Here is a 121,896-nt window from a genome sequence, read left to right as displayed (position 1 = left end):
ACGTGACGAGCATTCAAACCCACAGACCAACTGCAATTTATTTCACATCTAAGTACATCAGCAAGACAAACGACAACTCCTAAGAGATTTGAATCAAAAACCTCTTTATTTGTTTAACATTGAGCAATATACGGCTGAATGCATTTTTTTACCCATCCCACCCCTCTCCAGCTTACAGAATGAAATACAAGTAAAGCCTTAATATATTTCATAAATCAATTTAATAAATTACTGCGATTTAATTTTAAAACAAAAACGGACAACAGGACAGCTTTCAGAGAGATTGCTCCCCCGCCTTCCCTCCTCCCCATCAGCAGTTGTGCACAAGTACACGACCCGTGTAATATTGAACACCAACCTGAAATAGATACAAATTCAAAAACCTCAAACAACTACAAAAGGTTGGACTTTTATCAATTCAATTTGAGGTCTTTTTCTCTAATATGTAATACAAAAGTAAGACTTGGAAAAATGCCTTGTGATCATTTAAAAAATAATATACAGTAACACAGCTTATAATAAAATGGTTTTGCTGGCACCCTTTTGAGCTGAAAATACCAAAATTCAACGGAACAGGGCAGGAGTGCACATATAGAAATAATTTCAGTCATATAGCCTTATACACATGCAAGAGAGCCTGCGGTCATTTATCCTGCATCCCTTGATCAAACACAATATTATAGAAAGAGCTATCGACTCAATCAATATTCCTACGAGTCTGATCTCAAGAGGAAGCCAATCAGCCTGCAGACAGAAACGCTGGAAAAGCAGGGTGGCCTTTAGCACAAGTCACTGATCTCATGCAAGATATTTTCCATTTTTTTGTAAATGTAACTGCGGTTATAATATATAGTGCACCACATGCAACGTGTCCATGTAATCATCGCGGATCACAAAACAAAGACCAAAACGTGCAATAGTTCCGAACACTTAAAAACGACAACGTTATCCGTTTCAACTGGATTTAAAACACAACAATAACAAAGGTCAGCCACGTTCACATTTGTGGCTTTAAAAAAGTACATATCAGCACCGTTCGTGCGGCTTTTTTTTCTCCCGCCGAACTATTCTTTGTCTTGTTTCAACGGAAAAAACCACCACTGCATTTTCATTGGCAGTTTCTGGGTCTGTGCGTCGATCGACGGATATACAGTAAATTGTCAGTGGGGAAAAAATAAAAGCATAAAAAAGTATGCACGTGTTGACGAAGAAAAGGTCTATGTGTAGATAAACTCATGGATACCATGCATAGGGACACAGACGGGCTCTCTCGGGGCTACAGAAGCTCCACGTAATTTTCTGGGATGAGGCCACGCTTGCCCTCCAGCTCCCCTTCCAGCCAGCCTGGCTCTCTGGAGTAGATCACTGTAAAAAAAACACAAAACAAACACGGTCGCCAGGGGGGACTTTTAATTTACCGAGGTGGCCGGCGCATTCCTCTGTGCATAACCATGTCTGAAAAACGGGGTGTAGAAACTCAGACGCCGTGGGCTGAAAAAAGAGCATTAAACAGAGTAAGGATTAACAACGCCAAATTTAATTCCATTGTTCAGAGGCGCGGTGATCAGTGAGATTCGGAGAAGGGGGGTCGTGAGCGTAGGCAGATTGAGTAGTAAGCGTTTCTAGTGTTAATCAGCCATTGTGCTGGAAGAATATGGAGAACAACACCGGAGTTGGCGGCTACGCTAACCCCGCTTGCCCTGAACCGCCTTTACCGCCGCTGCCCGTGTCGCGTGAGGGAACTGGGTTTGTGTGTTCTCATCTAATTCCCCTACACCAAAGTGCCTAAGCCCGGCTGCATTCATATAGAACAGGGCGCATAAAGGCGTTAAATCCATACCATACGGGGCAACCCAGGACAGGGAAGCAGCTGCTGAATACACAAACCACAGACCTGAGCTAGCGTATTCGCTAAACTGCAACACCGCGGCTTAACGTCGTCAAGAACGGCATCCCAGACTAAAGGTGCAGGGAAACGCAAGCGTGACTCCTCGACTCCACGGGTGTGCCGAGACAAGGATTCGAACCACTGCAGGGGAGAATTCAGGGGCGATGTTCAGGGGCCACCTCTGCGCTCAGGCTTTTATTTTGAAGACTATCGGCTAACCAGCACCTCACTGAAAGACATTAAATGATTTGTAACGTGTGGGCAGGTGTTGTTTTAAGACAAAAGTGCAAAAACACGGACTTTTAATGCACCGTTACGCACGGCTCATCACTCTGTCATCACCTTCATCGTTCTCCCATGAGAGAGAATCCAATATCTGATCACTATAACAGCTGAAACACACCGCCCTGCATTATTAAAACCTGAACACGTTTTAAAACAGTATATACTTCCGCCTTGCTGCAAAGCTCGCCGTGACGAAAACCCAAAAAAGAACAAGGTCAAACGATCCATATTTGTTTCCCCTCTGAAGTCGGGAAAAAAAAGTCCCTCCGAAATTGCCAGTTTTGTTATTAAATTCCCTACGACTGAGGAATCTCAAAACAAGAGAGGCCGGCACTACAGAAGCTCTCACCTCATCTCAGCGGCAGCCCAGTTTCCCAAACTTTTTCCCAAACCCAAAATTAAATCCGCCGTCCAATTCGCTCTCCCCCCCCACCCCCGCACCCCCACCCCCCGCCGCGATGGCAGAGGAGATTTCCCGCGGCCCCTCCCGACTCGCCTGCAGCTCAGAGCGAATGGCTGGGGGCGCTGATAACACTCACCGCCGTGGAATATGGCCCCGATCTGAAAGGACAGCTCCGTGTCGTGCTCCGCCTCACAGGGGTAAACCGCCTTGGCCTTCCTGCTGGTGACACTGAGAAATGGAGCCAATCAGCGGGACCAGGCTTTAGGGCCCACTGCTCCACACTGCAATACGCTCGCAACGGTAACCGCACAGAGGAGGGGCGGCTGAGTTAACTACCCCCGGCCCCATCCCGCCCGCCTCAGCCTGGTCAAACCAGCATACAGACTGGGGGGAGGAATGGGAGGAGTGGGAATCAAAGACCTCATGAGTGAGTGAGTGAGTGAGTGAGTGAGTGAGTGAGTGACTGAGAGAGTGAGTGAGTGAGTGCGCGTGTGCATGAGTGAGTGAGAGTGTGTATGAGTGAGTGAGTGAGAAAGTGAGTGAGTGAGTGTGTGAGTGAGTGAGTGTGTGAGTGAGTGAGTGAGTGAGTGTGTGGGGGAGTGAGTGAGTGAGAGTGTGTATGAGTGAGTGAGTGAGTGAGTGAGTGAGTGAGTGCGAGTGTGTATGAGTGAGTGAGAGTGTGTATGAGTGAGTGAGTGAGTGAGTGTGTGAGTGAGTGAGTCCGAGTGTGTATGAGTGAGTGAGTGAGTGAGTGAGTGAGTGGGTGAGTGTGTGAGTGAGTGAGTGAGGTTGGTGAATGAGTGCTTGTGTCAGTGAGAGCACACTATTCTGAAATATTCCAGCCATGAACTCATGGAGAGAAAATGGATGGAGCGTCACCGTACTTTTCACCCTCCAGGTTGCTATGGCTTCCTCTGGGTTCAGTTTGGTGATGTCAAGGAAGCCCTACATATACATGTGTGAACTTTTTTTAGCTTCAACGAAAACCCGAAAACAAATAATCGCAAAAGTTCTGGCAGAGTGTGGATGTGTGTCTTTCAACAAACACGCATTTCGTCGGGCGGCATTTCAGAGTAAAGGTAGACGTCTGTGAAAGGACGGCCTGATAAAAAAGAAAATGGTTTTCTCAGAGAGAAGCGACACATCCGCCGTCTCGTTCCGAAGGCTCGCAAACTCCCATAGTCCTCGTCTCCCGTGATGAGTTTGAGTTTTTGCTGCGTGCCTTTAAACACCCTCTCGCGGGAATTACAGAGCGATATGGCATAAACAGCGATGGACTGCAGATGAAATCAAAGGGCTGATTTATTGGCCGAGGCAGTGAAACCGCCACAGCGATGAATCAGCGGCTTGATTTCATCTTGGGTCCGCTGCTGTTTATGTGATATCAGCCTCTCCGGGCCCTGGCAGAGCCGTCGGGGGGACGCGGCAGAGAGACGCGGCTCGCTGCTGGGAGGAGGCACGTCCGGCCGCGGGGAGGAGATGCGCCGGCCCTGCCGGTGGGTATGGCCCGAGGTCTCTATGGAGACGCCAGCGTGTGAGCGAGTGCGCTCCTGAGGTCCCTGTGGGTGAGTGCGCATGAGCCAGCCAGCCGCAGTGGAGAGGCCTCGGCTTCCTGTATGTGTGTGTATACCGGGGTGTGTGTGTGTGTGTGAGTGTGTGTGAGTGTGTGAGATTACCTCTCTCCCTGCTGCTCATTCGGGGTGGTGACGGGTGTTCGTGCGTGTATGTATGTATGTGTGTGTGTGTGTGTGTGTGTGTGTGTGTGTGTGTGTATGTAGGTATGTAGGTGTGCGTGTGTGTGTGTGTGTGAGTGTGTACACATGAGTGTGAGTGCTGTGTGAGTGCGTGTGAGTGTGTGTGTGTGAGATTACCTCTCTCCCTGCTGCTCATTCGGGGTGGTGACAGGTGTGCGTGCGTGTATGTGGGTGTGTGTACTGAGTGTGTGAGTGTGTGAGTGTGTGTGTGTGTGTGTGTGAGATTACCTCTCTCCCTGCTGCTCGTTCTGGATGGTGATGGGTGTGTGTGCGTGTATGTATGTGTGTGTACTGAGTGTGTGAGTGTGTGTGTGTGTGTGTGTGTGTGACATTACCTCTCTCCCTGCTGCTCGTTCTGGATGGTGATGGGTGTGTGTGCGTGTATGTACGTGTGTATGTATGTGTGTGTGTGTGTGTGTGTGTGTGTGTGACATTACCTCTCTCCCTGCTGCTCGTTCGGGGTGATGACGGGTGTGTGTGCGTGTATGTATGTGTGTGTACTGAGTGTGTGTGTGAGTGTGTGTGTGTGTGTGTGTGTGTGTGTGTGTGTGTGTGTATGTAGGTGTGTGTGCGTGTGTGTGACATTACCTCTCTCCCTGCAGCTCGTTCGGGGTGGTGACGGGTGAGGCGACCGTCTCAGCAATGGTGATGCCGGGCTCCATCTTCAGCTCCCACGACACCATCGAGGTCCGAGCTCTGTGAACAGACCCAAAAACAGTGTGTGTGAGTGTGTGTGTGCGTGTGTGTGTGTGAGCATGTCGTATGTGTGCACAGAGGTCATTGTGGCTAGGGTAAATGCAATCAGCAGAAGGATACTTCTCCCACGGAGGTCTCTGTGGTTCAATCTCAGCTCTGCTTTCATCGGAATCTTCTGAACAGTGTTTTCCAAGAAATGTTTAAAACATTTTGCTGCAACATGTACAGTAGAACAGCAAGCAAGCACTCATGCCCCGGAAATCTCCAATAAAACTCAAAACATTTGAATCAAATCAAATTATATTATTATATCTTGGTGAGGGTGACCAGTTGTTCAGTTAAAACAAGTGCCGTGGCTAACCAGTTGTTTCAGTTGAATATTTTTGAATACATTTGAAGCAGTGGGGGTGACTTCCAGATGGTAAACGGACGGAGAAAACGGTAATGTCTGTGTCTCTGACATTTGGAAACGAGGACGGGAGACTTTGGGTCCCACGGACAGATTGCGACCGTCCCCCGGTACCCCCAGACCCCGGCTGTCCTGCGCTGTAGCCTCGTACCTGGACCTGTTCTAATCCTGACGCACCCAGGTAGCAGGGCGTCCAGCGGACCCAGGGGCAGCTCAGCGTCACCTGCGCCAGATGCTTCACTAAACCCAATAATGCCGCTGTTACTACCCAGGGCTCTCCGGCCCTGCCTCCGCAAATAAGCCACCTCCGTAAACATTCACTTTTTACAACGGCTGTTAATAAATGTTGTATTCCTCCAAAAATGTACTTCTGTTAGGTACAGGCCACTTTGCTCAATGGTACTGAATGCTACACGATCCACAATTTTATGTACAAAATTATTAAAATAGCCATTATTGTTATCATCAAGTAGCATACTTTGCTATCAGCGCAGAGAAGTAGAAATGTTGAAGGAGGTAGTGTTCTTCATGAAGTGAATATAGGGCCACTGCAGGATGCTGGCTAGGCGGGGGACTCTTAAGACTCGTTATAAAAACAGGAAGTGGCCACATTATCCTCTGGAGGCCGTCAGAGTAGTCTGAGAAATACGTAAATAAACCCTGGAAAGGTGCAGGGAATATGCCGTAGCCTACAGTTAAGCAATTATCAATCAAAATGCAATTTCAATATTATTATTATTATTATTATTATTACTTTCCCCCAATCACTTATCACCCAATTATAACATTAATCAAGCACTCACTGGGTTTAATTTCAAACATGTTATGGCTTCTTTGAGAGGACAAACCAATTTTGGTTTGTAGAATGCATATTAAATAAGAGACAATGCTCTGGCAACATACTGTATAATCAAGAAGAAACATGGGAATTTGAAACTTTTTCTTGTGAATACCTTTTTGGTAGACAAATGTGAATGCTGCCTTTCATGGTTGTGCTGCCTTGAATGAAAAAAATCAGGTGTGAAGAGTATCCATAGCACAGGACATATAATCCAATATCATATAATCAAATAACACTCTTCACACCTATTTGTCTGTATGTGTGCGTGTGGGTGACTGTGTATGACAGTGTGTGTGTGTGTGTGTATATGTGTGTGAATGTATGAGAGAGAGTGTGAGTGTGTGTGTGTGTGTGTGTGTATGAATGTATGAGTGTGTGTGCATGTATGAGAGTGTATGAGTGTGTGCGTGTGAGTGACTGTGTATGACAGTGTGTGTGTGTGTGTGTGTGTGTGTGTGTATATGTGTGTGAATGTATGAGAGAGAGTGTGAGTGTGTGTGTGTGTGTGTGTGTGTATGAATGTATAAGTGTGTGTGCATGTATGAGAGTGTATGAGTGTGTGCGTGTGAGTGACTGTGTATGACAGTGTGTTTGTGTGTGTATATGTGTGTGAATGTATGAGAGTGTGTGAGTGTGTGTGTGTGTGTGTGTGTGTGTGAATGTATGTGCATGTATGAGAGTGTATGAGTGTGTGCGTACATGTATGTGAGTGAGGGAGAGAGAGAAAGATCGACTGTAGCATCCTGATTTATTAACAGAGACAAAATTAAACACGTTTAATTTCAAGAATGTGCTGATTTAAGATTTGAACAGATAGAGAAAGAGAGAGGGAGACAGAGATAGACCGAAAGCCCACATACACGCGCACACACACACGCACGCCTGTTTAAGTGCGGACACACGGAGCGGTCCAAATGAAGGCATTAGTCACGCATCCACAGAATGTGCAGCTACATGTCTGTGAGAAGCGTGATGTGGCAGGGAGCCCACAGAGACCAGGGTGTACGCCTGTAATCAGCCTGGCAGCTTGAGCAGTGACTCAGCATCGCGCTGCTCACGCAGGGCACCACAATAACAACCACGGGCTCCGGCTCCCACGCACGCCCCCGCGGGCCAGCAGAGGGCGCACCTGAGGTCGGGACGGCTGCCACGGCAACGCGGCCGGCGACACAGTCACCTCTGCCTGCCACGCTCCGCCGCGCGCGAGTGATTTATCGCCGTGCCCTCTCGCTCTCTCCCGACGGCCGCACGGGAAGAGGGGACACCGCTGCAGTGCAGCAAACCCACTCATTAAAAGCGCCGCGTGCGATTGGCCGGCCGCCAGGCCCCGCTGCCTTCACCTGCCCTCACGCGAACGACCTCGGTGTCCGCCCAGGAGTTCTCGCTAACAGAACGGCAGAACGGGGGTACGCTGGGCACCCGGGCAGATGGTAACGCATGATGCACCCGCTAATTCTGAGTAGGACGGAGAACCCAAATGTTAAGGCCTCATTTGGGTCAATCTTATCGCATCTTATACTGTGGATTGAAGATGGATACCTCAATACCTCAGGGGACAGCTGTAAGGGCAAAGTCACTTTAATTCAATGCACAATGACAGGTTATATTAACTCGAGGAAGGCAGTAAGCCAAAGAGGGTTATCGTTTTGTTTTGTTTTGTTTAATATCCTCAGATCACAATCACGAGGCAAATGCATTTAAGAGATGCAAGATAGAGCCAACTGTTGCTGGAACCAACTGTATCTTAGCAGCACTGGCGTACACAGCTGAACTAGCAAGTGAGCTGATTAAAGCTGGCTAACTTTTGCTGTGCACTCGCTAATCAGGATGTTTGCCAAATTACCTTTTAATCAGTATCTTGTGCGAGAGACACGGTGCACTGTGATATCAGCCTGGTTTTCCCTTTGCATGCACAAGTACAAACTACATTTCACTTCACTGGCATCTAAGCAGGCGCTCTTATCCAGAGAGACTCACAAGACAAACACAAGTACAAACACAAGTGATGAAAGGGCAGTAATTCTCATCAAGGGGAACGCCAAGTGACTTTATTGACAACTTGTCAACGGCTCTACTTAAATTAAGTTACATAAACAAGAAGTTACATAAACAAATAAACAAGAGTATTAAACTACAGCAAATTAACAACAGCAAAAAAGGCTATAAAACCAAAAAAAGAAAAGTTGCAGGTAATCAGAGCATACAGCCTTTTTAGAAGTGGTAGATGGGGGGCAGGGTGAAGATGTGGGTCTTCGGTCCGCATCAGAAGAAGGTTTCTGCTGTTCTGACTAGCCTGTAAAGCTCAGCCCACCACCGTACGGACAGAACAGACAGCAGACAGTGTCATACAGGGCAGGGTCAAAGAAGGAAAGGAGCCAGACTGTGTGCATGATCTGAAAGTAAAGGGTATGAAGGGGCAGTCTCCTTGGTAGCGTGGTCGGCTAGCAGGAAGGTTTTAAATCTAGGGACAGCAGCAAATACTGCCATTGGAACAATGGGAGGCAGGGGAATGGAGATGATTTGCGAGTGACAGATTTTTCTAGCAAGTTCCAAGCACAAGCTTCCTGAGACCTACACGCAAAATGAAATAGATTTTGTGAGAAACGTTCCAAAAACAGAGATGGAAAATGGCAGTATGTCAGATTTTTGGCAGGCGTGGCACATTTTCCATGAGGCTCTGGAAGGCCAGTGGAAGGCAGAGGAATCTAGAGCAGCTTCCTGCAGGAAGAGGATGACGTGAGCCTGTTTGAGAGATGAGGACAAACAGCCAGACGACAGAGAGAAGAAGAAAATGGAAGGATGTCAGGAGTGCTGGGCTGGAAGAGAGAAGAGGGGATGGGGTCCAGAGGACAGGAAGACTGATGAAGGAGGTTGGAAGGGTAGAGCAGGGGAGGGAGGGCAGTGGAATGAGAGGTTTCCTGGTGGATATCAAGGTCTTCCAGCAGGACCAGCGGGGTGTCCCCAAAGGGAAGGTGACAAACAGTGTCAAACTCATCAAGAAGCATGAAGAAGGCAATGTAAAGCAGCAGTGAACATTCCTGTGGGATAAGTGACAGTTATGGCAGTTATATTTGAATGAAGGAACTGAGAGATGAGAGAAAATGTCCGAGAAGATAAGGAGGTTTAGGCCAAGATGAAGTCCACCTTCCGGGCGGCAGAAAGGCTGAAATCGTGAGGCAGTTGCTGGGAGATGACAAGAGTAGTAATATTCCAATGCTGTGGTAGTGACCCCTGTGGAGGGGAGGGGCACAGGGAGGAATGGACAGAGAACACACAGGGCTAAAAGTGGCAAAAATGTGGCAAAAATTGTGACTGGGAGCACTTAACCTTCCACTTTCCAACTCCAGCAGTTAGACTCCCTTGTCTTTGTGCATTTATAAAAGTAAGGCAAATTCAGGCAAAGCAGGCCTTAGTTGTGAGTGTGTCTGGTGTTTTTTATTATTGTGAGGGACCGCAGTAGGAAATATATATTATTTCAGATAGAAAGCTTATATATTCAAGAAAGCATCGACCAATAGACCAGTACAACGATTCCTATAGCCAAATACATTATTCCATTAATTCTTTCCAACTGGACAATGCCAGACTGCAGACAGACAGGTGTCCAGTGTATCCTCTTGGAAGAGGACACATACATTACTGTACTGCAGCTGAAGGTCCATGTGAGTTATGTTTAACGTTGAACGTCCTGTATGAGCTTGCAATTCTTTTCCATTTTGTGAGACAGTGAAGGCGCCTTATATTCTAGGTATATGTGGTATATTTGTGTATCAGTGTTGACAGACTGAGGGCTTTTGGCCATTCTGCATTGGAGCTACAATGTCAACAGTGTTCTCTACAGTCTGGACACCAGATGTCTGAAGCCTCCATAATCCAATAGGAGTCATCATAGCCTGAAGAGGATACCAGCATCCCCTTTCCACCCGCACTTTTCAGCACAGGGACTTCTTGCTGAGTCTAGATTATGTACGACAAAGTATGACAAAGTACATAGTCTTTGCACAAATCAAAATGTCCCTTTGAAAAATACCCCTTTCAAAATAGCACACATTTGCCGACTGGGAACAGGTGGTACATGCAGGTAATTCCATTTCCCTGCCAGGGTGTGAACTCATAAATTTACCTGCAATTAAAAAATCAAGATTATACCAGAGCGATGGAATAAATGGGGGATTATTTTGTTTTGATAATAGTACATGTTCTTTTATAGACCTTTATGAACCCATTGTGGACTAAGGCGCCCAATAGAAAACCCAAAGAAAGGCCCTTGAAATCACAATGCATTTCAATGGACCTGTCTTGAAAATCAGTCATATGATCATATACGACGCTGGCATTGCATTAGTCTGTTAAGGGAGATGTAACATGCAGGTTGCATCTGTTTGTTAAGGGAAATGTAATGTGTCACATCCACCCATAAGGGGTTAAAGAGGTGTTTCCGCATAGTTTCAGTATAGAAGAGTGATCAGTGGTTCGAAAGAGCTGTTAATCGTCCATGGGTTTATGGGGTTTTATTGGTACCATGAGTGCAAAATTCTTTGTTATTTTTTTTCTTTCTTTGTTGAGAAGAACGGAATAGTTTCATTTCGCGGTTTCCTATATCAAGGTTGGTGACTAATTCTGTGCATTAGTGAATGCTATTGAACTATGATGTATTGAAAATTCATTGAATTATTTCATGCATTTAAATGATTCATTCTTCAAGGACTGCTGTAGGGGACTGAACTGACCTCTGTTAGTCAGTAGGAATTGCTAAAACCTTTTTTAAAGTATTACAGGAAAATGATATCAAACACAGCAAATGTTAATTTTGTATTGAATTTATTAAGTCTGTGGTTCTTGTATGAGGCATATGTTGAATTTGAGCTTTTAAAAGTGCCAAGAACCCGCATTGTACTGCTTTTTGAGTTGATTCCCCTTATAGTCCATGAGGTAATGGCAATGATTATGTTTGTCTCAAGTGAGATAAAATTTGGCAATGAGTTACTAATCAGGCTTAACATCAGATATTAGAAAAGCAAATTCATAAAACTAAAACCGAAAAAAGACAGCCAAAAGGCAATTATAAACAAAAGAGGCAACTTACAACCCAAAATATTACACGCAGTTGCATTTTATAGACAGAATGAAGTATACTTCATGGATCCAACTGAATTTGGAAGCAGTTTAATTTCCAGGCGTTGATAACACCTATTGAATGAGACTGCAGTAAATCCACAGTGGCCTACACAAATGACTGGAACTTAAAGAAACTAAACGGTTTAACATTAAATAGGCAGCTGCAGATGACAGTTATGGGAAGGAAGTGGTTCACTGTATGATGCTGCCATAGACACAGGAGGACTGCACAGTAAAATTAGCCAAGTCTTAACAGTACTCATGGAATAGTTGAGATAACTTGCCAATGATGTGCATTTGCCCCCTTTTCCATTGTCTTTACATAACAGGTATGGGTTAGTCCATATCTATAGATACCTGGAGGAAGTTAGCCATATCCATACACTGTATAAGACTATTCTGCAACATTCTCTGAACTGGACTATGTGCTTATTTTTGGGGCTGGCAGGTGCACATAGTGGAAGAATACCAGCTCTTTTTTCCAAGCATTTCGGGAATAAACATATTTCAGAGCAAGCTCAGGACTATCAGGTTAGCACTTCATATTTTCCAATGAGCAGTTCATAGTGTATTTTGAATCTGAATTTGGAGGCAATTTCCAATGGGCGTAGTGGGTTAATTCACAGCTCTTGTGGTTCTTGCTGTTATAAATGGTTTTGACTTAAGGTTCAGCATAAAATTTGAGGTTGATTTTTCACCCCTTTTCAGGATATGAAACTCCAGGTCATTAGCGTACAGTTTTGGCACTTGTTTCTCATCTTGAAGTTGATACTCTGTTTGACATGCTGTAGCATTAGTCAATGCCACATTCATCTCTCCTTAAATCTAGAAGTAGAACTAGTGGTCTCCTCTGATATTTATCTATGGAAAGGCACATCAGTCAAGTCAGTGATTTTACCCAACAGTACCTCAGCAAACATTAGTGTTAGCCTCAGTGTTAGTGTTAGCCACAGTGTTAGTGTTAGTGTTAGCCTCAGTGTTAGTGTTAGCCACAGCGTTAGTGTTAGTGAAACATCTCAGCCTGTGGTTGCCATCTCACACTCGGAGTAACTCTAAACCCTAAGCACCTCAGTTCATATTTTAATAAATTCATATCTCAGATAGCCCAGCTTTCCCAAGGGGGGGTTGGGGGCATTTCCCCCTCCCGTATTTGAGTGATGCTTAGTGCCAATAAAAAACCAAAACATCAAAATGTTGATTAAACTGGTTTATTTGTCTTTTTGGAGATAATCCTTTTAAATTATTCATTTCACTCAGGTTTGTTCAGTTTACGGAGATGTGTTGACATAATGGATAATGGTGGTAGATCTATTTTCAGGTCATGGCAAATACCTCAAAACAATCATGGATAAGTAATATGGTTGCTCATGGCATTGGACAAATAAACATATTACCATGCATTTATTAAACAATGACAGCATATCTGAAAAAATGGTTTCATATTAGGGCTGCACAACATATCTTATATTTATCATCACCGAGATATGAACATGCGAAATAGACACATCGCAAAACACTGCTTGAACTGCGATGAATAGTATTTTTTTAATTGATGTTCTGTTAAATTGATTGGCTGTTCATGTGCAATTTGCTCAATAAAATAAATTGTATGTTGGAAATAATGGATTTAATTGTTTTTTATTCAATCAGCTCTTAATTGTCTGGGGTCTATGTTAGCTGTGTAGCTAAAACAGAAAGGCATTAGAACTCTGCACATTTAATTTTTGTTTGTTTATCTGTAAGTCATATCGTCATTGCAATATTCAACAACGTGAACGCAAAATATTTTAATCATATCGTGGTGCAGCCCTATGATTTATACAGAGTAAATATACTGTTAATTCCAGATTCCAATTCCAGACCCATTGAAAATAAAAAAAACAATACAGTGTTCACATGGATGTGTTAGGTGATGGGAAACATCACACCAATGGAAAAAAGATGATTTCCCCGGTATTGTCATTTATGAATCATAACCATAAATTGGCAAAAACAAACAATTTTGTGCCAACATCTTTAAAATGACATTAGGTCTTTAAATGATGTGACTCACCACAGGAAAAGCAGGCAGTATCAGGGCTAACACAACATAAATTACAAAAACATTCAAATAATGACAGGTGCGGCCAGTGGAAGGAGAAGAACAAAAAATACATTCAAACACGGATATCTTAGGAACAGTACCTAAGTATATTTATAATTTTACTACCCTCACTGAGCATTTTATTAGGAACCCTAACCCTAAGTGTACAGCTACTTACGCATGTGATTATCTAATCAGACAATCATGTGACAGCAGTGCAATTAATAAAATCATGCAGATATCAGTCAGGAGCTTCAGTTAAGGTTCACATAAACCATCGGAATGGGGAAAAAAAAGTGATCTCAGTGATTTAAACTGTGGCATGACTGTTAGTGCCAGACGGGCTCATTTGAGTATTTGGGCAACTGCTGATCTCCCACAGGCAGTATGAGGAGGAGAGGAGGGAGAGAAACCCTTGTGTTTCACATTAACGGAAGAATTCTCCACCCGGCCCTCCTTCCCAAAAAAGGCTCTGAACCTCTGCCTGTTTGATATGGGAGAAGACGGGGGCGAACAACGGTGCGGGTTGTGGCTCTGGCTGCGGTTTTCCAGCGGCCCCGGGGCCCGGGGCCCACTGCCACGCCCCACAATGAGGAAGAACACAGCTTCTCCTATAAACAGCAGGGACAAACAGCCACTCCCAGGAACAAGAAACTGGAGAGCGGGGGCTAAAACTCCTCTATGATAAATATCTGACCCGCTGTTTTCAAATATACTCATTTCCTTTTGTTTAATGAACAAGGGTTCATAAAACCAATAATGATTCTCATTAATCAGAAACAAAGCAATTGAGTTTGAGAAAAATGCAATACAAGTAAAGTATAGCCAGCATATTATATCAAATACTTCAAAACTAAAACTTAAAATATTTAAAAGTAAAAAGTAAAATGATTAGCTTTCCTTTTTAACAATTAGAGGACAATGCCAGTCTTGTACATGCTCAGCTTGAACATACATGCGTACAAGTTGGACAGAGGTGGTGCTGCTAACTGTGCAGAAACAGAACAATGGTGGGGTATGGGAGAAATAAGCCCAGGTGAGCTCATGAAAAATGGCTCAGACAGGCAGAAAGGACAGGACACACAGCGTCCTCCCCCCAGAATTCAGCCCATGCCCGGCTCTCCCTCCAGAATTCAAACCTGCCTCCTCCTGCAGATTCGCCTCTTTACGACGAGCATTCCTCCCTCCGCCTGACGCAGTCAGAAAATATTCTTTAAAAACAATTTTTATATCGAGTAAAATCACATTTTACTTTGTCATTTCGCAACCACAGACAAGATCTCTGTGGTTTTTGGTATTTAAATCTTTAAATCTAAAAACATACACACCGAAAATACAGTGTATGTACACATCGCAATTAACAGTATACTTTTCCAGATAAAGCCATCTTTTATAAATTGAACACTGCCCCAAACCTCACCTGATTTCACCACTGTAGCAATTCAGGTTGTGTGTGTGGGTAGAAGACAAAGTTCAGCAAACACAATTTACACAAACAACGCATTGCCAGCCATCTGAGACAAATGCAGACTACAAAAAAATACATTCCCACAGAAACGGTCTGCCACAGAAGCTGAGGTAAAACACGGAAAAATCCCCACTGCTGACAGAGCCTACCAGCCCGGCGACTGCTCGAAAAAAACACTCACACTCATATTACTGTGGGCACAGTGAACACTACTGTCTCATCGTCTGTGGAAAACTACAAACAATAATAATAATAATAATAATAATAATAATAATAATAATTTCCCATGTTGCCTCCACATACAAAGGCTTATATACACACTCAGTGAGCACTTTATTAGGTATTTATTAGACCTATTTTTTACACTTATTTGGTCTTCTGCTGCTGTTGCTTGTCCACTTACAGGTCTGATGCGTTGTGTGCTCAGAGATGCTCTTCTGCATACCACTGTTGTAATGTGTGGTTATTTGCGTTAGTCACCTTCCTGTCAGCTTTGAGCAGGCCACTCGGGTATGACCATCGCGCAGAACTGCTGCTCACTGGATGTTTTTGGTTTTTCGCACCATTCTCTGCAAACTCTAGAGACATGGAGATCAGCAGTTCAAAGTCACTGAGATATTCAAAGTCACTGAGATCACATTTTTTCCCCCATTCTGATGGTCGAGTGGCTAGATAGTTTAGGCGTACCTAATAAATTGCTCAGTGCGTGTATATATTTATATATTTTCCTTTACCAGTCTCAGGGTTGCCCTTACAAAACTTCCATCATCTCATCTCCCAGAAACAAACTCATTTCAAGGTGTCGGTGTCGACACTGAGAAGCTGCAGTTCTCAAATTTGGAGCAAAACCCAATATTCTTGCCTCTGGCATCAGCAGTCTTGGCTGCCTCTCTGTTGGAGAGCGAAAAAACTAAACCCTCGAGGAGAGCCAGACAGAGAGAGACAAACAGTGAGAGAGAGCGAGAAAGAGAACAAGAGACTTTCCACCAGCATTGGAAATTGAATGCGAGAGGGAATGAAATTGTACTGGGAAACTACGTGGGGAGCTGGTAGCATTTTACACCGGGGAAAGACTTCAGCCCTTTACAGGGGCTAGGGGCAGGGCTGGACTGAGATGTCACTCGACGGCCGAGTCGCTGACCTACGAGAACCCCGCACAGCTTCAGCGGCGACAGCGTCATGAGGCAGAATCCCGCCATAACGACTGGTTATCAAATGAAGGAGGAAAATGGCGGTCCTGGAGGCTTCCTCCCACAGCGTACCCGAGCGGTTTGTGACGGGAACGCGCGAGCGCGGCACCGTTAGTCAGGTGACTCCCCACAGCCCCTCGGGTGTCCCGCGCATGCGGCCACTCACCCGACGCTGTCCACAGGGGTCCCTCCATTGGAGTTGAGGTGCTTCTGGGCCTCCTCGAGCGGGGAGCCGGACGTGGAGGCGGTGTTGGCGGAGGACTGGGACGACACGGAGTCCGTGCTGCCCAGCGAGGCCTCGTCTGTCACTGCCGCGTTGGTCACGGCCGCGTTGGTCACGCCCGCGTTGGTCACGGCCGCGTTGGTCACGGCCGCGTTGGTGGCGGGCGCGGGCGTGGTCCCTGAAAAGAAGGGAACGGTATGGAACGCACAGAAAAAAACGTGCTGGAGTTCACAGGAACGCTGGTAATACACTGTCTTAAAAAGCGTTTTTAGTCTTTTAATAAGACTTAAGACTTTTTTCTCTCAAATAGGAAATATCAGCTTGTTTATAGTAACTGTTTGCTTGATTCGTAAAATGTTCTTATCCCATTGGCAAATCTTGCAATGAGTCAAACAGTCTTACCTCATTGGCAATATTTTTGTCCTATTTAGCAAAAAAGGAAAATAAATAAGTCTTAAGTCTCAATATAGGTACTAAAATACTCTTGTTGCGATTGAATTCTTTTTTGTTTTTTGCAGTGTAAATCCATTTGGGGGTGGGGTGGAGTAAGGAGAGTAACCCGACGGTTCTCACTGTTTTTCCGACAGCGTGACCTACGACTCCGGGCAGTAAAAAAGGATGCAGCTTGTTTGGACGTTAATGTCCCCCTTCCTTTCCCTTTCCAGGAACGCCGCACATGAAAACAAAGACAATATTTTTCTGTGTTCCAATGCTGTGTGATATGAGAGGCTTCAAAAGGAGCAGGCTCGTAGGCCCGCTGTGCTTTGAGAGGGCGCTGTTGATTTTGGCGGGAATACCAGCCTTTACCCTCCAGAGAGAGCAGCGTTAACAGGACACAAGTCATTGTCAGAGACTTCAGCCTGTTTTTTTTCCCCAGCAGAATTCTTACATGTATAGCTATCGATTAATGACATGGTAACTCACTATTAAAATCCCAAAAATGGAACTGAGCACTTGGTCTAGACTGCAGGTCTGTTACATGCTTCACTGTCATGTGTAGGTCAGATACATAGCTGTGGGGTCCATCTTTGCGCTCTTGTGTTGTGAAAGCAAAGCCATTAAAATGGGAGAAAGCAAATCCTTTGCTCGTTATCTTCATCACTTGCTGATCTAAACAAGTGCATCTCTCTTCCGCATCTCTCTCAGGTAAAGGAGGCCGAATTCTTGCATTAAAAAAACAGACAGGCCAATACATATGTAACGTCAACAACCTAGAGAGCATTTAGAGAAGAGATTCAAATTTTAGGCATGCCTTACCATGTACTGCTATAATAAATATTTTCTGAAAATAATTCTGTTTGGCATGGCGTGTTCCATAGGTGGGTGGACAGGCAGAAAGTGTAACCGGTGTAATTAAGAGCTCTTTGAAGTTGGCAATCCATTAATACAACGCATTTCCTCAAACGAGCAAACAGTCTCACTGTGAAACTGCCTTAATTAAAGAGAAAAGGCTGAAGTCGAACCGCGGTAGCAGCTCCAGCAGGATAACCGTTTCTCAAGGTCTGAGGCGGCTGTAGCCCGAGGCTCGGGGAATGGTTTCTTTATTTCATTTTATCGTCCTCCCCCACCAACACAGATTACTCCGAATTATTTCCATTTTCGGTTCAACATTACATGGATAAGTATCCTGCCGACAAACGTCAAAACATCCCACAGCGTTTATGGATTGGACACAGCCATCTCGCAATAAGTAAACACATACTGGCATTTAACATAGAATTAACTCTTTTTTTTTTTGTTGAAAGTCAGACAAACTTTGTACCCACTGGTCAAATCACTCAACAGGATTTGCTGAACAACAACGTTGTACAGCCAATCAAAACCTGTTTACCCAAGCATTTAGGAAGACATTTGGCTTGTTATACAACAAAGACAGTGGCAGTATCTTGTCCTTAAAACAGGCATCGTTCGGTGGTTGCTTTGTACAACTGCTATCATGTCCACAAGCTCAAACAGACAGACAGATGTTTAGCTTCATCTAGTCGGTACTGGACCGATATTGGCTTCGTGCCACTACGGTAGGGCTGGCTTCAGCCAGTCAGGGTTCCTTGTGGTCCCACTGGCAATGTGCACCTGAGCAACTGAACCAGGTGGACCAGTTACCAGTTGACACTTTTCACAAATTTGGTCATCCCCCAAAATGTTGCTGAACTGTATTTGATGGGTAAATGAGAGTCTAAGCTGAATTCTATAAAATGTTTCTTCATGTTAAACCAGCTTCTCTGGCTAGTAATCCAAAATCATAATCAGTTGGTTATGCTCCTACTTCCAGAGGCTTTGACAGTTGCTTGTTTACAGTAGATAGTATTACTAAACTGTCATGTTTGAATGCTATCAACTCATGGAAATAACAGAGAGTTGTTGGTTGTGTGAACAAGCTATGCCACTAGCACTGCAGATAAGTTGCAATGTTCTGTGTTCCCATGTGTGAAAAGGACAACAGGTAACCAGGTTTCAGCAGTGTTACCGTCATTTCCAATTGGCTTGTAGCCTGTAGTGGTGTGGAAAACAAAGGAAGAAATTTGAGTCTTGTGTCTCAAAGGAGAGTGTATTGAGAGTATCAACTGGCGACTCCAAATGAGGGGAAAAAGGTAACTTAATAATTAAAACAAAAATAATTCCGCCATCCTGAACTCACATAGCTTGTATGTGACGATCTTCTGTCCTGTAATGATTCATAAGATTATCTTTGTCCAATAGCCACAATGTTTTTTAATAGACTTCATTTTGCAAACTTGTTATTTCAATCTTTACCTAATATAATAACATCTTTGTTAGGCATACAACATGGTCTTCAATTATACAAGTCCTGAAAATGTGATATTCTTGGCATCTAGAAGTGCAGCGTCCTCAGAATCCAATACTCTCCGAGCGAGAAACGTGTTAAGATACTTATCTCTCAAGTGGTTTTTACTCAAAACGGGGATAAGAATCTGGGGCCAGAGATGGTGACCGTAGGCTTTATAAGCATTTCAGAATTTAATTACTGTCCTGAGGTCTGGAGGAAGATACAAAGGTCAAAGAAATGACCACGCATTTCACATTTCACATATTAAATACTCCGAGGTAGACCCACTGGAACGCTGCAGGAAGAGGCAATGCAGTTAGCAGATTTTGTTTCCCGTCGTATTCCAGGGTGGATGGACCCGACATCCTGCTGGCAGGGCCGGAGGGACGGGGAGAGGGCAGGCTTCCAGAACGTTCCGCTCGGCTGTCGTCGGACATTAGCACAGATATGGGAACCAGCAGGCGGCCCGACAGCTCCTATCTTCAGTTTCCCCAAGATAGTCAGAACAGGTCAAGAAGTAAGACCGCGAAGACCCTGGCTGGATAGTGGGAAGGTGGGAAGGTTGTTTCTGTGGAGTTTGCACGTTCTCCCTGTGCTTGCGTGGGATTACTCCAGGTACTCCAGTTTCTTCCCACAATCCAAAGACATGCAGGCTAGGCTACTTTGGGAGGGTCATTAAGAAGGTGTTGCGCTAAGTGAGCATTTGTGCTCAGTCAACCTAAAAATAACAATGAAAAAATACTGAAAACACACCACAACACCCTAAAGATTCAGGAAAGCCTGAAACTTGCGGCTTTCCGTTGCCTGTAAGCACACTGCCTACAGGGTTTCCCTGCGAGAGGGCGGCAGCAGCAGGGGTCAGACGGGCTCCTACCTGCTTGTATATCCAGCACCTGCGGGTTGTACACGGCCAGGGGCCTCTTCTGGCGGCTCTGCCGCGTCTTGGACTGCCGGGCCGGGGCGGAGAGGGAGGAGTCCTCCTCTGAGGGTGACATGCTGGGGGGGTTGTCGAAAATCTGCGGCAGGGAGCAAAGTCGAAAAGTGACATTAAAAAAAATAAGTGTGTAACATAGTTTGTTGAAGTTGTAGCATGATGAGGATCTGAGGATTGAGTTTGAGTTGCTCAGAGCTTGGGGGGGGGGTTGGGGGGTTTTGCAGGACAACGTTTGGACCCTGCACGGAGCCTGGGGGCCCAGCCAAACCACTTTCCCCCGGGGTCGGGAACCGAGCCACCGAACCGGTCATGAATGTTTTCTGTAAACAAGGGGAACGTCTACACATCGATGCTCTGTAAACAAATCCGGCCGACTCCGGAAAGAGGCAAATTAAAGCGTGTTGGCATAAGAAATGTAAAACGCACACACGGGCACTTCAACACTCTCAAGGACCTGTGTGAGAGGCGAGGGTGACACAAGGCAAGGTAATTTATTAGCACATTAATCAATACAGACCTGGGAGGACGGGTCTGCAGAGACGGTAAAGCACACGGTAAGATCATCCATCTTAGTAATCATATTCGCTTGTTATTTTTACTGTGGCTGTAGTTTGTCACTGGCTCAACTCAAAAGCAGCTATGTGGGCTTCGCAGTACAACTTTAACTGTACCCAAAAATATATGTGCCGTTTCTTACAATCATATTTCTCAGGCAGGTATCCAACCACAGCTTAAATTTCATTTGACCTGCTGTATAAAAACATAAAGAGAGAGCACCTGGTATGATGGAGTAAAGACACACCGTGCCAGTGGGCAACTGTGACATTATTTGATGCTTCAAATATGATTTATGCTTTTGCTACTGTTATATTGGGGGCCCTATACAGACTTGCATTTGGGCCCACCCCCTTTTTCGGTGGCTATCATGGTAAATGGTAAATGGCAGGCATTTATATAGCGCCTTTATCCAAAGCGCTGTACAATTGATGCTTCTCCATTCACCTATTCATACACACACTCACACACCGACGGCGATTGGCTGCCATGCAAGGGCCGACCAGCTCGTCAGGAGCATTTGGGGGTTAGGTGTCTTGCTCAGGGACACTTCGACACAGCCCGGGCAGGGGAACGAACCGGCAACCCTCCGACTGCCAGACAACTGCTCTTACTGCCTGAGCCATGTCGCCTCAACAAAAGGTTGGTTTTACTGCTAAGGAGAGAAGAAGAAGAAGAAGAAGAAGAAGAAGAAGAAGAAGAAGAAGAAGAAGAAGAAGAAGAAGAAGAAGAAGAAGAAGAAGAAGAAGAAGAAGAAGAAGAAGAAGAAGAAGAAGAAGAAGAAGAAGAAGAAGAAGAAGAAGAAGAATTATTATTATTATTATTATTATTAGTCATTCATGTGGAAAGACCAGGTACACTGAAGGATAGAGGAAAGAACCCAACTCATGACAGATAGAGTGAGAAAGAGGAAAGGAGAGAGATCTGCATAACCAGCTCATAGCAGCAGCCTCTTCTATCTGTATAGATGGATCAGAATGCAAAGCAGTGCAAACAGACTATATCTGAGGTATCAACAGTCTGGATTTTCTCCGAGATGGCCAAATCAACCAGCCTCCTGCTCCTGTAGCTGTGCTTGGGCTTAAATGTAAAAATTTTACACAAACACACACACACACACACATTAATGTACAGACAAACAGTACACCTAAACATACTTCATGTGATAAAGTGCATGCCTGCTGCTCTGTATGTACCACTGAATGGCAAAGGATTTCCAGGATGAATTAAGAGGCACTGAAATTGTTTCTCAGAACGGTTGCCACCTCATTATTAAACATCCTCTGACAGCTGCCCATGGCGCTTGTCAGTACGAGATATTGCGAAGCCGCCCACCTTCTCATGCTGCTCGATGAGGATCTCCACTACAATGTTCTGGAACTTCAGGTCCATGATGGCGGCTACGGTCTCCTCCTGGGGCCTCATGAGCGTGGGCCCGAAGACCACGCCCAGGTTAGCCACCGTCATCAGGTTCTGGTTACTGTTAGCAGCCACACTGGGGAGAAACAGTGCGGCCATTTTAGACTAAGTGCCCCGTTATCACCAACTGAGGTCAAGTACCCATAGGCATTCGCTGTGGAAACGTTTCTCACACCCACAGACACACAGGACACGGGGGACTGACACAGTTAGAGAATGGCTTTTTAAAAGGTACTGTATGACGGGGCAGAAATTTAAACCCACACTGCTCGGTGGAATGGACGCTGTAACTGCAGGCCCAATGTACTGGATACAGGCAGTGAATTAAAACAAAGGCTCTGCTCTCTTAGCTGGCCAGCCCACACCTTCCCCCACATTTATTCACTTTCATTCAGCTTCACCGCTTCGCTGTAACAAACGACTTCCCTCTTAACGCCGAATCTGGAGCGCAGTGCATATTCCATTCTCCTCATGAACGTGGCCCCTTTGTGCTTCGTTTGTGGCTTAACGGCTAAGAAAAAAAAACTGGAAAGAAATTAAGGACAGGCTGCGTGGAAGACCGCAGGAGGGAACGAGTGACGCAACGCCTGACGTACTGACGGACTGTAAAAGCGCACGAGCGGGGCGACCGGGGGACTGACGGAGGTTAAACGCTCGCCCGGAACCGTTCACTCTCCCGAAGGTGCTCGGCGAGGTTGCTGCCTCATTTGCATGGACGCATTCTCACTTCGCCCCCAGTTAGAACAACCAACCGTAATGAGCCGCCGACGTCGTTCACACAGTCTCCTTCTTTCCAGCGATTTCTGCTCCGCCGCGCGGTTTAGTCATATCCGGTTATTAAATAAGACCCTACAGCTTATTTTCCCATGTTTCAACGCGAGGAAACCCTGTTATTACCCTCACTTAGCTGCTAACTTCAGAGTCTCACAGCACTGCACAGCATTTCTAGGACCAAATCACTTCATCTAATTGCTGTAGTGCATGTGTAAGCTACAGAATTCAGCCTCACTCAAGTTTAAATCTCTCAATAATCTCCATTTTAGACAGGACCTAAGAAGACCCATGCCAAATTTGTGGACATGAGTGCATGTAATTCCACACTACCTATAAAGAGGCCTAAATACTGTTGCTCACTAGCAACAAGAGCACTGAGCTTTGAACTGTCCTGCATTGACAAAACAAAATCAACACACCTTATTTATTTATATATACATATATATATTTTTACTAGGGACAGTGCACATCAATCAACATTTTCAGTTTCCACATCAATGTGCTAGAGTTCCCTAACCTGCATGTCTTTATGTGAGAAAACCGGAGGACCCGGAGGAAACCCACGCAGACACGGGGAGAACATGTAAACTCCACACACAAAGGGCCGGGCGGGGCTCGAACCCAGGACCTTCTTGTTCTGAGGCGACAGTGCTACCCACCACGCCGCCTATTCTGCTGTCCTCTCTTCAAAGCGACAATATTCCTTCAGGAACAGTCCAACATTTGTTCATCTATAGTAGAGGATGTGCCAGAGTGTTTAACTGACTGCTTCAAACAGCATGTCCCTGTGCCCCTATGCCACAGCCTTCTTTCCTGTTATGCTCCAGCATATACCTTGTTTCACTGGAGAGGAAATGGGAAATTGAGGAGTAAACACTGTCATGCTTTTCTGTAATTTACTCGGTTTAAACGACTCATGTCACCATAAAGACATGGCGGGGGGTCAAGAACAGGAAATAATCAGGTGCAAGTACTCCAAACGTACAGCAGGGTTTCTGCCACTCCCACTGCAATGTGACCACATGTCATTTACAGACAGAGTAAAAATATACAAGTGTCTGAAACAGCTGGTGTGCCCCAAATATGTTTATGTATGTGTGAGCGTGTGTGTGTGTGTGTCTGCGTGTGTGCGTTAGTGCTTGTGTATGTGTATTTATCCATGCGTGTCTGCGAGTGTGAGTCTGTGTGCTCTGCAAATGTGTGTCTGCATGTATGTGTTTGTGAGTGTGTGTGTGTATGTGTGTGTATGTGTATATCCGCCTGTGAGTCTGTGTGTGCTCAGCACGTGTGTGTGTGTGCACCCGCTTCTGTGTGTGTGTGTTTGTGTGTGTGTCTGCGCATGTGTGTATGTGTGTGTGCGTGTGTGTATGTGTGTGCGTGTGAGCGTGTGTGTATATGTGTATGTGTGTATGTGTGTGCGTGTGTATGTGCGTGCGTGTATGTGTGTGTGTGTGTGTGCGTGTGTGTGTGCGTGCGTGCGTGTTGGTGAGATGGCAGAGACGGGTTAATGTACGCATGTGGTTTTCTGTGTTTACAGTTTCAGTACACTGCTTAGGCAAAGGAAGCTGCTGATTGCTTTAAAGAAACGGCCAAGAGTGCGGCTAATGCTGCTGCACCTCACTTCTAGTTATTTCTGCAAAATCACTTTATCTTTACAGACCATCTCCAGGTGGAAGGGTGGAGGAGAACGGTAATGAGGCGGTGGTGTCCGACCGACCTTTCACATTAAGGATGTTCAACAACGGGCTGGCCAGAGGACCAAGAAGCCAACAGAACACCACAGGTATTTCCTCAAAAACAACTAAAACAAAATTAGCTTTTACTTCTACAAAAAAATAATAGAAAAATGTTGTAATACATCATATGGACACAATGGAAGAAAATACTGCATAAAAATTAAGAATTATCTTAATTATATTATGGTCTATTAGTATTCACAACAGTCTTGGCATTAATCCAGTAATACGACCCAATCCATAACCTCTTTTTTATTGTAATATTTTTCATTAAAATGCATGCAAATTTCATAACTGAGATCATGATTCCGGTGACCTATTGATATCCGCTCACTGAAATTATCTTAATAAATGTTCGTCAATGAACAAATAATTAGGCATGCAAATTCAAAATGAATATTGCATAAATGAATTACATTTTATCTGCAATGCGCTTTAATTGGAATCCTAACTGAGTTAGCCAAATTAACTGTGAAGTCAAATTTGAATTTTTCAATTAAAACTTTTTTCTATAAAAACTTTATTTCTGTCCACAACACTGTTAGTGATGACAATATGTCTTTTGTCTGTTCAGAGATGATCTTCTGCATACCACTGTTGTAATGTGTGGTTATTTGCGTTACTGTCACCTTTCTGTCAGCTTTGACCAGTCAGGCCCTTCTTGTCTGACCTCTCTCATTAACAAGCAATTTCTGCCCGCAGAACCACTGCTCACTGGATGTTGTTCCTGATTCTGATGGTTGATGTGAACATTAACTGAAGCTCCTGACCCGTATCTGCATGGTGTTCTGTATTGCACTGCTGCCACACGAGTACTTCAATAATTGCATGAATATGGCTGTACAGGTCTTCCTAATAAAGTGCTCAAGGTGTGTAGATATATTTAGATAAATAACTGAGCCTCAGTATTCAGTATTCAGTATTCCCTAACCCTCTCCCCTCTCTCACACACAAAGCCGGCAGGCGATGAGGAAGCTCTTACTTGGACAGATGTTGCATCATTATACCCAGCAGGTCTCTGTTCTTTTCTGGGAGCTGGTGAACCAGGTAGTGGATCGCTTCCAGTCTCGACTCTGGGCTTCCGCATTCTGTTCACGGAGAGATCGTGACAATGCATCACATTCAACAGTCGTTATGTACTTTGAGCAAAAAACGAACACACGTCACTGGGAACTCACATCATTGATAGACTCTTTTTGCCTGCTTTCTCCCCAATTCTTTGTTGTCGCCAATCCCCAATCCCTTTTATCTACGACATTCTCCGCAATCACAAAAGTGTAAGACACTCTCGCGTTAGCCTCCGCTGATTCCAGTCAAGCCAGCAGCCATGTCTTTTCACCCGGTTTGTTGCGACTGGTTACAAGTCCACATAATGTGCTTAGAGGAGAGCGCCATTTTGTCCGTTAGAGGCACACGTCACACGGGCAGGTGCTGCTGACAATCGATGAGGGAGAAAACAGCCCCAGTGGACTATCTATCTGATGGAGACATGGCCAGTTACGTCTATGGGACACCCGGTCACTAGTCAACAAATGTAGCGGCCATATTGGAAGCTACACTGAAGCGGTCAGCTGTGCACTTTCATTGGCTGTAGCCCAGGGGGAAATGAGCCACTCTGTGCAAAAATCAATACGGCCATGTGACATAAACATTTAACAACCTCACTTCTGTAGTTTAACACATTGCTAAGGTTAAAAGTATACTTCTCTTACATGCATACACCAATTCATACGCAAGATATATATATTTTATGGTGTTTTGTCATATATATTTTTATTTTGTGGTGTGACCATGTGATGAATAGAAGGACCTGGTCTTAGGATTCGATTGGGAGCTAATAAAAGAAAAACCTTAACCCATGCTCCATTTCATGTCATTTTCACAGAGCGAAAAACTTAATCTACAACCTGGGTCTAATTTCGGTTTCTGAACTTTAATTAAATACACACTCCACTACTTCAGAAATGATGCCACGCCAAAAAATTGTCATCAATTCTGAATTCTTTGAAAGACATAAAACAATCAATAACATGCCTCAAGACCATATGGAGCATAGAGGAAACGGAGAATAAATCGGGGGGCGAAGAGGCTTCGAGACAAGTGTGGCCAAATGTCAGCAGCCTCGCAAACATTAAAGTGGAGCCTACAAAGAAAAATAGAAAAACAAAGAAAAAAAACCCTATATAATGTTCCACACAGATCATCTGCTCCTACCTCTGCCTCTGCCTCTGTCCGCCCACACGTACTCAGCGCATAACTATACAAATGCCAAGCCAGGATTTCAATGGCCCAAAAGCTCCTCACAGACTAATTTGATGGAAAAAAAATTAATTACTAATCCAATTTTTCAATTTCCTCATGAAGCTGTTGCACGCACAAGATAAAAAAAAAAGTAATCACAATTTATCCCGTTAATGCACGTAGGTGTACGAGTCCTTCGACGTACACTCACAATAGCTGCTGTCTCACAGCGAGCAAGTGCAGTAACGGCGGAACTTCTGTGGTAAACAAATTGAAAATAAAGGAAGGCATTTCTTTTTATACCTCCAAATCCCACCTGAAGTCTGAGCCAGGGGAAGATTTAGAAATTAAGGGCATGTTTTCAGGTGATTTTTTTCAGCAGCCCTCAGATAAGCAGAAATTGGCCTTGAACCGTCATGATTAAAAGCATATCTGTTCCACTGTGCTTCAGCCAAATCCGCAATACGATCCAGAGCAAGGGTTCGTTCCAGCAAGATTCTGCGAAAACTACAAAAATAAAGCTCTCCGTCGTTCCACGGTTACTCAGAACTCTCTCTTTCCTTCCATCACAAACACATCTGGAGAGACGCAAGCTGAAATGATAATACACCTTCACATCTAAATATTACGTTCAACTATCTATAGCACACCAGTGAGAAAGGGCAGTGAATGGAGTGCGTCTGCCCATGTTAACTTTGACCAAGCGAAAGCTCTAAATATGCCCAGCTCCTTCAAGCAAACGAGGGAGAACGGGGAAAATTGAGATTCTAATGTTATTCCTGGCATTCAAAAGGGAGACAAGAAAACCCCTGCTTGGATCCAAAGACCCATTCAGAAGTATCAGGATTCCTTAAGTCTGGCACGGCATAATTTAGTGAGCTAAAAAGAAAAGCACTCTTCATTACTGGTGGCAGAAATAAAAACGTAGCAAATGACAGTTTTAAAATTTCATAAATAATGACTATGGAAGTAACCTAACAATAGTAGCAGTAGCAGTTAATGAGTCACAGTGACGAGGCAATTACACAGGCAAAATGTTAATGCCCTTGTTATGATCTTTGAGGAACAAGGCATTCAATCCCAGTCATTTTCAAAGCAATATGGACCTTCCTAAGACTGTCAAAATGCAGTAGGTAAAGTATTTATGTCACATTCGCAGCTGGTTAATTGCTGGCCTCTTGTGCATTCAGTTGGAACTTGACGGGGCGGAGGGATACTTACTTGCCGGGACTATAAACTCTTTGTAAAGCCCATAGGTCATCAGAGGTTCAGGGAGACTCCTTTACAAAAACAGGACAAAACAAGAAGGTTCAAAGAACACACAACATGACACAATTCAAAGACATAATGTAGGGATAGGCCCACACAGAGAGGAGAAAGTTGACCTGGTAGGGTTCACCTGAAACTGGTCTGGGCCTAATCTGTCAGTTCTTATTTGTACAGTAAAAGCAGTTTGAATTAAGATGCAGTTCTCACATACACTTTCTGTTATACTGCAAAAAGTGACCGTCATAACAAGCATTTTAGTCTTGTAATAAGACTTTTTTCCTCTCAAGTACAAACATTAGCTTGTCAAGTTAATGTTTGCTTGAAAAGTGAAATTTTGTTATTCCATTGGCAAGTCTTGAGATGAAATTTGCTTGATAAGATAAATGTTGTTATTACATCTGATATCTTGAAATTAGTCAAAAATATCTTTCCTCTTTGGCAATATTTTTGCATTATTTCAATATTTTGTTTTTTGCAGTGTACACAATCAGTTTAATATTCTCAATCTTTTAATAAATGATCTCTCGGAACACTGGTAGGAAGGCCCCTAACTACAGCAACTATTTCTATAGTTGGTTTCCGTTTCCGAGTTCATGAATACATTTTACTTATGAATCCTACTGACGTTTAGATGATCAACTCCCATGTATTTATGCTATCAACACACAAACCGATAACACTTTCATAGACTCACTTTACACTGCCAACAAAAATATGTTCAGAGTGATTACGATACTAAATCAAACAACTTTCTGTTGTTTTAGCAAAACTATGTTAATATTTTTTTGAGATGAGGTTGTGCAAGAGAACCAAATTCTTGACCTTTCTTGACGTTTCAGACCATTTTATTTCCTGGGAGAAACCCAACTGTAATCTTTTTCTTTGAAATTCATACGGCCAGGAAGTGCCGTGGCTCACGGCCGCGAGAGCTGTTATTTGTTTTGTGTGAAAATCAATATTAGTGGAAAAAACCGGCGTGTGATATCATCAGAAACCCACCACACACAGCAGGGCAAACGATGGTATCTCACCAGGAACGGGCGCCTCTGATCCCTCAACGCCTACTTAATAATGCTCCCCAAATCCACCAATCTCCTTCAAGGAGCACCTGAAATTCTTGGCATCCGAAGAGATCACTACAAACTTATCACTCTCATCACTTTGCTTCATACATTTGGTTCAAATGGATTTTCTCTCACAGACGCGTAAAATTATGTTAATCTCAGCCACGTCTGCTCTGATTTTAAACGATTTGTTATTTAAAGGGAAGAAGAAGAAGAAGGAGTGGGAGTGGGAGTGTTTCGTGAGAGCGCGTGCCAATTTCGCATGCCTCCGAATTAAAATTTAGGCCAAAGAGCAGTCGGGAGTATGCAACACTGAGATTTCCAGTGTACGCCTATAAAATATTACAGATTTCTATTGTATGCTATAAAAAGAAAGCGGCAAACGATGTCGACATGGACCAGGCCTGGCTGCCTCCGTTGTCTGACACAGACAGGCGGAAAGGACGTAATCCAAACATACAGCTGGGATATACCGGCCTCCCACGCTTTCTGTAACACCACAGTCATCTCACCTCAAGTACAGCTTTAACGCGCTGGTTATGGTTTTGATGTCCCAGTCGTCTGTCACAGACAAGTCCACCTCGTCCCCGGTCTTCTCTTCTGAATCACAGTGACGGTGACATCACGTTAATGACCCGCAGTCTCAAAGCGTTCCGCACCGAAATGCCAGGCACCCTGACTGCATAGCAATACACACCTGTGCAATTACAATACGCAGGCTCTGTTTTGAGTACTACTCGTTATGAATATAAACAGCAACACAGTGTTATGTCTGTAACAAGACAGTGTTATGGCACAGCAGGGCAGTGTTGTGACTGGGTTGCGGCTTGCTTCCAAATCGTTCACCCTGATGTTTGTAAATCTGTCATTAACAGTTAATTACACAGTAAATACTGTATTTAATTAAAATGTAATTACACATATTTACACCACTTTAAAATGGCACATAGAGAACATTCTGAATAACAACTTATGAAGCACTTCCCTGAATATCAGGCTAGACAGGTTCATCCCAAATGGCGGATGCTATAAGGCTATGTGCTATAAGCTATAACAGGGATCATCAATCTGGCCCTCGAATCCAACTCCAGCCCAGGTGAAGGGAGGGTGGAAAACCAGCGGTTTTCAGCCCTCGAGGAGCGCAATTTGATTATCCCTGAGCTATAACCATGGACTTTCTGCTCCAAAAAGAAAAAACTACAGTACAGGAGTCAGCGCGTTACATGGCTGAAGAGAAGCAGTACGTGGCTTGGAGTAGACTGTCGCACTGCTTTCTAAAGGAGACTGAGTCACTCACATCTCAGCATATCAGTAGGGCACCAGCACAGTTATTTGAGTGAAGTAAATTCCTTTCAGATTCGCAAAGGTCCTACATAAAAGTAATCATATATTGTAATTACTATTGTTAGTATTATTATTAAGGGAGAAATGGCTTGGGTGAATGCTCAGAGAATATTGACCTATACAGGAAGAAGACAGATCTGGAGTCTTCATGGGAGGTTTGTGGTCTGTGTGTTTCCCTCCCACCTCTCAGCTAACTTATGAAAATATTTTCATTAGCAATGAAAGGGTGGTTAGACCACAGGGAGGGAAAGAGAGAAGAGAGAGAGGACGGGAAAGGGGGAAATATGGAGCCAGAGGGAGAGAGCAAGAGGAGGCATGCAACAGGGGAGAGAGAAAGAAGAGTCAAAGAGAGGAGAGACAGAAAGGAGAGAGTATGAGAAAGGGAGAAAGAGAGAGTCAGAGAGAGCGAGCACCAGAACGCATGGTAAATGGGAGAGTCAGAGAAAGAGACAGAAAGGAGAGAGAGTATTGGAAACGGATGTAAGAGTCAGACAGCAAGAGACAGCGAGAGACAATGAAGGAGAGAGAGCAAGAGAGAGGAAGGAAGAGAGGGACACAGAGAGTGAGAGGGTCAGTGTGACAGTGGATCAGTGTCCATGCAGTTGAGATCTGCAGGGTTGCAGTGACCGATGATGACCCATGGCCATGGGGGGGGGGTGAGTGGGCACATTAGCGTTATCTAATCTGTGCACTGCTCCCGCACCGTTCCTCTCCAGGCGAGTAAACACTCCCTGGGCTCACAGAAGAGAGGGAGATGTACATGACACGTGCGTCCAAAAGCACACTTCCCCGGGACTGTGACTTAAGTGTCCACAGCATTGGCCAAGGTGGGAAGTGCACTGCCCAACCCTGAGAGGGGCACTGCCCAACCCTGAGAGGTGCACTGCCCAACCCTGAGAGGCGCATTGCCCAACCCTGAGAGGTGCACTGCCCAACCCTGAGAGGTGCACTGCCCAACCCTGAGAGGTGCACTGCCCAACGTGGCACCAAGCACAACAAGCAACCTCTCCCAAATTTTAGGCAACTGCAAAGCTACCTGTATGCCGATTTTTTTAATATCAATTTGGAGATAGTAAAGGATTGGTAAATGTCTTGTTAATTGTCAACTTTAAAAAAAAAAATGTTTTACTTCATACTGTATTCGGTAGATCAGGTGCCTACATGTAGCTAGTGAACACAGGTAGCTACTTTTTTCAAAGAAAGAATGTGGACACTGCCAAAGGAAAACTATTTCTCCCATCTTATCTTTAACCTTCCTGATTATCCTCCATTTTGATTTGCTAAATTTGTTATCGGCCCCACAGCTTAACAATGTCCGGTCTTCAATGTCAGCGCTATGTCTAAAACTCCTATTGGGTAACATCAGTGCAAACTGACTCCATTTTCTGGACAACGTAGCAGAGTTGCTACCTATATGGGACCTCGCTGCATTTCATCCCACTGACATTAGCTCATGAGCTCACAAGCTGGCCACTTGAGCCAAAAAATAATATAGCAGGGTTGCTTTTATCGATCTAAGAAACAGAGCCAGCTATGGTATCCAAATATTATGAATGACTAAATGTACAGCAGTTTTTCCCTTCAAACATACCTTGAACTATATTTTCTGTCAAAGTTATTTATCTGGAATTTTTTGAAACAAGCAAATGGTCAAAACTATAAACAAAAATGAAGACAGAAGAGAAAGTATGCATATGTTTTAAAATAAATAAGAAATAAAACTGAAAACATTCTGCTGAGAAGTTGCTATGGGGAATAAAAACTTACAAAAACACAATGTAAGAACTCTTTGGAATCTGACCAATCAGGAATATCAGGCAGAAAAAATAAGCATCAGCAAAATTACTTCAAGCACGACACTTCTGGTGAAATGGAAAAGATGATGAAATGTTCCAAAAGAAAATCAATGCTGCAGTTCACCTGTACTGTACACATTTCTACAACATCAACACTAAGCAAAAAATGTGCTTCCAGATTTTGTCTTACTGGCTGGCTTATATGACGTGACAATGTTGTCAATAACAGTGTGGATGAATCCAGTTGTTTGTCATGTGCACAGACTCCGATGTAAAAATATCATTTATTATCTAAATATCAAAATATTTTGGTCATGATCGTGCTTGAATTGCCAATAACAAGAAAAAAGTTCCATTAAAAAAGTTCCATAAATTCCACAATGGAGGGTGGGCTGGAATTTTGCGATAACCAGAAATGGGAAAATACCGGAAAGTAAAAGCCCTCCCTAGTGTTTTTTCCAATTATCCGAATTAGCACAATCCTTCAGTCAGGGGTAGGCCTAATTGAACTGAAATGGGTGCAAAAAACTTTTACTTTTACTTTCTGGCCCTTGGACTTTTTGCCTCTGGCAATAATGAGGAAGAGGAGAAGGCATTCCGCTCTCAGGAGTGGCACCTAGTCACCGACAAGGACAGGATAGGAGTAGGCCTTCCACATGACGCCACCAGGGGGCAGTGTGGGATGCCCCCTGGGGAAGAACACCTCCAGAGCAGCTCACACGATCAGAACCGCGTCACCTTAAACCGTGCTGCATCAATGCTGAATGTTTTTCTACCATTATTACCCGCAAACTAAAGCTCCAACTGAAATCAATATATTATTATTTCCTGTGGTGCAGGGCGGATCATGTTCTTACCGGTCCCGGAAATTTAACTCAAACTGTCAGTTTTCCACTTTTAAAGCTGTTTTAAAGGCACAACACATTTCCCATAATACATTGGGGCCTGTATCAGTTCTGAAATACAGGTTTCTGGGGGCAGGAGAAGGTGTTTGAACATGTAAAGAACAACAAGTTGCAGGAATGGCATGACACTACTTGGCACAAATTAGAATGAAAGAGGAAAAACCAGTTTGAGAAATTAGTGGAACAATTCTAAACTGTTAATACAACATTTCTCTGCTTATATCCCAAATGTATCCACTACTGATGATGTCGAAAATAAGTTAACTTACCGATCATCATACTTAAGAGCCTTTGAACTTTAGAGCTGACTCCCACGACTCTGTACAACCCCTGGTCGCAGATTCCTGCGTGACAAAAAACATAAAAAAAACAAAAACATTTACGCAATTTCCGGGGCAAGTAAAGGAAAGTTACATATAAAATCATGTCTCTACTGAGCTTATTGCCCCCTTTTTTCTTTTCAAAATGTTAATAATGGACACAGAACATCACTCAAATTAATCTCTGATTTTAAAGATCTATTTAAAAGCATATTAGGGTGTAGCATAGACATAGACGTGGGCAAACCTAGAGCGTATGTCACTACTGCCCCCTTGTGCTGAACTTTAAGCATTGCAGTATTGGCATTTTCTTTTGGCTGGCTTGGAGCTCCCTGCACAGATGTGTTAATGTTAATCTAACCCTCATGAGCACTTATATACTGTAGTGGCTTAGCATGATCTGAAGTTTCAGCATCAGCCAATTTTTTTTTTTTTGAGAATCAAGCATGAATGTAATATTTCTTAGAATTGTGCTATATTTATATTTATTAGGCTTTACATTCCAAATATATTTCAGTACAATATAAGTATATCAGGTGAAAGCAGAGAAACAGAGGAATTGGACACACAACAATGCAAAAACACACCGATAATTATTTTCATTTTACCTCTTTTCTCGATGGCATTGACACAGTTATTCACAAAGGAAAATCCAACTTCATCCAGCTCTGCATCAACTGTAAAACACGTTTGAATTGCACATTCAGTTCTCAGGAACCACACTCAAACAACGCAGCTAGATGAACACACACAAAGACACAGGCATAGCCTATGTATAGGCATCACAGTAGTTTTGCTAGGGGTTCAGAAGACGCTACAGAGCATAATATTGGAGAGCAAGTGTTCCCATCCATCAGTCTTTTACAACAGACTCAATATACGCCAAGAGGCCAATGGGACAGAAAACAGCTACAGTACAAAAGGCAGATTTAAAACCTAATTCTGATAAATTATTAGAATTTTAGAAATGTAATTTTCATCAAGGGTGATTCATTGCTTAAAAAAGACAACCAGCAATCATATACATCACACTTACTTCCTCTTTGTTTTGAGTAGGTTCTAATACAGCGCATCTGTTGAAAACAAGAAAAATACTCATTAAAATGGCAACCAGAATTGGCTTTCCTTCTGCTTTGTGGAAAGTCAATCAAGGAAAACACATTACTAAAATTTTTGAATAGCACAATTAATTTCCTGGAGGCAGAAAGCCAAATGAGCCTCTTACACTGCTGATGTACAAACGATGCGCATTTGAGCAGGTCGAACCTTACAGGTGAATTTTCCCTATAAGATTTTGTCTATTCTTTCCAGTGAAACGTGAACGATGGCTTTCTGAGGAACCTTATCTTCGGAGGTCTAATCAATAAGAGATATTGCTATGAAACACTGAGTTTATCAATGCTGGCTCCAATCCACATGAGAAATGACCGTGAAATATGAGGGTTTGTACAGAGGCCTGACCAGAATGAAAACCAGCTGTAAAATATATGGAATTATCTAATCCGAAAACCAACCCTGAAATGTGCATTTATACACTGCACAGAGACCTGGTTAGCATGACAGATTACATTCATTTATTCCACACGTTACAGTCATTTAACAGACCTTATCTGGCATGAGGTACAGTGAAGGAGCGCATACGCACATTCAACTGATTTATATGAATAGTAAAGACCAACAGGTCTGCTTTATTGACTATAGGTGACCGTAAACTCTCAAGGCAGTGTGGTCAGTGTTGGAGACGACCGTGACATATGAGACTGCATGTACAGAAGGCTGGGGAGTGACCGTGAAATGTGAGCCTTCTTTCAGACTCCCAGCTGAGTATGACAAGTGACCGTGAAACGCACAGTTCAAACTTAATTTTCCTGAACACGTGTTTTCCTGTTCAATAGATTAATGCCTATGCGCAAGAACACGTTTGTTCTCTGCTTTCTTTCTTTAAGAGCGCTCCAACTCTTTTTCCTTCCACTCTGGAAGTCTTTCGTGGAATGTCCTGAAATTTCCTAGAACTGCGTTCACTTACGGGGTCCTTCCCGCCCATGGCCTGCGTCCAAAACTTGCGGTCATCTTCTGAGAGGGCCTGGACGGTGAGGACCAGCCCCGGGCTGAAAGGGAGGATCAGAGCGCGTTTCGCCGTTAGCCTAGCAGGGCGACTGACATCCCTCCAGCACTCAACACTGCAGTTTTACGCTCGCGCTGCCAGAACTTTCCCACTTAGGACCGAACGCCTCCCTTCCCTGTTGAACTTTCTCCTGTCCAGATGCCTTGGCAAGGCTTATTAAAGCTTTAATCTTGTGCTAACGCAGTGCTAAGCAGCACTCTGACGGAGAAACGTCAACGTCAGCGGGTAAAGTTTGGCGGCACTGACACCCACATCTCAGGTCTGGCAAACCACAACACTGGAAAGTCAATCTCAATGAGTATTTAGTCTTACATTGAGACTTAAAATTTTATTTTTTATTTCACTTTTTTGCTAAATAAGACAAAAATATTGCCAATGAGGTGAGACAGTTTGATTAATTTCAAGATTTGCCACTTGTTAAGCAAAGAGTAACTTAAAACAAGTTTATATTTTGTACTTGAGAGGAAAAAAAAAAATCTCAAGTCTTATTACAAGACTAATGGATTATTAAGGCAAACATTTTTTGCAGTGAATAAATGTGGCCTTGGGGATATGCCTTCCTTCCAACCATAGCTAGTCACCAGAAATGTAATACATTTACAGTGCCATTCATATGAATATATTACTAATATTATTATAGGATTTGACATTGTGTGAAACAGGCAACCAGCCAGTAATGTCTTACCAACTAGATTTTAATGTTGATGTGGCTTCCTGGAAAAATATCTTTAATAAATTAGAATAGAATGCACTATCAAATGTGTAATGAGTTGATGATGGAAGGAAATTCAAGAGTTGAATTGACTACGTGTCGACAATTGTTGTCAAAATTGTTTTTTCCCCACAAATTGCACACTAACAACCTCAGACCTGGAATGTATAAGGATGACTCACCGGTCAGTTGTCTCAATGTCTAAGCAAAACCTCCGGTCAAAAACATCATTATTTTTCCATAAGCAGGACTTGAGGGTGACGGACTCTATCTCACCCTGGGGGACAGAGAGGCATGATGGTTCATTCCAGCAGCAGGAGGGGACACATGAAACAAGAACAGCAACATCCGCGAAAGCAGACGGTCATTTAGCAAAAGCTGTAGCCTGAAACTAAATTTAAGGTTTTTGAAGAGAACAGAAACATTAACAAAGTGACTCCCACATGTCCCTTTCTTTAATCTATCTCTTCATAATGAGCTGTAGCCACCAGGCTGCCAACTTCAAAACACGCTCCTGAGAATGCAGTAAACATTTACAACAACCCCGAATGAAAAACAACACCATGAACCAAATCTTTCTTCATAGCAATGAGATTCCGTATATCGATATTTTTGGCCATTTTGCAAAAATAAAAAGACCACAAAAAACAGACAAATTTGAGGACAGTTTCATTTCCCATAACCTGAAGACGTGTTTTTCCCCCCTCTATCCTCCACCATCATGAAATAAGGAAACACTTACAATCTTGCCTCCGGACCTGTGGTCGAAGGTCATCATGTTCAGTAACTTCTGTTCCTTTATGTACGTGCAGTATCGCTTCACCCAGCTGGACCCAAACGGAGGAGGTCCTGGCGACAGAGATTCCACAACAGACATATATACTATAAATACTACCCTGAGGCTCATAAAAAACATCTCATTAACATGTATGACTTGTTTTTGTAGTTGACAGGGGGGGTGGGGTGGCGAGGCGGTCCCGACCACACCCACAGAATCCTGATGCTTTTTTCAATACGGATTTTATGTCCAACTTGAAAGGTGTGTTATTATCGTTATCGACATCACCTTTAATAGATTTAGCGGATGTGCAGTGAATACCTTCCACTGTGATCATTTATGGTTATTTCCGTAAATGATTTACTGTCACTTTAACCAGCTATTGTTTCTGTACTTTAAGTGGACTTCATGGTGCTATGTGATTGCTACAAAATCAGTCAGCTACCGCATTATCATCAAGGGTTAGCTGTCTTGCATGTGTGTGAGCGCAAGTGTATGTGCGAAAGTACTTTATTAGGTATTTATTGGACTTATTTTTTAGACTTCTACTGAGGTTACCTATCCAGAGTTGTGTATTCTGACCCGTATGAAGCTTCTGACCCGTATCTACATGATTGTATGCATTGCACTGCTGCCACACAATTGGCTGATTAGATAATTGCATTAATAAGTAGGTGTAATAAAGTAAAAATGTTCCTTATGAATTGCTTGGTGAGTGTGTAGTGTATATGTCTGTATATCTCTTAAGTTTCTCTAGAGGTATCCCTTGATGCTCCCGTAAATGTATGTGTAAGTGTGTGTGTGTGTGTGAGCAGGTGTGAGTGTGTCTATGTTTGTTTATTTCTCACGTTTCTCCTGGACGAAGAGGTAGCCCTCGATGCTGAGCTGGCTGGTCTGTATGTGCTCCTGAGGACATTCTTGAATCTTCCTCATCAGGTCCTCCACCTCTGACCTGGTGGCCTCAAAACGACTTCTTGTCTGCACATTGGTTGAACATTATTACATACTGCCCAGCAACAATGTTATCATCTGCCAGAACTCACACTCACCAAGCAACAATGTTATCATTAGCCAGAACTTACAATCACCAAGCTACACTGTTATCATTAGCCAGCATTCAAACTCACCAAGCAACAGTGTTATCAAGCAACAGTGTTATCATTAGCCAGAACTCACACTCACCAAACAACAATATTATCATTAGCCAGAACTCACACTCACCATGCAACAAAATTATCATTAGCCAGAACTCACACTCACCAAACACAATATTATCATTAGCCAGAACCCACACTCACCAAGCAACAATGGTATCATTAGCCAGAACTCACGCTCACCAAGGAACAATGGTATCATTAGCCAGAATTCAAGCTCACCAAGCAACAATGTGATTGTTAGTCAGAATTCACACTCCACAAGGCTGAATAATATATTTGAAAGAACTTATATGAAATATCTGAAAGCTTGAGGACTTCAGTTCTTCAGCCAATATGAGTGAATTCACAATCAGCTACTCTCACCCTGAGAATAACTTCAATCCCATATTTAAGTGCAAGCTCACATTCTGAATGTTGATCTGCAAAGCCGTCTTGTAGTGGTCGAAGTCCTTGGCTAGCTCAAATCCCTGATGGTAGAAGGTGAAAACCGTCTGAAAGAATGCCAGCATCTGAGAGAAACAGAAAGAGAGGAGAGGAGGGGAGGGGAGAGGAGAGGAGAGGAGAGGAGGGGAGAGTCAATCTCACGGGTAAAAAAACCCAAAAACATTGCATTACCAGTCAAAAGTTTTAGAACACTTTAATTTTGTTTTAATACTCTATTAACTTTAAGTAGTTTAACTTCTGAAAATTACCTCAAATGGCACAAGGTAAGAAGCGAATAGTCAGACGTTAAAAAGCATCTTTTAATTTTGGCGTAAAAAAAAATATTTTTGGATAAATTAACAGATTTGAAAAAGTGATGTAAAAATCAAGCTAGTTTAGAAGGAATTGGATAGTCAAGGCAAAGTCAATGAGAAGCAACGCACAAGTGCAGCGCATATGTGGGATCTTCTACAGCACTGTTGGTGTGAACTTTAAGAAACATATAGCTCTTCTAGAACAAATGCCATAATTGTCCTCAGCAGCCTGTAGCAGACTGCAAAATGATGAATGTCAACATGACAGATGACAGAATTCATCGATCAAACTGATTATCCTGAGTATTTGTCTCCTTGATTATTAACGTTGAAAAGATTTTTGCATCTGTATAATATTTATTATTTAATGTGGAATAAAGAAAAACACAAGCCAAAAGCCCAAATTCCCACAATATGCTTTGTGTTTAAGTAGCAGTTGTACAACAAACTCTGACTCCACCAAGAAAAAACAGCAGTTCAAGCCGCTTATTGTGCAACAGCACTGAACGTTATCTGTGCCATATTACCAACAGATTCACTAAGATATTGACGTATATAAACCAACTGCACCGCCACACGCTAACGGTCGATGAGCAAAGTTTACGAGTACAATAATCAATAAGTAAACGTTCCATTAACATTTCTGCCCTCAGCATACTTTGGGGCCATCATGGCATTTTCCTTTCAGCTGCAATCACTGTGTCACCAGGTTTCATTCTAACACAGACGTGTGGTATGTATACATGCAAACGTTTCCATGACTGCGTAATTGTGCCCACATACCCTGTGTGGTGTGTCACAAATGCACGTACTTCCCAGAGTGCACTGCAGCGTAGGGGTACTCACCGGTTCCACGCACTCAAACTTCTTCCTCTCCTGGATCTCCTGCAGCCTGCAGACGTACTCCAGCGACTGCTCCTGAAAGTGCTGCCTCATCCCCTCCACCTGCTGGTCCGCCTGGGGGTGAGAGAGACCCTAAAACCCAGCTCCCCTAACACTCTGTAGGGGGATAGAGACCCTAAAACCCAGCTCCCCTAACACTCTGTAGGCAGAGACCCTAAAACCCAGCTCCCCTAACACACTGTAGGGATAGAGACCCTAAAACCCAGCTCCTCTAACACTCCGTAGGGGGAGAGAGACCCTAAAACCCAGCTCCTCTAACACTCTGTAGGGGGAGAGACCCTAAAACCCAGCTCCCCTAACACTCCGTAGGGGGAGAGAGACCCTAAAACCCAGCTCCTCTAACACTCTGTAGGGGGAGAGACCCTAAAACCCAGCTCCCCTAACACTCTGTAGGGGAAGAGACCCTAAAACCCAGTTCCTCTAACACTCTGTAGGGATAGAGACCCTAAAACCCAGCTCCTCTAACACTCCGTAGGGGGAGAGACCCTAAAACCCAGCTCCCCTAACGCTCTGTAGGCAGAGACCCTAAAACCCAGCTCCTCTAACACTCTGTAGGCAGAGACCCTAAAACCCAGCTCCTCTAACACTCTATAGGGATAGAGACCCTAAAACCCAGCTACTCTAACACTCTGTAGGGATAGAGACCCTAAAACCCAGCTCCCCTAACGCTCTGTAGGCAGAGACCCTAAAACCCAGCTCCTCTAACACTCTGTAGGGATAGAGACCCTAAAACCCAGCTCCCCTAACGCTCTGTAGGCAGAGACCCTAAAACCCAGCTCCTCTAACACTCTGTAGGCAGAGACCCTAAAACCCAGCTCCTCTAACACTCTATAGGGATAGAGACCCTAAAACCCAGCTCCCCTAACACACTGTAGGGATAGAGACCCTAAAACCCAGCTCCTCTAACACTCTGTAGGGAGATAGAGACCCTAAAACCCAGCTCCCCTAACACTCTGTATGGGGATAGAGTCCTTAAAACCCAGCTCCTCTAACACTCTGTAGGGATAGAGTCCCTAAAACCCAGCTCCCCTAACACTCTGTAGGGGGAGAGTCCCTAAAACCCAGCTCCTCTAACACTCTGTAGGGGGAGAGTCCCTAAAACCCAGCTCCCCTAACGCTCTGTAGGCAGAGACCCTAAAACCCAGCTCCTCTAACACTCTGTAGGGATAGAGACCCTAAAACCCTGCTCCCCTAACGCTCTGTAGGCAGAGACCCTAAAACCCAGCTCCTCTAACACTCTATAGGGATAGAGACCCTAAAACCCAGCTCCCCTAACACACTGTAGGGATAGAGACCCTAAAACCCAGCTCCTCTAACACTCTGTAGGCAGATAGAGACCCTAAAACCCAGCTCCCCTAACACTCTGTATGGGGATAGAGTCCTTAAAACCCAGCTCCTCTAACACTCTGTAGGGATAGAGTCCCTAAAACCCAGCTCCCCTAACACTCTGTAGGGGGAGAGTCCCTAAAACCCAGCTCCTCTAACACTCTGTAGGGGGAGAGTCCCTAAAACCCAGCTCCTCTAACACTCTGTAGGGATAGAGTCCCTAAAACCCAGCTCCCCTAACACTCTGTAGGGGGAGAGTCCCTAAAACCCAGCTCCTCTAACACTCTGTAGGGGGAGAGTCCCTAAAACCCAGCTCCCCTAACGCTCTGTAGGCAGAGACCCTAAAACCCAGCTCCTCTAACACTCTATAGGGATAGAGACCCTAAAACCCAGCTCCCCTAACGCTCTGTAGGCAGAGACCCTAAAACCCAGCTCCTCTAACACTCTATAGGGATAGAGACCCTAAAACCCAGCTCCCCTAACACACTGTAGGGATAGAGACCCTAAAACCCAGCTCCTCTAACACTCTGTAGGGAGATAGAGACCCTAAAACCCAGCTCCCCTAACACTCTGTATGGGGATAGAGTCCTTAAAACCCAGCTCCTCTAACACTCTGTAGGGATAGAGTCCCTAAAACCCAGCTCCCCTAACACTCTGTAGGGGGAGAGTCCCTAAAACCCAGCTCCTCTAACACTCTGTAGGGGGAGAGTCCCTAAAACCCAGCTCCTCTAGCGCTCTGATCCCACCACACTGAACTAATGAAGGCCGGTAGCATGACTCAGCGGCCATTACTGTGGCTCATAAATGAAATTGGACCGTAAAATATCTAGTGCTAACAGAGTCTATAAGAGTCTGTGCACTAGAGAAAAACCTACTATGTAACAGTTGATTTAACACTGAACTAAGTGGAAAAACACATATTAGCAGGAGGAAAAGGATGTCTCAAGTCTCTGAAAGATACAGCATGATGGTGCAAGCACAACTGCGGTGCTAGTGTGCAGTTTTTTTTCTTTTGAGGTGGACACCATTTTGTTTCAGCTCTCATAGCTGCAACTTCTGCTATGAATGTGGGAGAGCACGCTCCTCTCCTCCAAAAGGCTGACATGCAACAAATCTACAAGATGGAAGATATTTACGAGTGGCTGCTCCGATTTGAATAACAAAAAGAAACATGAAATAATTAGATATCATTCTTTGTTGTAGGTATGGCATCATACTCTATGTCACTAAAAAGAGGTTCTTCAAGGTCACACTACTGCTTTGGGCCAATTAAGTCTTTTTGACTGCTATTGTATCGGCACACATGCTACGAATCACATAAATCAAGTTAGTGCAGCAGCAGAATCCATAACGCGAAACATTTGCTAACGGTTTAATCTTTGCCACGGAGCATACGAGTGGAAACAGCAACGTGAGAGAGAAAGACTGAGAGTGCTAGCGCACTGCAGCGTTTCCTGTGGTTAGGGTAAACACGACAGAATAAGAAGCTCTGTTCAAAGGTTGCACGCTCTCAAGGTCAACCTGCGGAACCTGCTAGCACTTTCAGTGCTAATAATAAAAATTATAATAATTGCGCAATCAAGATTGGCGGGCGTTAGGCAACCGCTTCAAGGATGTAGAGACGACCTATAGGCGACTCTGTCCTTTGAGAATAAGTGAACTGACAACAACAGTCGACGAAGCAAGCGTATTTATTCAGCTGAACCTCGCTGCAGAGCTGCAGAGGCAGGGCTGCTGAAATGTGCGTACGTTAGCAGTGCGCTGAAACCAATGGAAGTGTGCAATTGGCCTTAGCTGCAGGCCTCAAGCCGTATGATCTGGGCTTTTCTGGCTGATTCACAGGCTTATTTTCACGGGACTTTAGGAATCGGGTGGAGTCCGCTGGGAGCGAGAGGCCGGTCACTCCAATTAGCCGTCTCAGGCCTGACCTTTCTCAGCGGTAGAAAAACAATATCACGCCTTTCCCCGTCTAGACTTCTGGTAGTAAGCCACTGAACAAAAAAGGTCACAGACTTCCATTCTATAAATACTATCTGGAGTAAAATAAAAAATGATGCTCCTTTTCAAAGGAGCATAATTCCCACAGATCATAATTATTGATCATTTTAATCCCTGTAATTATCCATTTGTAATAATCAGTAGCGTACCTCTTGTAGCTGCTGGTCTTTCTTCTTGGCTGAGAGAGTTAGGAGCTTCTCCAAGGAGCTGTAGTACTTTTCCGTTTCCTTCTCATACTTCTTTCTCTCCAACTGTGAACCCCAGCGTGGGAGAAAAGGACTGGTGAGGTTTAGCATTGTAGGCTAGCAGTATGTCCCAAGTAACATGACCATTAAAGTACATACTAAAGCCAAATAACTGATTTCACACACTAATGCCCTGTAGAAATTTGCACAGTAAAACCTATGGCTAAGGTCAATGACAATTTATTGGCAGAGCAACAATAGCCTTCTTTACAGTATGAAACATACCAAGAAACATACTGGCTAAAAGCAAGGCAGGTCAGTTACCATATACAAAACATTGTTCACATTACTGTATACCCACTACATTTTTTTCACATTTTCTCATTGTGACAAGCAATGGATTTATAGCTGAACAATAGACGAGTATTCAAATCTGACGCAATTTTTTTAAGTATTCTGTAAAACTGAGAACTGCACCATGTTACCCCCTTGGTCACGCGGCATCACATAAGGACTGATGAGACTCGTATGTGTGGAATGAGCTAGCAGGCGGCTCTGAGGTGAGACGCACTGAAGGAGGTAGGGGGAGCACGCACCTTTGCCGAGCCCAGCTGTTCTTTCCGGAACTGCTCCAGCGGTTTGAGCAGGGCCCCCGTGATGTTCCGCATCTGGAGAAACAAAAGTGTTCGGCGTCACGCGGAAACTTCCGGCAGGGACTGCGCTCGCCCTCCTCATTGTCAGTTTTTCAGCAGCAGACAGACTTCACTAGATAACTTTTTTCATTAAATAAATGAAATTATATATATATATATTTTTTTTATCTTAAAAAAGTTTCCTTAAATCTAAATATCTGAAACCATTGAGTGTGACAAATATACAAAAATAGGAAATCAGGAAGGGAGCAAATACTGCACAGTATCAACTTAACCTTAAACATAACTTTTGAGTGACACACCTGGCTGTGTAAATTTTCTCTGTTCATGCTTGCTATTGCCAATTATAGCCTATCAGGGGCTACACAGCTGTTGCAATAACACTGAATCACGTTTTGCATTTCAGGGTGGTTTGGTGAGATTTGCAAATAATTAGTCATTCCATTTGCTTTACAATGGTGAGTCCCACATCTTTGGGTATATAATAGCAGTCAGGAAAAAGCTATATAAAACTGTTGAAACACTGAATGTTAAAAGGCCCATTTCTGGAAATGTAATTAACTTTCCTCTATGTTCTCAAATGCTTCAAAAGAACAAATGAAATGAGGGTATTGCCATCTCATTTCCTTAATTTGAATGTATTACTGGTCACTTTTCCCAGCCTTCTTGGGTTTTTGTTTAACAGGCTTTCTTAATCTCTGAGTCGTGTGACAGAACTTTGACCCCGCCAGCCTCTACTCCCCTTCCCTTTTCTGTTGTTTCTCTTCCTCCACTGCTGCATTTCTCTCCGTGTCCCTCTCTCCGCGTCTTTGTTCCCCTCTCGTACTACGTCTCCCTCTGTCTCTCTCTCTCAGCCTCTCTCTCTCACTCTATCAATCTCTCTTTCTTTCTCTCTCTCTCTCTATCTATCTCTTTCTCTCCCTCTCTCTCTCAGCCTCTCTCTCTTTTCTCTTCCTCTCTCTCACAGCACAGCGAGACCAGGCCTGCCCACCCATTCCACCTCAGGCTGTGACATCATCGCTCCGCATTCCAATCGGGCGGGCCTCTGCCTGGCCTCGGAGCGAAAACAACTCTGGCGTCTTCCTACCGCTCAGCCTCGCCAGTAAACGCTGTGCTGAGGGGCTAAGGACGCGCCCTGCACATCAACACTGGCTCAGACTGCACTGTTCTCCATAGGAGCGCAAATGTAAGCAATTTGGGCACAACTACCTGTCTCCCTCAGGAAAACGGTGATATGGTGCTACTTGAGTCTATTAAAGAGTGAATTACCCAGATCTTTCTGGTAGATTTCAAATTAATATAAAGATTAAAGTGAAAATGACACTTTATTTACATGAATACATATGTATTGTTATTATTAGACCTTCATAATATCCATTTTGAAAAGTCTGGAATGATTAGTCATGTAAACATGCATTCACGCATTACAATACATTCAGTGCTTTCTTATCAGGAGAACCTTGAAAAATGAGTGCCTTTAATTACACTCAATAACAATGGGGGTAAGGCAGAAGCTGCCAGGTAGCCCTCTGAGACATTCAACTTAAAACATTTGCCAGGGCAAAGTCACTGTCTCCGTTTCCTGTTTGGAGAAACATGACCTTAAGTGATTCCCAGCAACCAGCGAGTTTGGAAAGGACTTCTTACGACGCCGCCGACAGCCGCTTACTCAATCAGGCTCCGTCTCCGGACAAAAAGCCTCGCGTAACAGTGACGAGAGCCACCAGAATACGCGCTTGGCAGGGCCTCGTCTCCCAGTGGCCAGAGGGAGAGTGAGATAACGCCCAGACAACAGCAAGCCAGCTCCCGCCCCAATTTCCCACACCAGAACCGTCCGCCATTTAGTGTCGCCATAATCAGAGCGTTTCATCAGCACTGGGTGATGTAGTCTCCGCCAAAGCGTTTAATCACCACTGCTGCATTTATCAGTCACTTATCAGTGGCAAGTCCACTGACTCATTCGATGGGACTCGAATCCCCTTGCATCTTTATGGCAACTCCAAGTATATGTACAGACATGCCCAACTGGGCGTAAAAAAAAAAAACAGACAAACAAGCCCATGACCTGAGTAACTACCGAGATCTGTGCCTTTGCATCTGAGGAATTTGAGTGAAGCCACTGCTGACTTTGAGTTTGCGGTTTTTCCTGCTTTGAAGACTTGAGCTGGCGAAGAAGGTGCTCCAGAGATTACAAGCACACACACTCACCATGAGCTCCCGCTGGTCCTCCAGGTTCCTCAGGAAAGACGCAAACTCCTGCAACGATTCGTCTGAAAAGCAAGCACCGTGAACTGGAATTAGCGCACAACTGCGAACACATAAGGAGGAGACGTGCGACTGTTTGACAGGTTACATTGCTACTGATGATACAGCAATAGTCTAAGGTGGGACAATTGAACACAGATAACACACTAAAAATCACCAGATATTTAGCATAGAATGGCAACATAAACAAAGGTCAGTGACAAAACATTCTGAAACAAGTAGAGAACTGCAGGACTAAATAAAGAAATGGCGTGTTAGTGGGGATGTCAGTGGAGCGAAATGGTCAAACCGTCGCACCCTTACCAATGCATTTCTCATCATCGGTCCGAGCATCTCCGATGTACTCGAACTGAAACTGGCCCAGGGACTGAGCGAACTTACGCTGAGCCATCCCCAGTTCTGAAAGACAGGAAGAGAGGAGCCGAATCATGATTAAAGGGCAAAACACATTAAGCACAAAACACGATTAAGCTTAACAGGCAAGGCATTGTAGTTCTTTTTTTAAACGCATGAGTTGTCTTATCAGACAACAAACAGTGCATTATTAAAGAAACATTAGCATCTTGTCAAATGTATTGACTAATCTTTGGTGGACACATTCTAGTGGAACATCTTCAAACGGCTAGCTCTAGGATCTGTGTAGGTGTCAATGCAACCCATTGCACTAATTAGGAGGGTTTTTTTTTGTGAATTTCTAATTCTTATTTTATATAGTGTGACACTGATCTGAAGTATAGGTTGTAAAATAACACCATTTAATTAGGTGCTACCATTGTTGAGTCTCAAGAAAAATTAACAATTAACAGGTAGTAAAACATTATGTACGGATTTAATACTCATGGATTTAAATTTTGGTAATAAAGTGTCAATGTCAACACATGCTTTTGACTGGAGGTGACATGGTAGATTCAAACAATAATCCAAGAAAGCCACACCCTCTTAACAATGGTAGATTCAGACACTCAAAGTAGGCCACATTGTCTTAATGATGTACATTAAATTACATTCTATCCAAAGCGATGTAGAGAAAAAATGCAGAACTGGCCAGATAAGGAACAATTCGCATATGATCTGTATGGTAAGCTATGAACATAAGTCTAGTACACAAAGTAGATAGGCCAAATCTGTAACTACCATACCATACACCAACACCATGAACACCTTCAATGGTCAGAGGCTTTGAACCTGTAGGAACTTCGCAGAGTGCAAATGCATTTCCACAATAACACTGATCTATATCAGACGGCACAGCCCCTCGTCGAAATGCACTGGCCACCTCAAGGACAGATTAAAATGGCAAGAGAACGACTGAAGTTGTTTCTTTTTTCTCCAATATTGTGGACTGTTGGGGAGTGCCCCTTTAAGAAAAAGAGCTTCTCACACGGGTGTTGTGCGAGTGCTGGAACCTCTTTGGACTCCCTCCCGGTATTATTAGATGTCAAAGCTGATATTACCGCTTCTTTGGATACCATTCATAACTCGGGTCTTAAAATACCCTGCTGCTCCACAGCACGACAACAAGGCTTCCCCCTCAGGCCAGTCATCACCGTATCCAGTATCCCAGCAGGCATCTGTTCCCTCCCAATACTTTCTGAATCACGCTCAGGACAATTTTGGTAACAGTTTTGAATGAGGGGTACCCACCAAAAATAAACACGCCATAGAATTTCTATATACTCTCCTCAAATGCTCCACCACAGCTACCAAGAAAAACTGAAGAGTGGGCGGTGGCAGGGCAGTTTTAAGGCTAGTATCTTTTAGCCTAGCCTGGTTTCTGTTGACTTCAGGGTGAGGCTTTCATGCATGAAAGCTGTCAATGAAAATACCAGTCTTTCCATTTCCGAACGAGCACAGATTGAGGAAAGTGAGGAAATAGCGTTGTGACCCAATCACCCTCGGAGTGTTGTTTGCAACTTCTCCCGATCCCAGCTGAGCGCGTTCTTCCCCTGACCTCCCCGTTTGATCCGGAAAGAGAGCGCTCCGTGCTCCGATGTAAACACTCGCCCAGGGAGGGGTCTTTCTCGAAACGCTGCCAGCACGCAGACAAGCTCACCGCTCACCGCTTGGCCCGACGTGTTTACAGAGGAAACGCTTAAAATCCATCTGCGTTTATTTAGGGGGGGGGGGGGGTCAGTTCGGCTTGTCTCAAAGGCGAAAGGGCTAAGTGAACGAATGCTGGCTGTCGCTATGAGGCGTTCCATGGCCCTTTACTCTGCTTAAATAAAAGCTACAAATAAAAGTGCAAGCACAAGACCAGATTCATCAGCATCTCCTACAGAGATCAGTAGGAAGAATAACTGACGTGGATGAAGTGTCACCATGGGCAACTGGACAAGACAGGCTGGGGGGGGCACCTTTTGGTCTGCTGTTCAAAAATGGCAAATGGTCTCTAACTTAGAAACACATCTTTTACAGAAAAACACTTTACAGCTGACGCAAACAATAATGTTGCAATCCCACCTAAAGATAAAAAAAGATCTTCAAATAAGGAACTTAGGCAACCAGACTTCTAGTGAATGCATCATTCACTCTATGAATACAGTAAAAAGCCAAAGCCAGTCCATTTAAGCACGATAATAGAGCGTTGTCACTGGCAACACTTCAGAATGAACCCCAGATCCTACAGGAAATAGAAACCATTCAGCGCTAACTGTACAATAACAGAGGATAGGCAAGTATAGCCAGTATTCCCTTTTCTTGCCTGTTCCTTTACCTAAGATAGCAGCAGCTTCCCCTCTCTGGCCTGGTTACCAATGTGAATTGGATAGCATTATGCTAGCACAGCTCCATACCAAATGCATGACGACTGCTTTGGTCCCAGAGTGCAGGAGAAGCTGCTTCTTTCCGCACTGTTGAAGTGAAAAAGCCACTCAGGGCTTCACAAGCCCTGCCTAAAGTGGATCAAGTATTTCAGAGTGGACAACGTAACCTTATCAGCCTGCAGGGTCACCAGTTGGTCTAGGGTATATAACTAGCTCAGCTCCACTCAGTTAGGTCCAACAGATTTAAAAAAACTTCCATTCAAATGCGCCATAGCTAACAAGGTTGTAATTACACTGAAAAAAAAGATTACAGTCACATTCAAAAGGGAAAGAAAAGCAACTTGAACAACGGAACTTAGGAAATCAGACTAGTGAAAACACCCTATGAATGAGTCATGGTGTAGCTAACTTCTGTTAGTACAATATTATGATAGTATTAGGAAGTCCAATCACAGAACTAAAATGTGAAATACAGTGAGTTTCAGTGAGTTTCGAGAGAAAAGACAACTGTATTACGCAGTGGAAATATAACAAGCACACTGCAGCAAAGTCTGGTACAAGTCAAACTGAGATAATAAACATTTTGTGGTTTCCTGGGGACACGCTGAGACCTAGAGCCCTGCAGACTCAAGTTGCCCACTAACCTTGACACCGGCCTTACACGAGAGGTAAAAACATAGGCTACATACTGAAAACTAAACCATTCAACCATACATGAGTCATCTACTGACAACTCAGATCAAAATGACGGCCTCTACTCTTCCTGCCATTTTGTATCTGTCACTGTACCTTAATATTGTATTGTTTTACTGTAGTCTATATATTTTCAGTTTTGGGTTTTTTTGGCCCTTTGGGTTCGGAAAAGCGCTATATAAATAAAAAAAAATCAAATTAATTATTAATAATAATAATAATAATAATAATAATAATAAGAGGTGATTCTACATTTCTTAACTACTTAGATAATACAATATAGAAACTGGACATTTGTGAAGTTTCCTTTATTTACATATTTATGTATTTATATGCAATTAAAAAAAAAAATGAATGGAAGAATAACATTTTATTTGTCAATGTTAATAATGTGTTCTGAGAGGGAACAGCTGAGTAATCACACAGGGAAAGCAGAACCAACAGCAGCACGCTGGTATTTGCAGATGAAAAAGGCGTGTTCACATGTGTCTTCCATTTTACAGAATAATTACACACTCAAACATTACACAGTGTGCGAGTTCACCTTCAAAACGCATCCAAGTCACAGATAAAAAACAGCTGCAGACTGAGAGAAAAAGCCACGTCAACTCTGAAATCATCCTCCATGATGTAATCATTTTCAATTTCCACACCAAGGTGAGACGGTTCAGGAGAAATGTTCCAATTCCACAATGTACCAAGGCCCTCAACCCAACCATGGCCTTGGGAAGGTGAAAAGTTGCCACAACTGCAGAACTTTCCATAGGAATATGAGGATGGAGTGCTCTGTCCTTTCTGCCACAGGGACAAACAGAATCAGAGGCATATCCTTTGTTTCTTCCCCCTCCAACGAGGGCGGTCATGTTCCGTCTTTGGCCGAGAGCCCGGAGCTCACACTTCCTCCAGGAAACACTACGACTTTCCTCCGCCAAAGATCCTATCTTCCCAAAGCACAACTCAAACAACTCTGTCTACGATCTTCAATGTTTTCTCTGAAGCATAATCATTTCTCTTTCCCCCCTCATGTGCGGTAGTTTATAGCCAGAGTTTTTTAAAAGGATGTGAACTTAGCTGTGCAGTAGAAAGATTAAGCTGTTATTAAATGCAACAAACTTGCCAGACGACATATTGCCTCAATGTTTGAGAAGGGTGGACATAACAGCTAACCCACGTCACAAGCTTCCCTTTGTTTTTACATGCTGAGCAAGGTTTTGCTCCTTGTTCATTTAAGTCAATAAGACCTAAGCCTCCCTAAAAACAAACTTGAATTTGTGATATTACTATATAATATACATGCACTGAGCACATTATTCGGTTTTTATTTATTTATTTATTTATTTTTACTTATCGTTCTTCTGCCGCTGTTGCCTATCGACTTAGAGGAAAGACCTGTTGTGTGTTCAGACATGCTGTTCTGCACACCACTGTTGTAATGTGTGATTATTTGTGTTAATGTCAGGCCAGTCTGACCCTTGTCCTCTGACCTCTCTCATGAATAACGTATTTTTACCCACAGAAATGCTGCTCACTGGATGTTTTTTGTTTCTCGCACCATTCTCTGCAGACTTTCTGGAATACTCAAACCACCCTGTCTGGCACCAACAATCATTCCATGATCAAAGTGACTTAGATCTCACTTCATTACATTTACGCTCTTATCCAGAGCGATGTACAGTTCATTAAACTAAGCAGGAGACAATCCTCCCCTGGAGCAATGCAGGGTTAAGGGCTTTGCTCAAGGGCCCAACGGCTATGTGGATCTTATTGTGGCTACACCAGGGATCAAACCGCCGACCTTGCGGGTCCCAGTCACGTACCTTAACCACTACGCTACAGGCCGCCACTTCTTCCCCATTCTGATATTTGGTCTGAACAACAGCTGACCCTCTTGACCATGTCTGCATGCTTTTATGCATTTAGTTGCTGCCATGTGATTGGATGATTCAATTCCTGTATTCGCAAGCTCGTGTACAGGTCTACCTAACCTAAGTGATAACTGAGCACATAGAGTTTATTGCTTTTGTTCACTGCTTTTTGCTGCATTTATGTAGGATGCTGGGTCAACAGCCCCCAGAATATTACTGGAGTCCCTTTAAAGCAAAGACAAAGTGCTGCTGGCAGCTCAGATCACACATAGTTGTGGACAACCCATGTGGAAAAATAGTATGCTTGGCATACTGAAATATAATTATATAAACTTTTATTTTACTTCAAGTATTTTTAAGTAGAAGTAGCATACCTCAGATGTACCTCAGATGCATACTATTTTTCACTTGGCAAAAGTAATGGATAATTTCTCACTTTTGACAGTATTTCTCATTTTCCCCTTAAATCAGATTTATTTTATATTGTTGCTTGTCCAGTTGCATTGGAAGGGTTCAAATTGTTCATTGTTAAAAGTTAAAATGTTCCTGACGATTGAAAAAAAATGCACATGTACAGAATTGAATTCCTTATTGTAGCCCCCACCCGCAAAACTCATATTGCAAAACAGGTAAAACATGCATCAACTTTGTCAGTTTGTCAGTTACTTCGGCACTGCTTTGAGTCATTCTCTTGCATCTGCCATAATGAAGATAAGTCCCAACTTTGGTGTAACACTACCTGTAAATAACAATATCAATATATTACAGATATAGATCGTAAACATCATTGAAATAGGTGGTCGGGGCTCTGAAGCATTTGCTCCTGAAAATTGATATGTGCATGCTAACTGGAAAACTAATTTAGGAGCTACAAATTGGGATGCATTAGTGTGCTCCATGGGAAAAAATGTAAGTGTAAAGCCCTGGGAGATTATGAACTCATATGATGGATGTCATTTTAAGGCAGAATTCCCCTTGGATTTCCTGTCTTACACAGCACCCCCAGAGTATAGTTTCAGTTTTGATTTGATTTGCTCGTGGGGAAGCAGAGGTACTTCCCCAAGTTGTTTTATAGATGTTTTTGGGGAGGGGGTTCAGGCACCAAGTATGACATCACCTTAAACTTGTGTTTAGAGTACACAGGACCCACAACACACTTCAGCACATACCATCCAGAATGTAAATACAGGGAGATTAACTGAATCTTCAAACTATCCTCTACTAGCACTGACACAAACGTTCAGCTATCGTGATATATTACATACATACTAATTTACAAATAAATTGATTTGAAATAGCCAAAAAAAATGATGTTTGTACTTTTCAAACAAAACAAACTCTAAAATGAAATTCAAATGTGAGGACTTCATTCAATTATAATTAACAGTTATTTATTTTACAGTGACATCACGTACCTCACAAGCTGACTAGACTGATTCTGAAACACCACTGGTTAAAGGCCAACTTACTGTCAACATGAATCGAACAATCAATTCATTTTGTGCACAGCTATAAACTCATATCCAACTTCTTATTATCGGATTAAGATGATCATAATCACATTACAAATGAGTGCATTCCTACAGTGCAAAGGACAAACAGAAAGTAAAACACTAACCACACCCCCTTGCTTTAAACAGGCTCTTTATAGCCCTTCTTCCTATAGTACAACCTTAATCAAAGTTGCTTACCTAGACAACAACAACACCGAAAGCAGTTCTGCTCAGTTTGGTTCTAAAAATAAAGCTATATAGCCAGTTGTGCAACAAGGGATACAGAATAATCATTCTTCCTCCAATCAACGTCAAACATAGAAATTTGGTTACATTAGAAAAAAAGAAGTAGGTCTTCAGAAAATGTTTTACCCCATGAAAAACTTAATGTCTAAGCAAATAGCCACAGCCAGAATTAGTCAAAAAAAAAGTCCTGTGCGACCAGATACAAAGAGCGAAAACATTTAGCCTAATTACTGCCTGTTGGGAGTGTGGAAGATTCTTTGTGCCCGACCTTCCACAAAGAATGGTTTTTGTTCTCCCCAGAAGATTGGCATAGCTGAGGCCTGTCCTGCTATTTCAGATTAGTGCGCTTACAACTCGTTCACTCACTCACCCGAACGCATATGTATGTACAAACATATGGTAGCAGACAGTTCATGGGAGTAGTTCAGAGGAAATCTATGCTCATTTTGTTTAACATTGGTATACACGAGACAGAATAGCCTACAGAATGAGCAGACAGTGATTTATGTGTTCTTAGGAAGCACTGCCTTTAACCAGAGACAACAGGACTCGATGACCTGATTCACTTTGCATTTTCCGCATCAGTAGAATTATTATTATTCTCCTAGGGACTGCTAGACACTCTCAACATACCTTTGAGCTTCAAACCACTTTACCTGTGAATCCATGAACAATGTCATGCGCTCCCTCACTCCTGCACAATTAATTACCGGCCTCCCCCCGAAGAGGCACTCAATCTACTCTTGGCGACCTTGGGTAATGACGCTTCACTGCGAGCCTATGTATATGTAGCACAACCTAAAGCCTCCAGCTGATAAGAACCATGCGGGCTCAGACCAAGATGAAAACAAGCGTTGCACCATCGGGGAATGCTTGCTTATCGCTGCCTCTGCTGTTATTTCTAAAGAAAGTGTCTCACTTAAGGTCAGGAAAAAAGATTGGCAAAGCCCAAGCAGTGTGGAAAATAAGCCTAGCAATAGAAAAGGGATATAGTCCAGACCACAAATACTACCCAGAGGAAGTAGTATAGCCAACTCGGAGAGTTCTGTTGTAGAAGAGATATTTGAGTGACTTTAAAACTATTTTTAGTTACTTTATGATAATGCAGCTGTGCAGTATAATGAAAATGTGAGAGAAAAAAAAAAAGAAATCATACAAGGGAATACATTTGTTTTTGCTCAACAGTTTTTCCTGAGGAAAAATTAACACAGCTACAAAACTGCAGCAGCTGGACTGGGCTCTCCGGAGTCTTGGGCTGCGTCTATGGGCAAGGGTGCTGACAGTGTGCAGTTAACTCCAAGCATACTGAAGTTTTAAAGAACATATAAACGCTAAAAGGAAAGTTCCAGCATTCACTGCCACTAAAATGTCTGGAAAGCTAACAGGGGACTTGCACGACTTCTAATAAATTACTGCAAACTTCATGCCCTGCTACTGTACAATTTACTGTACCGGTACAGAAGTACAAAAACAGATTGATTGAAAGAGTGCTCAAACAGTTAAGTCTTCTATAATGGTGCGGGGCATATTTTCCTGGAGTACACTGCGTCTGTTCATACCTTCAGAAGGCAAGGTCCATGTCAGTTACTACTTTTGGAACAGAGTGATCATTGCTGTTAAGAGAGGGGCGTCTTTGACGATGACAATTCCGCCATTCACAGATCATGACTAGATGCCCAATGGGTGGAGAAACATGAAACTGACCGTACCCATCTGTCACGGCCTTCTCTGTCACCAGATTGGAGTTGAATGGAGCATTTATGGGATATTCTGGACTGACACCTGAGAAGACGTGCTCAACTTCCGTCGACTAAGCACAGCTCGACCTACTTCCTTGTGGAAGAGTGGTGTCAGATTACTCCTGTGGACTAGGACCACACTATGGCCCATGCAGGCTGTAAAATGTATTTTATTCACTACTGGTATGCTAATGGCAGTTGATCCCTTATAGAAGCAGGATTTAGATGTAGGAAAACTGTTTAGAGCCAAGCATTCCTGCATGGTCATGTAATTTACAGTACTCTGATGAGTACTTGTGTGGATGATGTGCCCTACACTGTCATCAGGGATGGCTACTGTATGATTGTGACTCCTGACAGCTCAGCTTTCTGACAACGCAGTTATAAAAGGTACGCTGTTTAACTGTAACCTGTGTGGCATGGCAATAGGCATGACCTACATCTGAATCCAGCTTCGCATTTTCAGTGTAAAATAAAATAAAAGAGAAAAAAAAAAGCTCAGTAAAATTACACTTTCGGTCTTACACAGCACCCAAAGAGTATAGTTTCATTTTTGATATGCCAGTGTTTTTGGGGGAATCCCGTAACGAGTGAGGGGATAATACAGACCCCCCACAGTGAGAGAGGGGGTTCAGGGACCGAGTATGACATCACTTTAAACTTGTGTTTAGAGTACACAGGACCCACAACACACTTCAGCACATACCATCCAGAATGTAAATACAGGGGGATTAACGGAATCTTCACACTATCCTCTACTAGCACTGACACAATCTTTCAGCTATCGTGATTTCCTGTAAAATAGCCTGGACTACCTCAAATATGAACAAGCTTATTCTAAAGGAGATTAGTGACAGAACTGCAGAGGTAAAATGTATGGTATAAAAAGATAAATACATACTAATTTACAAATTGATTTGGAATAGAAAAAAATAATGTACTTTTCAAACAAAATCTAAAATTAAATTAAAAGGCAAAAACTTCAGACAATCACAATTAACTGTTCATTATTATGCAGTGACAGTGACATCACATACCTCAGAAGCCGGGTTAACACTATAACAAATCAACACTACAGGTTAAATGCTATTTTCCACGAGCAGTCCAACTTATCGTCAACATGATTTTAGTCAGACACAAAGAGAAGTAAAGGAAAAATCTGATTTAGCCATTTCGTTCTGAAATCAGACATAAAACATATGGGACCCTGGTGTGTCTTGAATACCACATTATAACTGGTTATTTTCTACATTCAATCCTTTTGCTTTATAAATGCTATTAGCAACAGGTTTTGTGCACATAGCTAATTTAGAAGTGTCCACATTGTGCATCCATTCCACCATATGAGCAGATTCCTTTGTCTGAACCTGTCCTTGGGATACTTTGGGTGTGTAAGAAGTACATTCTCTACATTGTTTGTCCATATTGGCCAACACAACATGAATGAATCCAATATACATATTTAAATATTACCACTTAAACTATACATTTTAATACATTATTATGAATGGGATACCAAAAAATATGTTCACAACAATATGGTCTGGGCAATATAGTGTATATTATGGGGGTATGTTAGTGACCTAGCCATGTACAAGTAATTTCGAAGAGGTATGAAGCATAGAATGATATGATAAACCAGCGTTGAAGGCCAGCTCAACATTCCATTGCAGAAACACATGCTGACAAAATAGGCAGGTTCAAAAACTGGATTGGAATTGCGCAACAAGTGTACTGTACTGTACTATGGGAGAAACTTTTCACACATACTTCATAATTCAGATTTACATTTCAGCAACTGTAAAAACAAACTGGCCCAGTCCACAGCAAACTAGTTTCAGTATGGGAAACTAGTCCTCCACTCGGGAATACCTCTCTTGCCTATCCTGATTTTAAAACCAGATTAGACCACCACTGCAGATGCAAAGCCTTTGTAGTAAGAAAACTGAGGGCAACTTCACCTTTAAGGTTTACCTTGGACAAATGTCGCTTACTGCTATTTTACTTAACTAGTTTTTACATGTTAGTTAACTAGCTTTGTGAAAAAGGCGAACAACCTCCTGTAGCAAGATATTCACTTGAATAGCCTATAGAAGTCCAAGGAAACCAATGTTAGTCCATCTGATGTTAGCACTTCGGATTCAACTTGGGTCTCAAGCAACATAGACACATATAGTACTGTGGGTTTCTTTATCGTGAGAAAAATTTTCTCTTATTTCTATATGAACCCAATACACATTACTACTCATACGCTGTTTAATTGCAACATTTGCACTGTGGTCCACGCCCAGTGCCGACGTGTGTTCAACTGGTGAACACTTAGTTATTTCAAAAGTTATTTTACACACTGACAACTCGACAACAATGCTAACTAAGTGACGTAGCGTTAAGCCAAAATTAGTTTCTGGTTCGTTTGTGCCCTAACTAGGGATACATTATTAACTCTACTAGCTACCCAGTCGGAAATGGGTTCTCCTGCAGTGATGCTGATCACAGCGGATTAGCTAGTTGGCTATAATGTTAGCTAGCTGTAGCATAGTCGTAGCTAGCTATACAGTAAGATGCACAGTACTACTACGTTATTTGATGATTTTGAACAAATCCAGCTAATGTTTATTCTAGCTAACATTACGTTTCCTTAAACACAAAACTAACTCGATGTTTGTGCAAGCTTGCTCGCTATTTTCGGTGATTTTGTTACACACTAAGTAGCTAAGGCTCAAGTCTCAACCAGAATAACTTTAGCAAACCCATCGCTGTAAAGTTAATTATAAATTAGCTAAAGTTCGCTTGCTAGATGCTGTCGTTAGTCTGTTGTTGAATTAACGTTACATTACTGTTAGCAACCAGAAAGAGGTAACGAATGTGTATACGTTTTCCTGCTAAACCAAGCTACTCAGCACTCAAAATTGTCTTATTTTCTTATGAGACTCGGTTGTTTACAACGAGGGCTTTATTAATTCAAGTTAACTGGACAGCTAGCTGTCAAATCATGAATTGGCAATTAACGTTAGATACCTAGCATGCTTTGTTGATCAGGGAACTTACGTTTAGTGGCATTGATGAGATTCTTTGCATCCTTATGAAGTTCTTTTATAAATCTGCTCGTTTTATCCAACTCTGCTTCGTGTTCCTTTATTTTCTCCCTGAAAGACGGACTGTCCAGGTAGCATTCACTGAACTCCAAAGGGTGTAATCCCATTGCTGTTGATCAACAAATCCGAATGTGCTTGGACTGAAAGTACACAGCAGAACAATAACGAACGAGGAAAATAATTTTGGATAGCTCAGACACCACTATGTTTGTAAACGCCTCATGTAACAAAATGTGTAAACGACGCAGTTTACGTCTCGGATTTGGCTCAACAGGTAATAATAGCAAGCGGACTAGATTACCCCTTTAGCAATAACCGCTGGCTAAATTATAACTTCAGTCACGATTCTCAAGTCCAAAACACTGAACTGCTGCCTATTTCCATCTACTACACCCCAGCATGTGGAAGTTTGTGTTAACAGTGGATAAAGTCCGCTTGTCAGTCACTTGCGGGCGGGACTTTGCCGTAGGTTACGTATTCACCAGGGCGTCACGAACTTGCAGCAACTCGAAGCCAGTGACGTCACACATGTAGCGGTTACTCCTCTCAGAAGAAAGCAGGAGCGCGGTGTGAGTAACTTTCAATACATCTAAAGCATTTTTAAATGATTCAATAATCACAATCCCTTATGACTGTAAATTAGAGACCAATAGGCCTTTAATGTTTACGCAAACTCGTTTGACATTTTGCATATTGGAACTTAATAACAATTTTGATAGGAAAGTTCCTGTGGTTAGAATTAATCTAGTTTTTTCCAATTACTTTAAGAGTGAATGTGAATTATTAGATATGCAGTTATAGGGAGTTGAATAAATTATACAACGTTGCATTTCTTTCATTTGTATGAATATCTTGTTTAAGAAACCTGAGTATGGTGACAGGAAACGACCATGGAAAGAGTATTTATTACAGTGTAATTTATGCCTGCAGCCATCTGTCTGTGGACACTGTAATCACCGCAGTAAAAGGACCTGAGCTTTCATACACGCAACATACATGGTGCAGCCTGTTAAAAATAGTTAGTGAACTGCCATTTGTTTCAAATTTCTCAGCATGCCTCTATACAACTGTAATTAGAGGTGTTAAAGGAGGCACTACATTTTCCACCCCGGTGAATTGTAAAATGATATATTTTAAATTCTGAACTATAATAAAATACATTATTTGCAAAATATTTTAATAAAACAAAAACTGATGCCATGGGGTCAGACTGGCTAGTTGCTATAATATAGCACAACAAGGAAAATAATCCTTCCTGTAAAGAGCCTTTCATTCACTATAATCCATTCAAAACTTACTCAGTAAATGAAAAAAGGTTTATGACAAAACAGATTTTAAAAAAACATGTTGGAGCCCTTTCAAGAACCTGAACTGGGGCCTGTTCCACAAAACAGGGTTACAGAATTAGCCAAATACCAAAGTAAAATCCGGAACAGCTTCTTCTTTTGTTTTACTTCACTCCATGTTCCAGATTTGGGTGGGATCCAGGTTTTACTTGGAACAGTTATCCGTCTAACTCGAAAATCCTGCTTTGTGGAACAGGCCACAGAACTGCTATTTCTGAAAATAATATAAGATTAGAGTGACATCTAGTGTTAAAGTGGGTTAATGCAGGCTTCATGTTTAAGGCAGAAGAATATATCCCATCAACAATGGTTCTTTCCTGTGCTGTCAGTCATTTATTTATACTAACCAATACACATACATTTTGTCACTGTCCAAATGAATTGTTTTCATGAAATACCCAAAAACACATTACAGTATATACCGTTAGGCATAGATTTTAGCTGACCTAAATGTCCATTATATTTCCATATACAATGCAGGAGGATTTTGAGCCTTACTGACAAATGGTTACTTATTTGTGATTGTGCAATTGATTCCCTGTCGTGTGCCGTTTTAATTTGAATTTCAGCAATAGGTCACTTTACTACTCTGAACATGTTCTACACTTTGTGGGTTCCTGTCCACACTCTCACTAATTAACAGAATGTTAATTCTTACTCGTTGGTTTGTTAGACCTTCACCTCGTGCACTCCAAGGCCGGCAGGCTACGGTAATGTTCTACCTCCACAAATTGCCTTTTGTGTCAAAGTTCTTTGTGTTCATATACTTATAACTGTGTCAGCATTGTGCTGTTACACATATTTGAAGCTTGCTTTTGACAGATGTCTGTGGTAAACAGAAGGCATGTTGGCAGTAAATTGGTGCATTCCGCTGGGTTCATCTCCTTTTTTAACTATTGACATTAGAACCTTGTTGGTGACATTTCTTTATGACGGCTGCTGCTGCCAGAAGTTTTATTTTCATGGTACTACATTTAATGAGATGCTACAAACAGAGCATCTTTGCTTACCTTTGCAGGTATATACATTCCAAACTGCCACAAATTAAAGAGCTGATGCATTTCTTTCAAAATAGAAACGTTACTGCAGTCCATCCATAAATATTTTTTTGAAACATTGTTCCAATGGTTAAAAAAGAAAAGTCACAGGGAAAAGAACAAAAGGTTAATTGGACGAGAAGCCAGAGTAATTACTGAAACGGACTGCCTTTTGGAATAGACTGTTGAATTATTTTATTAAGTGTCATACAGTACTGTGCTTTTCTGGAAACCCTTCTGATGGTGATATTCGTCCACGTGACGCTACTGTTGGTGTTCTGTAGTTTAATGAGCTGTGGTGTACATCACATAAGGCAATAAAACGCAGCACAAACACAACAGAAACTCTTCTCCATAAGGTGATCCCCTGAACTGATTAAAGGAACAGATAAGACACATTACATTACAACGCAATGCGGTGCTGAGTGACAACCCTACCTTTTCAAGGGTCAACCATGTCTCCAGCCACAATAATCAAATTTAGAGAAAGGAGAGTAATCAAATATATAATGGTGTTAATAAGCTGCACTTTTTAACAGGGAAACCATAAGAACTACAAAAAGACAATTGGACCAGTGTATTTTTTGGATCGTCTGCCTGAACATCATGATGCAAATAACATGACTTTTCCCACTCTGCACATATCTTTAATTCCACAAAATGGCTTCCTTTTCAATTTTCAATTGAAGGCATGTACTTGCCTTTAACAGCACCCAAAGAAATTGGAAACCATACAGTAACAGTCAAGGAATGAAACAAACCTTATATCCAGATAGGAAAAACCAGAAACCACTTTGGTTGAAGTAGTTATCCAAAAAAATGTGAATACTTGCATCGCTGATTTACTTACAAGAAATATGTAAATAATGAATGGACAAAATATGGCAGGAAATCATTTATAACACATAACTGGTCCTTTAAAACCGAAGAGAAAAACGTTCAATTTGAACACAAATTTGTCAGTTCATTTCCATAAATTTGTAAAACCTACCGCAACGGAAAGAAATGAAGACGTGACAGATGAGTGCAGCGCTACTCAACCAGGTCCTGCGGGCCGCAGTGTCTGCAGGCATTTGCTCCTACCGTGCGCTACACCGCATGATTTCACTAATTAGCTTATTATCTGAACCAAGCAGGTAAAACAATTTGTGAAATCAGGTGGTGTCGCGCATGGTAGGAGCAAATACCTACAGACACTGCGGACCGCAGGACCTGGAGTTGAGTAGCGCTGGATTAATGTAACAAAAGGTCTAAACCAAAAAAAATGATGTAACAGTGATAATGTAACAGTGTTATGTAACTGTATAATCACAAATGGCAGCTTTAAATGGTGGGATCATAGGTGAGCTTTGAAAATGCTTGAAGTTCAGTAACCATTTATGGGGACACCGCATGATTTCACTAATTAGCTTATTATCTGAACCAAGCAGGTAAAACAATTTGTGAAATCAGGTGGTGTCGCGCATGGTAGGAGCAAATACCTACAGACACTGCGGACCGCAGGACCTGGAGTTGAGTAGCGCTGGATTAATGTAACAAAAGGTCTAAACCAAAAAAAATGATGTAACAGTGATAATGTAACAGTGTTATGTAACTGTATGATCACAAATGGCAGCTTTAAATGGTGGGATCATAGGTGAGCTTTGAAAATGCTTGAAGTTCAGTAACCATTTATGGGGACAATCTCACCCTATTGTGTAACTATTCCAAGCCAGGTCCAACTTAGACCATTGATACCCTAAAACTGGCATAACATAACTCCGTCTACTGCACTGAATGTAGGATATTATTCACAAGAGGATATGCTTACTCCAAATTGACAGACTTGTGTGCGGACATTTGTGTGAATAATGCTGCTTTAACATGGACAACAGCATTAACAAATGCCAATTGCACATAGCAATATACTCAAAGCCTTTATATACAGCGTAATGCATTAAAGAGGCATCGGTGTATAAAACGGCATTGTTTAGTGGTGTAGTGTCATGGTCAAGACTCAGGAGAATGGAGTCAAGAGAACAAAGCTAAAACTAAAGAAAATAAAGGAAAACAAAAAGCAAAAACCTTAAATGTCCAGTAAATACCTAAACAAACAGGCTGACGGTAGCAAAAAGCTCAAGATCAGTTGCACTGTAACTGTAGGGCAGGATAAGTATGGCATTACCAGCACTAAGTACACAAATTAAACATTCACAAAGCGGAGGGGGAGGTGTCCTTCCCAACGCTCTCGCCTAATGAAAGGTCCGCTAGCGCTAACACCCAGGAGGACGAAGCGCTTAGAAGTCGCTCGGCTGTGAAGCCATTAGCACGTCCTTGCGTTATTCTTCTGGCTTTGCTCACTTCAGGGACAGTGTTAAAATGAAACACGAGGGTTCCCTGAGTGTCTGTGGTGAGAGTTTCCCCGTGCATGTCTGTTCCACAAACGGAGTCGTCAGGCTAGGCGGGCGGCGATGCTAACGGCTAACTAAGAAATGGCGCCGTTGCCTGCGTTGGGAAGGTCAGTTGTTTCTCGGGGAGGGGAGTCTGACGGCTGGGCGAGGTCTTCCTCCTCCCAGACCGAGGTGCTGAGCCCGGCGGGGGCGGACAGGGAGTGGGGGGTGAGGGTGCGCCCCAGGCCCTGGTAGCGGCCCGTGGGGGAGGGGGGGTTGGAGGCCGTCTCTGTGATGGGCTCCTGGCCCCCCGAGAGGAGGCCCGTGTGCTCGTTCTGCTCCTGGTCGTCGTCTCCGAAGTACATCTTCCTGGGTCGGCCAAGAACCGTTCGTCCTGGAGCAAAAGGAGGCCTGGTTAGAGCAGGCTTCAGATACTACAGCTATTCCAGACCAAAAACTTTACTGAAATGAGCACATACTAAAGACACGTTTAAAGAGGTTTTTTTTTTGTTGTTGTATTTACAGTCTCTATATACTCTAAATGTAAACATACTGTACAGTGCCAAGAAGAAAAAAAGAATTCCTTAGGGTTCCTCACTGACAGTAAACTTAAAATATTATCAGATCTTCATCTCGGGCTTAATAAAATATACACAAACCCAATTATAAATACATATAAATGAGAGGCATTAGCATAATTCTGAGAACAATATAATCCAACATTAAATATCCTGTGAAGAAGTACAGGAGCCCTTATATTCAATAACCTTTGGCAGAAGTCTCCAGTGGACACACACAGCTGCTGTTAAGATGCGAATAGGGTTGTGGGATAGGGGAGCTCACCGACGTTGCGCACTTGTTCCGATATGTCGGCTCGGATGTCGGAGATGTCCCACATGGCCATGAAGGAGTCGAAGCAGGAGCCCTCCTCAGCCTCCTGGATGTAGGGCTTGTAGGTGAAGCTGAAGTGGTGGGCGATAGCAGCCAGGAACATCTCCACGCAGATAATGAAGTCCTGGAAAACAACACATTTACGTTCCCACAGCAGAAATGATCACCTGTGAGTAACTTGTTTCGAGAAAGAGTCAGCCAACATGCGAGGGAAGGGTTGGTCAGATGGTTACAGGAAAATCGGTTATTTTTGAAGAACGGTACCTAGCTGTAGTGCGAGATTTTGGAATCAGCAGGTCTCCGTGCAGCAGTGTCTTTGTAACAATATTGTTTTGTGGTAATTTGTAACAAATTCTCACTTGTTTACATACATACAATGCAGTCCATAAGTATTTGGACAGGATTGTTTGTTTGCTTGCTTTCGCTCTATACAAACAGTTGAAATAAAAACATCTGCTATGTTTAAACTGCAGACTGTCAGCTTTAATTTGAGGGTTTTTACATCCATATTGGGTGAACCATGTAGGAATTACATGTAGGATTTATACATTTTCACACTTCCATTACCAGGCTGTTGTCAGAAGTCCAAGTAAGGCAAAGAGCACTGAACAGGACAACAGCTGCATATTTTACCTGTAAGCCTGTAGCTACAGCCTCCACACTGTCCCAGTCCCAGATGTGAGAATCAGAAATGACTCTAACTTTCACAAGGAAAGCAATGAACACAGCTTGCCTAAAAGAGAACAGAAACACTGCAGGTTCAAAGGTACTGAAATTAATGAGAAAATGATTACACAACCATACAAATTCATGAGTTCTTAAAAATCTGTACATTCAACATTCAAAACAAGGTCGTATCCAAGGACAACTTGAAAAAGAAATGGGAGGATAAAACTTATAAAGCCAAAAATCTGAGTGCAAATAAATATGTATTGTATTTACTTGCACATTTTTATATTTCTAGGCTAATCCATCCATCTCGTTTTCAATCGTCTTTTAATGTCTTATTTTACGTATACACAGATTAATTTACTTTATTTGCAGATATTGTACACAACATGTTATTATATCCACAACCACACGTCCATTGTATACACTCCATTAAATAAATCTAAACAACAGTCCAAACCACGCTCACCATGACTGTGACCCATTGTGCTGAATGGAGAAGGAATTAACAGGCCCACAGAACTTACCAGAAAGACACAAACACCACCAGCTTCACACACAGGAATTTCCCAACAGGACGGATGGGGTTAAGCTCCTCTCTCAGAGCCCTGTAGAACAGGACCAGGCAGTACATGGCAAACTGGAAGACAGACACATACAGTAGTGTTATGCGTCACTGTCGACCAGTGAAATCTCCCTGCTCACCGAGGCTGCAAACCAAACCCTCCCCTCCATTCAGATTTCACAGAGAAATAAATGAACATCATCATATTTCACTAATACAGCTTCCTCAACTGGTACAGTATCTGAATAACAGATAGTGTTGCATAGCATCGGGACAACACTGTTTATTATTCACAGTTTAGAACTGTCTTAAGTCAGTTGGATTTGTGGCTGTGGTATGAGAACAACCATCCATTTAATAAATAATGCAATTTACAATCAAGTGAAAAGTAGGGTCTACATTTGAGGTAAACATACTTACACATCACAAATAATTATGTACTATTGCGCTTTATAACAATGCAGATGAAAACGTAGGCATACCAGCTGGGACAGATTGTTGACGATCACCAGGTAGGTCCAAGCATTTCTGGAGCTGAAGTTGCCTTCATCATACACGTTGCACAACTGACAGATCCTGGCACAAGAATTCAATCACAAGAATTTGTAAATGTTTCATGCACAATGGAATGCATGTAATATATGCATTAAATACATGCACTGTTCACTTTTGTTTTATTGACCACCAAGGAAAAGGTAAATTAACCATTCCATGTAAAAAGTACCCAGGATTTTCCAAAGGAAGCCAATATTTCACTATGGGTTCTACAGAGTAAATGGTTTAAGGTAAAAGTTGACACTGAGCAATACTTAGTTAGCGGTTTGTTCGATTGTACTTACAGTGCTATAACTGTGGTGACGGGTCTAACGACTGTATACTGCAGAACACCGAGTTTGCATCTGAATAACAACACCCTGCCAAAAGATGAACAAAAGCTCATTGACTGCAGAAAATCAAAAATGTGTTAATGAAAATAAAAATAGTAACAGTTTACATTTTCTAAATGATAAACCCAGGTCCACTTCATGTCCTATTCTGCAGACATGGCAGAACTTGTTTGCTTAGCTTAAGTGGGAACACAATGCCCTGCCAATAATGCTGGTCTAAATTAACCCAGGAACATGAATACCATTATCATTAGCTGCCTGATAACATATAATAAAATACTGGCTGATGCCACTGGAGACAAAGCAACATCAGCCAAAAACGTTAGACAGCAGGATCAGCATCAGGAAGTGGAATGGTCCAATTTTAAGGGAAAGACTATTGTATAAAATATATACACATAATAATACAGTACATAGAGTATATCCTTAAACTAGAAATGAATAACGTGGACTCACTCTCCCATAGGCCAAGGTGGACAACAGCACAATGGTGGTAGATGTCTTTGCTGGTCCTGGACTTCCAACATCAACACTAGGCTGGGATACTGGTTCCCCAGGTAATTCAGGAGGAATATCATGAAGTTGTAGATGACGTAAGCTTCATAGCATTCTCGGCATGTGTCCACGTAGATAGCAATGTTGGGATACTTCAGAGCGATCCACTGTAGGTTCAAAGGAAAAATCATTTCAAGCAGAATTTTACCCCAAAGCGAAGTAAAAAAATATGAACAAAACAAGATGTCATTATCACTGAATATACAGAGCTCAAAGATTAATATACGATGAGCTTAAACGATATGAAAATTATACAAAAAAAAACACGAAATAAACAGAAAATACCAAAAACCTCTTGTCACATCTGCAAAGTTTTGGTGACACTGCTTAAACTCAAATGCAGGAATATGCCTGGTTTTGGTGTTCTTTGGTGTTTTGGTTGTTCTCGAAAACGTGAAACTTGTACACATGGTTTATGCTCTTATTCACTGTGACGTATTCATATTTTTAGAGCTTCAAGGTTGTAGGTTTATTTCCAAAATGCCGTTGTATCCTTAAGAAAGGTACTTAAAGGGATAAAATGCAGGATTTTCTACCCTTGCTGTGGTCCTGTGTTTACAATCAAAGAAGTCTCCTCTTCTTCCCTCAACCTCACCTCCAATTTAATATTTTAAATCTGTTTTACCATTTTTATAATTAGCACCTCCGTTTTATGATCGCTGCCACCAGCGAGAAAAAGCAATTCAAGCATTTGACTCTGGTTTTTGAACAGCTATAGGAGCATGGATTTGGCAAAGCTGCGTAAAGACAGATTACAGCCAGTGCATGCCATAGCATGATTATTTTACAATATTATCAAGATAAAAATCGTATATATATCTAATACAGTATGCCTGAAATGTAAATAAATATGCAGCTGTATGAATGAACTGAATGTAAAAGTAATGTTTGCTTTGCATGTTGCTAAGATAAGAGAGTTAGCTGAATGCCTAAAACATAAACATAAGTCAATAATAAAATCAATGAAATTCTGTAAAACACTACAACTCTCAGGGAGAAAAGGAGTAATAGAGACTTTTTTCTGTTAGCTACTCTTCAGGGGTTTATAATGTGTAGACTGTGACTGAGAAACGCATCGTCTCCAATTTAAACTGCGCTGGTTGCCAGAGAAACAGGAATGTCCAAGCTACACAAAACAACATGCAAAAGTGGCATGCTTCCCAATTCCGTCATCATGTGACAATGAGTACTTCACTCAAGTCACTAAAAGTACTGCACACACCGTTTTGGGAAAGAATGAATACTTACACTGTCCAAACTGTATATTGGTACCATCCATAATATCCTGAAAGGAGACAAGAGAAGAGCAAAAAACAGACCTTGAATATTTTTTTAGTCAACAAGGCCAGGAAATCTATCTATCTTTCACCAAAGCAAAGGTGATAACAGGAAGATAATTTCAGTTGAATCCGAGCCAATAACATGTCAACAAGTTCAATGATGACAATAATAAGTATGCACGAATGGCAGTATGACCCATATATTCTTATTTCCTTTGAAGACACCTGAACAGATCTCACCTTATGATTGGCTTTTGCAGTTCAGGCTGAGTGTAGTGCACAAGATGTTGCAGGATTCCCCACAGAGAAATGGGTATAGTCATGAAAACAAATATACCAGCGATGAACCATGCTTTGTTGTGAGTGCCAACCTGAGAGAAACAAAAGAGGTCTGCTAGTCAACTGTACAAACAAGCAATGGGTAAACAACAGCATGGTTAACGATGTCTTCTAAACGTATCAGGTCTTTCAGCAAAACATTATGGAATTACTGTGTAATGATACAAGTCACGAGTTGATAAGTATAAGAGCACAACAGAACCGCTTCAGCTGAAGCTGTATTACTTGCAAAAGGCATTCTTAGGTCACTTGCATTCAATTAAGCAGTACACATCTCATTTGTAAAGACATTAGAAAAGTGGCAACTGTATCAAATACAACGGCTTAAAAATGAATAAACTAAGTTGCAATTCAAGTAAAGCTGTTGGGGGATCGTCACAAAACCGACTAACGTCAGTTGACGATCTTAAGGTGGAAGTTCATCGATAGAACTTACCTCGGATTTCTGCAGTTCCCATATACACAATGGCAGGACCACAAGAAGCAATAAGATATACAGTAACACAACCAAGGGCCGAATCCACCTCCTCCAGTTGCCACAAGTGCAAGGCATGTTTCGCCAACGTTAGAGCTAGTTAGCGAGCTACGGTACATTCAGTAATGGTATTTCCCAAGTGAAATGTTAGATTTAACGATTTTATCGTATGTGCTTAGCTACCCAGCATGTTTTACGCGTGACTACAGAGTAGTCATATACTACGTTAGACAAAAATAACTTCTATCACAGCTATCATAGCATTCTAGTCCACTAACACTGGTTTGTAAACAAACCATAACTAGCATATCCAGCTACATCGATTCGGATAATAGCCGACTAGGCTAGCTAGATTACCTCAGAACAAGTCACATGCAGCAATCGCTAATGATAATTTCAATAATGCTGTGTAGATTGTAAAAAAAATTTTTTTTTTTTTAAAGTTAACAACCAATTCTAAAATCTAGAGGCAAGCCCAGTCTTCAAAGTCATGCCGCACGAAAACAGCTAACTTCAACGTTACTCAAAAGCTAGCAAGCAGCAATATACTTCCTGTATTCCTGTATACCGTCGTCAGCTACAACCAACCTTGCTAACCCGCGGAGTCCCGCCTATTTTCTTCCCTTCGAGTGAGTAATGGAGAAATGGGAAGATGTTATCACAATGTGAATTTCTTTGGCTAGTTTTTCTATCAATCAATGAATGCGCATTGTTTTTGTATGCCACAAACAGATTTCACGTGATCATTTCTCACTGTCATCAGAGCCCAGTCAAAGATAGCGAGAGCTAAGATAAACAAGTTGAAATGGAAATCAATGGAATGTCGTTGTCCGTTGGGGAACCTGAAGGAAGTTAATTCACGCTTACATGAACATTACAGTTTTTCTCAATTGCTAACATACTAAAAGTCGTTATTTTAGCAAAAACACCTAAATGATTACTTCAGCTATCAAAGGACTAACACATCTCTCAAAGCTAAAAATACTTTTCACTTGTTTAAACACGAATTGTCAAACTTTTCTGCAAATCCCACAAATGCCATAATGAATCACTGGTTACACACGGCTCATGCAACAAACACTAGCAGTTAACTCAAGTAACCTGAACTCAGGTAACAGACCTTTCTCCAGGTGCAAACACTTGGCAGCAAAATTGTTAACCCACCAGTCACAATCTCAGGATCAATAAATAGCATCTGTTTGCTTTCGAACAATGGATCCTCAAAATGGACCAGCTGCCCAAAGAACAGGAAGGCAAAGAGAAAAATCAAGGGTAAGCCCAATTTCGTACATGTAGAGCATACGTGATGGTTTACCTTGCCAGTACAACAGTGCTATATGGTAATCTAATGTGTGTAGTCAAGAAGTGCCTTACTGTAAATCACTATGCATAAAGTGAGTACACTGTATACAATATTTTTTTGTAGATCATTTTTTAGCTTGGCAGCACGGATGGTGCAGTGGGAAGCACTGCCGCCTCGCAGCAAAGAGGTCCTAGGTTCGAATCCGTACTCCGGTTTCCTCCTACAGTCCAAAGACATGCAGGTTAGGCTAATTGGAGAGTCTAAATTGCCCGTAGGTGTGAGTGAATAGTGTGTGTGCCCTGCAATGGATTGGTGACCTGTCCAGGGTGTATTCCTGCCTTGATCCTCTAGCCAAACCCCATGCATATGTCTTTGTTGACTAGACAGAACTCTACCTGACAAAACAGTGAAGAGGAAAACCTATAACTGGCCAGCATGCCATTGTTGAGGTGCCAGGACCAGGAGGCAGTGTGACCCTGTGTGCTGCCATCAGCCAGCAGGGCATCCTGGGGAATCTTGTGCAGGCCATGGAGGAGGCCTGTGGAGATGCTGCACTTGAATCCATCCAAGGATGGATCAGGCATGCCAGAGCATATTTCCCACGCTGCCTTGCAGGAGCTAACATCATGTGTGGCGCAGGTTAAATTCTGCGGCCTGACCCGTCCCAGAGACGAGCCTGCGATCCAGCTGATGATGCTGAGTAGTGTGAATTGTAAACCCTTTCTCTGAATTTCTGTTTTTGCTTATCGTGCTGAATATACAAGTTCCTTCTTTGAACACTACTCTCCTTTGAAATGACTTCCTTTTTTTATTTTTTTATTTTTTGTTTGTTGTGTTTACTACAGTACATTTTCACTCAGCATCACTTCAGTCCTGCAAATAAAATTCTTGGAACTTTGCACTCATGTCTGAGCATAAATCCTGACCCACTGCTATAAAAGGTTTTTGCTGTAGTGTTTTGGTAATCACTACATTGTCTGTGTTTTTGATTGCTTGTGTATGCCATATGAAGGCAATGTTTAATTTAGTTTTTGAAAAAAAATAGACTTGGCATGGATGTTTGCGGTTTGTACTGATTGAATTGTGTTAATAGTTTTGAGAAAAAGGAGAATTGTTTCATAAAATGTGTTTTAGCTATTTATTTTGCCACATGTTCTCATCAACATCACACCATATATCCTCTCTTGCTTATACACTGGGGGAAAAAACCTCTGTGCATGCCTGGTCCATCCCTGGCAATCCATCCCCAGCTCATATACCCAGGCGTCCAGCATCTGTCTTCTGTTGAACGGTGCCACAAATTCTTATTCCTCCCCCACTCCCCTTGTCCAGCCATTTGTCTTCCTCTTTCACCCACTTTTGTATTTCTTTCTGCGTCCATCTTGACAAAATCATTTCAGTGATGAAATTGAAATTTCCTCAACACCTGGGTAGGTCTCCAACTGAATCGGGTGTGATTGTTCTTTTCGGCAACCAATTCACAATCGGGGCCACAATCTGCATGAACTTTAATCAGCACTTTCTATAACAATTTTTGAGTTTTGAATGCATTTGAATGCCCTAAGATAGACTGGCGACCTGTCCAGGGTGTATTCCTGCCTTTCGCCCAATGTATGCTGGGATAGGCTCCAGCCCCCCTGCGACCCTGATCAGGATAAGCGGGTTCAGATAATGGATGGATGGATGGATGCATTTGAATATAGTAATTTGTGGCACAGCAAAATGCTATCCACTTTAAGTTTAGCCTGTATGGTTTTGAACTTCAAAGTTTTTTATGAGAAATGAATTCCAGATTTTTGAAAACTGTGTCCATTGAATGCATTTGTCAAAGCAAATTTGGTCCATATAGAAAAAACTAAACTTGGTATCCAAAAATGTTTGTTAGCAGTTGCAAAAAACTGTGGCCTTGGTTAGGGAAATATTTAACTATCCATTTCTTGCCACTAGATGGCATCATGAATCTATAATTCACCAAAATGTTTTTGTACAGTGCCACAACCTATTAATTTCTGTTCCTCGTCAGTGTACAGTCTGTAATTATATATATATATATATTAGTGATATAGGGCGGCACGGATGGTGCAGTGGGTAGCACTGCCGCCTCACAGCAATCGAATCCCCGTCGGCCAGGGCCTCTCTGTGTGGAGTTTGCATGTTCTCCCCGTGTCTGCGTGGGTTTCCTCCGGTTTCCTCCCACAGTCCAAAGACATGCAGGTTAGACTGATTGGAGAGGTTAAATTGCCCATAGGTATGAGTGTGTGAGTGTGTGAGTGTGTGAGTGAATGGTGTGTGTGCCCTGTGATGGACTGGTGACCTGTCCAGGGTGTATTCCTGCCTTTCGCCCAATGTATGCTGGGATAGGCTCCAGCCCCCCTGTGACCCTGTTCAGGATAAGCGGGTTAAGATAATGGATGGATAGATGGATATTAGTGATATATTCTAACTTATCTTTTTGTGAAATGTGTATTCTGGTAATTGCTAAATTATCATGTGCAATTGCTTTTAAAAGAAATATATGGCAATTTAATATCCAAGGACATTGGAGATACACTTTATAATTTAAACATAGATCAATAAAAAGCATTAATTTGCTGCCATGTAACAGAAGGTGAGAGTTTATCTTAAATACTTTCTAGCAGATGTTAGAATGTTAAGCCCACAGAAAGTTTTATGTTCACCAGGTAGACCTGGTAGTTGTCAAACTTTGCCTTATGTGTAACTATGTGATATCAGAACCCATATCCACATTCAGAAGCAAATTTCATTTTTATCACAGTGGAACCCAAGCTATTCAAAGTGAACAGGAACTTCAAGTATATGACGCTGCAAACGTAGGATATGCGTGATTAAAGTTTTGGTCCCTGTAAGCTAGAGTGCTAAACTTTATTATTCTGTTTGAAATATCTTTCAATTTCTGATCTGAAAGGGAAAAACCACAAAACAGTGCAGTGTCTCAGTACAGAGCAAAGGGTGGTGTATACAAGCTTGTGCGAACAGTTGTGAACAAATTGTTGAAAGAAATCAGTTTGTAATTTTCCACCCGACAGCATCCACACAAATCCTGTTTAAGCCTTGGTCAAAACAGTGTAATGGCAGGAAGTAGTATAGTAGTGTACTTCAGTACTGAAATGGTTTGTGAAAAAGAGTCCACGGTAATTACAGATGGTTCTCTTAATTCACTGTCAAGTTTAAAAATAAAATCAAGACAAAATGTATTCCTGGCGTCCGAGAGAGTGACCCAAGTCCTCGTACATAATATATAAAGATTTTACCATCAATATTGTGCATGACATTCTGCCGGGAACTGTTTTCATTTGCTGGCAGCTCTGGTGTGCATGATTAAAGGCCCGCTTTCCTTTTTTTCAACATCTTCCTGTATTCGTTGTTAACAAGGAACTGATAAGTTTAATGACCCACACTTGGTCAGTTTCAAATACATTTCAGTCGCAAACAACAGCGTAACCCTATTTAACCCAAAGAGATTTTCAGATATTACATTTCAGTGTAACAGATTGCGTTTATTCTGCAATGCCATGAAAATAACCATCAGCAATTCTTATAGTTTAAATGGAAAACAATTGGTCAAATACAATATCAAGTAAAGAGAACATCCATCACTTCCTATAACTTTTTAAAATAAGTAATTAACAGTAGACTAGTTGTGTTTAATGTGGAATTACACTCTGCTGTAGTACCATTCAGCCAAACATTTTGCAGTAATTACATTTTCCTATGTTCAGTTCGCTTATTAAGTTGTGTATAGGAAAACAATTACTCTTTTGCATTTTATTCCATATCATAAATACTTTTTACTAAGTATTTCATGTTACTACAAATTTTAAATCATTTTAATGAGACTAAATTGTCCATCATTGTCTGTTAGCACAAAAATGGCTTGCTTCACAATAAACAGAAGTATACTTCTTCGATTTTGAAATGAGTTAACACTAATTGAAAAATGCTTAATGTTTTTGCATATGTGACTGCTAGTCTTTTAAATAACTTGATGAACTTGATCAACATTTGTCCTAATTTTGACTGACAAATAACACTAGCACAAAAGTTAATTAATCAATTAATTAATTAATAGGCAGTGCTTCCGCTATACAGTATGTTGTTTTAAATATGACTATCATCAAATTATTATTATTATTATTATTATTATTATTATTATAACATTTTATAATAGCATTCCTTATTTTGGCTGGTCTGAAATACCCATACAGACTGTGTGCTATGCTGAATCTCCCTGTTGTTTAGAACCCATGCATTATTTCAGGCATCATGTAGACAAACTACACTGATGTTGTACTGCTTTGCTTTATTATGTATTTCAGTTGTTCACTGTGTGTAGCACCATACAGATTGTCCATGAATATTAGATGGGACCGCAAGGCTTTTATAAATTAGACATGGATAGGCCACCGCCATGTTTGTGCCATGACTGTTTGCTTTAAGGGGTTATGATGTAAAATGGCAGGAGAAGTGAAGTCATAAAGGGTCCATAAAAAGAAAAGTTGACAATTTCTGAACTATTAGCTCTGTATTGGCTCTTAGAATATGGTTCTTTCTTCTGAATGTGGTCAAGTAAACTCAGTCAACATAAATCTATAAGTGAAAATTCTTTGCAGTATATTTTGATATAGGACTTGTCCACAATCTTATGGACTAATGCTGAAGAATCTGGCTGAGCGATATTGTTTTGTCTGTCTATTGTAGCTTTGCACTAATATTCTACATTAGCAGTCAGATTCTAGGCATGATTACCCTATTTGTTTCCCAAATAAAGCTTCAGGTTATCAAGTTTCATTGACAAATGGATCTCTGCGAGATTAATCGTACTGCAAAAAACCTCAGAACAGCATATAATATTCAGATAATACTCATTTGCTCTTGTGTGTGCCTTCATGCATTCAGAATGAAACTAAATAAAATAATCTTGGCTCAGAGATCAGGTCTAAATTTAATGTAAGTATTTGTTTCCCATTTCTCTGTTTGCCTGGGAGATTCCCTTGTCTCAGTATTGGCAAGAAATAATTTTCCCACAAATTCCTCAAACCTAAAACTACACTCTGTCCCTACAGGCACTGGTATGCCCTTTGAACTCTGACCCCACCGCTTTGTTTTCTCTTTAATAAAACATAGACATACTTTCCCTCCACCTCCTTGACTGCAAAATCAATGTAAGAAATTAGTTGCGCACGACCTAGAAAGCAAGAAAAATCCTTTAATATGAAAAACTACACAACCAATTAAATAACTTAGGCTAAGCCATAACAGACATGGCCCAGACATGAATCACAAATTTGCACTCAGAAGTAAAATAATTAGTAGGATATGATGTTGTTGTTTCTGCCATTGGTTGGTTGGTCTAAACATTTCATGAAACCTGTTCCATTTGACATTAAAGCTGATGCCAAAATCCACTGCTACACAACAGACTCCATTCATTTGACATTTCACAATGCTCACAGTCAGGCATACGCGCAATTATCCTTGAAGCAATTTAGTCTTACGAAGAGCATATGCGATTTTATTGGTGCCCCAAGTGGTACACATTTGATCTTGTGTAGTGCTCTTGACACAAAGAGAAACGTTGAGTTTTTACTCCAGCAGTGGTGTACGTGCTTTTATAAGCCTGAGTGATAATTTAAAGCTTAATTCACTTTAAGTTGCAAACACTTGAAAGAATGCTTTTATTGTATGCTGTAGGATTAAATGTGATAATTTTAATTTATTAATTTCTTTATTAACTTTCCTTTTCTGCCATAACAAGGTTGAGCAGTGGATAAAAAACCCTTTAGTTTATAAAGATAGGTAGATAGATCGTTACATTTATATAGCGCTTTTCTAGAGACTAAAAACGCTTACTGTGATGAGGGGGAAACTTGCCTCAATCACCACTAATGTGTAGCACCCACCTGGGAGATGTTTTGGTGTACCTCAGCTGCCTTTGATAAAATTAACTGCCTTAAAATAGTCTTTTATATAACTATAACGAGTAATTAGAAATCCAGACCATAATGTTTTAGTGAATGATTGTTATTTACACAATAAGTATTTCCTTTGGCTAGGTACCAGTTTCTGGAGTGTTCTGGAGTTTTTATTATTATTATTATTATTTGCTTTAGGGTATGATTTTTATTTGGTCAGGGAGGTTTTGTGTGTAATGAAGGATACATAAATACTTACAGAAATGTATCATGGCTTTCTCGCCTGCCTTACAATGGCTTATATAGGGGCAACAGAGTGTTAATGTTCAGAAAAACAAACAAACAAATAAATAAATAAATAAATTACACTTCGAGGACCTCCAAAGCAGCTTCACAATAGCTGGTATTGGGACACCAACAAGTGTACCTTTCTTTGTGAACAAAAATTGGGCTAGCTGGGTAAATTTAAAAATCCAATACAAATCCAGAAAGTCAAGTGTCAATCAAAATAGTAGCACAAAAAATATATATTTCTGATCTCCATATGAAATGTATGCAAATATATTTTGCAATCCAATTAAGACATGTGTCTGCAATAATACAAATAATAAGTCTCTATAAACATTGGTTATATGAACAATGAAAGAAGCTATGAAGCTTTCCATTTTGCTATGGTAAATGATGAAATAATTAAAAGAAATAATAAAAAAAGCCACTGTTGGCCACATTAAAACACTACTGGAACATGTCTCTCTCTCTTTCTCTTTCTCTCTCTCTCTCTCTCTCTCTCTCTCTCTCTCAAATACACATGGACACATGCACAGACACACACACAGTTAAAGAATGGAGTTTGCAGTGCTCTCAGCAGTACAATATAACAAGGATGGTGCAGATGACCAGCTTTACTGAAGGATATGATAGCAAGAAGATGTATGAGCAAAAATCTGCGTGGGACAGAAAATCAATGCTCTACCACAGGGCTACTCAACCCTGACCCCTGAGCACTAGACTGTCTGCAGGATTTTCTCCTGATGAATGAAAGTCCAAAGAAAGCAAATGATTTTGGATACAAAGAGAACTTTACTGTGCCAATTGTATCAGATCAAGACGGTTCACAGCTGCCATTGTACAACTGAACACTGCTTTCTCGTTTCAGAGTACACAGTGAATCACTAATGTGAGTACTGAGAAGAGCTGAACGCTAACATCAGGGTCTCTTCCTGTGCTGTCTGAGCTGCTATCAACTGTAGTATGGGGCCCTTCTGCTGTGACTATTATTTTCTCAACATCACAGAAGAAAACATACAAATGCTTATGTTGATTGCAATAATTAATATTATGAGGTCTGTCATATCTAAATAGGTGCATATTCATAGAATTGTGTTTGGAAAATGTTTGTTATGTTTGTTATTATGTGTTAACAAGGTATTGATTGATTTGCGGTAGTCATTGGGATTAAGCAACAGGAAATACAACATCCATGTGCTGCTATTGTCACATGACCCATCAAAATATGTATACAGTTTAAAGTACGATAGCTATTGTATTTTCATTGTGTATGCAGATTTCAGAAAACAACAGCATGATAAAAAGTTAATTCTTGAATATCTGGCTACTATTTAACAATGACAAAATAATGAACACAAATTGATTGAAGTTTGTTTATTTTATCATTCTTTCATTTTCACACAAATACACACACACACACACACACACACACATACACACACAAGCACACTCATACACACATACAGTACATACATACACGCAGGTTAACAGAAATTATAACAAATACATAGTCAAGTGCACAGTATTACATGAACAGAAACACACATAATCAGTTCTATTCCCTTTCATGCACTAAGTATAGCACATAATTAATCATCATAAATCAATACATAATCAGTCCTACTTTAGGCACTGAATGAAGGCCAACAACGTTTCTTAGTAATATACTACAAAATGTAAGAAAAAACTTAAAGACTGTCTGTCAGAATCACCAAATAATTAGATTTTATGCTGATGTTGTTTTCAACTTTTTTATATGGAGTAAACATACAAGTAGTTTTGACATTTGCATCAAAAAAAGTCCCCTATTTTTGCGGAAGAAATGTAAATACCCAATTGTATACATCTGTCATTGTTCCTGGAGAGCTCAGACACTGTGTCCTCCTTACGCAAGCAATGCTAGCTGCTCCCTTGTATCACATATCGACAGTTTACAGGTCAGGATCACACAGACTTGATGGAGGACGAGATCTCATGTGCAGCTTAACCAGGGGGTCCCCACTGAAATCCACCCTTCCCCAGGTGAGTCCTGAGACAGTCCACTGTGATGTTGGCATTTATATATTCTTGCCTTCTGAATTTGAATCTAAATTTTGAATATTAAAACAAAATCTGTTTTTTCATGAACATATTCTCATGGGCTTCTACTCCTGTCATGCATAGTTTCATGAGGTGGTTAGAAGTCGAGTCAAGCACAGACAGACCTGGTTGGAAACTTCACAAATAAATTCCTGACACGGTGACCTTCTGCTTTCATGTGAATCCAGAATCCACAAACAGGAAGTTCAAACATGTAGCATCATTGCGGCACCCACGAGAACACTACCTGACAGTAATACCTTGTACTTTGACACTTGTTCGTGTCCACATTTGACCTCTGAGTTCTGAGGCCAGTGATTCTGGATTCATGTGTTGTCACTGATAATTTAACATCAATATTTCTGTGAAACATAAATATTAACATTCTCAAGGACAATCAAGGTGAAACACCTTTTCGTTTCAGTTTCAATCGAGTCTTTTCCATTTGTTTCCTTCCATAAGTAACACCATTTATATAACATATATTTGGATAAACAAATGATCTATATTTCATAGAAGTGGAAGAGCAATGCATCTTACACCTGAAATAAACATCTCATAAATACTGCATGTAATACTTTAATATTAAATCACTAATAGGCTAATGTGGTTAATGTGCCTGCTTGCTCACCTGATCCTCCAGTTCTACCTGGACAGGTGGGTTGCCTTAGAGCCTAGTCGCAGAGAGTCCCGGTAAGTAGGTTACATATGAATGTGCGTAATCCGCACTTCTAAAAAAACTGTGTGGGAACATCTTCTGTGCTTTCCTGGAAATATAAAAAGGCTCTTGGCTGAACCCCGTGCAGACCGCCAAAACCAAGCGCCGTGTGAATCAGCGAGCGAACACCGCGGTGGGCCAGAAGTGACCTCTGCACTGGAATTCCTTCCTGCGGCCGCCAGTGGTGTTGCTGACATCAGCCCACTTAATGTGAAATTTTAAAAGAGACTACTGCTACTGAGCCGAGCTGTTTATAGCCGCGACTCCCTTTCAGCCTCGACTTGTTCACGCGTCCTTCCATTTTGTCCACCCGTTTTTGGCCATTCCCTCAGGGAACTATGAAACATGGTTAAGCACATCTTGGTTTCGTACGGGCTTGCCGTCGTGTTCTTTTCAGAAAAATAAAACAGATTTCTTGCTGCCTCACGCTCAGCAGCACTTCGGTCCTCTGCAAAAGTGAAGGCTGATTTTGAAACCTGAGATTGTAGTGTTTGGTATGTCGCCGTATCTCTGTTGTTGAGGGTATAGACGGTCCTGTGCGCACTTCGTGGGCACTGCTTGGAGGGGTTGAGGGGAGCGGGCAGTGGTGGCGTGGTCGGTCACGGGCGAGGGCCTCAGTTGTCGCTGTATTTCCGTAGACTGCGGTCGTGGTTGTGGTTGTTGGCCTCCTGCGTTTTGTACTGCGCACTCGTCCCGTTCAGTGGCACCATGCTGTTTATCAACGTCCCTGAGTGACACCAGCAGCACAGACAGGACTGATGGAGAGACAGAGAGAGAGAGAGAGAGAGAGAGAGAGAGAGAGAGAGAGCGTAAGGTTCATGAGATGTACGCTCATCCACACTGAACTGTTTCTGTTTCCGTTGCTACAGCACAAGAACCAAGATCCATAGATCATACTACGTCATATTACTCTCGGAGAAGGAAATACTACGTCATATTTATAGTATAGTATTCCGCTGCACAATGTTCCACTGGTGACATAATGTGCCATTTTTGATAAACAAAACCAGTACAGACAAAATGGTACGTACAGAGGAAATACAAAGTCTTGCCTAAATTTGGCAATCCGCAATCTACATTCTTGGGGTATGCATGGCTCTGACATGACTCTTATTAGGATAAACAGATGTAGAATACATGAACACATGTAACTTTCTTTATAACATACACATTCCAGTCTGCTGTTGTGGTCCCCAATATGTTTCCTAACATCATGTCAGGGCAATAATCTCTCGTTTAATGTTCGAGGGCAAAGTTTTTTTAACGATGCAATTAGAGGTTTCTTTGCGTGCCTAATTTTTTCAATAGAGGCCCCCTCGGTCTCTATGACACGCAGTGATGTTTTAGGTTAGTTAATCTAATAGGTGCTGTGAGGGTTGGGGAGCTGTTATCTCTCTGGAGAGCTTCTGAGAGGATGCCTGGCTTGTCTCACACTAATGGAATGTGCAGCATGGATTCACCCTGGTAAATGACTTCATAAATCATTCAGCTCTTTTTACATTTTCCCAGAAAAAAAAGTGAGTGAAGAAACCATCCTTATCGTTACACTTTCTTTAAAAAAAAACTGTCTTTGAAGAGAGACCAGCTAAATGTTTGTCTCTCTTCCAACAAGCAGTGGGTAAAACCAACATGCACAGCGATAAAAAGCAGGAGGCCTACCTTGAAACAGTTTTTAAATTTCTTGCTGACGAAATAGAGGATGATGGGGTTTATGCAGGAGTTGACAGTGGCCAGATTTATGCCTAGGAAGTCAAGCACCAACAAGAAGCTAGAAAGAAGAGGAAAATCAGTTTAATTAGGTTTAAATCCTTCCACAGGATCTCATTCCATTGAGGTAGACAGTTCTGAAATGTAAACCCGATCATTCCTCTTTTAAAAAAAAGCCGACATGTTTTCTAACAATTAATGTTGCTACAATTTAGCATAATAGTCAATGACTTCTCATTAAACCGTTATTATCATGCAAGTCTGTTCTTTATAACTAATACTGTATCTATTGCGGTAACTGTCTACCTCTAGTCTATACACATATGGAACACACTAGAGGGAATTAAAAATTGAATCAATGCACATTTTATTCAATTTCATTAAGAAACAAAATGTGGCTGTACGTACCTGAGAAGGTCACAACGCTCACTGTCACCCGGAACATACAATAATTTCTTTAATATCCGACTGAGATGCAGAGGGAACCAGCAGAGTGCAAATATCAGCACTAAGCAGAAAACTGCTTTTGCCACCTCTCGCCTCTGAAACGGAAAAGGCAAGGCCGAGCGTTATAACCACAATCTTTCAACATCACAAATTTAATTGTCTAAATGTTTTTAAAAGTGCTAATAGCTTCTGAAATCTTAAATATTTCATAATGGGACCTCTGAGGAGTCTGGTAAAATGACTGGAATAAGTGATAGCAACTAATAAAGTCAAATAAAGTGTGTTCCTGTGCAATTAGCTGAGGCGCCTCACCGTAATATTTCCTTGAATCTTGATTAATGTATTTCACCACTATTAACATGTAATGTGTGTGTTACTAATATGCAGTTACACATTATTCATATTATTAAATATGATTTGTGGTTTCCAATATTAGGGTTGCTGTAAATTTAGGTTTTGGGTAAGAGTAAGGGTTTGACCAATGGATACGGTTCAATTTGGAGGTTTAGGAGCAGTATGGAGAGTTAATATGAAACATTTTGCTATTCATCACTGTGATGGTGATATGTCACCAAAAACTATTGGTTTTCTACCCTCCCTTTACCTGGTAGTCAGGTGTGAGGAATGTCTGTCCGATCAGTAACACTAATAGTTCAGTTAATTACCTGGCAGGAAAGAAAACCATGGCTGGATTGGGATTCAAGAGACAGATTTCAGTATCTGTGCATTGTGGAACCGTGTTGGGGTGTAGTGTAGGGTGGTGTGGTAGTGTGCTAAGTGAAGCTCCACAGTGTGTTCAGTGTCCCTCACCTGCTTGAGATGTTCGCTCAGAGCTATCCTCAGACTTCCGTTCCTTCTGTGGAGCATCTCAGTGGTCATGAGGGCATAGAAGATGGCTGTGCAGGCCAGAGGAACACAGAAGTAGAAGCCAAAAAGCCACCAGTCTTTGGCGTTCGTATAGAACTGGAGAGAATAGCAGGGGTTTAGAACTGGGGGGCGGGGGGGACTAGACAGAGCTCTCTGCACTGACACATAAACGGGGGAACTCTGTGGACTTTTAAAGCAAACATCTCTACCATGATTCATGGAGTTGCTAAATCCATTGAGCTGGTTTATGAGCCCATATTTCCCACATTATGTTCTGAAAACAAACAATCACAGCCGGTTGGTTTGTGTGAAAAGTTCCTGGGGAAATAATTGATATTTTGAGAAGCCTAATCGCAGTCAGATGATTAGGTACTTGAGCGTATAAACATTAAAGTCATTAAAGCTCTTCATATACTGTAAGGAAAGCAATCTAGGTCAGGCTCTTAGCAGTGCCTGTAGTTTTCCAGCATAATAGATTTACATCAGCCTCCCTCAGATGCTACATGTTTAGCCATAATACCCTTGTAGACTTCCACTGCCTGCAGCCCTAAAGATTAGGAATTGTGTGTTACATTGTAGACACATGGGTCAGTTGGGAATATACATGCACTGGTCTGCTATATATGTACATTCCCATCATGCAATCAATCATTCCATGTTCCCTAGTGCAAACAATGGCTTGGCGAAAGGTCAAAGTCTTTAATAGTACAGCCTACTTGTTATTTTCTAGTAAAATAACCAGCCAGTAATTTGAAAAGTAAAAGGATACAGTTCAGAGTAAATAATGGCTAACAATGTGCCACTTGCCTTTAAAAATTAAAATTCTTGAGCCCCCAAGTGACTCATTCAATACATTTGCTCATTATGAGTCTTGTAGCCAGACACTGCCGGGTTGAGCCTGGGCTGTGTCATCACCCACAATTGGCCTGGACTGTGTCATCACCCAACTTCCCAACATTAGCTGGGAGTCTGCAGCCAAGAGTCTACCTTAAACCGAGTCCTGCACAAACACATCCTAGCAACTCACCAGGTGCTCATAAGTTACCAGAAGCCAGCGTAAACATATGCACCCATCCTCTAACCAGTGCTAGCTCTCCAGTAGTCCACTCTATGGCTCGCTTAAGATGTCACTTGTTCCCTGGGAGCGTATTAAAACGGTTGCAGCATGTCCTGCATTGGTGTAGGCGGTAGAGCAGTGGTATACAGTAAGAGTGCATTGCACTCGAGGGGGAATTCATTACATCCAGCTTTCATGGTTGTTCTTCAGTTCATGATGTCCTTGAATAACAAACATACTGACTGATGTCTGTTTTATATGAGCAGTCAAATAATTACCCTATGCAACAAGCTCTATGAAACTGAAGGGCATTTTACATAAGTGTGCCTCTCTGCAGACCCCTGAAAGGAAACAGACTGTGTTGACCATGTTGACACAGGGTCAGCAAGGTTTCAAGAAAAGACAGTGCTCGTCAATACAGGACTATTGCTCCCATCATTGTGCTGCCTCTGCGCAATTCTGCCACCTCAGTGGAATGCTCCCAGAACTAAAAATGAATAGATGAAAAGTACTGTACCAGCATGAATGGGGTCTTGGGTTCGAGCATGCAGGTTTTCAATGTGACGTTTCTGTAATCGAAGGTGATTATGTTGAACCCGATGGCTTCAGGCACGGCCAGGATGATGGACAAGACCCAGATGGTGACAATCTCAACAGCTGTGAGCAGCGGAATACCCACTCCTTGCACCCGGCTCCAGGATGCGACCGCTCTGTACCTGTGAAACAGCACACAACACACAACACACTGCCATCAGACCCACTCTGTACCTGTGAAACAGCACACAACACACAACACACTGCCATCAGACCCACTCTGTACCTGTGAAACAGCACACAACACACAACACACTGCCATCAGACCCACTCTGTACCTGTGAAACAGCACACAACACACAACACACTGCCATCAGACCCACTCTGTACCTGTGAAACAGCACACAACACACAACATACTGCCATCAGACCCACTCTGTACCTGTGAAACAGCACACAACACACAACACACTGCCATCAGACCCACTCTGTACCTGTGAAACAGCACACAACACACAACACACAGTACACAACAGACTCTTTACCAGGGCCCTGAGTGCTGCTAAATCAGTGAACCATGTTCCTGGAGATCTACTGATCTGTAGGCTTTCATACCTCATTCAACAGCCAGTGATCTTTTTGAGCTGCTAATTAGTAGAACCAGGTTTGCCAAATTAGTGTTGAAATGAAAACCTACAGAATGATAGAACAGGGTTGGGAAACTCAAATGTTATTTATTCAACCACCTAAAGAACTGAATCCAGATAGAATTGAAGTCTTTATTTTTCAGGTCTGAGTTATTATGCAATGTCAATGAATTTCATGTCAAAATTATTTTGTCCGATTGATATGTTTATTAATATTGGACTCGGTTCCTATGTGAATTCTCTGGCTTCAAAGTAAATGTCGACCAAGGCTCTGTTCTTGGGCCCATGCTTAGGAATATGCTTTTCTGCATTACACATCCCTACGGTCAGCCAAGGTAGCCAAAAGACATTTACTTGCCAAGTTAAGTGTACCCAAGGGACAAAATACCTAGAAGGTTCTGAACTTACAGTAGCTGCACTAATGTAGGAGCATGGGCCAATTGCTGACAATGATCTTCTGTTACAATCGCATCATAAAGTCACCAGAGAAAAGAGGCCAGACAGACACTTCCTGTTGTTGCAGGATGGAGAAAAAAATGTATTCCCTTTCTGATTTCGCAGCAAGAATTCTGTACTGTCAGGTTTCCTAAGCCACCCTTCACCGAGCATGTAAAACTGTCGCGAGATTTCCTCACCAAAGCCAAAACATTTCCCCACATTAAAATATTTCTAGACTTGGTTGTAACATACTGATTTCAAAGTATTGCCCAACTGAAAACGGTATGCTTTTCTCAGCTTACCTGAAAGCTCCTCTAATCCCCTATTTCAGACGACGTCTGTATTTTGTGCTTTGAAAAATGATCTGAGTAAATACTAATGTCCAGGGTTCTACGTTTCATTTCAAAGTTTTGAAAAGTGCAGTTCAATCTGAAGACTTCAAAAAAGAAGAATATTTTGTTGAATGACAACATGTATAACTATTCCCAGTAATGTCCTGTTGGCAAGCTCTTTTGACATATCTTCCTCATCAAAACACTTTTTGGGGCATGCAGCATGAATAATTACCAAGAACTACCAGTATTTTTTTCCCTTTCAATAGCTTCAAGATGGCTATCCTGTGATTATTATGCACGAGTAGAGTTTATAATCCTTCTCACGATTCCTCAGAGCAACTGTTTGAAAACAAAATGGTCTGCTGACTGCAAACATTATATGCAGTATGATTTTTTTTTTTTGAATGTCTGTCTTTCTGTTTCTCTTTGCTAGCCCGTTTGTTTTACTGGCTTTCAAAGATACATTTTCAAGTAAAGTTATATGCACATCTAAATATTTACATTGAATCATGATGGGATGGAAAATAGAAAAAAAGGGACTAAAGCTGATATTTGTGCCCCTTTTTCGGGTTTGTGGCACATAAGGTTTACAAGACATAGAGGTTATTTCTGGAAAGCAATCCATTGCTATTAGTCAGTATCCTGCATGTGGATCTTTGTTTGTTTGTCTGGCATGCAACTTTATTTTGGGAATCTTGGTTTGAAATGCAGCAAAAAGATCAGGCATATATGAAACGAAGGTAAGCAGAGAATACATAAAACAATTCCACAGATATGAAAGCAACATACATTCCGCTACATTGGGAAAAAAAAACAAGATGTAAAAGCTGCGTCATATTGCCTCTGGCAAAAGATTTATACAAGAGGGCACTGATGTGTAAAAATGCCAGCGTAATAGGATACTTTAGAGTCCTCTCAGAAAGCTTTTGAGCTGCACACTAAGCCTGCAATGGCAGCATAAATATAATAGTAAGTGCTTACATCCTTTTTGTGTCTTCCATTTCTGAAGGGCATAAGTAATTATCTGTAGGGAAAAGAGAGCTTACTGTACAATGTATTACAAATGGGAGAAACTCTTATTTTAGTTTTACTATATCATACTATACTATCCTCTATGCTTTCTCGTATGGCAAGGAGACCATTCCAAATGACCTCATAAACTTCCGCAACTGCTTACCTCAAACAAGATATTAACTAGCTCGCACCCTCTGTTTCCTCTTAAGCGAAATGAGGGAACTAATTAATCTTTCCTGGGCCATTTGTCTACTGCCCTCAAAGGGGCATTACCGAGACAAAGTGTTGTTTTGAGAAAAACCACGGCCCGTAGAACCTCACCGGCCATGCTGTTCCCTCCTGTGCTTCTCACACAGGTGACACTCGGGTCAAAGGTCAAATCTGGTTTTAACTAAGAGCTTTTCTCGCCCGGACGAGCGCAGCGTTCCTGTGTGCACGGCGTGTCTGATGCAGCTTTCTAGGTGGCTACTTTCTGGGCCCGCGGGGCGACTCTGTTCAGGGTCAGAGGAAGAGGGCTGGGCGTGTCCTGTGGTTTGTGATGGACACCACATTTCCTGAGCCGAGCTGAAAGGTTCTTTTGTGCCCGGTAATATCCTGGAGGCACATATACATTTAGCGAATAACCTCGACTGATGGAGGAGATTATCTTTTGCAGATGTTGGCATTGGCAAACATTCACAAACATTAAAGGCTAGGATTAGAAGTACATGCATAATATATCTACAGCTCGTTATAGTATGTATCCCATAGCCTGGTGCACATAAATATTACCTTTGAAATTGTTCCATTAGATAAATCTAATGCATGGTTATACATGTATGCTAAGTAGTTTAGCTCACCATAAGAATGAATAACAAAGTATTTAAGTATTAAAGTGATCACAGATTTTTCCATGCAATCAACAAGAATTACAAAAGTGACTGCATATTTTATGCCAAAGGCCTTTAAAATAGTGTATTTTCGATGATTGCCCTTATTCATTAACAGCTTATGGCTAATCCTTGCTGGCCTTTGTCTGCCAAGAGTAAGTACCGTACCTATCCACGCTGAGTGCACACAGGTTGAGGACTGTGATGCCCGCAGAGGCCTTCTGGAGGAAGGGGACCAGCTTACACAGGAAGTGTCCAAAAGGATGGTCTTCTAAGATCCACTTCCCAGCAAGCAACTGTACAGGGGGAAAAAAAGTAAGCATAGCATCAATGTCCATGGCTGAGAGGGACAGAGACACAAGTAGAGCCTATTCTTCTTCTGATTCTTTACTGTGTCAAAATATAATTAGTCATGAATCATAAATAATCACCCCTCGACCTTACCACCCCTCAACATACATTGTATATTATGCATTGTTAGTGTGTTTTTACCCCATGAGCTAATACCCAGCGACCGCAGCGATACAAATGTGTCCTTTGGGGATTGAATTGAATATTATTTTCCACCATGCTCTGTTCTATGAACTGTCACTTAACAGCTTAAAAGAACAGAGGGACACCCGGTTCAGTTCCACTGCATCCTTAGGGCTGTGTCTCTTTGACAAACGTACGCTGCTGTTTCTCAACAAAGGGGCTTGTGACTGCGTGCGAAAAAGGAGAAGTTTACACTGCAGAGTGTACGCACAGAGCTGGCCGTGTGAGGGCTGACATGTCTGAGGGCTTGTTTCTAAGGGGCTGCCCTTGACTTAATGGGGCTGATACTTAGACCACAACTCTTGTATCACCCTTGAGGGAGCAACAGGTTCTCTTTGACTAACTCTGTCTTATTGCGGTGGTTTTTACTGTGCAGAAATAAGCTCTTGGGAGCCACAAAGTGGGATTATCCAAAAGCCTCTTGACAGACTCGATAATTGAAACAAAAGACGGACATTTATGGAGCAGGGTTGGCTTTGGTCCTGTCACCAGTCTCACAAGTAAGATACTTTGGATGAGATTCAATTATCATGCCATAGCCAGTTTTCGTTACACACAGATTTGATTCTGTCAAAGTGATTAAATTGATTAATTTAAACTCCAAGATTGGCTTTCCATCGTATAAGAGATAAATCAATGCATTAGCGTTGTCACCTAATGACAAGTGGGTTTTAAACTTTGAACACTGGATAAATGGAAATGCTCAAAAAAGGTTTTTTTCTTTTTTACAATAACAATGGCCAACATTGTGTTGGAATAACTGAATGAATTTGGAGAGGTATTACTAAGTTCAGTTGAAATTCTAGTCAGAAGAGTTTAGTTTGATGCTTGGTTTCCTGCCCATTTCAAGTCTTTTACTTTGGGAACCACTCCACTTTGACCAGCTATGGATATGTTATGTCTGAAAACTGCAATGACCTGCAGAAGTCATGATGTCTGTCTGGAAATATATTCATGATCTTTTCCCATGATATGGATATCACTATCTACCAGCTCTACTGGAGAACACTAGACAACATGGTAACTGCCAAAGTTACCCTAGCTACAGTATCACTGATTGGTGTGCTTTGGGACTGTGGTGTTATTGACAAAACAGTGACATTTAGAATGACAGGGTGTCTTAGCCAATGATATTGATTAGATATACAACCCCTTAAGAGATGGATTAATGATGCACCTATCTGAAATGGAAGAAGCACATTCTTTTTACCTGGGATCACCCATTTTGAACGAGATCATCCATTATTGTATGCAAAACATGCAATACAGATCACTCTTAAGGAATAACCACTTGTTCCTAACTAAAAGTCAGTAAATTTATGTTGTTCTGCAACTCCAGACAAATTTAAATTTATTGGGCTTAGGTGCAGACAGAAAAACAAATAAATACACAGGCGTGATCAAAGAACCTCCACTCCACTAGGGGGCAACCTGTGCCCCGGCAGAGTCACACCTGCTATTAGAAAACCCCTTTCAGTCAGAATCCAGAGTTTTGCGGTTTTTTTAATGTGAGGGCAAGAATGGAATATCTGTCAATGCCAAATTAAAACAAGAAGATTGAGTTTACTTCAAAAGCTTAATTCGTACATGTTGTATCCCCCATGTTCAGACATCACAGCGGTGAATTAATCTCTAGGATGGGGGAACAGTTAAAATTTTCTATTGCCTTACACTGGAATTATTAAACAAATGATAATTCCAGGACAAACAAACTATTCATTAGTATGATTACTTTCAAGATATGCACTGATTATCTTTCATTTACTTTCTGTAAAACTTAATTTATTAAAGCCATAAACGTGTTTGCTTCGTCGTTTTGGAAATGCGCTGGTAATTTCCAGGCATTGGGTTGTCTGGTAACGTGAATTCAAAGATAGGATGGCGTAAGCCATGTTGCGGTTAGCTGATGGGATGGGAGAGGGGCGGGTTCCTTGACCTCCCTGTGTCTCGCATGTTTATTTTAGAAGGCCCTGTCTCTGCCGCACTCATCGCTTGGCACTGGAGATTACAGTAAAGTGCTTCGGGAGATAAGCTCTGGGCGCCCGACTGATTGCAGGGTCCCGGACGAGGGACCGGCTTATTCTGGAAGGAAGTGTCACATGCCCCTTTGATCACATGGGCACATGCCAGTTAAGTCAAAATAAAATGACCAACCGTCATAAATGAAAAGGTGAATTTTGTGCTACAATTTAAAGCCGTGCCTCTGCACGGTATGAGTCAGTTTAAATACAGTACGTATTGCCACCACCACCTTGTATAGCTTGTAACTACGATGTACATTTTAGCTATTTGCTGCACACTTTTAGCCAAAGTGACTTACAAAGTACATTTCATAAGGTACGAAAATGCGATCATAATGAGTTGCGTTAACTGATCAAATCTCAAAACTGATTGCGAAATTAGGTGTCCAGAATAACACTCAACTTAAATGAGTCAGTATTTCAGAACTTTAACACAATATGTTACAGGACACTGCCACAAAAGGATCACAGTGTACATGCCAATCAAAGGTACTCTATTTTCCTTGTAAGAGACACTCCTCGCCAGCAAGTATTTACTGGTACTATGACTGTGGATGGACTCCATTATATACAGTCACCTGTCCCCATGGGAACATACCAGGCCAAGAGTCTTAGTCATTGTAGTTGTCACAGTTGGCTAGTGTCCATGTTTTAAAGGCTTTTAGCTCACATTGAATATGAACCACAAACCGGAATAATTTATCTGAAGATACGACTATCTTATTTTTGTGCAATTCAGGTCTTTCTGTAGGAAGTGTACCTAGTCGTTATGTTAAACCTCTTCTTATGTTAATCATAGCAGCCTTAAACAGTCAGGTTTTAGCATAGGTTTATCTGTAATTTCCAAGAACAAACACACTTACACTAGTAGTCCATTATAAGATGAGTAAGACTAAAAACATTTATTCAAGTTTGTCTCATTTCATGTTTATAACTAATGCTATTTTCTCCTGCCTGAATTTGAATATATACATTTTTTAATAATCAGTCACAATAATTACAGTAAGCATGTCATCTGAATGGACCAACATCAAGAACCACACATCACCGAGATCATAAACAATGCCCACCAAACAGCAGTATCCAACGACAACCCTTCCTACCTTGTACGTGTTGATGGGGATGTCAACGGTGATGTAGATCAGGTCCCCAAGGGCCAGGCTGGCGATCAGGGCGTTGGGGCCATTCCGCATGCACTTGTTCTGGTAGATAATCCTCAGCAGGGTGGCATTACCCACCATGCCCACCAGGAAAATGACGCAAGCGATCGCGGTGTTGATGTACTTGAAAGCCCACCTCATGGACGTGGCCTGGGTGCAACCCGGAGGCACGAAAACCCTGACAGTGACGTTGGAGCCCTCGGGGCCCAGGGAGAGGTCGGCGGCCGGGGCCCGGGTAGAGAAGGGCTCGAGGGTCGTAATTAAGTGGGCCTGCTGGATGGAGAAAGGAAGGTCCACAGCCAGGTCACTGCCGGTGCTGTTTATCTGACACTCTCCACTGCCGGCCATGTAGAACAGTGCCAGGAACACGGGCAGGGTCGTGGGGCCCATTCCGGCACACATTCCACACTGTGATTAAAAGATACGGAGATAAGGGTCCACTGGACGGCCTTTCTGGGAAAGGAAAAGATAATAGACGTTTTACATGCGTACGCCAAGTGCAGGCATGGCAAGACTCAAAACTCTGACATTCTTACTTCCCAACCGAGGTTGTTCTTGGAACACGTTTTCTAAGGTTTGCCTTTAGCTCTGAATTACGGCTCAAATTTATTGCACAGTTGTAATGAAGGGTCAATACATATTTAATAATGAAACTCAGAAGTGTTAATTGATTTAGAAGTATATTACAATACGACTCGATCGCTCAGGGCTGACAGAAAAAAGTTAGAAAATTGTGTTTACTTCCCCAGCATTCATTTTCAATAATAATCCCATGGTGCACTGCATCTTAAACCTAAACAAGGCCCTTTCTACAAAATCCTAAGTTTTGACAAACAAATACAAGTGCATCAAAAAATAGAAATGCACTTAACTGAATTTTAATTAAGTAAGACATTGCATACAGTTCAAAATATGACTAGGTATCTGCGCAATAATGACAAAAGTTCAGGAAGAGGTCAGTAGCGATGCTACTTTAGGAGATATAATTCCTCATGATGAACTTTAAACAACCAAAGCTCAAGGGGCATCTATGGGACAAGCCTGACTAGCCCGAGTTAAAACAATGACGTCTTGTCTCTGGTTATTCCTGGAAGCTGTTAATGACGTTGCATTGTGCATGCTGCATAAAAATATAACTAATAATATTTGTATTTCTGTAATTTGGTTTTATTTCGTAAACAACCCAAGCATTGTTTTATCGCAACAAAATGCTTCTTAAAAAATTTTCCCAATTTATTTATATATTTGTTTCTGTATTTATTTATTTTGCTCCTGTTTATTTAGCATTTTATTGGAACTGTTTACATATTTTATTGATGCAAATGGAAATTTTAAAAACCTGACAGTATATCAAACATCACCAAAACTGCTCAAAACGGTCATTAACCATGCGTAGATCAGTACATAGATGAATTAATAAATAGATTCAGAAATAAATAATACTTATACAGTATATAAACATATATTTAACTTTAAGACAGGTTACAACAAGTCACAAACTGAAGAAAGGTCTTGCCATAGACTTGAACCTAGACCTTCCCTGTTTATTGTGTTATTGCCAAAAATACAAACTGTTCTTTCTTGTCCCATAAGACTACTTTATTAATGAAAAATAGAGGGCAAACCATCTGAGCCAAACCTGGTATGTCAACAGTGCAAAGCTCCTCTTATTTTAATCATTGCTCTTGGAGAGTTTCCTGTACAAACTCCCAACTGCCACTGAGTACACAAAGAACTATTTAGCAGACAGCCCTTCATGTACCATCACTGTTTAGGATCAGCCCCAGCAGTCCTGGAATTTGCGGCAGAGCTTATACCGGTAGATTTATGAATAATAAACGGCTCCGTTTTTCACCTACCGTTCCTAAAGTGTTTGTCTCCCTCGGAGTTGTCTGACGAACTTTCGGTTGAGACCCCCCAGACATCTGCCGCGCATCACATGTGTAATTAACGCAGTATCAAAGTAACGCTGTATCTCATTAGGTTCTGAGCGTCTGCTCTGAGGTGCTGCGCGCTGCGTCGCTGGGTTTTCCTGTCCTGTGGAGGTTCTCTGTCTGTCTCTCTACCTCTCTCTCTCTCTATCTGTCTCTCTACCTCTTTCTCAGTCTCTCTCCGTCTTTCTCCCTCTCTCGCTCGCTGGGTGGGTTCGTAAGCCTCCTCCTTCACTCTCGGTCCCCGAGGACCCGCCCTCTACACTGCTGCAGCACTGCTGACAGACAGCTTTGTTGCAGCAGAGGCATCATGGGAAAACATAGCTCCTAATGTGCTCCCCTCTCAGACTGTCCCACTCCTGTGAAACAATTCCCTAAAAAAAGACCCCCCCCCCCCACACTGCAGATAGAAACCGGGGCAAAATGAAAGTTGATATGAAGCCGCAAACTGCTTCTTCCTTTCCTTTTCCACATGCACTGCACTCTAACTGGGCTGTGTGGCAGGGCTCTCCGTGCAATGCAAGGCTCTTGCAAAAGAGATGTGGTCAGCGCTCCATTGAATTCCAATGCAGGATTCAACACCTAAGTGGTTGCAATAATTTTGAAAAGCAATGAAACATTTTCCTGTTGCAATCATTGCACACATTGTATTAAGCTGCTGAACATCATGACGGTGCATAACCAGGAAGGCATAGTCCTTCATTTAGTCTTAGACATTAGCAAGCCTATGAATGAATTATGAATAGTATATGAAGTTATAAACTTAATAGTCTCCTTATGCCCTTGAAGTGCTTGTATGGACACTGAATGGTAAGCAGGATCCATATTTAGTCTGCTTGTGTGGAACACTAACAAGATTTTAAAGGCATAGTACATGGCATTGCACTTATAAATGCTTATAACAAATGCACTTATAAATGCTTTATACTGTAAATAGAAAAATCTATTTTTATCAATAAATGTTGAACATATGAGGTGAATCTTGCCCAGCTCCAAAATTATACCTACAGTTACTACTTCATTCCCTCAAAATGTTTCAACAGGTGACAAAAGAAACATATGAAATGTGGATCTGGTAAGAACTTTCATGATGAAATACTGACAACACACTGCTTATATAATATACTATTTGTGGGAATGTAAATAAAATGGGAGGACAAAGAATTGTGCCTCTATAAAGTGAAACTGGCAGTGCTTAAAGCTCAAAGACTTTTTGAATTACTTTGTGGTACATGTTCTGTTTGAATCAGTATTACTGGATTTTATGAGTGGTTTGGTAACTCAATATGAAATGTTTCCACTGGTTTTAAGTGGGATACATAAACTTGTTAACCAGTGGCACATTGTAAATAACCAGATGCATTTATGCACCTAAAAGAACAATTACCCTTTATACTGTTTGGTGGAAAATTCACAAATGCTTCTTAAAAGCATCCAAGAGCCTGAGCTTATTATCCATTTTGTAGGAGTAGTATTCATATTTCTTGCTGTTCAAAGAGTCTACATTTGTCAAATTTAGCATATGAATACATGTCCCAGACAGGTGTATATATATATGTATATGACTTGAACATACTTAAACGCAAACTAGCCACTTGATGCTTTCTAGCATACAGTACATGAAGAGAATGATAGTGTATCTCCACACTGTGAGTGTGCATTGCTGAATAAAATTAATACATTTGAAAATATCCTTCCATTATCCATGGGAATCAGATCGGCTGCATGACCAATGACCTAAAGAACGTACGTGGGCAGAGTCAAGGTCCTGTAATTTATTTGTACTTTATTGCAAAATCCCCAGAGGGTCAACTTGTGTCCCTCCCCTCCTGATTGACCTCATTTCCCATAATTCTCCAGTGTTTCCCTCTATTCCAGTCCCTGTTGGTTGATTTCAGTCATACCCCTGAGGGTAAACCTTCCGAGAAGAGACTGAAGTTAAAATATTCTCTTTGAATGTAATTGCAAGAGAAAAAAAACAAAACAATAGACCATAAACATTTTATTTATTTGTGCTTAAGGTATATTTATGTAGTGCAGTCAAGAAAGCAGTGGAATGACACAGGATCTGAAAGAGGAAAACTTTGAGCTAAACTGTTTTGTAATATTTATGCTTTTAAAAATTAAAATTAATTTGACAACATTTATACTAAAAAGTGATTTGTTACAACAGTAGTTTATTTAGTTAAGGACACAGTTCGCCCTGTTTTAAAGAAGGGTTTCATTTTTATGGCTAATATTTACCATCATTTGAATTTTAAACGATAATGCTTTTCCTTGAGAGGATGCATTGAAATATGATATCATTAGAAATTGTCTCACTCTTTAGAGGTTTATATTTAATTTATCACAATGTGACATGCAGACAGAATCTGTTTTCAGATCTCCGGGGGCCTTTAGTCTATCATTGTCACTTGTGAGGGGTAGTTAAGCTTTGTTAATAAATTAATATAAAAACGATGAAACCTTTACCTGGCCCCCCCTGTTCTGACTTTCATGTTGTTGTTGTTGTTGTTCTGTTGTTTTGGTCTTAATAACGTATTAATGCCATTCTGTCTGAACTGAAAGATGGCAGACTGCCTGGTAATTCATATGTTTGTTCTCTGATGACATCTGTCGAAATGTGCTCCTCGTGTATTGGTACATGCCCTGTGGGAAATTTAAAGTCTGAGCGGGTGTAAGTGATTTCTTAACTGGGGCATTCGGATTGAGTAGCACTGAAGAACTCAGAGGCCACTTTCAATTTCATTACGGCTGATACAATGACTCCTCGCACGGAGAAGTGAAGCTGAGAGGTAAAGGAGGAACTTGTGGAAGGTGTGCAAAGAAATTCTGTTTGAGAAGGCCTGGCTGGGAGCGGTGCTGAGGATTTCTATAGAAAAGTCTAATAATGAACTATTATGTTCTCTTGTATGTGAAAACAAATCTCCTTTAGCTATATAATGAGCTCCGAGCCACTCTGAATTGTATCGTTACTAAACAGTTAATATCAAGCTCTGACGTGGGACAGTTGTTGGAGACACAGGCTGGGCCCTATTAAGTAGTGACATGGTTGAGCACTAGCCTATGCTACAACCTGGCTTTGACTGGAAGATCACATAGTAAGGGCAGATAGGTAGGCTGGGCCTTTTACGTTTGGCTGGGTCCCTCAGATTACCCCAACAAAGAATACCCTATAATAATATAAGAATGCATCTCCACTTCCTGGTACATAGTCATATGTCAAATAATGGGCATATAATATCAGATTCAACATCACATTCATACTCTTTCCTTTCTGGATAGCCTTTTGGTATTTAATCCGATAAGCTTGCAGTAAGCACACAAGGTTGCCACTTTGTTAGTGTACACTCAGGAAGTATATACATGAAAAAATTTAAATATTTATGTTGAAACATTTCAATGTCCAAGACAGCTAAATATGAACATATCTCATTAGAAATGGGTTAGAAAACCAGATTTGACAATTTAAAAAGAAAGTTTTTTCAATACATCATTCATTGCTGGTGTGCTAATTATTCCTTCACAAATTACTTTTTAGAAAAAGATAACTGTGAAGTAATAATGTGTCTGTTAATGATTTTCTGAAGTCCTTGTAATGGTGTTTTCTGTGTAAAATGTTAGTCTCCTCCAGTCAGAGAGACTGAGGTAATGAATCAGTAAAATGTCTGAATTTTACTGTTGATGTCAAATTTTATGTCTCTTGCACATCTCCTTTTATGTACTGTTTTGGAAACCATACATTGATTTAGGCCATGGACGGCAGCCAAATGAAAATCCTTTTTGTCGGGAATGCACATGAGTTGTTTTATTGTCTGTGGCTCGGTTCAATAGTTGGTTCTTTTAAATAAAATATGTGTTGCAATGTATATGTATATGTAAAGCACTAACAAATGGTACATGAACATTTAAACCTAGTTCAGTTCAGATCAGCCTCGTCAGTTTATTCACATGCTTTCCTGTCAAACCTCAGCTTGTCTTGATATAGTACCAGGGCTTAAGAGGGACTACTGCAACTACACCACTCACTGAGGAAGCAAACTTTGAGAGAGGAAGGCAATGGGTATGAATATCTTTATTTTAAGATTAAAATCTCTTCATTGTTTTGATGGTAAAATTGAATGGTATTTGAATGATGGTAGATGCATTCCGATTGACTTTGTGTTCACACACTGTAAACATTATCTTACTATTCAATTTAGCTTCACACCCCAGAGTGTGTTATTGGTTCACACAGCTGGGAAACCTGACAAATAACAACCAGCCAAGACCCTGATGAATTGAGTTGATGATCAGCATATCACTCAGGTAATATTTCTTATTCTTTGAAATGTAAAAATGTTCAGTGGCCACAATCTCCAATATGAGTTATTTTGTCTCAAACGTGAGAGTTTGGTTCTCTTTGTTTACAGTATGTGACATTCTCTTTATAAATTAATACTGTGCTGTTGCATCGTATTTAAAATCTGGTGCCATTGAAATGTTAAAATTGAAATATATTTTTGTTCACCTTACACTTTATTAGGTCTGTAGATCAGAAACTAGAAACTGATTTCCAGCAGAGAGATCTATTTCCTTCCCTGGATTTTTATGTTCTGATGTCACTCTGCGACGTTCCTTCTGCATGTGACGGGTTCTCATCTTGAGTAACGAACGAGACTTGGATTTCAAATGTCTTTTAAACCAGTTTTCTTCTAACTACAGTATATTTGAGCCTTCATCGTACATACAAGTGATGTTGACATTTCTTAAAGCTTCGCTAAAACTCAAGAGCACTCCATCTGACCATAAAAGCAGACTTGCCTAGCTTTTCCTCCACTGGTAGTAACACAGACAGTGATATCTTGCCATTAGGTTGAGCATTTACTGAAGCATGTAACCTCTTGTCAAATAAAGCACTTGTCCTGCGTGATAAGGGTGAGGACTGCACCCCTGTTTTCATCCTCTTATCCCCTGGGTAGATATACTGTGTGGCTTCAGATAACGGCACAGTCGTAGTCCCTAAAAGGAGTCAGACTCTGGGCATCCATGAGAATGCTATGACCTGTGGCTCTTTGAGTGGAACATCCATGCTCCATTGTATATCATTTCTGATAACTCCTAGAGCCCCACTCCAATTAAGTCTCAATGCAACTTTTAAAGTTCTAGGCTATGTTTATTGCAGTATTATCCAAGTATTTACATTTATAAAGTACATCTAACATATTGGTAGTAAACCGGTAATGAAAAAATATCTCACAATGTAAACATCCTGAGCCCTTATCGTAAATGCTAGTCCATGTTGGAAAATGGCTGCTTGTGGTCCCTATTAATTCAGTTCTTGTCAAGGAAATTTTGTGTGATCAAGTAGGAGGTTAAGGAATTTCAAGCATGAATTTCCTTTTGTTATCAAAACAAGAGCATAGCAGACATTATATTTCTTTCTTCCCCTTGCTTTAATTATACATATTTTCAGTGATATAAAACCCACAACTGTAATAGACTTTTATTATTTTCAATTATTAATGCAAACTAACTTTACTGTAGTCCAGAATATAGAGAAAATTGATCCTGCCATTAATGAAATGGACAATTGTCTAAACCAGATATTATTTGGATCATCAACTGTGATAAAAAATAAGTCAGACGTTTTTCCCATTTAAGTTGTGTTTTGTGTTTTATAGCTGTACACAGTGATATGTCCAGTGTTAATTCAACTCAAACAGACAAGAGATTGAGTCCAGTTGGGACCATACTGTGTATACTCTGTAAGAGTTGTTTAACACTGAATAGTTTATGTCCATGCTACCCAAGGTTTTTCCTGCGTGAACATTTCGTGAATCACGTAGTTTCCCATCTGTTACAGACAGAAAAGTTGTGTTGACACTCTTGGACCTTTCCCTGCGATCTTGTGGGCGAGGAACAGACAGATCCTGACTCACTGGTCATTTAACCTTCCTGCTGGCAGAGATTTCTGTCTTCCTGTGCATGTACCAGTGTTAATCGCACACCTCCCTGTCCAGACTGTGGTTCATAGTGCCTTAGAAAGCATGCTGATGACAGCCATCTTATGCACGGGGAGAGAGCTGGTTATGTGATAGCTTTAGGATCTGGTGTATGACCAGCTTGTGTGTCAGTGAAGCTGATGTTAAACAGTACAGAAACAGAGCAGAACTGAATAAGACTGAATAGGACTGCACCGATTAAATATCTTCTAAGAAATCAGCTCTGACTACATGCTATGAGTACTCCCATATGTAAAGAGTTCTTTTAAATTACTGCAGTCTCCTCAAAGCCTGAGAGAGGCCAGACAGGGGTCAATTATATTTATTTCTGATAGCATATTCACAGTTGTGATTGAGATTGTGCTTTTTGAAAAACACAATAAACACTTCTTAGTTTTCACATTTTTGACAGAAGACGAGCTGGACACTACAGAAAAGCGCATCACTAATCACCCCAAACAGGAAATGAGAGGCCTGTCAATTCAGTCGCAGTCCTACGGATGTCCCAGGCTGACTCAGCCGAGACCTATCGTTGTTAGCACAGAACGCAGCATAGAGTGGGAGGCACCGCAGTTTAACCAGGCCAAGACTGTCCACCCACTCTTCCTTCCACTGATAAATTTGGAGAAAATCTACTCACTGACCTCCTCAATCCCATTTCTGACAGAATATGGGTCGCATTTGTGCTAGTATATGGGTCACCGTGGCTGTCCCAACACACCGAAAAGCTGTGTAGCGCTGTCGGCTGGACAAACGATCCTAGGAGAGCTCCATCTTTCAGCAGAACTGTGGTGAGAGACAGAGCAGAGGTCGGCAGCCAGGGCAGGTTTTAAAACCCCGCCGATAATCTGGGCCTGGCGGGGGAGTCGTCATCACAGCTGCCGAACGCAGCGGGACGGAGCGGGGCCGTGAGTTTCGCTGCATGGCAGGAAGGGGGAGCCTCGCCGCTGCTGCTCCCAGAGAGAGATGTATGTTTATCAGCTACTCAGCTCACATGCTCCCCCCCCCCCCCCTCCCCTCACCCCCAAATGTTTATGTCTCCGGAACGAGCCGAGCTTGCTTGAAAGAGACTTTTCGAGAAGGACCACGTCATCCAATTGAATCCATGTGCTCTTGTACTGTGGACCGTAACACAGAACAGGGGGCAAGTTTCCTCAACTCCTTGGAAAAATTTAAGTAACAAGCCTTCGCGTTAAACTTCTTCATATGTCAGCTTTAAAGAGAGACAGAGAAGGGAAGCTAAGATCGTAATGTTCAGAAGTTTGTTACACAGTCATCTACTACACATTTCAAACATGAGCAGCAAATAATCTTAATCAACCTCTGGGCACACCAGAACCATTTGGATCACCAGGCCACTTTTTCCATCTAAAATCCACCACTTCCCTAAGACACTTTATCACCAGCTGGTTTTCATATGTAATAATCCCCCCCCTCCCTTCTTTGTTTTACGGCCAGGACATTCAGTCCCCCATTTATATTGCTTGTTGTGATCCCTCTTCCTCTTACACTTTGATGTGGGCCGCATGAGTGATTAATATTCAGTTGTTAAATGTCTTTATCTTCCCTCTATGTGTGTTAAATGTTTAACTGTCACATGAGCAGCCTTGCTCTCTGTTCTCTGAGCTTGGGTGACAACTAGATTTAAAACATCAAACTTGTCTGTGGTAACCTCCCATGACTGTGAGTCAATATACAACTCCAAAACTAGTGCACTAAGGCCTTCTTAATAACTTTTTTTCTATTATTCTTTCAGAAAATTGTAAAAAGTATGTTGCTTTTCGAATTCTGTGGGAGGTTGTGGTTCCAAATGAGACAAAATTATACCTTACGCTACTGCTTTGCTTGCAGTTTGTTGCATTGTTCTCTCTGTAAACTACGAGACGTTGGTGTTCCCCTGTGATGCTGTGAGCTGACACGAATGAAAAACACAATGTAAAACCATAACAAAGTAAAGAAAAGGTAACTCTAATTACTGGAGGGAGATAATCCCATTGCAAAGACACCCTGGTGGGAACTTTGATTACTGCACAGGAGCACTGTCATTATGTACTCAATGTATTAGGCTACTTCCTCAATGTGTGTCTGCCTGAGCACAGAATACTACCACCTACCTGCATGTTTGCTGTAGGACCTATAGAAAAAAAGTGAATCTGTCTGTCCTGTTTGCATTCACAGCACACAGGTTTTCTGTGAATCCGCTATTTGCAGCAACATGATAGAAACTAGGCACAAGTCACGATTCCAAATATTGCGTATGGAAAGCATGTGCAGCAATGTTGGTAAAATTATTTAAAGGAAATTATATTTGAGGAGAATTATTCAGATTAATGGAAAGTTGTCATTGAAACCAAATAACAGAAGGGTGGAAAGTTTCCCCATAATGAAGGAATCAATGCCTACACTGGCTCAGAGGAAGGTCTTTGAAATTGTCATATGGTATATGGCAGTAATCTATAATGTATATTCGTATTAACATGTGCAATAAAACAATGAGATAAAATATTTCATTTCAGATGTCTTGATCTGTCTGCTGACAGCGTGAGAACAATTTGAATCAAATATTGTGTAAATAAAGTTTATTTTGCTTTAATTAAAAAATAAATTAGTTTTGAAAGTCAGACCATGAACTGAAATAGTAAAAGCAAATATCAAGCATATGAAACATATTATAATAGCATGTTGTTATTTTAAAGTACTATCCTTTTGCTCAACTTAAGCCCCTGTCAAATATTATTTAAACGTTCTTTCACACTGTCTTAAAAAATGTTGGAGTCAAATTAGGATGTCTGAAACTGGAGTGAAGGTTGAGATCAGCTTGCTGGATATTCATACATTATTTCATTGGGGCTTTGACACGAGGACCACACACACAGTCATAAGCTATCTCTGATCTCTTTAATTAGGGCCAGGAGAACTGCAAATAAGGCAAATAGGTCCATCACGAAATCTGTCTACGTTCTCAGATTGCATAAATAACCTTAATTTCACACACACCAAGACTTGATTTATAAAACATCTAGCGCAGTACTGAGTAAAAGTAAAAGTCTGGGAGTATCCATGCAATGGACAAAATATGAAGATGAATACATGTATTCGGTAAACATTTTTAGATTCATACTTAAACACTTGTAAAAGTTACTTGTCGTGCAAAATGTCTATTAAAAGGCCTCTAGAATAGATGTTGTTGGGTAAATCTTGGTTGTAAAAAATCTCAAGGGGCCTGAGGCATTCAGTTGTAGAAGAAAATCTGATTCTCATAAATTAATGCTCCCAATACTGCTGTTAATAATAGTCTATATTACTTTGCTTCTTGTGCAAAATGACTACAAATTGCAACCCAACATTCATCTCTGTCAGATATATTATGTTTTGTCATTAAACCAGTAAATCAATGATCACAAATTGTGAAAAGAAAATGATTCCTGGTTGTACTGATTATATTGTGACATCTCAGAGCCTAGCGATTTAAGGCCATGTTCGCTACAAATGGCATTCTGGCACAGCTGAACTGTGTGCTATAAATATACCCACCTCATTCATGAAGAACATCAGCAAGAACATTCTAGAAACACACCCAAACAGCTGAACATCAGCCAGACTGGAAACAATCAATTTCGCATCTAATGTCATTTGTTGAGGCCTTTCTTTAATGCTATTTCTGAAAGTGATACATCATGTCAGCCATTTTGTTTATCTGCCACGGTGATTAATGCACCACAGGGAAATCACTGCATCAAGATGTGACCTCCTTCTCCAAGGAGAGGCATCCTCCGCTGTAGTATGGGGGGGTGTGCACTCTACCCTTGGGCTTCCCACATCCCAACCTTTGCATAGAAGCATGTCAGCAGGGGTCAAGGGTCAATGGACAGAAACCGTCTGGGAATGATTATGTCACGGATGAACAGCTCAATGCAATCAGAGCTTTGATTTGCTGTGGCACGGACCTGTATTTACCATTTAATGCATTTTTAAGCATGTGAGGTTTGAGGGGGAAAGGATGCTGAATATGTTAAGACAAGTACAACATGCCTTTTGAGTTAAAAAAAAAAATGGTTTGAAGCTATGATATTTGTGTTTGAATTTGTTTCATGATCTGGAGTGTTTCATATCAGAATTTGGTTGGATTCACAAACTCAGGAATGTTAGAGAATATAAAGCAATTAATTTATTTTAGCACATTTAATGTTTTATTTTTATTTAAAGGTTTATTTTAACTTCTGTGAAAGAAAAATAATGAATATCAGTAAATCCATGATTCTTGCCTTGACAGAGAAGCCCAGTGGTGTCAGTGCCCACTCAAGTCAGATAAAATGTTTGCCTCTGTCTTTTACACAAAACACATGAACTATTGTTATTATATCTTTATAGGCTGGTTATAACAACTAGTTTTAATAGTACCTGTGTCATATGTGACTAGTGTCATAATACATATCATTACTTTTAAATTTTTCAAGTAAAGTCTTACATGCTAGTCATGTCTATTTACATTCATAACAAGGGTCATTGCATTATTTAGAGATTACGTTATGTATGTCATGCAAACCATTACTGAGATCGATTTTCCTAATGACTTTGTGATGGACTATTTTCCAACTCGAGGAGAGTGCCGCAAGCCTCCAGGTAAACGTAATTCTGCCGAAGGTTTAGAAGCTCAATGCTATGAGACCAGTCCGTGTAAGTAGCTGTGGTCAAGACCTCTGATCTTCAAAGTCTCTGAGTCTCCGGCCCCTCAGGCACTGCTGATAATCCTAACGCAGGCTCTCACTAAACACGCTCAGAAAGGACTCTCGCTAAACACACTGGTGTTTCACAAAGGGATACTGCTGCAGGATAATCCTAATGCAGCGTTGAGAAGCTCAGAGAGAACGACTCTCACTAAACACATTCAGAAACAGCTCTCACTAAAGACACTGGTGTTTCACATAGGGATACTGCTGCAGGATAGCTCAGATAGAACGACTCTCAATAAACACACGGGCTGAGTGAGAGAACCACAAACTCAGGCCCTACTCTATCATTGAAGAAGCATGGCTTTGTGTTTTACTGGATTCCAGCCAGGGTTGCTCCGAACCAAAGTTGTTTAGTTTCAAAGGTGAATCCGCAAAGCTAAAGGCTAATTTTACTGGGCTTTTTGTTATTAAACGCAAACATTCATACACGGCTCTGGCTCTTTGAAATTCAGTATACGAGAGCCACGTTGGAAACATGTGGAAACGTTCGGTCGTGTGGAATTAATTCCATAATTTGTTGTCAACTGTAACGGCAGACTCCAAATGAAATCTGGACGGCAAAACTTTTTGAACTTTCTGAATACATGTGCTTCTAATGATAAGGATGCAACGGATGAGGAAAACTTGTGTCTTTCTAAAGACAGAAAACATTCACCCTAAGGCTATTTATTGTGAAATTTTTCATTTAGCAGCTGCACTGGACACTAGTGTACTGTTATTTATTTCAGAAAAAGCTGAGCTTGGCTTTTGGTAACCATTGATGTTTCCAGTGTTTTTGGGATGAAGGGGCTAGGAGGAAATGTGAGTTAGTTAACACAGTGGCTTTAAGGAACAGCAGTAGGCGGTGACAGGAAAAGCCCCCAGCGTTTTTTCTGCTGCCCACTCCAAAAATGCTTGCTCCACCGGATTTATCATCACAAGGGTCACCTGAGGCTTCTCTGTTGTTCCTGAGAGAATCGATCCTTTCTTGTTTAAAACAGTCGCTGTACGTGGTCAGTGGTTATTTTTGTGTATTTAGCTTTGCCAAAATGCTTTGAAAATGCAATGCAAACCTGCATAGCTGTAAAGACATGGTGCAACTTAATCCTAATGCTTAATCCATAGCAAGATCATACATAGATATAACACAATCCCAATCAAACATATATAACATAACTGCGCAATCGCATCCCAATCAATTGGAGTTTCTTGGACAACATTTTGGCAGTATGGCATTCTGGCAAGACAAAAAAGGCAAACTTCAATTATTACAGTTTGAGTTCTGGCATTTAAGCAAAGAGAAGATACTGTAATAAAAGAACGCAGAGAGACCAGAGACTCCTTTCCAAAGTGTGGGAATGTTTGTGTTTTGTCGAAAATGTCTGGACTACATAAACCAGCCTCAACAAGGACAGTATTGACAGAGTGATTTGGATTATTTATTAGTTTCCTTTAGAGGAACAATAAAAAGATGTCTCTCAGGTGACATATCCAGCTAAAACACAGGCTGTTGGTCTGTGATGTGTCCCATGACTTATCAAACCCTGACTCCTGTCAGTGCTGAAGGTAGCCAACCGCCCAGCAAGGCAGCTTATAATTGGTGTTTGCTTTACCCAGGGAGGACTGGATGCAGTTGGAGTTCTCAGCCGCTTCGCTGATTCCTGTAACTGACTGGAAGTTTGCTGTCTGTCTGCCGCAGATGAACAAGACACAGTGCACTAGCTGTGGACCGCAAAGGTGAAAAGCAGTGGATGCTAGCTTTTCCCAGGATGTTCATGCTAGCATGTGGTAGATTGGATGGTTTCCAATAGTCTTACAACTGAAAAAGAGCCTTCCTAATTGGGATGACAAGTGTCTAGAAAGAGATAAATAGTAATAATAAAAATGTACAGTACACACTATACATAAGATGGCTGAAGATTAAATGCAACTATAATGACCCACACAGATGTTTTGTGAATGTCTTAGCAGTATTCTGATTTTTCAAGCCTCGCTTACATAATGGCATCCAGACAGTGTGTATAGTATTGCTCACATTAGTTTTGACTCTACCAATGCCAAGATTAAATTTTAGATGCTTTCTACCCTTTCTACATACTCCATGGCTACATTGCTAAGTTAAAAGCAATAAAGCACATTCACTTAGTTGCTGATTCAGTCTCACATTCATTAGCGAGGCTGTTGGAGTTTTCATATTGTTGTCAAAGGCATGCATGTTACCTGACCTCCTCGCATCCTGTGGGTGTTTACTTCATGGAAGCCAGCATCATTTATTTTCACATTTCTTAATTAATGGACCACAATCTAAACAATTCACTTAAATTTAATTAGAATTAAAAGCAATTATGTAAATACATCAGCAAGCACATTATGCCCACAGTTCCTGTTTTTGTCTGGGCCGGGCCGCTTCTGGGAAGACGGAGATGGGCGAGGAGCCAGCGGTCTGATTTGGGGATAACCTCTCTGTCGAGTCACGAGTATCCATCCGGAGGAAGGCTTTCTCTCCAAAACTGTGAGACTCTGGTAGGAAATGACAGGGCCAAGATGTCAAGGTATCCAAAGGCCAGGGTGTGGGAATCACACACACACACACACACACACACACACACACACACACACACTCACACACACAGACACACAGAGGAGCTACAGACAGAAAGAGAAAGAGAGAAGCAACTCACTTTTGTCACAAGCCGACTCTCCAGTGAAGATTGCAGGAAAAGCTGTTGGCACACCAGCTGGTCACAGTTCCCATGGGAATCTACGGGAAGGAAGAACATGATTAAATACAATATTGAGAAACTTGTTTTTTTTTGTAACAGGAGCTTTAAATACATATTTTTCCAGTTGCAGTATGCCACAAATGTTATATTCATCTGACTTCAGTATTTTCGAACACCAGTTTCTAGTTATGAAAGTAATACTGTACGTATGTTTAATAGATGTTCTTGTAGAGTGCTAATACCATGGTCAGCACGCAGAGAGGATTAATCTACCATAGTCTTCAGCATTCCAGGGTGCTTTGGTCCCTCAGTTGCATCATATGAATGAAAAAGCCACGCAAATCAAAGGAGGAGTGAATGATGTCATGCGACTTTTTTCTGATAGACGTTCCGTATCCAGGCAGAGGACTGTGGGAATTCTGCTCAGTGCTGCCTCTGTTTATTGACACTCCTGCCTTCGGCTTTTATCCCAATCCAAAAGTAACATGTGCCTGTTTAAATTGAGCTTTCTTCCGTCTTCAACAGATCATCACCTGATTAACAAGGCCCATGCCAGTCATGTGATGATGATGATGATGATGATGATGATGATGATGTGAATTGTTATTATTTTTGTTATTATTATTCTGGCTAGTCCCTCCTGCCACAGTACAAGCACGTCTACTGCCTCCAGTTATTGGGAGATTAGAAAGGACGAAAGTCTGAGGGACCTCAAATAACTTCTCCACAAAGCCAGGTACTGTAGACAGAGCCGGGCAGCTGTGGCCTTCCATTTCAAAGCGGGGGCACTGCCCCAGCAACGAACCACTGTGCTTCTGAGAATAATTAAATCAAGCCCACCCCCCCTCCATGGCCCCCACCCCCTCAGGGGACTCCCGGGAGGATTTGGAGACCGGTCCAGCCCGCCGCAGGTCTGGGGTTGGGGGTTGTGTTTTCATTGGATATATTTCATGTGACCGTGTGTCTTCACTGGGAATGGGCCATGGAAAAAGAGCGCTCCGACAGGGGCCCCAGGGGTTGGGTACACAGTAATCCGGGCCTGTGGATTCGGCCCTCGCTGCACGGAGAGCGCACAGAAAGGGCCCTCCAGGTGCTCTCCCAGATGAGCAGACCTCCAGGTCACCTCAGACTTTTTCCCTCTCTGTCCTTACCACAACAGAGCCCTTTGTTTGTTATTGAAGGACACACACACTGCCAGATTCCATGTACTCTGTTCATAGGGCCGGATCTTGAATGTGTTGTTGAAGGAGAGAAAATATTTACTAACCAAGGGGTTGGGAAGACTTGGGGGAATTGTCACATTAGCGCAACTAGGAACCTCCGGCGTTCCGTGTTATTTGTCAGCGAAATGGAATGACGTCTAGTCTCTGGAGGGAGAATGAAAGACACAAAGATATTTTTATATTTTGATTGCAGTTCTGTTCTGTTGAAAGCTGAGCGATGTGCCATTTTTGAATGCTCGTGAAGGTTCCCAGAACATTCTAGAAGAATAAAGAATAAAGTCCATATTCAGCGTTCCTTAGATTCATACATAAATTGGAAATATTTCCAGTAAGTTGGACAATAATATGCTACGTTCAGTATTGTTGCCACTGTCGGTGTGCGTGTCTCAACTGTCACCCGCACGGGCGGAAGACTTCTCTGTGAATGTCCCTGTGCTGATATTCGGTTGCAGGTTCCCATGAACTGAGAGTCATATTTTTTTTCTGTGGAAGACGAAGTGTCTTTGAGCTGTGAGCACAGGAAACCACATTTGCGGATTTATTATTTTTTTATTCGCAGACACACATAAATTCTCGGAACTTGATGAGGAAGGTCTGACAGGGTTCGTGCCGTATACACTTTCGCAACACTTTTTAAAGCTCTCAGTGGGAGCACAGAGATGAGACGCAGGCTTGAGTTTGCTGAGAAAGGGTTCCTTTGAAAGAAGAACTACATTTGGTTGAATGGCAACCGAAATCCCATAGCCACAACTCCTGACCAAACACCTTATTCAATGTATTTGCATTCTCTCATGCTTCTTTTCATATACAGTAAAGCGATATGTTCTCAAAATGGAGAAATAGTCTTAAGTTTGACCTTTCTTCTTTCCTCACGCAATATTTCAGTTTTGTGCAAGACATGAAAAATGTATCTCTGGCTAAACTCTTCCAATTTAACGACAAAGCACATTTTATTACCGTGTAAAGGCCAAATTCACTTTAGTCAGAGGATATTTGTCATAAGGGAGGAAGGGGCTTTGCAGTCCTTTATGCTCCAGCTAACTTGTGAAACTGCACAGAAAAATGCAGACTTAAACCAACTCAAACATGGTCTATGGGAGATCAAAAGCAAAAAGTACTTGATAAGTTGATTTTACGAAGAGCATCCTGCTATGCAAGTCATTGTGGTGGCATTCTCCCAAGACTCCAATATACAATACATCCAATGTTCAAAACAAGGACATCTTACTTTACATCTTACTTTTTTACACTTAAAGAACTTAAACAACACAGCAAGTATGTCTGTAATGCGCATTTCATTGTGTATGCTGCATTGTCTTCGGACTGTGGGATGAAACCCACACAAATACGGGGAGAACATGCAAACTCCACACAGAGAGGCCCCTTATTTATTTTTATTTATGTGATTCATGGGTGGTGGTGATGGTGGTTGCGGTGGGGGAACCTGTGTGGTAATTAAATCAACAATTGAAATATCCAAAACAGAATCTATTAAAGATAAAAGTTAGAATTGCTCAATGTTATTACCTGTGCAGTTCAGAGTGGCCTTTACATAGCACAGCATGCATAATAAAACTGAATGATAAAAATGACGAGTTCTCATTTTACCATTTATTATTTAGACTCATCATAATTGTGCGACATTAAAGTAAATGGCTGAAATAAGCAGGCGCACAGATCTGTTCCGTTCTATGGCTCGGTGACAGAGTTTAAAATCTAGCGGGACTTGTATTTGTCAAGTGTAATCTCAACAGCAGTGAGAAGATTAAGCACTGCCTGGAGTGTGAGGCTAGCCCTTGCTGTGATCTTAGTCTCAAGTTACTGCCGCTATCAGTGCTAACAGCTTGTGTAATTTGTGTACGGGCCGCTGATCTATATCTCGACAGCGACTGGGGGTCAGGCAGTCACATCTGGAGCAGGGAGCAGTCGCTAGGGCCGAGGGGGGAATTGAATTTGGTAAAGAGCTTCTGCACAGCTAGAGACCACGCACTCGCGTGAACTTTGCCTGTGGACTGCAACTAAAGAGAACTTCTACAGCCACGAGAGCGGGAGAGTCCATCCATCTTTCCATCCGTCTAGCCATCCATCCGTCCATCCATCCATCCATTTGTCTAGCTAGTTTGAGTGGAACACATTAACTGTGTGTTAGCACCACAGCCAACTGCTAATGTTGTCATGGCTCTGTTACTTGCCTCTCTACGAACCATTACTCATATGAAAGACAAAGGTGAGACTGAATAGTTTTTTTTTTCACATTTTCACATTTCGCCCACAAACTAAGCGCATTTATATGCCAGTGTTTCTTTGTTTCCTTGGTGTCAGGTTTTGCTTTATACCACAATTTCAAATAAATGAAGAAACTAAATAAAATTCCAATAACTTTCATTAATTTCAGGCATGCACTCACTAGAGAAACATCTACACAGCCAACAAGTCCCTATACTCATGCATTCATTTACTGTATACACATCTTTTGCATTTATTACATCCATTTATACAGATGGATATGAAATTAAGTAATTCACGCTAAGTACCTTGCTCAAGGGTACAATGTCATCATCCTACCTGGGAACTGCAAAAGCACACAATGCTTATTTTGCACTATTTTATGGGCATATAGCTCATCTCACACATTGAGTAACTCCATACGGGTTCAATAAATAGCCGACAATGGACTGCATAACTGAACACAGCTTGCATCAGCTAGTAAAATAAACGAAACATCCCTCATTTCTGTGCATCTTGATGCATTCATATCTGCAGCACTTTCATAGCACCACCATAGTACAATGTGGCAGTGTCATTTAAATCTTGTCTGAGTTGGTTTAAAATGCAAACGCATTATTGACCACCGAACTTGCACAGTGCCAAATGTTCCCATTGACACCCCTATTGCTGCACCCAGCCCAAGTTGATGCAAACTGGTCTAATGCAGACCACAACACTACCAACTCTGGTGCAGTCGACAGATATGGCCCTGTGTGTGTGTGTGTGTGTGTGCGTGTGTGTGTGTGAGAGAGAGTGTGTGCAGCCCAACTGTATATGAAACCGCAGATTTACGCAGAAATGAAGTATAAATTAACTAGAAAAAGATGTCGGCATAGATGTGCACATACAGTCTGAAGAAAACCTTTGCAGCAGAGATATCAGCTGCAGTACACAGTGCAGTAGGTATAGTTTGCATGAATCACAGATCTGTAAAATATACTCTAAAATGTATACTTACCGCAGCTGTTTAAGCGGCAGTGTGTAATTCGGAGGACCAGGGGGAAAGATTCAGGGCTTGAACAAACAAAACGTTTTCCAGACGGGGTCGTCTGGGACGCTTCTCAATCCAGCTCCTCAGACCAGCAACATGAGAGCATGTCTGCGGACCTCTGTGAAGCAGAGGCCATCTTAGAGCTGTCAGGTTATGATGGGAGCGATTACAATGCAGGCAAGCAGTTCCCTCAGCTGGACACTGCTCTCGGAGTGCAACTGACACTGGATCCAAAGTAAGCACACGTATCATTGAAAAAGCATCTACAGTTATCACAGCATGAAGGTTTTAAATTATTATTAATGAAAAGTAAGAGAAGCAGACATAAATTGCAAAGATCGTTTAATGGTTGTATTTCCTTTCCGGTCTGGGTCTACAGTCTGCAGAAATATGACAATTGAGGCAATTATGTCAAAACATGCAACCCATTCGAAGGCATCTGCTCATAATTATTCATTATTATATTTGGAACAAGGGGGTAATCAATGTATGTATAGCCAAAAATAAGCCTACCTAAACCTAAGCCATGTTACAACATGTAGGTAAACATGAGCACAGGTCTTGTTTATTTAACCACTGCATATCCCTGTTATGACACATACACATGAATCCTACACATGCAACCATTGTTTTAGCAACTTAGTGGCATAAATGTATGAATTGCCATTGTATGAGCCATTAAGCCAGTTAGATTTTAAGCTAGAATGTGAGTTCAAAATGTTACCATTTGAACTGAAAAATGATCCTGGGAATAAGCATACTAATATGTTGGCATAAATGTTTTCTTGGACTGCTGTGTTGGACAGCTTTCCCTGTTGGAAGGAGATGCTCAATTATTTCCCCAAGTAGTGAGCCTTTGGGACAGAGGACCATTTACCCTTTCAGTGAAACCCTTAATGCTGCTTAGACAAAGACTAGCAAACTATCAACTAACTTTGAACAACATGCAGATTCCAGGGCCACCCTATGGTCCGTTCAGGAGAAAATATCCTTGCTTGTTTGAAGAACCAAAATATAGCCATTGTACAGAGTAAATTCCATGTAAAGTTCAGATGCAATATGCTATTAATGTACAGCAGTCAGGTGCCTATACAAAATGTATATGTAATGCTTACTGTATTTGTCCAGTTGGCAAAAACTTTGGATGGGCTTGTATTTAAAAGCTGCAGTGTATTGGGGGGGCACAAATAGCAGTGTTACCCAAAGCTTCATTCTCAGAAGAAAATGGTTCCAAAAGGAATCCTATGTAGTTCAAGGGTTCTTTGTTGGGCAAAATGGTTCTTTGTCTGGGAGCTTTCACACTCGCACCTAGGATTGAAGGTTCGATAAAGAACTAAAAAGTGTTCCTCTGTGGAGACAAGCCAAAGAATTCTATTTTTCTGAGAGTGTATGCCAGGGGACATTTTATGTGCTTCTGATGAGTGGCGGTTCCGAATTTATAACAACCTTACTATTCATACGCTCTATGGCTGTCAATCCTGCACACATCTTGAGTGTATAGCTCTTGTAAAAATATGACTTTGCTAAATTTAAGGAAATAATGTTCATATAAGAAGCTAAATTGCTCTGCTGATAATTCCTGCTTTGACCAGCTGGGATTCTAAGGTGGTATAAGATGGTTCATGCTTTGTTCATGTTGTGGCCAGCAAGCAGTGGAAAATATGGTCTCTGACTGGTAAAAGGTGGTTAAGCTGGTGGTCAAATGGTGCGGCCTGAGAACCGCAAGGTCGGTGGTTCGATCCCTGGGGTAGCCACAATCTGCACAGCCGTTGGGCCCTGGAGCAAGGCCCTTAACCCTTTGCTCCAGGGGAGGATTGTCTCCTGCTTAGTCAGATGAACTGTAAGTTGCTTTGGATAAAAAAATCAGCCAAATGACATGTAATGTAATGTAATTAGCTGGAAACAAGGAGTGGTTAGCTGGTTAGCAGCTGGTCGACCAGCCAAAAGTGTTGCAAACACAGTTTAAACCAGCTTGACCAGCTTCGGGTAGGTTCAGGATCACTTCTAGTCTGGGATATGCACACACACACACACACACACACACACATATACACACACACACACACACACACACACATAGAGTTCAATTTGAGTTCTTCTTTATACTGTAGCCTGTTAAAAACAGTAGGCTCACATCCCACACAGAGCACAGCAACAATAACATGAACCGGAACGTCTACACTGAGAACCTAGCTACAGCTAAATGAATTTAACCTGACTGGTTTGGCAGCAAATCTTTTCCTCTGCTCTGCTAGCATGTCCAAGAAAAACATAGCTCGTTAAGGAGACTAATTTCTGAGTATTGCTTTCCCCGGGCTTAAAACTGCTGCTTTGTGAGATAAATATTTAAATTCTTTCTTAAATGTCTCATAGCGTGGCGGGTGCTGCTTTCAATTGCAATAATAAACATGAAAAAATGGTAGTAGCAAATCAACGCATGTTAGCATCCTGCATGAGGCCCCAGATGTTGTTATCATAAGAATTTCAATAACATCCAATGGAGCTACACATACATGCCTCACTGTGGTGAGATCAGGCTCTCAACATAAAAGTAGGCCTACTCAACCAAGGGGGAAGATACTTAATTGCGTTAAACTGGAGAAACCAGGAAAAGAAACTACATTCTCACTAGTTCAGTTTCTAAATCTTTGCTGCTTGGGGACCAAGAATCACATTAGTATTGCTCTGGTTTTTACATTTCAATTAGTATGTAGTCTCCAGTTTGGGCAACACCATTATCTTGAAATGGTGTATTTACCATTGCTGTGCCCTTAAATTATTTCAGACATTTCAGACATGTGACTTGTGTTGCAGGATACTACAAACAGTGGTTTAAGAATTACGGAATTACAGTAAATCAACTGCTAATGTAGTCTGTGAGAATCTCCTGATGCTTGCTGCTGTTTGTGTAACAGTGTGATCAAAGCCATGCAAAGACATTTAAATGCTCATTGTATGATTGCATTGCAGCATGCATTTACTGTAGGTACTTAAATTACTTTGTCAACCTCAACTTCACAAGTTAATGCTGGGACGACAAGCACACATTACATTGCCTAGAAAACAACACTTTATATTGGAGATTATGAATGAAAACCATACTTATTTACAATATTCAATGGTTTGAAATATCTTCAGGAAATACCGGATGTATTCTAATTGAAATGTTATTTATTTATATAATTTCAATGTATTATAACTCTGGCTTGTTATTACTGTACTATAGTCTTTGCCCCCCCCAAACACCCACACACAAACTTTAATATTAGAGATAAGTCTTGGGGGGCGGGGGGTTAAAGGGAAAGTCCATGACAAATGCTATCCGACTTAACAAACAGCAGCATGGTGGATTTGGACACACACAACTTACATTTCCAGAGATACATTTACCGTGATTACTTCATGGCATATCTAAATAAGAGGCTTGTCCCTCGGTGTGACAGGGTTTGAGCTGGGAGGGCTGCTGTTCTTTAGCTGGTGTGTTTGAAATAGCTTCGGAGGCCAGGGAGATCATCTGTCTAAGACGAGAGTAAACTTGTGGGAAGGGCCTGACTGTTTGAACCTTCAGTGCCTCCTGCACACAAAAACAAATATCTGTTTACTTTGGAGCACGGATCTTCAGTCATACTGCAGCTGCTTCAAAATGCAATACACAATTACCGTGATGTACTAGTTAAACAAAGCGAATTACAACTAGAATGATGCAGGTTGAAACGTTGGCTGGAATGTGCCTTTGCGTCCTTAAACAAGGCATCGGGTTGTTTTGGATGTGTAAGCTTCCATTACTCAATGGTTACAGTTCATTTTTTCACAGTCTTGTAAAATTTCAGAGATTCATATTTACATAAGATCTGTTTTTAATATAGCACAATAAAGCTGTATGCTATATAGCTGTATGCAGTGGTCTTTGACCCTGGTCCTGGAGAGCTACAGGGTCTGGTTTTAGTTGTTTCTCAGCACTAAACTGTGTAATCATCAACTGCTTGATTAATTAACTCACCTCATCTGATTACCTGGGTCTCAACAGGGTGCTGATTTTAAGGTGAAAACAAAAACCAGCAGACCCAGTAGCTGTTCAAGACCAGTGTTGAAGACCACTGCTATACTGTATACTAATTATACGTTATTATAAATACAGTATGTATTGTAACTCATCATCCACAGGCCTTTTTCCTTAATGGCTCCCAACAGTGAGGTTATTTATTTCCTAAGTGAGAAGGAGAATGAGCGGCTAAAGAAACACCTCTTATCTGGAGAAATATCATATGCTGTGAACTCTTTTAGTGAATCCCTCCTCAGAAAAATATCATTTTGTCAGGTTGGTCATTTACAGTTTAACAGAATGGTGTTTGTATTATGGATTTTTAAGTGATAGGCACACATTAGTCATACATACTGTGTTGTTCTTACTGTATGTTACTTTGAATAGGTAGATAGTATTCTAAAACAAATACTGTAGTATTCAGATTTATTACCACTATATAGTAGCTTGTTTTCACAGCATTTACTGCATTGATGGTCGTTCAGTACCTATGATGTTCATTAGTCTGGTCTGGTCATAATATCCCTGTAGGTTGCTCTGGAAAAGAGCATCTACACAATAAAAAGTTAAATATGGAAAATGGATGATTATGCTTCATAATAGGCGCTTGTATAACTATTAACACTGTCTTAATGAATCATTTTCCCCCTATTTTCTTCAGTGCCAATATATTTTTTTATATGACTATGTCTTTTCTGAGCATACAATGAATAAGAACATGTTTGTCTGGTAAAATCATATCTTAATTTTTTTTATGTCACTGATTTATTTAAATAATGTCAGTGAATTCAGAATTCACTCATTCGATAAAAAATGATTGTAAGATAAATATATACGTATATAAACACTCTTCCAGTACAGTTACTTAAGTTTCAGACCTTGAAAGAACTAATAATGTGACTGAAAATGCAGTGCATTAATGTCATAGCCGGTGTGCAGTGATTATGGGATGGCAAACGTCCATCCATAATGCTGTCAAGCGCTACGCTCAGTATTATGAAAGCAGTTAGCACTCAGCTAAACTGGGCATTCTGCCAAAGAATAAACATTGGGCTGAACTTTCAGAAAGGTTAGGCTTTTCACATGATGTGCTGTGGACATTTCTTCAAGGAAATCTAATACCTTAATGATGAAAAACTGTGAGACAGGGCTCTTTTTTACAGGCTGACCAATCTTATTCCAGTATGTTTGTAGTTTATAAGATTATATAGTGCGGATTTGCTATGAATGTTGTGATATTCATTGTGGAATATCGCATAGTTAAAAAAGTAGACATCATCCATCTACTGTTTCTTTACTGAATTTCTCTAAAAGTAAATATTGACAAAACAATGGGAAAATCATTGAACTGTCTGCATTTTGTACATCACTTCATTCTGCAGACTTACATTGATAATATTATTCTTCCATAATATTACTGTGTGAGTGCACTATACATTCTCCTGAGACCCAGCAGAAAAAAAAAGTTGAAATATTAACATATTTGACATAACACAAGAGTCGTGGATTGTTTCTGTGAAAATATTTTCAATATATATATTTCTTTATTGAATGTAGTGTATGTTTCAACATAGTAGAACATATGGTTCTTGAGATTAAGACCAGAGACTGCACCCCACAGGGGACATAAGTGAATTGGCAGGTCACAGGAGGAGATGGTATAGATGTGCAAATGTGGATGTGATTATGATACTTGATATGCTCCTGTACTTTTGACCATAACATGCGGTAATTATTAGAGTCCTATGTCTGATATAATGTCTATGTAGATAGTGGTTCCTATAAGAGCCCTATCTTGTTCAAAGGTTCTTTGTCAAGCAAAATAGTTGGGAGCTTTCAGACTCCACACTTGCATAATGGAGGGTTCCATAAAGAACTAAAAGGAGTTCCTCAATGGAGACAAGCCAAAGAACCTTTATTTCTGAAAGTGTGGTCACCAACGGTCAGACCCACATGTTAGACTCCTGCCATAACAAAATGACTCCTGCTGGCATCTACAGACCCTGCACAGTCTATCACTTAATGTGTCAATTAAGCCATAAGATAAAGATTTGGATTCATATAGTTTGTCTTCAGATTTGTAAAGATGGAATGGGTAAAATTCTCTTTTGACATAAAGTATGCCATTTATAAACATGAGAGCTAGAGGTCTGACACAGCAGGACGCTTTTCACTTCGAGTTCCCTTCTGATTAGCAGCCCACTTAGCTCAGAGCAGATGCACTGCTGATTAGTACAAATGTCATGTCCCACTAGCGGGCTGAATGCTGACTGATTATCTCCACTGACCCTAAGGACAGACATTCATCTTGACACACTCCGCAGTTTCTTAATATGAGGCATACAGGCCCACTTTGATGTTGTCTGCCTCTTCTATTTCTCACATTATTCTCCCAGTGAAACACTACTGATATCTGTCACAATTGTTAATGGCAAACTTATATTGGTCAAAGCCAAACCGCTGTTGTTTTAATCACCGTAGGTTTAACATAGGCCTTTTATGTGTACAACATTTTATAGCCCAAACACTTGTATTATTGCACTAGCCATTTAAAATCAAAGTGCAACATATGGTTAAAAACAGATGAAAAGTAATATTTACTCGTTTTATATTTAACTTTATGTATATATGGCATCATTTCAAAAGTAACAATTTAGAAGTTAGAAGGGCCCATACAAAGTTATGAGCATTTTTTTTTTCTTTGATTCATCTATTTGCTATCAATGGGCATCTCATATGCCACCTACTGTATGTGTAAATATGCATTTTTTTCCTTTTTTACGAAACCAATTAAAAAGGCTTTGCTTATGTAGCAGTGTCGCCTATGTCTAATAAAGATCTGGTTGATGTACTTCAATAAATCTCCACTAGATGTCATAATTGTTTTCCTTTTTATCACACCCACTACAGTATATGAATGTGATTCTGATTCCAGTAAGTTGTAGTTTTAAGTCTGCCCTATTTACATACTTTCTGCACAAATAAAAACATCTGGTTTTAGCATCCTTTATTTACATAGCAGGCACTTACATTTTGTTGAAAATGTGGGAGAGTGTTTGAATAACACTATCTGATAGCAAAAACAGCTCTCACTGTAACTTCTGTTGCAAAGTAGGATAACAGCTAACTTCACACTCATTCACTCATTATATTTTTCTTGTTTTTTTACAGCGACAAAGAAAAAGTGGGAATTGTATTTAGAAGTGAAGTACATGTTTGGTGGGAATAGAGTTCTTCCTTTATATTCCTACAGGTGGTCTTTCGATGTTAAAGGAAATGGTAGAGGAATGTAATTTCGCTTAACAGTGTACAGAGGGAAAGTCACAGTAAGATTATTTGCATCACAGATTAAAATCTCACAGCACATGGCATTCATTTCAGTGCTAATGTGTTTTTAACGACGCGCAGTTTGGCTGGAGGAGGGAAAGATCAAAATGACTTTTTGTTAGCATGCTTATCATTTCACCCAACCCTCCAAGAGCCACTGGTGGCGTACTTGATTGGACCTTTGAGATAATTCGAGAAAATTTGAATTTAAATGGTAGACCTGTCATCATTACAGAGTAAAAATATTTCCTTGTTTATGATGGAGAACCTGTATTCTCCGATGGATATTTTCAGTGTTCTCCAATGCCTTTGAAATTTTGGATTTCATAGTTCAAAGACAGGTTTGGTCCAGTTAACGGAAATACCCAGATGGGAACGGATATAAACTGATATAAACGATTGTTTATATCAGAGGAGCAACAATTAGACAGAGAGCTCTGAGAGATATGTAGGGCATAAACACAAGATAAATGACCATTTACAGTGCATCACTCCTTCAAGAGGAAAGCTGAGGCTTTTCCAAAATCCCATCCAGCATTCCAGCATTTGGGACCATAGGAAATAACGGAGACTAGTTGAACATTGAACATTGGGAACAGTACAACAACGGATGGCTATTCTATACGATACATATTGTTTAATTTATCCTAAAATATGCTGATACTCAAATATAATATCACAAAATGGCTGCTCACATTGAGGAAGCTTGTCAACCATAACTCTGTAACCTAAATATTTAACGCAGGCATATCCATAACACAACACCTGTCATTACCATGCCTAGCATCTTATTACAAAGTATGACTAATGTTAGATTTTTCTAAACAGATTAAAAAATAATTCTGCATGCATTATGACAACATTGTGGCATACACTGTTATGCCATGCCATGCTTGGGACAGTGTTATGGTGGCATTTTGGCTAATAGTTGAAGTAAAATGTTATACAAACATGACTAGAACGTTTCATGTATTAAAATAATAAGATACTACATTCTTCTGTTTTTTACATTTCTTTTTTTTTACATTCGTTAGCTTGTTTGTTTGTTTGTTTGTTTTTTGTTTGCTTGTTGTGTTTGACTTCCCATGCATACATCTCCACACAGTCATCATCTACAGTATACAGCAGTGGCCACAAAAAACAAATGAGAATATCCCAAGTAACGGGGGGCAACCCGTTCCTCTCTTAACACTTTCGGTTTTCCCAGCCACACGCGGCGAGCGTCAGAGAGCCGCCTCTCTCCGCTACTTCAGACGTGTGGGGTGGGAGTGATGAAAGCCACACGCCGGGTCCCACCGCTCACCCTCTGCCTCCCCTTGCCAGAGCACACCCCCTCGTTTAGAGGCACAGCCTGGATCCAGCTCCTTCTTTAATTAAAGCCGCAGTGTATAGCGTACGCCCCAGAGGAACCGCGAACAAACTTTAAAGTTACACATGACAGGTATATTTAAGTTCGCTGAGTTTGACCAGATGGAGCATGTATCTTGTATAAGAGTCTGAATATGATGGCGGGGAAGAAAAAAAAAGTAGTTAAAAAGAAGGGATGAGAAGGATTCAGAGGCACCTCCGAGGCGAATACTTTGAGGGTTTGGTTGCTCAGGAATTCACGCACAACGGTTTAGGATGTTTAGCTGGCATTAGATAAGATATTTGTGCTAAATTGTTAATAATCATCGTCCGTTTCAATCGTGCTGAAAGCACTGAAATGAAAATGCATAAAACAAACTACGTGTCTTCAGATTAATGACATCCCTCAGTGGAGCTTCTAAACTTCTGAAATGTGTTGTGCTTCGTCTGCATAGCCGCGCTGGTCATCATTTGGGACGACTTGGAACAAACTCACTCCACTAAGCGGATGTGATCAAAAAGTCTTCTAAGACATATTAAATCATTCTTCATAAATTTCTGAATTACACTTGTCGTTGTAAGGGATTACAATTCAACTGCTTTGCTTTGAAATGATCAATGACATCCTCTGCCACCCTGCCATATTTTTCCCCACTGATAAGCCTTCAGAAGAAGAAGGGTCCATTTTAACCAAGGCAAACATAACATACTAGTTAAAGGCAGAAAGTGAAAACATCCTGTTCTCAAGTCCTCAAACTTTTCAAAACATCAAACAAAATGTATCCTAATATGGTGAGAAAGAGTATATTGATGAATAATGCATTTAAATTATACAGCTTTGCGTATTAGTTTTACCTTTCAATAGCATGCCTCCAACATGTGCTGACAATGTAGATTTATCCTTCCACTAGGGCTATAAAGTCTGTTACATGCACAGTAAACATTTGTCATCATTTAGTCTTCTGTGTCTGAGTCTGTTGCTCCATCTAGTGAACTGTTTTGGCATGTGACAAAGGCCATGTTCCGAGGGGTTGAGGACCAGTGGTCTTTGAGCAAGCAGTGGAAAATTACAGAACGGTAGCATGTGGTTTCTTCTGTGTGCCATATCTGTTGAACAAGCTACTTTTACCATTCAGTGTGTCATTAAAGTTTCAGAATATGTCAATCCCCCAGGAAAAGGCTGCCACGAGCAGAGTGTTGAAAGACATGGCAAGACTGGCCAACGCTAGCCTTTCTCATTGCTGTTTCGTTACATCATATGGTCTGAGAGGGGTATGTTTCACCATGTTACCTTCATGGCTCCATGACAATTACTGTGTGTTTGTATGTACTGAATTTCAATGATTATGTCCATTACTCAAGTCCTTATTCATAGCCAGGGAATTCATTTCCCTTCAAATACTGGGAAAGTTGTGGCATGCATTGGTAAAAAATAAACTCTTAAACAGTTCAGACATAAGTGTTAACGTAATACGAAAAGAAAAGAGAGACAGAGGGAAAATATCAAACTCGGTGAGCATGACAGGGCCAAACACCAGTATGTTTGTTTGTATAGCCGTGAATGCATTTCCTCTGGCAGGTTTAAAATCTGAATCCAGGCAGGTGAACTGTCCGACCGGCCCACGCGCTCTTCCAGTTAGCCGCGTCTAAATACCGGTTGTCCAAACTGTATTGATGAATCCAGAGTGCATTATTAATGAGGCCCATAGCCCTGGCGACCTCTTGTTTCACCGAGGAGCGACACCTAGGAACGGGAACACCTCGCTGAAGCCGAACAAACGACCGCCGTGTCCTCCAGAGATGCTCGAGACGGGCGGAGGAGGGCGCGCGGAACGTCACCTCCTGAAAGGAATTTCGGCGGGAAAGAGGACGGCCACCTCGTATGGGGGCTTTAATAATTGAAGGCCACCTCGCCACTCTTTTTGGCAGCCAGACAGTGCCCCTCCCTTCCTCTTGTCTCCCGTAACAGGTACAAACCGGAGACCAGACAAAATGGCAGAGGGAAGAGAGGTTACCCTATAGGAGAGCGCAGGGGAATCAAGCCAGCCTGGTTTTCACCAGGGAAGAAGATGGGAAGAAGGCACAAAAAAACACAATCCTTATTATTACAGGGTCATTAAAAAGGCCTGGCCCTCCAATAATTAAATTAAGATTTAAATTAAATTAAGTATTTCTCTCCTGTACAAACATTTTTCCTTTCTGTCAAGCTGAACGGTTTCATTTGTGTTTATACTGTAATGAATGGACATCGTTATAAAGTGCTAAGCAACTAAAGTCTTGTAGTTCACAATCCCATATGCTAGCTTTGTTGTTTGGTATACAGTATATTCATGTTCCATGAACAGTTTTGTCTCTTTTTTTGTAGTTTTGTCTTTACTTTTAATCACATATTATTTCGAAAAATCTAGCTAGTTGAACAAAAGTTCACACCTAACCACTTTTTACAGCAAATCAATGTGTACCGCAAATGAAAATGACTACAAAAGGTAAATGGATTAATAATGAATTCCCAGTGCTTAAATAATTTGCTCTGACATGTTTAATTTAAGCCACGTAACACATACACTGCCAATTAGACACAAACAGATTCAGACTGTTGCATAGCTGAGGACTTTGGGGATAAGGCCTGTGGCTTATTTCACTTTATGTTGCCCATTACTTTTCAGTTGGACCAGAGCCACTTATATAATGCTTACTGTACAATATGTATATAAAACTATGTACAAGTTAGCTGAAATATATCAAGCAA

The 121,896-nt window shown here is 41.4% G+C and overlaps 3 protein-coding genes across 5 annotated transcripts; all 3 read right to left on the bottom strand.

The window, feature by feature from the left end:
* Window positions 1-202: 202 nt before the first annotated feature.
* LOC133134780 (rho GTPase-activating protein 10-like) lies at window positions 203-58,675 on the bottom strand. 2 transcript variants are annotated; one of them, XM_061251168.1, is made up of 23 exons: window positions 58,189-58,675; window positions 46,646-46,741; window positions 46,286-46,347; window positions 44,021-44,092; window positions 43,389-43,490; window positions 39,859-39,969; window positions 38,680-38,784; window positions 37,967-38,096; window positions 37,083-37,189; window positions 36,523-36,617; window positions 35,530-35,611; window positions 34,540-34,576; window positions 34,112-34,180; window positions 33,453-33,527; window positions 29,651-29,738; window positions 28,027-28,085; window positions 25,547-25,652; window positions 21,971-22,130; window positions 20,021-20,162; window positions 16,302-16,536; window positions 4,919-5,026; window positions 2,713-2,804; window positions 203-1,365 (listed from the first exon to the last, which is right to left on the bottom strand). In XM_061251168.1, exons 1-23 carry the CDS (start codon window positions 58,340-58,342, stop codon window positions 1,277-1,279), a joined length of 2,376 nt encoding a protein of 791 aa, XP_061107152.1. In that variant the 5' UTR covers window positions 58,343-58,675; the 3' UTR covers window positions 203-1,276. The 2 variants fall into 2 exon arrangements, with proteins under 2 accessions (XP_061107152.1, XP_061107153.1); XM_061251169.1 differs by lacking the exon at window positions 2,713-2,804.
* A 2,113-nt stretch (window positions 58,676-60,788) lies between these two features.
* tmem184c (transmembrane protein 184C) lies at window positions 60,789-69,121 on the bottom strand. Its single transcript, XM_061252124.1, has 10 exons — window positions 68,610-69,121; window positions 68,075-68,205; window positions 67,803-67,839; window positions 66,456-66,661; window positions 65,952-66,026; window positions 65,595-65,688; window positions 65,075-65,187; window positions 64,512-64,611; window positions 63,831-64,002; window positions 60,789-63,381 (listed from the first exon to the last, which is right to left on the bottom strand). The coding sequence occupies exons 1-10, from the start codon at window positions 68,724-68,726 to the stop codon at window positions 63,083-63,085; spliced, it is 1,344 nt and encodes a 447-aa protein (XP_061108108.1). The 5' UTR covers window positions 68,727-69,121; the 3' UTR covers window positions 60,789-63,082.
* An 8,410-nt stretch (window positions 69,122-77,531) lies between these two features.
* LOC133135662 (endothelin-1 receptor-like) lies at window positions 77,532-92,714 on the bottom strand. 2 transcript variants are annotated; one of them, XM_061252843.1, is made up of 8 exons: window positions 92,459-92,714; window positions 90,543-91,052; window positions 87,053-87,180; window positions 83,565-83,763; window positions 81,934-82,086; window positions 81,085-81,218; window positions 80,629-80,737; window positions 77,532-79,724 (listed from the first exon to the last, which is right to left on the bottom strand). In XM_061252843.1, the coding sequence occupies exons 2-8, from the start codon at window positions 90,999-91,001 to the stop codon at window positions 79,584-79,586; spliced, it is 1,323 nt and encodes a 440-aa protein (XP_061108827.1). In that variant the 5' UTR covers window positions 91,002-91,052; window positions 92,459-92,714; the 3' UTR covers window positions 77,532-79,583. The 2 variants fall into 2 exon arrangements, with proteins under 2 accessions (XP_061108827.1, XP_061108828.1); XM_061252844.1 differs by having other exon boundaries at window positions 90,543-91,048.
* Window positions 92,715-121,896: the final 29,182 nt, after the last annotated feature.

The sequence above is a fragment of the Conger conger genome, chromosome 8, assembly GCF_963514075.1.
Source record: "Conger conger chromosome 8, fConCon1.1, whole genome shotgun sequence".
Taxonomy (NCBI): domain Eukaryota; kingdom Metazoa; phylum Chordata; class Actinopteri; order Anguilliformes; family Congridae; genus Conger; species Conger conger.
The sequence above is the reverse complement of the archived record's forward strand: the minus strand, read 5'-3'. Positions and strand labels throughout refer to the sequence as shown.

Bases quoted from the DNA above. Each gene is read 5' to 3' on its own strand.
- tmem184c (XM_061252124.1), bottom strand. From the start codon at position 68,726: ATGCCTTGCACTTGTGGCAACTGGAGGAGGTGGATTCGGCCCTTGGTT. The intron at 68,206-68,609 runs GTAAGTTCTATC...TGTTTCTCTCAG, and splicing joins GGGAACTGCAGAAATCCGAG to GTTGGCACTCACAACAAAGC. The intron at 67,840-68,074 runs GTGAGATCTGTT...GTCTCCTTTCAG, and splicing joins CTGCAAAAGCCAATCATAAG to GATATTATGGATGGTACCAA.
- LOC133134780 (XM_061251168.1), bottom strand. From the start codon at position 58,342: ATGGGATTACACCCTTTGGAGTTCAGTGAATGCTACCTGGACAGTCCG. The intron at 46,348-46,645 runs GTAAGGGTGCGA...CTTGCTTTTCAG, and splicing joins CGATGATGAGAAATGCATTG to ACGAATCGTTGCAGGAGTTT. The intron at 34,577-35,529 runs GTAAGTGAACGC...TGTTTTCAACAG, and splicing joins CCATGGGCGGGAAGGACCCC to ATGCGCTGTATTAGAACCTA.
- LOC133135662 (XM_061252843.1), bottom strand. From the start codon at position 91,001: ATGTGTGCCGGAATGGGCCCCACGACCCTGCCCGTGTTCCTGGCACTG. The intron at 87,181-90,542 runs GTAGGAAGGGTT...CCCCCTGTACAG, and splicing joins TCCCCATCAACACGTACAAG to TTGCTTGCTGGGAAGTGGAT. The intron at 83,764-87,052 runs GTACGGTACTTA...GCTGTTTCACAG, and splicing joins TGTGCACTCAGCGTGGATAG to GTACAGAGCGGTCGCATCCT.